This window comes from Corvus kubaryi, unplaced genomic scaffold (genome assembly GCF_017639235.1).
Source record: "Corvus kubaryi isolate FWS band 111438036 unplaced genomic scaffold, C.kubaryi_AGA036_p1.0 split3-73, whole genome shotgun sequence".
Lineage (NCBI taxonomy): Eukaryota > Metazoa > Chordata > Aves > Passeriformes > Corvidae > Corvus > Corvus kubaryi.
This window is the reverse complement of record NW_024582091.1, coordinates 23,312,148-23,442,749: the sequence shown is the minus strand read 5'-3', so window position 1 is coordinate 23,442,749 and position 130,602 is coordinate 23,312,148. Positions and strand designations below refer to the sequence as shown.

At 38.7% G+C, this 130,602-nt stretch overlaps 1 protein-coding gene across 6 annotated transcripts; it reads left to right on the top strand.

The window, feature by feature from the left end:
- Positions 1-8,945: 8,945 nt before the first annotated feature.
- HACE1 (HECT domain and ankyrin repeat containing E3 ubiquitin protein ligase 1) lies at positions 8,946-59,532 on the top strand. 6 transcript variants are annotated; one of them, XM_042016734.1, is made up of 24 exons: positions 8,946-9,145; positions 13,568-13,622; positions 14,686-14,775; positions 16,566-16,670; positions 17,977-18,052; positions 18,353-18,484; positions 19,644-19,726; positions 22,031-22,127; positions 24,768-24,869; positions 26,476-26,582; positions 30,434-30,584; positions 35,593-35,930; positions 37,021-37,089; positions 37,731-37,818; positions 39,705-39,816; positions 39,899-39,996; positions 40,181-40,268; positions 41,365-41,514; positions 46,374-46,570; positions 51,229-51,360; positions 52,075-52,173; positions 52,479-52,549; positions 58,061-58,174; positions 58,623-59,532. In XM_042016734.1, exons 1-24 carry the CDS (start codon positions 9,070-9,072, stop codon positions 58,723-58,725), a joined length of 2,733 nt encoding a protein of 910 aa, XP_041872668.1. In that variant the 5' UTR covers positions 8,946-9,069; the 3' UTR covers positions 58,726-59,532. The 6 variants fall into 6 exon arrangements, with proteins under 6 accessions (XP_041872668.1, XP_041872667.1, XP_041872672.1 ...); XM_042016733.1 differs by having other exon boundaries at positions 30,434-30,680; XM_042016738.1 differs by lacking the exons at positions 24,768-24,869; positions 26,476-26,582; positions 30,434-30,584.
- Positions 59,533-130,602: the final 71,070 nt, after the last annotated feature.

Here is a 130,602-nt window from a genome sequence, read left to right as displayed (position 1 = left end):
GCTCACAGCTAAAACCAGCCGTGGACTGCTCACAGCTAAAACCAGCCATGGACTGCCACAGCTAAACCCATCCAGCGCGGCTTCTGGGGACAGGCGGGTCCCTCTCCTCTCCATGCGGAGCCGGCGGAGTCAACGGGAGCCGGCAGCCAGCACACTTCGTGCTGAACTGAAGAGGACACCATGCAGCCAGCAGCACAGAGGGAGCGAGGCTTTCTCTACCATAAAGCCTGAATAAGAACACTCTTCAACATGGCGGCTTCAGAGTCAGAGAGAAAGAGACGTGAGTCACGTGGGACGCAGCTGGAAATGGCGACGGGAGAAAAGAGGGCGGTGCCGCGATTCTGGCGTGCAGCTTAAAAAACCTTCTTGCATGCCGTGGTAAGAAACTGTAATACCACAAACTGTTTGTCTCTTTAATCCATTTGAAGAACATGGGGGGAATGAAGAATTCACGTGTGGCCTGTGAAGATTGTGAAGAGTGCCTATGCCAGGGTATATAGAAGCAGTGAGAGGCTTTTAGAGACTTGTGGCGAAGAAAGCCTTTGTGTGCAGGCCAAAATAACTTATCCTTAAAAAGATGAATAACCCCATGTGATGGCCCATGTTTTGCAGTGTGAAGGCACTGTCAGATTTTTCATGGGAGAGATGTTTTACACACAGCAGATTGTTTGTTTCCGGGCTGGTCTGCTGTTGGTGGCAGTTTGGGAACCACGTGCAACTGAAGGAAAACCCTTTTTTCCTTAAGCATAAGAGAGAGACTTTTCAAGAACTGCAACACTGACTAACATCCCATGTTCTGTTATCCTTGTGTGAGCTGGGTAAAAGGAGAGAAGTGCTGGAAAGGGGGGGGGGTGCTTTAATTTCTTGTTATTTCTCTTTACTTTTAATTCTATTAGTAATAAAACTCTTTCATTGTACTGCAACTGTTTAAGGTTTGTGCCTGCTTTGCTTTCTCCTAATTCTTATCTCACAGAAGGAAAATAAGTAAGTAATGAATATTTTGAACCAAAACCACTACACTTAATTGGTGTTTCTGCCCGGTTTACGAACTCAACCCGCTACACCAGGAGCATGGATGAATTGGACAAAGAGAAAGTTTAAAAATGTATCTTCAAGCCTGGACATATTATTTTTGAGAAATTTCAGCAACCCAGCTTTAAGGAAATGTGGGTAGGCGTCGAGTAGCATTAACTGCTCCACAGAGAATAGAAATTGATGCTGCACAAGCTGTAATTGGTGGTCCTTTAGTTTAGAAATTTTGACAGTCAGTGTAAATCATGTGGGTCATAAAAATAGACAATAACATTTTAAACCTTATGTTAAAAAAATTTTGTACCTCTTTTGCAGCAGTGCCATAATCTCAGAAAGAGAAACTAGGACTTAGTATAGTTCACACAGCAAAGCAGCAAAGAAATAAAAGGCAAGATAGTTCAACAAGGCAGATAAAATAAAACCAGAAAAAGTGATGGGGAGTTTTTGTGGTGTCCTGACCCATAGCTGCTGACCTGTCAGTTGGCAGAATCAAATCAGCTGCAGTGCTTTCAGGGCCCTCTCTGAGCAATTTTCCCTCCTTGATGAAATTTCTTCATCATAAAATGAAAAGGAACCCAGTCAAAGCATACACAGTTCGTACTTTTCTAGAACATGGTTTTCAATGTTATCTAGGGAACTAAGTATGTCCATTAAAATAATATATTTGAAGGACTCAAATAAATCCCATTAAGTGATTATAAAGCCAGCATCTTTTTACATAGGATCATATTACTCAAAAATAAGACAAGGCATAGAAACAATATATCTTATTTTTTGAGGTTTATTATTATTTTTATTATTATAGCTCATTATTGTTATTATAACAATCAAATTATTATTATTATAGTAATAATATAAAGCCTCTATTAGTATTGCTTTGGCATCTATAGCACAAAAAAATGAGCAGAAATCAAATCTGAAATCAGCCAGATTCACATTTCTTTTGACAGTAGAAATAAATATAGAGATAATCTGTATTATTATTATTGACTCATAAATCCCATTGACAAGAAAGTGGGGTTGCATTGATTGTTTTTCAGCTAGATATGTAAATTAAAACTTGATTTCCAGTACAAATAACACATAAAAGTGAAAGGGTTTAAAGGTACATTTTCCTGCCCTCAATACTAATGATAACAAGGCAAAAAGTAGATTTTGGAATCCAAAAAATCTCTGGAAAAACAAGGATTCATGTATACATGTATAAAGCTTATCTATCCAATGACAAAAAATATTGCTTGAAGTTTCACTGTGGTAGCATTTTACATGGCCAGATATACTAAAACACAGCTGCATTAATTAGTGTATAGGACAGACATGCAGCTGTGTCAGCACTGGAATTCCCGGAGATATGTCTAGATCCTCTATGTGTTTGCACACAATTATGCACAGTTCTCTGGCTGCAGTGCCTTGATCTAATCTCCTCAATCCCAAAGCACATACATCAGCAATAAGACTGGATCGTTTCTGGGATCACTGAATGGATCACAGGGCTGGAACACCTCTCCTGTGAAGATAGACTGAGAGAGTTGGGCCTGTTGTCCCGGAGAAGAGAAGGCTCAAGGGAGATCTTCTGTGGCCTTGCAGCACCTAAAGGGTGCTTGCAAGAAGGCTGGAGAGGGACTTTTCACTGTAGTGATAGGACAAGGGGGAATGGCCTTAAGCTGAAAGAGGGCAGGTTTAGATAAGATACAGGAAAAAATTCTTTACTGTGAGGGTAGTGAGGCACTGGAACAGGCTGCCCAGAGAGCCTGTGGATGTCCCATCCCTGGAGGTGTTCAAGAGCAGGCTGGATGGGACTCTAAGAACCTTGGCCTATTGGAAGGTGTCCCTGCCCATGGCAGGGCATTGGAGCTAGATGACCTTTATGGTCTCATCTAATCCAAATCACTCTTTGATTCTATGAAGATAAGCTCCCTCAAGAGCAGAGGGAAAGCACCATGCACTTGTTGCATGTGAATATCTTATGCTCTTTGATGGTAACATGGGGAGGAGGAAGGTAGTTGAAGAAGATCTCTGTGAATTAAGTTGAACTCTACTACAATTCTGCAAAGGTCCTCTGTTATATAGCTTCATCTTCATCACAGACAAGTCCCAGCACAGGATATGCAGGCTGTTTTCAACATTAGTCTGCTGGCATGTCCAGAGGAAGCTGAGTCAGCCCATAAGGAGCACATGGCTGTTGGGAAGAATGGCTCCAAGCCACACTCCAAAGATGTGCTGACTCCTGACACTGCAATGCAGTGGAGAATAAAATCTCTGCTGGCAGAGCTGCTTCCAGGAAGAACTCAAATTGCACTTAGAGTTCACTGCTAGGGAATGGAATCAAGGTAAATGTAATTGCAGGAGGAAGAACATTGGATCCTGCCTGTCTATCTGGGTTAGCCCATAAAAATATCATACACTTTTCAGATTTTACTTCATTCCTTGATGAAACATAGACTACCATGCTATCTTGGTTTGTATCAGGAACAGTGTGGCCAGCAGGACCAGGGCAATGATCACACCCTTGTACTCAGCAATGGTAAGGCTGCACCTTGGGCAGTTTTGGGCCCCTCACTACAAGAAGGACATCAGGGTGCTGGAACGAGTCCAGAGAGGGGCAACAAAGCAGGTTAAGGGTCTGGAGAAGAGTCTTATGAGGAATGGCTGAGGGACCTGGGTTTTTTAGCCTGGAGAAAAAGGAGGCTTGGGGGGACCTTATCACTCTCTGCAACCACCTGAAAGGAGGGTGTAGGTAGGCGGGAGTTGGTCTCATCTCCCAAGTAACAAGAGATAGGACAAGAGCAAACAGACTCAAGCTGAATCAGAGGAGGTTTAGATTGGATATTAGGAGAAACTTCTTCACCAAAAGAGTTGTCAACCACTGGAACAGGCTGCCCAGGGAAGTTGTTGAGTCACCATCCCTGGAGGTATTTAAAAGTTGTGCAGTAGTGGCATTTAGGGACACGGTTTAGTGCTGGACATGGCAGTGCTGGATTAATGGTTGGACTTGGTCTTTGCAGGCAAAATAAAAGATGATACTCTTTTGTCTATTTCTAAGTATTTAGTGATATTTTTCCTTTCTGCAGAGATTTGATCTTTTTTCAAAGTAGTCCTGTCTCATAGTTTTCCCGTAAATGAATAGGGCCTGTTGAACTGAATCTGAGCAGAAACCCTTTTTTGTTTTTGCTGAAAGGAGACAACAGACTATATATGAAATGCAGTTTCCCACACTTTGAATTTGTTCCTGTATTTTGGTGTTCTGTGATGACCAAAGGTCCAGTTTAAGACTGGATGCTCGGGCTCAGCTCTGTTCAGTGAAGACTCTTTGTGAATAACAGCAATCTAATGGCAGAAAAGATGTGAAAAACCCCGAGATCCAAAGTTTGCTAAGTCTTTATGCCACAAATTTCTCTTGGGATTTAAACATGGAAAAATCAACATCAATTCCTCACTTCTATGCTGTAGGCTAACGAAAGTAAAGTTCTAATTTTGTATGTCTTTGCAAAGAATGTACAGAGGAAAAAACAGAGTAAAAGAGCTGAATGTTTTTCGTTTTACAGAGTACTACATTCCATTTCTGACAACAATCTGTATTCCTCCTAATGCTGAAAACAAAATAATTTTTATCTCTGAAGAAAACCTTTGGTGTAGAAAAATAAATGCCATGAGCACCAGTTTTGACTGTTAAGGATGGTATTATCTTTTTTGAAAAGAAACAGTCTACCTCTGGTCCCCCCTGAGACTGCTCACAGGAATGAACTTCCTCTACGAGTCAAGGACAGTGTTTCTTTCAAAGGACTGATAATTGGTTTGATTTAATTCACTGTGAAAGGCAAGTTTGACCAATTGCTCGTAGGCATTTGAACATGACATCTTCAGATATGGAAGTGCAAGGGACAGATATATTGAAGTCCTCTTATCTCAGTGTTGAAGGGAACTCTGCTGACTGCATTCAATGAGCAACTGACTTAAAGCTTAGGTGGTAACTGGGAATCTTAATTTTTCCTTGAGATGTCAATTTTTTCCCTGACATCAAGAAAATTAACAAAATTTGGAAGTATTGATATACCTGTCATAGTGTAAAAAAATTTAGCTAATTTTACTACTTTCAGCTAATTTTACACTTAGAAGTTTTCCATTTAAGACTTAGTCTTACCACAGGTGTCTTAAAAACATCTCCGAAGATGTTTAATTCTAGTGCAATACCCACTTCTAAACTAGATGGAATTCATTACCATGCAGAGTGCCTAATTCTCCACAGCAGTCAGTATAAGCATGGACAGCTGCAATACCACTGGAAAAGCACATTGTTCAAGTAGGAATTTCCTGGGACATATTAAAAGCTCATCGGGTCAAGCTGAGATTTTTTTTGAATGATGAAGTCTACTATAAAGTAGCCTACTAAAAAGAGAAACATTGGCTATTTATGCAGCCCTCAAAGCAGCTGGGTGGATCTGGAATTAAATCAGCCTCTGAAAGGGATACTGAACGTTGGGACCATTGACCCTGACCACTGAGATTATGTCACCCCTACCTGGATTGCTTTCTGGCCTCCACTGGATTTTCCTTCCTTGAAGTTTTATACAGTCATCAATTAAAGTAGTTGTTGAACATCAGGAGATGCTTTTCGTTGTAGACTTCTTCATGCTGTAGTGGAAAGAATAAGGCTACAAAGCTGCAAATGCCCATCCATATGTCCTATCTGTTTGGGAATGTCTTGGCAAGTAGAATGAGTTTGTGCAAGAAAGCCTGAAATAGGGTCAAAAATGGAGGGAGGAAGGCGGGGATGTTCGGAGTGATGGCGTTTGTCTTCCCTAGTCATCACTATGTGTGGTGGAGCCCTGCTTTCCTTGGCATGGCTGAACACCTGCCTGCCCATGGGAAATGGTGAACGAACTCCTTGTTTTGTCTTGCTTGTGTGTGCAGCTTTTGTTTTACCTGTTAAACTGTCTTTGTCTCAACCCATGACTTCTCTCACTTCTACCTATTTGATTCCCTTCCTCATCCCACCGTGAGGGAGTAAATGAGGGGCTGAGTTGCTGGCTGTGGTTAAACCACAACAAAGACCCCATGAGAGACAGAGTAGAAGAATCTTATTTAGATCAAGGAAGACCTTGTGTTTAGGGTTGGGAGACGGTGTAGCTTATTGCTATGAAAATGAGTCAGTTAGTATGTATTGTCATCCCCTTCTTTCCTGAGAAGTTTGTGCTGCTAAGGAATTTTATCCACTCTGTGTCCCAAGAAGAACTAAGAAGAATTTAAACCACAGTGAAATCAACCAATGCTGGCTAAGTAAGAGTAAGAACTTGCATTATCTCTTCACTGTTTACCCGCTTCCTAACAGCATTTCCGCCCTGCTGATTGCAGATCACAGTAAAACACTCTATATTTAAAACAAAATTTAATAAGGATTTTATACCACTGCTGTATCAATCCTTTAACTTTTGAGGATGCATCCCTGAATATATTGTGTTTAGCACTGAATTAGAAGCTAAATACACACAAAATTATTACATTTTGTGATTAATTGCATACTCCTAATGTTTTCGTTTTAGCCCATTATTTTGGTGTTTTTAAAAGATGTCACCAAATATGTCTTTTGGCAGTGTTGTACCAAAGGAATATCACTGCACTTACAGAGGGTCTCAGAAAACATTAATTTAGAAAAAAACATACATTCTCCAGTTTCCTTACTTTTCTCTTCTTTGATTGCTATGAACAGTTGTTCATCCATATTGTGGTTCTAATATTAGGTATATCCAGAATCATTCTCACAGAAAAGGAAAGGGACCTCAAGCGGTCACTTAATCCATCCTCTACACTAGTGAGGACATTTAAAAATCGGAATAAGCTCTAACCTCAGCCCCTAGAAACTTGGAAAAAAAGGAAATAGCTCTCTAAGACCCTGTGGAGGGAGGAGCCTGTGCCGCAGAGGTTTGCTAGCAGGAGTTGTGACCCCATGGGGACCCACACTGGAGCAATCTGTTCCTCAAGGCCTGCACTGCATGGAAGGGACTCATGCTGGAGCAGTTCATGAAGAACTGCAGCCTGTGTAAAGGACTCACGTTGGAGAAGTTTGTGGAGGACTGACTCCTGTGGGAGTGACTCCACACTGGAACAGAGAAAGAGTGTGAGATGTCCTCCTTCTGGGGAAGAAGGAACAGCATAGAGAGCATGTGATGAACTTACCACAGCTCCCATTTCCTGTCCCCCTATGCTGCTGGTGAGGAGCAGGTGGAGAATTTAGGCATGAAGTTGAAGAAGAAGGGAGTTGTGGGGGGAAGGTGTTTTTCAAAATTTAGTTTTTGTTTCTCATTAACCTACTCTTATTTGAAATTAATTTTTTCCCCCCTGGTCGTATCTTCATGACATTCATTATTTTTCTACTTCTACTTTGTCCTGTACAGCATTTCTTTTCCAGATAGCAGAGTTCCAACTCAGTTCTCACTTACGTGGAAGCCAATTCACAGGGCCTTTTGCAATAGGACAAGGGGTCATGGTTTTAAACTGAAGGAAGGTTGATTTAGATTAGATATAAGAAAGAAGTTTTTTACAATGAGGATGTTGAAATCCTGGAACAGGTTGCCCAGAGAGGTGGATGCCCCAAACCTGCAAACATGCAAGGTCAGGTTGGACAGGGCTTTGAGCAACCTGATCTAGTTGAAGATGTCCCTGTTCATTGCAGAGGGGTTGGAACAGGTGACCTTTAAAAGTCTATTGGAATTTATGCCATTCCACAATTCTATGATTCTTGATTCTCCTTGTTGTCCTTTCTGAACCTTTTTCAAATCTTAGATAGCTTTTCTTCATTTTTCCAAGTCAGAGTCACTGGAGTATTTTACAGAATGAAACAATGAAAGCATTACACAGAACCAGATCACAACATATCCCCATGGATACCCACATACTTTCTTGCACTTGGAAGGTGATCATTAATAAAATCTTGTTGTGGTGTGATTTCTTTACATTCCATTTTTACTTAATTTTTTCATTCTCACTTTACAGCAGTGTCACGTAGCCCATACACTCCTGGCTTGTCAAGACCGCATCAACACCTGAAGCATCATTAAAGCCAAAATACTCAACACTGAATGCTCCTTTATGCTTCACAACATGTATTATACTGCCAGAGGAAGCAATGGATTGACAGGCTCATGCTGGCAGTTGTTTCCTTGCACAGTTCCAAGTGTCTACAGCTTTTGTGCTGGCACTAGAAGGGCAATGCAGCTGGCGAAGGGTCTGCAGCACAAGTCCTGTGAGGAGTGGCTGAAGGAGCTGGGGTTGTTCAGCCTGGAGAAAAGGAGGCTCAGGGGTGACCTTATCACTCTCTACACTGCCTGAAAGGAGGTTTGTAGGCGGGTGGGGTCAGTCTCTTCTCCCAGGCAACCAGCGACAGGATGAGAGGACGTAGTGTTAAACTGCACCGGGGGAGGTTTAGGCTGGACATTAGGAAGAAGTTCTTCACAAAAAGGATGATAAGACACTTGGAATGCCCAAGGAGGTGGTGGAGTCACCATCCCTGGAGGTGGATGAAAAGTCTTTTCTTCTTTACGAAAAGACTGGGTGTGGCACTTGGTGCCATGGTGTACTTGACATGGTGGTGTTCAGTCATAGCTTGGACTCGATGATTTCAGAGGTCTTTTGCAACCTGATCGATTCTGTGATTCTGTCCTGCTCAGCTGCATTTGCAGCCCCATTCGCTCCCGTGGCTCCGGGGAAATGAGCCACGGGCAGGATCACCCAGCAGAGGCGGCTTCAAAGGAAAGCACTTTTTTTATTTTTATGTGTAACAAGCAGATATTTTAAGACTCTTTTTCTACGGGCTTTGAAAATTCATCCCCCGCATCCCTTTCCTTCCTTCGGGAAAAATGCGAACTGAGGGAGACCGCCACCGCCCCCGGCTCCGCCCCGCGCATGCGCGCACCGTCGCGGGGTGGTGGCGGCCTGGGAGGCCTCGGCGCCGCCAGCGCCGGGATGGGCTGAGGGCAGGCGGCGGCGGCGGCGGCGGCGGGGGGGGGGGGTGTCCGCGGCTCCGGGCTGGGCGCTCCGAGGATGGAGAGAGCCATGGAGCAGCTCAACCGGCTGACGAGGTCCCTGCGCCGCGCCCGCACCGTGGAGCTGCCGGACGGTAGGAGCGGGGCCCTGATGGAGCGGTCGGTCCCGGCGGCCTCCGCGCCCGGGCCAGCGGGGATGAGTTGAGGCGACTGGGGAGAAGGGGAAGGGGCTTCCTCTCTCCGCCTTTGACAAGCTCTGTTTATTTGTCGTGGTGACAGCGGGAGCGGTGTCCCCTTCGTTCCCTCGCCGCCTCCATCGCGGGGCGCGGGGGATCCCTGCCGGCTGCTGCCGCCCCTGAGCCCGGGCGAGCGGGTGCCCGGGGGTGCCGAACACCGTCTGTATTCGCTTTTAAATCCTTCGTTAAGTGTTTCGTCGATGACAGAGTAGTGATGAGAGATCTTTGTGGGTTTTGGGGTGTTTTTTGTTCGTTTGTTTTTTTAATAGCGCTGAATTTTGTTTGAAAAGGTATTGTAAGTCACTGTCACCAGTCACAGCCTAATTTTTGTCTCTAAACCAGCTCACGTGGATGCTGGTCCCCTGTATCAGGATGGATTTGAAAAGAGAGCTTCAGGCTCTTATGGCAAGTGGTTTGGTGTTCCAGCCAGGTCCAGTTTTTGGGAGGACTAACTGTAAAACTCTTGGATACGCAAAATTTCTGCTCTTGTGAGTCATGTGCTGAGAATTCACATTCTTCAGGGCTTACTTTTATGGATGAGTCTTTGGCTGCCTGTCTGCCAGCTTTCATCTCCACTGGTGGAGGAGAGGGAGTAATAATCTGTTTTTTCTGTACATTCCCTGTTTGGACTTCCTGGTGTCCTCCTGAACTGAGCTGCTACACCCTTCACTTAAGTCACCTGTCACAGTTCTGCTATCTTCCAGTGCAGTTGCTCATAAATTTCACTTGACAGACAAGTTTCAGGAGGATTTTGCTGCTGCTTGTAAGCCTTTGAATGGCAGCAGTTAAAATTCAGGTAATACTATTCACTTAAGCTTAAACTTACAGAAATAATGGAGTAACACCAGTTTAACTAATTGAAGATGCCAATATGATTAACGCTGTGCACAACCTGTGTCAGTTGGAGCTGCTTTAAATTTACTTCTGTACTAATGTAGGCAAATTGATTCTGAATTTCATGTTTTTTTCACATCTTGGGCATTTTTGTGTTGCACTTCAGAGGTAGTTATGTGTTATGGAATGGCAGTGCAAGTGCGACCCCTGAGACCTTTGGAACAAGTACTTCTATCTCCCTGTAATGCAGAGGGAATGTGAGTTCTATGCATTCCCTAGGAATTGCATGAAACAAATCAGTGGGACTGATATAAGGAGATAAATGGGCTTAACACACTGAAGTCTCAGATTGCATTCCAAGAAGGTCTCCATTCAATGGCCATCAAACTTTGGGTCCATCTTAGCTCATTACATACCTTCTTTCTTGAGCTTGGTGTTCCTAGGTTCATGCAGGTCTGCCCAAACTCTTCTTGAGAGCAGGTTTGGCTTGTAGTATATTGCTCCAAACATGTACTGACAGGATCAGCTTGGAATATTCCACACTGGTCTAGTATTGTGTGTGGTTTGGTGGCTTCTTGTATGCTGTGTCTGGCCTCTTGAATTATGATTCCCCCCCCATTGTGTTTGAATAACTTTAATTTGAAATTTAATTTGAAGGATACATAGTTTGCCCCTCCATCCTTAAAGTGAGAGTCATAATACTCTCATAGGAAATGGAGATGTATGTTTGAATTTACTTATGCTGAAGAAGGCATTAAATCCAGGTATTGAACTTCCATTGCATGTGCCGCAGCCATTAGGGTATGATATGGACAGTGATCTCTGTCCAAGTTCATGATAGTATCTCTGAGGAAATAAAGTAATAAGTGTATCTTGCCAGGGCAGGATTCTAAATGATGAATTTTAAGTGGTTTTTTTTTAAAGAAAGTATTAACACCTGAGTCCAGTGCCAGTGAATACCCTGAGCTTGCAAATAGAACTTTTTTTTTTTTTTAATCACTCTCCCAAAGTATCCTTCAGCAGTTGTTTCCTGGACACTTGAGAGCTTGACACAAATTTCTGGATTCTACTGTTATGGCTCAGTGCCTGAAAACTAGGTCTTGTAGCCCAAAGCTCTGACAGTGCATTTTGTGTGCCTTTTTTTTGTCTTTATATATTCAAGACTTGAAATGCAAGCAAGTTAGATAGCAAATAAGTTTGGTGAGTCCATGAGGTGTATAATGCTTTTTCTCTACCTGCTGTCATGTAGTTTATGTAAATTGGAGTTATTTTATGCCTAGAGAAAATAATCACCAAAGATAAGCATAAAAGCTCCTTAGTCCCACACCCTTTTAATTACTTCTGTACAGAAAAGCTCTGGGAAAATCTGCATGTGCTCCACAGTGTAATTTCTGTTAATAGAATAGCAAAAGGCTTAGTTTTGTAACTGTGCCATAAATGCCTTTTATGGCCCAGCTACACTTGTATTTAACTGTTGTCTTTTTCTAGATTGCTAAACTTGCAATATAGTTAAATTTAATTAGAATCATTATTAAACATTTCAGTTAAGTGTGCTGATATATTTAAAAGTTTTTTTCACCTTTTTTTGGTGTCTTTTTTAGGGCCTGACTGTGGAAATATATGAGGATGTCATATTTAAATTTAGTTCTTGTTCTTAAGTTCGGTTTTTTGTTTTATTTGGAAAGTTTTATCTTCCTGCCAAGAGCTCTGTAAAACAGAGCTCAAACTAGATTTTTTTTTTATTTGTGTATACTGGAAGCTAATCACAGATAGATTTTTAAAAACTGCTCAAATACTTTACACTATTGATATCTTTATTTAGCATCTATTTAATTTTATTTCAGGACTTTTTCTCTCTGTGTCCCCTTCCAGCTGGTTCTTCCCCCAGCAATCAAATTCTAGGAGTGTGTGTTGGAGATGGAGTTATCTGATGCTCACAGAACTCTCCCATAGGGAACATTTTGTAGAGAGTTCAAACTCTTGAACTTGATGATGGTTGGTGACTCTTTGCAGTGTTTAATCATAATTTGGTGTTTTGAGAGACTTGTGTCTCTTGCACCACGTGTTTGCTGTAAGCAACGCTGATTTTTTAAAAATTTATTTTAAAATTTTTATAGCTGATGAATTTGTGTGATTTGAATTTGACTTACCTCTGTTCAGTGTTCAAAGGTAATAATAGATTAACATTGCTGCTTTATTTTGTTAGCTAGGGACACACAACTTCAGATAGCTGATAGCAGCAGTAATCTTGGAGCATGGTAGAACAGTATTAACAAATAGCATAGCTGCAGTATGATAACAGTTTCTTGGATTCCACTTTATAACTCTGAAGAATCTTTATTTAATGTTCAGCAAATGTCACCTTTCCTATCCAGTGGAAGGAATGAATGTATAGAGGCATGGTCTATAAAAGACATGAAATGCTATATTTGTTTGGGACTGTTTTAATTCTTCCTGTTCTGATTGCTTTGTAACTTTGGATCAATGAAGGTGATGAGGAAAAACTTGAAAATAAAAATTTTGTGAGAACAGTCCTGTATTTCCGTATCCTGAAACTGTATACCTGGGTTCTCAGAAAGCATAGCCCCTCCTGTCATGAGTTGGCACCTATATGAACAATCTGTGGAGATTGTACTCTCAAAAATGGGTAAATTGTTGAAGGGAAAAATGGTAATAATTGTCTGTAATAAAAAAAAAATATTATTACACATTAGTAGTATTTATAATTATTATATGTTAAAAAATTTTAAGTTTTATCAAATTAATCATCTAAAAATAATATTTTACTTCAAGAAGCATGTAAGTGACCAAACAGGCTCATCACACCGATGCAGTGTGCTGGTATGTGCAGCAGTAGTGATGGCAGAGACTGTGTAGCTGAATGTCAGTCTGTTCCCACCACTGACATGGATCTTTGTGTTCCAGCCTTTTTTCATTGCCTTCAAGTGTGAAATATGAAACTGATTACAGATTAAAAATTAAAATGAAACTTACTGCACTGAGGTATGCAAGTACAGAGACAAAATGGAATGGTTATGACTTAATTTAAAGAAGTCACTACTACAAAATCATAGTCTCAGAACTATGGAAGTCTCTGTGGAAGACAGGAAATTTCCTTCTTTTTAAAATTAAATAGTTAACTGTTTCTGTTTTGTTTGGGTTTTTTTAATGCACATTTCTTAAAAACTTTGATTTAATTAACAGAATCATAAATTCAAAGAAATTGATGCTCCACTGAAAATTCTGTAATTTTTACTTTGTAAAATAAAGAAGCCATGAAATTTCATGTATCACAGTTCTGTTAATTCTTTTATCTAAGTATGATGGCTTTTTCTTTATAACGAAATTTCGTGTGTGTAGAATCTGTGTAAAAATAATCATCTATTAAACAGTGGACACTTGAAAAGGTAAATAAGCGTTGCTAGATACATTTATTTTATGTAAAAGGTATCTTTATGCTAATGAAGTAATTAAATTTCTTCCCAGATAATGAAACTGCTGTCTATACACTGATGCCGATGGTTATGGCTGACCAGCACAGGTGGGAGCTTCTTCAAATTTACCTTTTCTTTCTTTTTTAAGGTCTGAAAAACCCAGCATGTTTGCTAAAGTTGTAGCTCCTAAAGCACTCTCAGAAGTTCTGCTGCTGAATTGCTGAGTTATCTTCTAATTTGAAGTTAGTCACTGACTGTGTGCATCCCAGCATACTTTCACCTGAGAAACCTGTTTTGGTTTATGTCATAGACTGGAACTGGGATTTGTTCTGTTTGAAGCACGTAGGGAAATTTGTCCTAGGATAAGAACAAAAGTGTTGTTTTGTAACTGTGTCTTAGTGCTGAGTATGTATTTATGGATGGCATAGAAGCTCTTAGTCTCATTGGACATCTCAGAAGTAAGAGTTGGACAATGAGATTGATACTTCTGGACTTCCTTAGATGAGCAGCTGTTTCTCTTACTCAGTTGTTCTCAAAGTGCTTGGAACCTGGAGGCTATATAATGCCAGCTAAGTGGTGCTTCCTTCACATGAATTTTGTAGGGAAGCAGGCATTTGTTCTGCTACATAATATTTTGAGATTGCATGCAAGGGTTTTAAATTATGTGATCAGCCCATTACTGAAAGTTGAAAGGTCCTGTTTAAATTTTTTATACTTATTGTGTATCCTTCTACTTCATCATTATGATTTCACATCCCAGTCTTCCCTCTGAACTTTGCCAGTGTTTGGGAAAACTGTTGGATATGTGGTTGGGGTGATTGTGATAAGGAGGAAAATGGGAATTTATGTCTTGTTCAAACCAAAGCTATTGAAATGCTTGTTTTTCATATTTGTAAAGAAGTGATTTGGTTGTTTGGTCTAATTCTTACTAGTTTACATTTTAAACACTTTCCCAGTGTCACAGCTCATTTTTTACGTACAGTAAGAAGTGGAGAGGTATTGTTAATCAGCAAATGCTTGAAAACTGTTTGATCTCTTAGTGATTAGTTGGAGGGAAAAGAAACAGTGATTAAGTAAGAAATAGAGTACTTGTGTACAACTTACAGTATAAACTTTGCTTGAATACTGTGAGCTATTTTTAAAATTTAAAAATTATCTTTCTGTTTGAAGGTCTGTCTCAGAGCTGCTGTCAAATTCAAAATTTGATGTGAATTATGCCTTTGGACGTGTGAAGAGAAGTTTGCTTCATATTGCAGCAAAGTAAGACTTACTTGAGTCCAGTCCAGAAGTTAACAATGAAAATATTGCCAGAAATCTAAGGCAGCAATGTAAGCTGGAAAACTCTGTAGTATCAGTTAACATTTTGTTTTCACACTTCCTTTCTGTATCTTGTTTGTTTTTCCTAGTAATGTGCCTGCCTCATAAAGAGGACAGATTTTACACATGATATCAAATGGCTTTCCAAATTCCATTGAAGGAAGTATGGCTAGACACTTTTTTTACCTTTCTGTGAAATCTCAAGTCTTTGAAGAAATGCAGCCATGGTGTGCATCCTGTATAGCTGGGTTACTCTTGCCTTTGTAGAGGTAGAGAACTCTCGTCTGCAAGTGCTGATTGTTTTTGAGGTATTCTAAAACAGTGGGAAGCATTTGGATGTTTGTTGGGAAGCAGCTGTTCCAGAGTAGTTCATGTGACCATAACTGAAGGGAATATAACTTGGGCACTCACTTCTAGTAAGTTTTGTATCCTGGATAGAGGGCTTAAGTGCAAATATTAAATACTTGATCTATATTATTTATTGTTTGTATAGCTCTTCAGTGGGGATAACTCTATTTTATATGTAACTCTGCCAAGAAACAGACAGGTTAACATAACATAAATAGAAATGAACCAGATAGTTTAAACTGATGAATGAATGCTCTATATTTGGCTCCCCTTTTAAATATCTTGAAAGTTCTTACATTTAAACTGTTAAAAAAAAGCAAAAATAAAAGAAATAGTACTAGTATTGCATATATATAGCAGGGATTTGGTTGCAGTAAAGGTGGAAATCCCAGCTTCTTAAACAGACTATTTTAGAAATAGCTGTTTCCCAACTATTTAATGTCAGAATTACATACTGCTTATATAAAATTTACTTAAGGAAGTACTTACAACAATGCAAGCAAATTTTTAGCATGTGCTTTAGAAGTATATTTGAAAATATACTGTATTTATTGATTCTAAAAGACAAGAAATTGTGTTACACTTAGTTTCTGGATTGTCTATTATCTTTACTTAGTTATTGGGTCACGAAGGAGTCATCAAGCTGCTGGTTTTGCAACATACTGTACAGTTAGTCTTCAGTTTCTTTGGGTTGTTGTGTAGCAGTTCTGACATTGGGAAGATTTGCAAAAATGGATTAGCTGGTGGCAACAGATAGAAAAATACTCTGTTTATCTTTTCAATCAGCTTTTCCTCTTGAAGAGTTCAAGAGCAAGATAAACACGTAGTGCAGAGTTTGTCTTGTTGATGTCATTGGTTATCCTGAAGAGCTGCTATATTATGTAAAGTAAAAGAGAGTTAGAGGTTCAAAATCAATAGCAAAGAAGTATTTGTATGAATTTCAGAATTTTCATTATATTCAGTCTTTAAACATCACTTCTGGACACTGAAGCATAACAAACCCCAGAATATTTAATGGAGAATTTGCTCCTGTTAATAGATTAGGGATGAGAGAGGTGAGAGGAAATCAAAAGCAAAACTTTTTAAACAGTTTGTGGTTTAAAGAATTACCAGTCTTAAAGATTTACTGTTGTGTTTTAAAGTCATTAAAATCACGGAGAAGGCTGCCATCTATTCATTGCTACAAGTTATATTTGGTCACTTCTCACTGTATTAAGTGACTTTTCTTTAGCTTTGTGTAGCTTGAACTATGAGAGTATAAAACAATTTTATGTAAAGCTGTTCTAGTGAGTGTGATCTGTGCATAATATTGCTGTTGTCTTTATGCCAATACAGATTTGTAAATATCCTTGTTACAGTTTTTCCCTGTCTTATTTTCTTCTTAGCTGTGGATCAGTTGAATGCCTTGTTCTATTATTAAAAAAAGGAGCAAATCCTAACTATCAGGACATCTCAGGATGTACTCCTCTTCATTTAGCAGCAAGGAATGGGTAAGTTTTTAAAATACTTAAACTCTTAAAAAATTTTGTGCATAGTGTGCTTGAGCTGGCGTATTCTGTAATGTTTTTGCATAGTTCAAAAAAACCCCTTTGGTTTTCACTTTTGAAATTAGAGAACACGGAGCTTAAAATCCTTACTTTGAGTATTCATAGAATAATTTTTTATAAATAGTAAGTTGTATCTGAAATACCAATTCCAGTGCCAGTCATTTTAGTGTTTTCTGTTAATCATGGGCATAATAATTCTTACAACAGTAGTTGAACAAGGAATGCATTCACCTTCCCAGTTAGCTGAGTAAGAAAAGATTTGGGAGTGCTTGGAGGGGTTCAGAGACTTCAGTTTTTCCTCAGATAGTGTTTCCAAGAAAATCTTTACTGCAAGGAAAAGAATACAGAGTTGGCCTGCACAATGTTAGGAGAGGAGGAGAGAAAAAAAACCCAAACCAGTGAGCAAGTATCTTTTTAAGATCTTACTTGAACTGTATTATGTGAAAGCATGCAGCTGTAAAGGTAATGTTGTCTTTTTCTTTTTAGAACATGTATGTGATACAATAACTGAATTGTATCATGGCTGGTACTTCACATGGGGAGGAGATAGTGTTTAGTGGCTTCTAGGTGTGTGTGAGGTCTATTTGTAGGGGAGGAAAGAAGCAGCCAAGTGGTGCATAATGAAATGCAGAAATACACACAGGAGACAGTTATGTGGAAATGAGGTATAAGAAAGGTGTGAGAGGTACCAAATAAAAAGGAAGAGCAAAATAAATCTGTAAAGGTAAAGGACTGTGAGCATTAAAAGACGAAGCAAAACATGAATTAGGAAAAAATACCTCTACTTTTATTGAGACAGTAATTGTACTTACCAAAGATTTGCATAGTGTTACAATGACTGTCTCATTAAATAATGATTTAGTGGTGTATTGCGAACATGTTCACTGACATGTACAGGCAATGGTGGACTTCATGGACTTCTGTTAGCTGAACTCTGGCTTTTTGTCTTGAAAGTATAGCTCATGCAGAGCTGAAACTGTTTAGAGTAGTGGTTAAGTGCTTCTGTACTTTCTTCAAAAACAGCTGTGATTTTAGCCCTGTGTTGTTGTTTGCTACTCTTGCACTGTCTGAGTCTCTGTAAAGATCACTTCTCTTTTTCACATGCTCAGTACTGTACTCCTTATTAAATTGGAACTACCTGCTATGCTTAGAACAATGACAAATTAGAGTGAGTGGAGCTCTAAGAAGATATTTAGTCTTAGTAAGTGATTTTCCCTGACTGGATTTTAATGTATTCTTTTGCTTGTAGCCAGAAAAAATGTATGAGCAAGTTGCTGGAATACAGTGCAGATGTCAACATTTGTAATAATGAAGGCTTGACTGCAGTAAGTGCTATTAATTATCATGATGTTCTTAAAATGAATGAAGAATTTGGAGATTCTCGGTTTTTAGGCTTTTGCCATCTTACATGCAAAACAAAACTGCTGTGTGTCCAGTGCCATCAAGAATCAAAAGATGTGATCAAAATACCTAAGCATATGATTGTATTGTTCAAAGCTTCTCTTAATATATTCAAAGCTTCTTTCTGTGAAAGTGTTGACAATAATACAGCCAGGTTTAAAACAGTTTTTATGGAATATGTGTATCATTGCTAAAGGAAACGTGTATCATCATTTTGTACTTAGATTCATTGGTTGGCTGTCAATGGACGGACAGAATTGCTTCACGATCTTGTTCAGCATGTCAGTAATGTAGATGTTGAAGATGCCATGGGACAGACAGCCCTTCATGTAGCTTGTCAAAATGGACACAAGACAGTAAGTTTCGAAGTTGTATGAACACAATGGATTTGTGAAGAACTTAGTAACGCCTCAAAGTTGTGGTGTTTTTATAAACTTCAGCCTAGTGATGCACATGATAATGGCTAGAAGTGTGAAGAGTGCAGTTGTGTGTCTTAGTATCGACTGCATGCACTTCCATGGGAACAACTTATTTATTCTTGTGGAGGTGATTGATCTCAGTGCTCATGGGAGTTTAGGTGACTTACTGTATACTGTTCAGCTCTTCTGTAGTGCTATTATTGGCTTGTTAATATTAAGTTTTTATATAATGTTAAAGGTTTGAAAATGTTTTTTCCTTATTTTTCAGAATATGTTTAATTCATAATTGTGCCAGTTATTATATGATTTTGAAATCTGAAATATTAATTTACCATGAATAAGAAATGAAAACAGAGTTGGGTCAGTTACATTTTTAACCCTAGAAGTAAACAAGTTCAAATAAACTCTTCTATTATTGATCTGTGTGACTAATATTTATGCCTGACCTTGCGTTAGGGCTGACTATTTATATTCAGAGTACAAGTCTGGATGCTTTACTTGAACTGCATTAGAGCCCTTTAGAGTTACACAGATTGCCACCGCTAAAAAAATTATGTACCGCTAAAAAAAAAAAAAATTATAATTCTACCCAGATCCTTTCTGTTGTCCTTGTCAGTGCTGGATTTTGGAAGACCAAATTCTGAAAAACTGTTACCTGTAAATCTAGCAAATTTATGTGACTGAAATGTAACGAAAGTTGTTTGAGAGTCTGCTCAATGTTTTCGTATTTTAGAATTTGCTTGCCTATTTCTTCTAGTCTAGTTTGAATTTGAAACTTCAGTTTATGATAAGGCTGTATATGGCTGTACCTAACTTGAAGTTATTTTGTAATTTGTAATTTTTAAATGGCTTGTATCTCCAGGAATCTTTGGGATTAGATAAGATACTGTTACTAAAATGGGAAGTTCAAAGGAAGCTTTATGAGCTCTGACAGCCATGATTTTCCATTTAACATTTAGGAATTTTGATCCCGAGATTCATTATTGAAAATCAAATCCTTCAGTGTAATTAGACATGCATGGCACTAAATAGTTGCAAGCCAGTAGGGTTTTTCACTGCTCCTTTTTTTTAATGCTGATGTTTTGGTCTCTTGTAGACGGTGCAGTGTTTGCTGGACAGCGGTGCAGATATAAACAGGCCGAACGTTTCTGGGGCAACTCCGCTTTATTTTGCTTGCAGGTAATATACTTTTAACTTTTGAATACTGGCCTAAAAATGAAATATTTTTTTTCCTTTTTGCAATAACACTGATTAGAAATTACAAAATTTAGGAAATATAAAAGCTGACTGGTATTTAATCTTGTCTCATTTTTGAGTTTAGTTTGGTGTCTTATGTAAATACTTAGGTTAGTACTGCAACCTTATGTACCTCTCTCTAACAGACACGTTAAACACATACCTGTGCATGTTCTAGCATGAGTCATAAATTGATGACTGCTGAGCCCTTTTCTGAAAAAATGAATTCTGCCAACTTAGGTTATTTTGAGTATAGTAAAACCAGAGCCTTCTTTAAGGCAAGTTTGGCTATTGCTTAATGTACATTGTGGTATTACAGTATACATGAAGTGTGCATATATGCATTAAAGTTACAATGTTGAATTAAAATTCCATTGTTGCTTTGATCAGTTCTGTTTTCTTCGAAGTTTAGTTATATTTCAAAATTAATCATATATGATAAATGATCTTTTGTTTTAATTAGAGCGTTTCTGCAATTTGTTAGAACGTTTACAATTTTTGCAGTCCCTGTGCTTTGGTTACAGGTTAAATAGTTATGATAATATTAACTGTTACTACTATAAGCAAAAGGAGAAATGGACTGACCTGCTGGCCTGCTAAGAGTTATGTTCTGGGAGCCGTGGTCTCTGGAGACAGTGTATGTTGACTTGTGGCAGTTGAGAAGAAGGGAAGTGGAGAATAAATACCTGCTAGCCTTTGTTCTTGATTTAGGGACTGGTATTTGCACACACTTTAAAAGAAGTAAGCAGTTTGTCTTGGCTTGGAGGTTTTTTGTAAGAAGGGAATGTTGCAAGTACAGCAGTCCTATTCCTTAGAAATTAACAATTGGAGCAGTTGGCAGGGTAGAATGTACATGGTGAATACTACAGCAAGCCTGGAAAGAAAGGTTGTAGGTCCCTGTTGACAGGGAGGGCAGGATGTGGTAGCAGTGGCAGGTGGTAGCTGCAGAAGGGGTATCAGTATTCAATGTCTGAGTCTGAAACACGTGTTTTGTCAATGTGTTGGGTTGTGCACTTAGTCTAGAGAATTACAGTGAAGATGCTGCAAGTAAATCGTTAGTCTTAGCTGCTTTCTGACCCTGAATGTTTGTTTGCGTTGGGACAAAGTCTGGTAAATCAGGTTAACCTGTTGTCTTCGTGGGCTGGAAGGACAGGACTGAGGAGAACTCATCTGGGAGCTCTTGAGAGATCAGTGAAGCTACCTCTTGTCCCTCAGCTGTTAATTGTCACTTTACTTGTGCCCTTTCTGAACTGATAGGTTCAGCCTATCAGGCTGAGGATGCAGGCAGCCTCTATATGTTCCAGGATGCCAAATACTCATATGCATTTGTGTAAAGGGTGTACTGCAAACTAGCTTGAGAAGTAACACATCACTGAAAAAACTTGTATCTGTAACCTTAATTGCTGTGTCTTTATCAGTTTTCCACCCTTTAGATGCTTCTGTATTATGTTTGGTGGTATATGCACTTAATGCTGGTGAAAGCAATAGTCAAGTAATCTTTCCATGTGTTTTTAGTGAAGTAAACCTCTGATCACTGGTACTCAATTTCTCTTTTTTTCAGAAGAAAGGGTTTGGGAAAGTGTTGAGAGGTATAAATAATCTTTGGTTTTGCTGTTTTCTAGGCAATGCTAGCGTGTCAGAATAGTTGGGAAATTTCTGACTCAAGGGAACTAAGGGTCCTATACAACCTATAAGCAGATTAGTGAATACACTGTGAAATAGACTTTGAGTTAGACTTTGAATGCAAAAGTAAAACTCATCACTTTTAAAGGCTAGGCAATACATTTATATATACCAGATAAAAGAAATTGGAGCCATTTGAGTGATGTATTTATCTCTTGTGCAAAAAAAAATAAAATTAAAAAATCTTACTAATATTTTATTGATGGTTAAAGTACAATTAGGTTATTTTTTCTCCAAATATGGTAGAAGTGAGAAAAGAACTTGGTAAAGATAACTTCCTCTGTGAAGTAAATTGGAATATGAATTTAGAAAGAGCTCTCTTTTTGCAGGAAGTGCAGCTCATAGATATTTATGAGGCGAGGCTAAGATGAGTCATTTCTGAATGATGAGGGTGACTCTGACTTCATAAATGGGCCTTACCTAATTTTGCACTGTTCTTTTGCAGTAACTGTTTTCTTCTATCTTATGTTGGTTTTGTTTGTTAGATGCAGTAAAGACAGATTTATGACTCACAGTAGAGCATAAATGCTGTATTAACTGTCTTTCTTCTCTTCTTTTGAATAGCCATGGTCAGAGAGACACTGCACAAATTCTTTTGATGAGAGGAGCCAAATATTTACCAGACAAGAATGGTGTTACTCCACTGGATCTCTGTGTACAGGTATTAAGTTAGCAATACTTTTTCTGTCAGCTTCTGTGACTTACTGCAGTGTCACCTGATCATTATTACCTTTTTCGTTCTTAAGGCCTCTGAATGATGGTAGTCCTTCGGCAAAACAAATGCAAAGCGTAATTTTTTTACCATTCAATTGATCCAACAGGCAGGTTCATAATTTCTACCCTTTGCATAAGTCAGATGCAAGAATTGACCTCATGAGAAAGCATTTACAGAACTCCAGTTGACTAGAAAGTTTGGGAATCCTTGGTATAATGGTAATAGACAATTTAGGTGCTTGCCTCTTAACAAGTAAGAGCTAAAGGCATGCAGAAAAGTGTGATCATTTTTTTTCCCTCAAAGAATAGATTTTCTTTTCTCTTGAAGAGATATTGCTATTAAAACCAAACAAAACTTACATGGTGCTGACTCTTACTTTTCAAAGGTATTTCCATATCTGGATGAGGAGCAAAATTCTTACATGTTTTCAACTAACACAGCATTTTCAACTGCAACACAGTCTGTCTTGTTTGCTACCAAGTACTGCTTGTACTGCTTGCTGAAGTGACTTTTTTTGATTTGTGAACACTTAAGCTTTTTTCTGTCGGATCAGTTGAAGGTCAGTGTGTAAATAACACAAATGAATGGAAGCTTTTGAACCTCTGCTGGTAATCAGACTAGAAATCTGAACTGGAAGCTGAAAAAACCAAATCACTGGACTGACTGGACATGACACTACCTTGATGCATATCATTAGTTTGTCAGGATAAAGTTGAAATTTTCTAATCTTTTTTTGTGTATTTTCAGATTATTTCAACCTCAAGTTATTTAATTTCTTGAGGTGTCCTTATGTGCCTAAGACTTGAAATAGTTGTGTGTATGTGCAAGAATGCTGTCTCCAGTACCTGTGGGATATTTTTGGAATGTTTAATTTTGACAGCCTTATTCCATAGACTGTCTGTGGAAGACCTTGATTAGGTTAGGTTACTTATGGTATTTCTTTTGGGATATAACAAACCAAGTAAGTCCTCAGCTCTGGTTACTGAGGAGTGCCAGATCACTGTACAATCTCACTGCTGACTTGATTGTGAAACTCAGATTTTTTTTTTTTCTTTGTTATGACGGAATGACTTTATCATTACGTAAAGCCACGTGGAGTCTGATCAGTTCCAAGGTTTTCTGCAGCCACAGACCTGTAAGACGGTATATGGCAAGAGAGGTTTAGATTAGATATTAGGAATAATTTTTTCATGGAAAGGGTTGTAAAGCATTGGAAAAGACTGCCCAGGCAAGTGGTGGAGTCTCCATCCCTGAAAGTGTTCAAAAAATTGTGGTTATGGCAGTTGAGGACATGGTTTAGTAGCATACATAGGGGTAGTGCTAAGCTGATGTTTGGACTTGATGATCTTAAAGGTATTTTTCCAACCTAAATGATTCTGTGATTCTGTACCAGTGTGTACTTAGTGGTACAGTTCTTATTTTTTATGATTAATGTTTTGAGTTTCTGCTTCAGTCTCCAGTTTTGCAATCCCTAGGGCACCTCTTTACACATAAAACTTCCGTTAACTTTTTTTAGGCGTGAGTAGTGACACCTGGTGTTTGTTTTGTAGTGATGATCTTACTGTGTTCGAGATCATGCAGTGTACAAGTTCATGATGCCAAGTAAGAATGGAGAAAACAATAATGTTTTCTTTCTTTTTATACCGAGGGTCTTATTCTGTGCTTACAGGTTTGTTTTTCAAAGTCGATACATATTTTTAGAAGACTGAAATTATAGATTCATATACTTCTTGCCAACATTGCCTTGTTCTGGAAGATTTGACTTTTATTTCTTACTGATTCTGGGTGGGTTTATTTTTAATACTTAATTTCTTGGTACCAGAAACAAATTAATCTTTTTAAAGTGTGGTTATCACTGAGGTAATGTCAACTGTCATTCAAAGAGGAGTTGCTGGAGTTGCAGCAGTTGATACATTATATGGTCACCTTTCCAGAGTAGAAGCTGATGCATATTCAGGTCTTCCGTGTCTGCTTAAAAATGCAACTGTGTTAAATAAGATTTGATACAAATAAGCCACAAAATCAAGTTCCGTTTTTTCCAGAAAACATTTTTTTCTCAGAAGGGTGTGAAGTTAGTCTAAGGCACAAGTGGAATCATACTTGTGTATTGATTTTGAAGTTAAATCGCCCTTTCATGGGTTTATCATATTTCTTCCTGTAGCAAGTCAGATATGTGTCTTATGAACCTTTAGAAAATGTTTGTTTTGAAAGATTAGATTCTGGGTGTAATTAAGTACATGTCAGCAAGAGGAGGAGAAGTGAGATACTGCCCTCTTTTTAATCTTTGGTAATTGCTTGTTGAAGTGTTGTGCAGCTGTAACTTTAGTTTGTTAAGTAGGAAAATGTTTCCGAAACCAGAAAAACAGGAGTGGATATATGTGAGCCAGTGTACTCAAAAAATTTGATTCTGTCTTCTCCCACAAGTTTTGGGATACCTAACTTTGCTACATTTTTGAGTTTCAATTTATTTTAGAATACGATTTCTGCATTCAGCATTAAAAAATACTGTAATCCTCAATAGATTTTATTGCCTGTAATAGTCTAACTCTCAATTCTAATGTTTCTTTAATGAAAATGTTTTCTTAGGGTGGTTATGGAGAGACTTGTGAAGTCTTAATACAGTACCATCCTCGACTTTTCCAGACAATAATTCAAATGACACAGAATGAAGATCTGCGGGAAAACATGGTAATACGGGATGATGTGTTTTATAGCCAGGGATCTGTCTGTGTGTGGTGGAGAGCTGAGTGCTTACTATGAGTGGCAGTTGACTGTCAGTGCCACAGCAGTTGACCACTAGGTATCTTTCTTTCCTCATGGAAAATGTACAGTCTTCAAATAATTGTAAACACAAGAATTTGGAATTAAGTGTAGGATCTGTTTTCATTTAGTGTTCTAACTTTGCACGTTTGGCAAAGTGATCTCGACAGTTGAAAGAGCAGACATTGCAAGCTTCAGTACAAAGGTGCTGGTAGAGCATACTTAGAGCATTCTATATATCTAATTACTTTGTTTAACAGGGCCTATTTTCCTTTATTTAGTTGTTACCTTCAGACATCCATTCTAGGATGTGTCTTGAGGCTGAATCATCCAGAATTAACCTAAAAATTTGTAGTATGAACACTCATCTGTATGAAGATGCCATGTACAATTAGAGTGTAAAAGATTGCATCCACAATTTCATTTGATTATTATTTCTGTAGATGAAACTACTCTGTTTCTTTTTAAATGGTTCTCTTATAGCTTGCTTCTTTTATTATTGTAGGGTAGTACAATCTAAAGCAAAGAAAAAGCAAGGAAAAAATTTTTGTTTCTTGATTGTGTAGGGGAAAGGAAGCATGGGGTACTTCTTTCCCCTTCCAAATAGCTCGCTGTGGGTTTTTAATACATTATTTGTTTTAAAATGACTGCAAACAACCTTACAGACTGTAAAAAAAAAGATGATTTAGTAATGTGTTGGCTGGCAATTCACTTAATTTAGTTTTCTTGATTCTTGACATTTTCATTTTCTCTGTAACTCCATTACTTCCTCTATAACATTAAGGATTTCCAAGTCTGTGTAGAAACTGTTTAAATTTCTGAGACAGGTTGAGTTTTATAGAGGAAAATGACACAGGTGAGAATTCTCGAAGTGTATGTTAGATACAAGGGGAGATGCTATAGATGATTTAAATTAAAAGAGAGAGAACTAAAACAATGAAACAAAAAGACCTTTTGTATATTGTAGAATTGAAGAAAATAAGTGAGAAAAATAAATTTTTCATCTGTCTGAGTAATGGTGGAGGTGTGAGCAAAAACAAGATCTTAATGAGAAGGCATGAAAAATGTGTTAGATAATACGTGGTATAGTTCTGCTTCATTGTCGAAGTGTAATCATGTACTGAAAATGGTTTTTTTATGGCCAAGTCTGAGCTGTTTGCTCAGTCTTGGATAATCACCAGTTTATATTCTCTGGAAGTGATAAGGAAACTGGGTATGCGTTACCACAGTCAGGACTCATATTTTAAATGTCATAGGTTGTTCTTCTGAATACAGGTTTAAGTGTTTGTAGCAATCTGTAATGTTAAATACACTGCAGTACATGCATCAACACTAGGATGTGTAACCTTTGCAGTAATCTTTGTAAATCATAATGAAGCCTTAACTGAGGTTAGCTTAGAGGTTGTACAGTAGAGATGTACATTATTATTGCTAGATATTAATACTTGGGTGATAGTGTTCTACATAATTGATAAATTGTGGTTGATCTGATGCTCCTTGACACTATGCAATTGCTTTTGTTTTAATCCTTCAGTTGCGGCAAGTTCTGGAACACTTGTCTCAGCAGAGTGAAAGCCAGTATCTTAAAATCCTGACAAGTCTTGCTGAAGTTGCTACAACAAATGGTCACAAATTGCTTAGGTAAGTGTGAGGTCACAAGTTGAAAAACTACCTGGTAGTTAGTGCCACTTAAGAGTTTTAATAGTCCAGACTATCTGATGCTCAGCACATGCTGGAGTAGATGGATCTCAAATCTGATTTATATGATAATGTCTGTTTAGATTACTGTCTTCACAAAGACTTGAAGAGAAAAAGTTGGTGTCCTTGTATAGCTGCTGACACCTAGAAGCTTGAGTTGCAGAGAAGCGTTTTTTTTTGTATGATTAGTTTGGCTATGTCAGCCCTAGGAAGGGAAGCTTTTTAGACAATATCAAATAGTTCTTTCTTTTTCTTCACCCTTCTCACTTTTTCTTCCCTTCCACATTTTTACTCTTCTACATGTTTCCTTAGTATGGTTGAGGAGAGTTTTGTAACTTCAGACACTTGTCTCATGTTTGCTGGCTCTGGTTGCCTTCCATGGCTACTAATACATATGAGATAAAAAATTTAATCTCCCAGTGTGCTATCTCAGCAGCACAGGCAGCAGTTACTTGGGGAGATGCATGATATAGGCAAGCAAATGGTATGTTTTCCTAGTTTTTGTGGCATCTGTTTGAGGGAGTTTGTGCAGAACACCTTGTCTTTTTTGGAACTCCAGTAACATTTTACTGTTTTCAAAAGCTAAGAGGTTTTGGTGTAACCTTTATGCTTTACTAGAAGCTAAGAAAATCTTTACTGGAAGAGTCAAGAGTCTGAAAACATGAGTGAAGTTCCTTACTAACATGTTTTGGATGACGTTTGGAAAAGAGAGGTTTAAGAGTGTTCTGTAATCAGAGAAACCAAACCTGTCAGCATTAGGTTGTAGAGGATTATGACTTGGGGAGCTTCTTTTTGACTGGGTGCAAGGAGCCCATCAGTGAGATGGAAAATAAATAGTGTATTCTTATTCCTAGGTGCCTTTCTTTTCTTCCCTGTCAGTCATGTTACATTTGAATGGAGCTTGTAGCTAGCAGGTCAGAACTCCTGGATGATGGTAGGAAATTCATTACACCATTAATAAGTCTTATTCTGGAGGGTGTTCGCTTTGGTGAATTAGTATAAAGGTCTGAAACCCTTTAAACGTTTGGGGTTAAGGTGTGCAGACATTAAAGAAATTTTGTTTCTGCAAAGATAACTTTTTGAAGAATTTTAGCTGTTGCTGAGCTTCAGCGTGTATCAGCTTAACTTGTAACACATTCCTTTTTGTCTCCAGACTTCCTTAGAGCCAGTAGATCTCCCACAAATAAATTGTGATAAAGTGTAAAACCACTGTGCAGGAAAGGGTTTCAAACTTGCTCTGTACAGGGATGTTATTGGAAGTTGTGGTAGCAGGATTACATCATACAAGGTAGCATTTGTTTCTGTTTCAGTATCTTCAGAGGCAAATGAAAGTGATTGTTGTTTAGATTTGATTTATTAGTGTTACTGCTCATCAGATTTGAGCAGTGCTCCCTCAGTATGCAGAAGCATTAGCTCTGTGCCTGCACTGTCTCTGCGTTTGAGCCGCTGTGTGCTCCTGTACTGCTGTACATGGGTGGGCTAGTGGAGGCTGAAGGCAGATGGAAGGAGATTGAAGGGGTTGCATTACATTGGGTGAGGACTCATTTCTAGGGATGCCAGTACTTGGAGTGTCCTGTGGACTCTTACTGGTCCACTTCTCTTTGGTACTTTGTAGTATGTCACAACAGAAATGACAGAAAAAGAAAACAATTCCAAGACAGCTTCACAGAAACAGTTTCGCAAAAACTGTGTCACTCTTCTCTCCAACTCTGTTTCCTGGCAGAAACAGTGAATTTCTACTTCAAGAAATATTTTTCAGTTGCTTTGTTATAAAGAGAAGGAGGATTAAGGTAGTACTTAATATTGGTGAATACAGAATTGGTGAGTACAGAATATTGGTGAATATTCTGAGCTTGGGCCTCTTTCCTCTCTCTCCTTCTTCCAACAAAAGTATGTAAAATGTACTTTGTACATGAAAACCTCCAGTAATGATGTTCTTGCATGGCTAAACTAATATCATTCCTGTTAGTTTCCTGGCTACTAACCCACAACCCATTGCATTTGGGTTTGTCTGTTGTTTAGTTCAAAAGTGTCTAAAATTGTTTCTTGTAATGCTTTTAACAAGTATCCAGGAGTGCCACTAAGCTTCTGCCTGAAGATTTTGCCGTGAGTATGAGCAAGGACCCTGTTTCAGTTAGAATTATCTTCATCATGTATTTATTTTTTCCAAAAAAATAATTGAAATGTGACATGATTTGGTCTTGCTGGTGCAAGTTAGGCCTAGCTGAGTGTTTACAAACATGCCAGTAGAAGTTTCAGGAAACTTTTACAAGCTCTCTAAGGTTTTTCTGTATATGTGGGTCCTTATCCTGGAGACCAGGAAATCTCACCACGAAAACACCGCTGCTGAGACATGATAAACCTCAGCTGAAATGTTAGGTTTTTTTTTTCTTTTTCAATAGTTAAGTTAGATTCTTGAGTTAGCTTCTTGTATTCATAGATTCTTTTGGTATATAAGCTAACATTTTACAAATGCTAATTTTTAGCTGTGTCCAGAGCTTCTGGTAACAGTTGCAGACTGCCAGTCAGGGGATTTTCTTTACCTGGTTAAAACTTAATGTTCCTATTGTAGCACTGTTTACTCATTCTGTTCCTTTCTTACACTGATTGACTGAAAACTTACCTGGTTAAAGTATAATTGTCACAAGAAAGTCTTACTTTGTATGTTAGTTTGGTAAAATTCTTAGTACATTGCTTTTTAAAGTTAACAAGTCACTGACAGTCATTAAAATGCAGTGCTGAAAACAAATAGGTCATTTGCTGATGACATAGGGTGAATGAGATCATAATAAAGCTACTCTAGCTGTTACAACTGATTATGTTTCTGGTTTGTGAATTAACAGATTCTTAATTGCAACAAAGGTTTACAGCACCCTATAAGATGTCAGTTTTCTGGTGTTTACTGATCTTCTGGCTAGGAATCATGCTTTTAAGTTGCAAGTACTTTAGGGATAGAATTAAGTATGTGCTCGTTTCTATAATATTTATAAGTTAGTAGGTTTTCGTAGAAAAAAAGTTAATTTCTTGCAGTTTGTTATGCATTCAAGACAGAAGAATTCTTACTACTTGGGGTTTAAGAAAAAAAACCAAGTTGAATTTAGTGGAGAGTGTTTTGCTTGTGCATAAAGTCATGAGTATCTCATATTCTGCACTGTTTTGGTAGAGAGTTCAGTGTTTGCCAGTTCAATTAAGGACACTTAAAACTTTTAGTATATTTGTTGGATAAATAAATAACATTGTGGTTTTGTTTAGTATCTTTTAGATTACATTTTTCTTGAATAGAAATAATGGCATCCTTGCCATCCTGATCCCTTGTCTGGTTAAGGCAGTTATGGGCATTTAGAATAATAGCTGGTGAGGATGGGCTGTGGCAGCATATCTGATCAGTCGGTATGATTTTACCTTTGGATGCTCTCTTTTCTTGGCTGAAAAACATTTTCATCTGGGTATCCCAATTTGCTTCATGCACTGAGATTCTTACTGTAGTAAGTTGAATTTCCTCCCAGGGGTTCATAAGAAGTGCATTAAAAAAAAGGGAAGTATTTTGAAAGATCTGGAATTTGCTGTTCTTACTTCTAGTTAAAATTACATGTACATGTTAGTAAAATCCTAATGCTTATATTTGACTTCTGGGGCTGGTGCAGGAAATGAAAGTTCAAATTCAATAGGGTTTGAAGTTTAGCGGTTTGTTTCAGCATGTGTATCAGACCCTACCATTAGATTGCTTACTCCTTATTATACTAAATTGTTTCATCTAGGAAAAGAAACTTAAACATTCCATTTTTTTCCCCCAGCTTGTCAAGTAATTATGAAGCTCAAATGAAGAGTCTCTTAAGGATCGTGAGGATATTTTGCCATGTCTTTCGCATTGGCCCATCCTCCCCCAGTAATGGAAATGACATGGGCTACAATGGAAATAAAACTCCAAGAAGTCAGGTGTTCAAGGTCAGAAAAGTATATGATGTTGTTAGGAAGATAGACGTTAAAGAGATGAATTTCACAAAGCATGCATTCATTAATCAGACATCTCATGAACAGGAAGTAAGTTTGGTTGATGTCCCTATCCCTTCTTAAGTTAAACCTACCTCTCTCCTTCTGTATTATTTTTTCCCACTGAACTAATTTACCCACTGATGCACATCTCATGTTATGATTTCTGTTTATTTCTTATTTAATAGATTGTTTATTAGATGTTGAAGGTTTAGTTACCCAGGTGACTTCGGTAAATTTTATTTCTGTTAAGAGTGTAGTAATCTCAAAATATGGTATATTAATGTAATTTCAAAATAGTAGTTGGAGATTCACTGGGAGTTCTGATCAACAAGCTTTATCCAGCTTCACAAGACAATGAAACAATTGAATTCTTGATCTGTTTGTTGTTTTCACTATGATCATGAAATCTTTTCCCAAGTTGTTCTTGGATTTTATTATTATGTACTTTGAAACACATCAGCTCACTACTACCCTTGCAAGGTTATTGATTTATAGCTGCTTTCAAACACATGCTTTAGGTGGTTGCCATTTAGAAGTTTAATTCCTGAAGGTGTTTGGATTTTTTATGTTTGTTTGTTAAGGAATCCCTCTGTAGAAAGTCATAGATTGCCTTTTTGTAAAGAAGTCCCAGTTTCCTGTGTGCCAGTCTTCACTGAATATACAACTGCCATACTTTTCAGAACACCTAATAAATAAGAGCTGCAGGGTAGTCTTTCTTCTCCCATCTTACTCCATACTCTTACACAGCACAGCTTATATCAAGAAACTTAGATGCCAGTAATTACTTGAGTATTTTTCTTTACCTTTGCATTTCTTCCACTGTGTTGTGAAAACAGTATTTTGAAATAACTGCAATTATTTGATGATATATGTTCATTAGGTTACTTCTAAGGGCTTTTAAGACAGAGCTGTATTGGTAAGATTGTGAAAGATGATACTCTTAATTCCAGTTTATTTAGTGAAGTATCTCAGTTTTTGTTTAAATTTCTACTCTTGGAAAGACGAAAAGCATTAGGCTGTTAAAAAAAACTTCAAGCACAAATGTTTGTTCTTCTGGCAGCAAAATAGTTTTAAGAACAAATTGATTTATATAATGAATATAAAACTAGTGCTTGAGTCTGAAAAATACTGTGTGCAAAATGTAATGCATTGTACAGTGTGCAATGTAATAATTGTCCTTTGGAGTTGTTCACCAAAATAGGGCAAGATTGGCATAATGTGGGTTTAACCAGAATTCTGTTTTGAAGAAACATAGTCCTACCCAAATCACAAGAATTATTTTATTAAAGGCAGCACTATCTAACAGTTTTAATGAAAATTGGTCTAAGATTAAATAACAAGCAGATGTTGACACACTTCACACAAGAACTATCTTTAGGGAGGTATTCTGCTACTAACCCCAAAAAGGGAAAAAAAGGGAAGGTTTCCTGCTTTTCAGCTCCACATAATTTCAGAACGCAATATAAAATAAGCAAAAACATTCAATTGCAATTTGCAAAGGAAGTGGTATTTCAGTAGAATCACTTATCTGTGTGCCCAAACTGCTTTGTATAATAAAAGAATTTTTTCTTAATTTACTGTGGATTTAAGTCTTGTGCACTAAACTTATATTAAACAACTGCCACAGTTGTCCCAGAAAATATCAGTGATTCTTACTTGTGTGAAAACAACATGTATGTTTTTATTAAATAAGCAAAATGTGTACTACTGTTGCATTTCCTAACAAAACAAAAGTTTCAGGATGATTTAAAAATTATTATTGCAATCATTGTGATTTATTTAGAAGTTTTATGAGTGAGGCAGCCCTGCAGTAGGGCCACTGTTGTGCCCACTGTACTTTAAAGATTGTTTTAAATTTCAAACTCAGAAGTATATGCTGCTGATGAGAACTTACGATTGTTTGGGAATGGGCACACAGGTCTGGCAATTCTAAGTTAATGTACAGTTGTGGTTGGTTTAGTCTGTTCTTCCCTGAATTTACAGTGACTGGGTAGTGGGAGATTAGATAATAGTGCTGAGTGAATTGGGTGACTTCCAGTTCTCTCTTATTCCTACCTTTCCTTCAGCTTTTTTGTCCTTTCTTTGAAAATGTGCTTGTGATGGTCTCTTTCACCTTTTGGGAGGAGGTAAAAAAGACTTGACTTTTCTTAATGCTTTGTTAAATTTTTCTGTATCTGTGTACTGATTGAACATATTTTGAAAAGTCGTCACTGTGTTGTAGCTGGGAAGGGATTAAAAATGTGAGTATTCTTGATCTGAGGCTACTGAGGAATGTTATTGCTTGACAAGGTCAAGAAAATCACAGGGCTGTCTGTGCTTTAGTGGAATTCCCTGTATGTGATTCAGGCCTATCCAGATGTTTTAAAGTGGAAGCACTAGCTAATGATACACATTCTTGTACTGATCCTGTAAGATACAAAAGAATCGTTGAATTTTGTATCCCAAGCTTGAAACAAGCTGAGAAACTCTGGGTAGTAATCTTGACGAGGTTTACATTCATTACTTTTCCATGCATTGCTCTTCCAATTGCTTTTCAGTGTGATCTCAGGGAAATGTGCTGCAAAATTTCTCTGTAATTGAACAAGGTTGGGAAGTGCTTAAATGTTTTTTCCTTGTTTCAGATACTGTTCTTTTCTAGAATTGAGGTAACTTCTCTGCTGTGACAAAGTCACTTCATGGATTAGTGATCTCCTGCACCCTCTCTCTTAAAAAGCTATCTGGCATCTGGCAAAAGATTTTGCTCCAGTGTTGCAGTTTGAATATGGATTTGGTTACTGGTCTTGCTTTCTAGATGAGTAAAGAGGAAAGCATTGCATAGGTAAATTCTTGCATTTGGGAGGTAAGGTGTGCAGCTGTAAAGGCTTGGTACTCAATCAGACGCCGCTGTATAATTCCAGAGAAACTTTTCCGTGCTGGGAAATATGACTGAAGTTTGAGTGGATGTCTTTGTTTAATATGAGGTTCATGGTAAGAACTGACTGAAGAATGCTGACTAGTAGTTTGAAAAAAGCATTGCTAGTGGTTTGATTGAATATGTCCATATGCCACTTGAAAAGGTCTGGTCATGGATGCCAACATAAAATGCTGACAGTCATGGATATGGAGGTGATGGGAAATATTTAGAAGTGTTTTATATCCTGAAGTTGGACTAGAAAGAAAGAAAATGAAATGTTAAAATTGCTATGCTTGACTAGACTTTTAAATGAGTTTATGATCAGAAGCTGTGAAGAACTAGCTTTGGAAAAACAAATTGGGTGGAAAAGTTCTGCTGAGTCTTTGGGAAGTAAAAGATAAATCACAAGATATTGGGGGAAATGGTGTCTGGCAAGCTAAACATTGAAAAGTTTGGGGGAAGAAAAGTATATTTTAGTACTCTAGTAAATAATGACCTAGTTTCTTGTGAGTTAAGGTTGAGTACAGCTGCATTTTAATTCTTCTGTGTATCCAATTAATCCTATTTTCCATTAGAAAGCTTTTTTACATTATGTTTTATGGTAAAGGTCTGCCAGGTGGGTCTTGGAGGGAGGATAACTTGGTCCTGTATGGCAGACAATTATATAGAAAATGCTACCTCTGCTGGAGGTGTTCAGATCACCATCTAGAGAAATGTGTGGTCACTAGGAGCACAAGGATTAAGTGAGTGACATGCAAAATATTGAGCAAAGCCTACCAGTATTAGAGATCAAGCGGGCTTTCCCCCACACTCTTTAATGGAAAAAATGGAAGCATAGTGGTAAATTTTTAAATGGTGAATTTCAGCAGTTTTTTTAAATGCACAGCTCTTATGGGAAGTAATTTATTGTGTATTGAGAGCGTGCACTGACAGTGCTCCAGATAGTGTAAACTTCTGGTACAGCATGCTGTAAGCGGCTCTTTATTTTCAAAAGCAACCTGAGAATATGAGAATATAACTTGCAGGGTTTGCTAAGTCTTTGAATGTTTTCATCAGTGAAAAATGTTGATGCAACAGTGAGTGATATATGGAAAAAGGAATGCATTTAAAAGTTCACTCTTACTCTTGGAATGCTGTGAAGTACTTGAGTCGATTACCTCCCTGTAGGATTCATATTGCTCTGCTCACTAGGCTGTAGGCTTGTGAAACAAGCCCCTAAACACCATTAAGGGACAACACAGTTAGCCCTTGTGGGTTTTTTTATGCTCATGAGAAAGCCACAGGTCTTATCCCTTTTTCTCCTCTGTAGTAGGCCTGCACCTCAGAGTAAATGTGTAATGATGGAACTGTATCGGATTTCAATTATATTGGTTTTAAGCAGGTGGTAGTGAATAAAGAGTGTCTTTGTTAAATAAAATGTATAGCCTTAAAATTTGATATGTGATTCTGCTGATACTTGTTTCTATTTCATAAAGCTGAATGTTAGTGCCCCTTACTCTGAAACATCTGAGGTACTGTCAGAATGCGCTGCATGAGCTCAGATTATGCATAAAGCACATTCTTACTAGACATGTGCATGAAGCTGAATCTCAGTGATGTTGTCTGGGATTTCCTCCATGTCCTTCGTAGAGGAAGTTCCTTTGACCAGGTTCTTCTAAAAGAACTGACACTCTCTTACTCCAGAAACTCAACCTGGGTGTTACTGTTTCTCTGCGTGGCTGCAGTGGTCAGGCAGTAGCGTGCTGTGTGACCACTGTGAAGCCAAACTCTGTTCTATAGTTCAGTTCTATAGTTCTTCTGTAGTTCTTTATAAATTAGTTTATCTTTCTTCCATCTGCTGCTTGATTATTTTCCTTCTATATGAAATTTTTTCTTTGTGCTGTTTGGCTACAAATGCAGAATTTTTTGGGTGTATTTGCCTCTTATCTCTAACATGACCTCTAACGGATCATTTAAAACTTTAAAATGTGCATGATATTTGTTTGCCTTAAGAGGATTATCACATTATTAATATTATCTAATGTCAGCATGTTCCTTTTTGTCTGTTTTTTCACGTGTTTATTGCAGCCACTGGAACTACTCTGGCATTCTCTGGATGAATGGCTTGTTCTGATAGCCACGGAGCTGATGAAAAACAAAAGGGACTCTGCCAACATTACTTCTATTTTATTGAAGCAAAAAGGACCAGATCACCAGGATGCTACTCCCACACCTTCTTTTGCCACTGCAGGAGCTGAGGGAAGAAAAGAGTTGTCCACTGATGCTGTCGAGTTAAAAACATACGATGTTGCTGGGAAGCAGGAAGCTTGTGCTGATTGTCAGGATGTTATCTCCATGACAGCAAACAGGCTGAGTGCTGTCATTCAAGCCTTCTATATGTGCTGCTCCTGTCAGATGCCTCAGGGGTAAGGAGAGGATTCGTTCTTCTTACCCAAACTACTACCATTTTAAGAGCATTCATACTTACTTGGAAGAATGTTGGTGCTGATGACATTGTGTTAGTGATAGTCAAGGCTATGCTGTTTATTGCTTTCACTAGTTCAGTTATTTGAATGGTTTTTTTTTTTTCTGGTTCTGAAGGCACCAAACAGCACTGCAAATTTCCCATAGTGCTGCTGCCTATGAATGTAGCTGCACTGGGGCAGACTTTGTATTGAATGTCTCATGGCTCTTTGTAATCATTTCGTATACTTCTAGGTAGTAGGATTTTGATATTTTGAAACTTAGCTGTATTTGCTGTTTGTTTTTAATGTGAAATTAACCCTGAATTTAATGTGATTATCCAACAGGAAGAGCTATAAACTCAGAAGAAAAAAAGAAAAGCGAATTAACTTAGTGTATGAAAGTGATGGGTGGGGCAAAACTTATTTGATTATATTATATATAGAAAGGGGAGTTCAGTCTCAAAGTAAGGCTCACCTGGAATCTTGTCCCAGGTTGACAAACGTAGTTTTGTGTGGAACATGCAGTTCAACTTAGGTAAACTTAATATCATTGAGGTCTGGTTTAAAAAGGAAATAAGTGTGACCACTGTAACTGAGGTCCTAGTCTGTCCAAGACTGCTGTGGATTGTATTTGTGGCTTTGGCCCTTGTGAATAGAAGATTAGGCAGGTATGATGGTATTACAAGCTCGCTGAGGAATCTAGAAGCAAGGGTCCTACTACATGACAACTTGGTTATTCCTAGTCACCATAGGGGTTATTTCTTTCTTTGCCAAACTGAGTGGAATAAAAGCTTTCAAGTTGGCCAGTAATATTTGTCTGGGGCATAGTTCTCTGTGGATGTTCTGGAATATGATTGATTATTGATATTTTTGTCTTTTCTATTAGTTTGTTATGAGATCTTAATGCTGTTGAATATTTAGTTTCATGATGACTAGTTAAACAATGTCAGTTTCTATTTGTGTAATACTTTATTAAAAAAAAGTAACAATTTATGTAATTCAGATTTTTTTTGGTTGCACTAATCGAAAACATCTTACGATTTTTGAACAGGATGACGTCACCTCGTTTTATAGAATTTGTTTGTAAACATGATGATGTCCTTAAGTGTTTTGTTAACCGGTAAGCTTCAACAAATATGGACATTGTAATCCACCCCTCTGTTCCTCCCCAGCAATAATTAATTTTTTTCTTCTTACTGAGTTGTATTTTTAGATTGTTGCTGTGATATATGAACAATATGCAATTTAATGGTCTTGCTGAACTCAAGGGAGTGTAGATTAATGATTCAGAGCTCAGACTTAAATGAGCTTTTCTACATATTTAAGTGATCTATTTGTAAGATTTGTGAACAAAATCTATTTCACAGAGCAACAGAGTAATTTGTTGAATGGATTCTTTCCTTATACTTGTTTCAAGTAAAGCCTTCCCTTTTAAGGTAGATGAAAACTTCCATTCTTCCTCAAATGTGTGACAACGTAAAGGAGTCTAAACCATCTCTGTACAGTTGGCTGTTTCCAGAGTTTTTCTGGGACTGTCAGGTTTATAACTTCTGTGTGAGGAGCTGCTTCTAGTCCTCCCATGTTTAACAGATGAGGTAGTATAAGTTGTTTGGAAACAAGAGTTAGGAAGAAATTATAAAATAGAAGAATCTGTTGAAACTTCTCTATATGGTTAATTGCATTGTTCTTTATGTAGACTTTTTGCATCACGAAGCGTTATTATTAAATCTCTAACAGGCTTCTAACCTATTTTTCTTTCAGAAATCCCAAAATAATTTTTGATCACTTTCATTTTCTTCTGGAGTGTCCTGAACTAATGTCCAGATTTATGCATATCATAAAAGCTCAGGTAAATGTCAGGAGGTGCTTAGTTACAACTTCTGTGAATACAAAAGATGTTTTGTTTAAAAATAGTATTTAAAGAAAATCCATTTGGGGAGGATGTAAGAACTAAACATGGCCTCTAGTGCTTCTGAATCTGTGATGTTGAAAGATCATGTTAAAAAGACATGGCAGCCAGATTTCTGTATAATAATTCTTTAAAATACATGGGTGAGTCCATCTGAGATAACCAATGTTTGATGTCTTACAAGTCCAACTTTCAGTTAAAGAGGGAAATTTCTATTTTTAAATCTATATATGCACATCTATTAGACTGAGCTTTAAAATGCTGTACTTTTCCCCTAAATGACTTAAATTTTGAGACAAACCAGAGGATAAATACATCACTATTACTTGATTTGGTCGTAGTTAGTGGCAGCTCCTTTAATGAAACATTATGTTGTCTTGTCTGTTCCTAAAGCTTTATTTCCTTAGTTGTAAACCATACAGTGCTTTTAAAGATAAATTGTTTTTATTAATCCAGTTTCATTTTTGGGACATGGTGTAGGTGTATTGTTTATTCATTCTTTTGTTGAAATGATGTCATTTTTGTTGTAATGTCCTCACACGGGGCACCACTTGACACTGATCATGCCGTAATCAAATCTCTCCTGATGGGAGAGATCTTTTAAAGTCCTTGCCAGGAGTTCCAGAGACAAACGGGACTCTCAGCCTTTGCTGCTTCTAGATAGTTGTTTATTAAGTCTTATCAGAGAAACAGAGTCACTAGCATGACCCAGACACAGCACAAAGCAGAGAGTACAGGAGAAGGCGGAGTTATCAAGATTAAACGGCCTTTTTAAAGGTAAATCAGCCAATGGTTACTAAAAACGTACGTTATTTTTACTTTTCTACCAATTATTTAGTAACACAGCCAGGAACTGTGGAATTCTTTGTCCAATCATCCCAAACTACTTTTACTGCAGAATACGGAGTAGTAGAAGAAGAAGGTTTGGAGAACAACAACAATCCTCCATTTTGATGTTTTTTGCTTTTATCTATTTAATACATTAACAAACCCAAAACCTCTAAATTTTTCACCCTGTGACAATCTTACATAGTAGTCTATCGCCTAATTTACACCAGTGTAGTTTCTAATTATTTTCTAATAGTAGGCAGTTTTTTCCGAGGACGGAGGTCAAAAACAGTGTTGTTCAGGGGGGTAAAACCCTTCAAAACAGGCAGGGAAATATTCTCTGCACTCTGGGTTCCCACAGGTGTTTTTGAAACTCATGAGTAATGAGGAGACCCCCAAGAAATGATACCCTGTTTGTTAGATCAACTCATGTACGTGCTGTGAATTGCAGGGGATGAGAAAGGCCATACTTGTGTCATACCTGTCTCAAAAGAGCTGCAAAATATCAATATAAACACTGACTCAAGTTAGAACCTTCTCACCTAGGAATTGCTTTGTAAGGTTTCTGGTTCCTTTGGGGTGTTTTATATTGCCAATGAACGTAACTACAGCTAGGGCTGGTTCATATCACTTGTGTTTCTGTGCTCAGCTGTGATTGATTATCAGTAGTTTTACGGAAGCCAGTGACTTATTTCTTATCCACGTTCCTTCATGCCCCCCCGAACTGTAAGAAGTTTTGTGCTGGTTTTCTCTTCTATGGAAAACTTTGATAGCTATTTCTGGATAGCTGGTGGTCCAGTCTTTCTGCAGACCCAACTTCAGCAAGCACTCAAAGGCATGTCTGGTCCTTTTCTCTTGCCAAAATACTGTATAGCATATTGGGGTAACTCTGCACATGTCAAAAATTAACTGAGAACTATGCATAACCATTTGCTTACAGGAGAGGAATTATTCAGGGGAATGCATGTGTATAATATGGTTTGCACCTTGTTTTGTAGCCATTTAAAGATCGCTGTGAATGGTTCTATGAACATCTGCATGCCGGGCAGCCAGATTCAGACATGGTGCACAGGCCTGTCAATGAAAATGACATACTTCTGGTTCACAGAGGTATTGTGTTCCATATGGTATTAGTGTATCTTGGAAAGATAATGAATGAAGATGAAAAAATTAATTGGTATTTTGTATTTAGATTCTATTTTTAGGAGTAGCTGTGAAGTTGTGTCTAAAGCAAACTGTGCAAAACTAAAGCAGGGGATTGCTGTGAGATTTCATGGAGAAGAAGGCATGGTGGGTAAAACTGCATGGTTTTCTTTTATAGCATTTTCATGTGGAAATAATAATTCTCATTCACAAGCGTGGTTTTGAACTAAACCCTACTTTAAAATTCCTTTAAAAGAAATATGTGGTTACTCAGCATAACTATGCAGTGAAAGTTTTGTGTACTAATATGTTTCATTCTTTTGACATGCAGGGACAGGGTGTGGTGCGTGAATGGTTTGATATCTTATCCAATGAAATAGTTAACCCAGATTATGCCTTATTTACCCAGTCAGCTGATGGTATGTCTTTGCCTTTTTTTTTTTCCTAAATTTAGGGTGTCATTTTTTATAAAAGCATTTTTGTAATCCAAAAAACAAAGGTCACTTAACTGGGTTCAGAATATAAGATTGTTACTTTTGAAAAGCAGGACTGACAGAATTGATCTCATATATAGAGAAATCATCTATTCATTGTACACTTTTATAACAATAGGTGAAATATTTCTCTTGCTTTGAAGTTTCCTTCTCCTCTGTAAGAGGAGAGCAAGTTGTTGGTTTTAATGAGGCCATGCTGTTTCTGCCTGGTAGTCAAAGGACATAACACTGAGAGGAGTATATAAAGTGCTTTCCTTTCTTCCACATCTGCAAGGGAAATGTGGAGGTATTCCTTCATCTCCTTTTAGAAATCCATAAATTCAATCAGCTCATTTTTATTGTAAACCCGGATGTTGATCTCCACAGGCCTCCTTTGTATTTGACTTTTTGTCTTTTGGGTTCTTCATATAAAGCAAGTCTTTATAAATAAAAGATTTCACATCATCATGAGTGATAAATGTTTTGTTTTCTACCTTACAAAGTCTTGGAAGTGGCAAGGGTCAACAGTACAGGCACAGATTATTTCATGACAGTTAAAAGGAGAGGTTCAGGTGTGCCTGTTTGAAGTAGTCTTCTCCAAGGAGACCAGGACTGGACTGTCTCCTGCCTGCATCTGGCTGGAGACAGATGAAAGGAAGTAGATACATTCTCATCCTTCCTTTGAGCATGTTCACAAGCTGATAGAAGCAAAGTCTGTTAGAGTGAATAAAACGTGTATATAGCAATATAGTAAGATGGAGGACCAAATTAAGCAGTTGATAATTACCCTTTTGTTGATGATAATTATTTCAGAACAGTGCCTTGGAGAGTGGCTAAGCAGTATCATTGTAATAAGATGTCATTACATTCTAAGACATTGCTTTCTGACATCTTTTTTGTGTAAACAAAAAACCCTAAACAGACTTCCAAAACCCCAAGAAAAAAACTCTAGCAGTGTTTTCAGATGCTTAGTGTGTTTGATAAATAAGAACTTAATTTAAAAAAAAATGTAATGGAGCATGATAATATTTTGGTTTTATAGGAACAACTTTCCAGCCAAACAGCAACTCTTCTGTAAATCCAGATCATTTGAACTACTTCCGTTTCGCAGGCCAGATCCTGGGGCTGGCTCTGAATCACAGGCAGCTGGTGAACATCTACTTCACAAGGTCATTCTACAAACATATTCTTGGTATGGTTTTATTAAAATCCTGTTTATTAGTCGTAACAGTTGTCTGAGTAGTAAACCTTTTCCTTTTTTACTTTTGTGTGTATGGTAAAAGTGAAAAAGCCTTGGAAATTAATGTCTTGGTAGTTTTTTATGTACATGAGAGTCACAACAATTCTTTGCATCACAGTTGTGAAATTCATCTCTTCTTCTGTGTAGTGTCATTCTTGAGAAATGATTGTTCTGTAGTTAACTTAAGACAAAGTTGAGAAAGTTTATGAACTCTGGCAAAAATCTGTCAGGCATTCTTGATTATACCTGAAGTTTTTCACTTGTGTAATGGTTTTTGAAAAGGTGAAGCCCTGCTGTTGAAAACCTCTCTGTCTACCCGCTCCAACAAATACTACTTATTTCCTGAAATAGGGTTTCAGAGCTAATGCAGGTTCATCCTGTCTCCTTAATGAGAGAAGTTAACTCATATGCTTTTACTGTAGCATTCAAGATGATTGGACAGACGTTTTTATGGAAATGTTACTTTTTTAGTAGAGGAGAACCTCTGTTAGCTGGTGGTATCTGTGGTCTAGGGCTCTTCTCTGCTCTTCTTTAAGAACCTTTGTGCCTCTTGATTGTTGAACAAGATGCCTCTCTTCTACATTGTCATGAAAAAACTTCTCTTGAAAGAAGATGTGATTTCATGTGCATTCTTGTTATCCCTCCAAGTACATAAATTTATTTGCTGTTGCATGCAGAATTTCCTTTGTGTTCAATCACTAATCGTCTTTGGAAGTATAAGATAGCTTGATGGTTTTCTGTAATCATTTTGTCTACCTACAATCTTCCTGTGATGTTTGCTGGGTCCAGGACAGATAAACTCTTAACTTCAAGTTCATTGTTTATCTTCCCTGAAAGTGTTCAGAGAACACTGTTGCAGTTCATTGAAGGTGCAGGCTCAGTCATCTTTGTCAAGATCTTCTTCAAAGAGGAGCGTATTTTACTTCTCTCCCTCAGTACTGCTTTCTGTGGCAGGAGAGGGACTGTGCTGGGCAAGAGCCAGTGGAGCACAGCCAGTCTGCAGCAGCACCATGTTGGCAGTGCTTCATCAGGATTTCCTAGTTGTTGATCTTCACACAGGAAAGTGGTTCTAAAGTAGAAGTATCATTGCATGGCACAGTTTGGTGCTGATTTAAGGCTTGGCCTCTCACATCGCAAGTGAGTAGAAGAATGGTGAATGATTTGGGTTTGAAGGGATCTTAGATACTTTGGGCAGGAGTACCTTCCTCTAAACCAGGTTGCTCAAAGCCCTTTACAGCTTGGTCTTGGAACACTTCCAGGGATGGGGCATCCACAACTTCTCTGGGCAACCTGTTCCAGTGCCTCATCACCCTGGCAGTAAAGAAGTTCTTCCTAATACCCAATCTAAATCTATTCTCTTTCAGATTAAAACTATTCCCCTTTGTCCTGTCACTACTTGCCTGTGTAAGAAGTCCCTCTCCACCTCTTTTGTAGACCTTCTTCTGGTACTGGAAGGCTGCTTGAAGGTCTCCCTGGACCTTTCTCTTCTCCAGGCTGAAACAACTCCAAGTGTCTTAGCCTTCAGTCTTCATAGGAGAGGTGCTTCAGCCATTTGATCATCACTGTAGCCTTGTCTGGACTTGCTCCAACAGGTCTATGTCCTTCTTATGTTGGGGCCCCAGAGCTGGATGCAGTACTCCAGATGGGGTCTCATGAGTATGAAGTAGAGGGGCAGAATCATCTTCTTTGACCTGCTGGCCACACTGCTTTTCATTGTTAAGAATAACACTCACAGGCTAATTTCCTTGTGATGTATTCACAAAAAAGAAAATCTTACTTTTCTACTCTTCAGTGTCACCTTGAGAACAAGCAAATGTTGTTCTCGTCACCTTTTTCAGAAATAACTACTAATGATTTTGGGTTCCTTACTGGTTTTGACTTCTGATGATATGCTGATTTGTTGGTTTCTGAATTGACAAGATGACCTGTTACTTACTTTTTTCTTTTTTTTTCACTTTGCTAGAATAACTATTGCAAACCAAGCAGCAGTCATTAGTCTCTGTTAATAAGGTCTAGCTGATCTTAATAAGGTCTTGTCACGCTGTTTTACAGGCATCCTGGAACTTTCTAGAGGTTTATACACATTCAGCTTGTTTAAGGTCAAAAGGTTCACAATTCTTTATAACTTCTTGTTACTTATCAGAGAACTGGAAAAATTACACCTCCACTTCTCAAAGTAGATGCTTTTTCTGCCTCAGTCACTGTGATTTATTTAAACCTTTCTGAGGCCTTCTCCATCAGCTTTGTGCATCTCCTATCTTCGTGCTTAAGGAATCAGAGTTGCGTAGCAGTGGATGCTCCTGAGGGGGTTTTATTTTTGCTAACTGTTGTTCATGCCAAATACAAGTTATCTGGTTACAGACACAGAAATTCCCTTCAGCTACTTGTCAGGCCTTAAGTAAAGGAGTATGAAATCTCTTGCAGTCTGAGACTGTTTCCATTCCTTTGGTTTCTCACCTTGCACTGAGATCCTTGTTTTCTGCAGTGACAATATAGCCATCTGTTGACGGCACTGCAACCACCAGTTGTGTGCTAAGACCTTCTGTATCTGAGGAACAGTGTGAATCTCTTTCAAAGGAACTCCTCTTTTTAGTCAACAGATAAGAAGTGAAAGTGCCTTAATTTGAAGCTGAAACCTTTATGAACAAATGTTCATACATTTTTTTGAGACTCAGGTGGGTGCATTACCTTTTTCCACTGTGGTGGATTGAGATCTTTCTGCAACAATATCTGGTAGGCAAGGAAAGATCAACTTAAGTGATAACCCAGCTAATACACAACTGATGTGCTTTGTAAGGTGTTAGCTATGTAGTGTGCATGACTTTTTTGCATGTGTGCTGTGAAATCAAGCATTGTGCCATAGGTCTGCATGTTTATTAAGGCTGCACTCTATTCCAGATGTAGCACAGGGAGAAATACAGTCAGAAATTAAGAAATTGTATTTCTTTAAGGATCCAATTACTCTTCTGTTTGTAAAAGGAAACTTCCACTTCCAGCTTACAAAGACAAGATAGAGGATAAATTCGTAACTGTTCTATCTACTCTTACATTCCACTCTGTAATAGAAAGTAGTCCTTGAAATGGCATAAACAAAAGTGAGAATTAATTTCTGGGTCAGTGTATTTTGAACTGGAGGCCTTAAAACCTTGAATAATTAATGAGCTTGTCTCAGAGCTTACCTGTAGCTTTCTCTTTTAAGTTCTGTGTTGCACAGAAATATCTGCTTCTCACAATTATGCTAAGATAGATTTATCTTCCTTTTCAAACTACAGGGGCATTAAGGGTATACAAGAGAAAGATACATAGTATTTTGTGGGATTCAAATTTTGTCCTGATAAATCTGATGAAGTTTTTTTATAACTGCCTGATTGAGTGTGTTTATTGGTAAAATATCTGTCAACCAAATGACTGAGCTTAGTGCTTTGGTCTCACAACATGCTGACTATGAGTGTACTCTTATCACAACACTCCAGTTAAGTTTCTTCTCTAAAGGAGTCTCTGATTCCTACTTTTCAGTCTTCTTTTCCCACATTTTGTTTATATCCCTCAGAGACATCATTATTTCCACATTTCATATTTCAAATGCCCATATGCTTGCTAGTTGGCAAAAGTGAAAGTCCTCTGGAAACTACTAGACAGCTACTAGATTTTTTTGTTTTCAGAGAGATGACAGTGATATTTAATTAGTAAGTTACCTACCCCTCTCTTAAACTGGAGTGTTGCTTGATTTTATTTGAAAAGCAATGCCTTACAGCTTGTGTACACACCATCAGCTCTTCCAGGGAAATACTCTTAACATTTTTTACAGTTGGATGTTTTGCAGTGGCTGCTAACCTTTGAATTTTGTGTTACTCTGGGGTACTGCATCCACAATCCATAGTGTGCTAAGGCTTCTACTAATGGGCACTCTTACAGCACTGCACGGTGAAGCAGACAGTACTTACCAATAACTTGCTTTTCTCTAAACCTACTGCTACCCTCACCCCCTGCCCCGTTTCCCAGGTAATTGTATCTGTCTTGGTAGAGTTAAAATATCGAACATGACAGAGTTAAAATAATCGAGGTCTGCTTTCTTGGGTAGTGAAGAGGGTAGCTCTCTTGCATAAACTAAGGTCACGTAGTTCTGGGCCCATTTGCTCAAATGTGCTTGAGTGCCATGTCTGGGAAGGGATTTGTAATTAGTCAATTTCTGTACCTGGATAAAAGTCAGACTTCTAGCAACTCTCCTTTTCATGCTTCTAAAGTATTTGCAAGTTCAGTTTGAAATACAAAATTCCTGTAATAATTGTTTTTAACTATATAATAGATCTCATTTCAAAGACAGTTCAAAAGAAGAACACTGAAGAGTAATAGAGTTTTCTGGGTACAGGGAGGTCGTCTCCTCCTGCAAGTAATGCTCTGGGGGAAAAGATACTGTTATAGAGAAATACAGTGTTTGGGTTTCTTAAAGTTAGGTAGAGAACTTTAAGAGTTTGTAGGAAACATTTAACATTTTATGTTCAGAATGGGTAGATGCTTTTACTGAAATCCATTAGTGAACTAAAACTGTGTTTTTTCCTGAGTGGTATGTAATTTTCTTCACTAGGAGGAAAAACATAGGGAGGAAACTTGATTCTGTAGTATTTTAAAAACTGAGTGAGTGCAGTTCTGCTGTAGTTAGTAACAGTACATCCCTTTTTCCCTTTTCCTATTACTGCATTATTCTGGTTTTTCTCTAGAGGGCAGTCTTCTACCACGTATTAAGTTAGAACTCTTTTTGCTTTATCCTATTTATTTGAGCAGTTTTGTCTCTCTGGGTTTTTTTTTCCTAGGCATACCTGTAAATTATCAGGATGTAGCATCTATTGATCCAGAGTATGCAAAGAACTTGCAGTGGATTTTAGATAATGACATCAGTGATCTGGGTTTAGAGCTGACCTTCTCTGTTGAGACTGATGTGTTTGGAGCAATGGAAGAAGTGCCACTGAAGCCTGGGGGTGCAAGTATACTTGTTACACAGGAAAACAAGGTGAGTATACAGGTTTATTCAGAAGATGGTAGTATAGGAAAAGCCACTAGACTGACTTTCTGAATAACTGGAAGAATAAATGGTATACCTATTTTGAAGAAAATACAAAAAAATTACAGTTGCCAGCACTCTTTCCCCTTTTTCTAGCTTTGCGTGTTGTAGAAATAGTAGTACTTAAAACCTTTAAAACTGTTCAGGTTTGAGGTTCTTTCTGACAGAACTGTGGAAGGGAAATAGGATCAAGTTCAAATGAAGGATTTATTTTAAGAGTTACAAATACTCCTAAAGTTGTGTCTTGGGTATATATACCAAGAAAGTGGAACAGTAGCAATTGCTAAACATAGAATTATAGGTAATGTTGCCAAGTGTGCTGCTTGCTAGGCCAGTCTATGGCACTGGTTTGCTCTAATTAACATGCAGATAATGGACTGAGTAAAAGTCTGCAGGAAACTTTTTCATCCATTTGCAAGTCACTTGGTGTTTATGGAAATAACCTACCTTTTAAATTTACTTTAATAGTAACAGGTTGAAAAGGCCCCGATTTCTTTGCAGCATTAGTTCAAATAAAGAAATTTGGGAAAACACAGCCAGATTTTGAAAATGGTCTAGGAATTAGGATAAACCCAAGTCTGATTGAATCCTGCAGTTCCTGACAAAACAGGTTTGAGTAACTGCAGGAGTGTCACGGGTAGACGTGCAGTTTTTTGTAGCACTGACTTTTGGTCCTGATGTCTGCTTTGTTTTGATTTTCATTTGTGTTGGGCTGGCCGAGCCCGTTCTCTGTCCTCAGTAGGCGTTTGGCTTCAGCAGCGGTGTCGGCAGCTGCTGCACTGGGGAACGGCCGCGTGGTGTCAGCCTTTGTTGCAAGGACTTTGCAGTTTGTGTTGGAGCAATTGGCACTGGATTCTTGAAGCCTTAATCCTCATTTTCATTAAGGCAGAGTGTCATTCCAATAGCAGGAATACGTATTGTTAGCCTGATTCTGCACTGATTCCTGCAATAATTTGTGAATTTTCTTTCATTTGTGAAAGAATACAGATGGTAAAACAAGTCTAATTGTGAAGGTAGTGGATGTTTAATTTCCCTATTACCCGCTGGAGAAAGCAAGGATGATGACTGTTCTATCTGGTCAGTCTTAGCTTCCCAGTATATAAAAAAAGACCTATTTAACTTAAATTTTAGTTTCATAAGAACTATTTAATACCTCTTATAAATTAGCATAAAATTAGAAGTTTGTCCACATGAGGGTACTACTCATTAGTAGCTTAATTTGCTCTGTTAACTTTAGAGCTGGGGCACATTATAAAAAGGGTGGTTGAAAATGTGTAGAGGAGATGCCTTCATTCTGTCTCGTCAAGCCTTCCTCAGCATGGCAGGAGGGGAGGAGAGTTCGTGTAGCTTTAATTTGAAAGGTGGTAAGAAACAGGTGACTCTGGTGGTAGCTTTGAAGCTGTTAATGTTAGTGGATTTTTTGAATTTGAAGTTGTAAAATGTGAAGTCAAAAACCATCTGTAGTATGGCACTGTTTTGTTCACTGGCAAAGTTGTTGACAGTGGCCAAGTTGTTGAAAATTGTAGATGTGTATTTTAGTGGTTTTTGGGGATTTTTCTCAGTTCCTGTAATGCGACATAGTTTTGCAGTATGTTTTAGCTTAGCTGTTCTATCAGTTTAAATAGGAATGTGTCTGTGTTACTTTATAAAAAAAATACTTTTTTTCCTGAAAGTGATATATTTTTTTTTTCTGCCTTAACCCAAGGAATAATAGATCACTGTTCAAAACTGACTGTATTTGTTGCACCTCTGAGAGAAGAAAATTCAGCTTCTAAAAGAATTTGCTGTGTATGCACACTAGCAAATTACCTGTTAAAAATAAATTATGAATGAATTTTTATCCCTTAAAAAACCTAAACAACAAAGACATACACAAGAAATCCCCCATGCCAAAACCAAAATAAAACACATGCTTGCCCCTCCCTGCACAGAAACCACCACAGTCCCCTTCTCTCATTGAAAACTGAAACAGAGTAAATGCACCAGTAGTAAGAACTATTTGTAAAGTGTTATTTTCTTTGAATGGGGTGATTTTCTTTTTTTACATCAACTGTGTGATAGGTGAATGGTTGTGGGACAACTCGATGATGCAAATATTCATGTCTTGCAATTGCTGTGTCCATGTAGCCCAGCTGAAATACAGTTACAGCTGTGGTTCAACTGCCTTTTGTCATGGTAATGGAGGGACTTCAAAGGGAAAAGTCAGCCTTTGTCCTGAATTTATCTTTGTTCTTTGCTGTGTATCGTTTTGCAGCTTTCTACTTTCTAGGAAAAAAATAAAATTAGGGCTAGTCAAAGTTTGACTATATGTTATATTAAAAAATGGTGCAGATTTCCACAATCCTATGGCTTTCTCTGTCCTCCCAGAACCTGTCTGTGAGCTGGCCATTCTGTTTGGCAGTAAAATACTAGGGTTTTTTTTTTTTCCAGGCAGCTTTAAAATGGAGCTGCTCTTTGAATCTGAGAATTGTCATAACCACTGATCCTTGTCTCACAGTATATGGGATTGTGAAATCGAGGAAGCATGATCTCTGCTTTATTTACCTCAAAGGAAAATACAGAACAACCCCTCACCCAAACTAGACTTTGTAATTATGTTTATGATGCCCATTTAATGTGTCTTCAATCAAATCTCCCTTCCTTAAAGAAGACTGGATCATAACTTTTTGTACTATGTAGGAATGCATGTGTAGATCTGAAATGATGTAGCTATTTCTGTTTTGTGATGTGCTCCTAAGGCTTCAGAGGGGAATAAAATGCAAATGAAGTGCACAGAAAGCAAAGCAAATTGACCAGGTTGTTTACTGACTTGTATTATGTAAATTCTGCGCTACAGGTCTTTCATCATGCGCCAGTGCTGATAGCCAGGATGCTCGGCTGTTCCAGGCTGTTTTAAACATTTCTTGTTGCACCTAAAGTACAGCAACTGCTTTTTCTCATAATTAAAGTGTTCGATGTGGTATTTTTGTCATGCAAAAAATAAGTAATTTTTTTTTAAAATAGATTTTTTGAAATAAGATTGTGAATTTTTCTTTCCACAACTCTGTTTTTTTGGGTAGCCTAATTTACATAAGAGCAGTTTAAGAGATGTAAAATACGCATTTCTGATCATTGCAGACAACCAGTGTTAACATTATTTTGAATCCTGATACTGCAAAAATTTCTTGATTCCTTCTGTATTCACAGAGACTGACTTTTGTCTAGTGCAGTTAATCTCCTTTGGCTCCCCCTCAGTCCTTAGAGAAGGGAGATGTCTTCAGCTCCACTGATAGTAGAAGCAGCCTGGGGAGATTACTAGGCTGAAAGTAGATTTTTGGGAGCAGTGCTGCAGTTGAAGATATTATTAGGTCATGTTCCTCTTCTTCAGACCACTTCACAAATTAATTGTTCTCTCACTCTAATAAGTGATAATGCATTTAAAAGTATATTTCAACTGCAAAGCAGATGACAACCCCTCTGTACATCTGTGAATGTAAGGAGCTGCCTTTGAAAAATATCCTGTTTTGAAATGTTTCGTACTTCATTCTGTTTTTCTGAAAGGAAGGAAAGAAAAAATGCTGGGTTGCTTTTGTGCAGGTTCAGAGCCTAAAAGTTTAGGTTGAAGTTTTCTAAAATTAAAAATCAAAGTAGTATTTTTGTAAGATTATTTTCTTGGAGGAAGCTGATAGTTGAGATGGTTTAATTGGGAGATACATTTCATGATTTTCTTATTAAAAGTCATGATTACAAAGTCAAAGCATTTCTTTAAACTGAGTACCTTAAATAATCTAGGAATAAATTTTGTTTTCAAGTAGAAAACTTTTTTCTTGAGTAAAGAAACTTTATTAATTTTGTGTAATTTTGTCAGGGTAGATGAGACATGTTTATAGAGTTTTAATGTAGGCACTTTTCCCTTCTAAAAGGCACTTGTTTCTAAAAGCCTTCTTCCATTAACACCTCGTAGGCTTCATCCTTTAAAGGGAACAGAGCCCCCAAATCTCTAAAGCATGATATAGTCTGTTCCCTGGCTATGGCAGAAATTGTTTTCTCATGTTTTTATTTTTTAAAAACTAAGGAGATTTTTTCCAGACTTTCTTTAAAAAAATTGAAATTCTTATTAAGACTGATTACTTCTGCAAGCTTTGTTATGTACTCTGTTAGACTTCCAGAGATGGGGGGGAAAGCAAGAAGCTTTTGGGCTCACAAATATTCCTTCAGAAGTTAACCCTTTTTCCTGAGTAATGTTAGTTTGCTTAAATAGAGTATTTTTGCTTACAAACATTGGTGTGTTTATGCCCTTAGCTGAGCTTAATGGTGTTTGCATTAGATGTGGGCATGACAAATTAAGTTTTATTTACTTCCTTTATCTTGGTCTGAGTCCCTGTTTTTTGACTGCTTTATGTAACATTTCAAACAATTTTGTTTTGAAATTGCCTTAGGAAAGAAGGTGGAAGAGCAGAAGGGGCTTATTTTGGGTTGCTTCCATGTGAAAAGGGCAAAGGGACTATTACTACCTTACAGTGGAAGAGATTTGTAATGCATTGAGGACTCCATTTATGTGTGTGTGTTTGTTCCAGCACTGTGTGGTTTTGCTGAGGTCTATCTTAATATTGTTTTCTACATTGCAGGCTGAGTATGTCCAGCTTGTGACAGAGCTCAGAATGACAAGAGCCATTCAGCCTCAGATAAATGCCTTTTTACAAGGCTTCCATATGTTCATTCCACCATCTTTGATTCAACTTTTTGATGAATATGAACTGGTAAGCAGAAATGCCTATGTATTTTTAAACACTTTGTTCAGCATACTTCATCAGGAGTGTAAATGATGTAGAAGTAAAGCTCAGTAACCACAAAATAAAGATTTTGTAGCTTTCACATTGGTTTTGCTTCCTGGCCATCTATCAGTGAGGATCTCATTATGTGTATTCCTGCTTTTTCTAATTACCTAGAATTACCATCTTCCTGAAACTTCACATGGCAGTGATAAATGCCTTAAATTGTAATTTCAGTATGGAATCAGCATGTTGTGGCCTTTAAGCCTTGGCATATTTTCCTTGAGGAGGACAGAAGTCCTTTGAAAGTAAGGAGATGCTGTCTATTGCCTTTACTTTTTCTGAGTCACAGAATCAAATTCCAGTAAGTCTTTAGTGGTGGTTTGATCTTCTGTAACCAACACATCTCACATTTTCTCTGAAGTCATGGCAAGACTCAGAGGTTTTCTCTTTTGGGTTCTTTGGCAATAATTTTTCTCTCTTGATACTGCATATGTAAACTAAACAGATCACATGAAGTTACCCAAATTCAAGAATCTCCATGTATTAAAATTTAGTTGTGGGTTCCATAAGGTTGTAGTAAACTGAAAAAACATTGTAAGCTTTCTACTGCTTAAAACATTACTTTTTAATATAGCATAACCTCTTGAAATTAGTGGTTAGTCAGGAGGACTAATCACAATCTATATTCTTCTCCTGAAGGAGCTTTTGTTGTCTGGTATGCCAGAAATTGATGTAAATGACTGGTTAAAAAATACAGAATACACCAGTGGCTATGAGAGAGGAGACCAGGTTATTCAGGTAAAATTATTTATTCGTTTGTTTGTTTTTTAATAATGTAGACTATTTAATTTTAATAAAAAAAATGTGGGTTTGTTGTTGTCATTATCTGTGTGTGTTTGTGGAAGCTTATTTTGGCTGAAATGTGGAGGTTTTTTTTATACTATATTTCTGCATTAAGTAACTTAATTATGTATGAATTTGATCCAAACATTTCCATAATTTATTAGCAAACTCACATATATTCCATTTATTGTTTTACCAGTATATTTTCAAGTACTACAAGTATTTAATGGAAAATACAAACTAACTTTTTTGTCATTTAGTGGTTCTGGGAAGTGGTGGAAGAACTAACTCAGGAAGAGAGAGTGTTACTATTACAGTTTGTTACTGGCAGGTGAGAGACTCTTCTGTAAAACAAATACATTGTGTAGATACTCTGAAATAAGAGACTTGAGAGACCATAAAAGATCATCTAGAAACTGTTTTGCATACTGGGTGTTCTATACGTTGATCAAAGTAGACAAAGTGTGTGTTAATACTTTTGCTTTCTGTGTTGCCAGCAAAATGATTGATTACATATTTATTGTACTTGACCACTTTGCAAGAGGCCTTTGTTGCTGTCCAGGCAGTTCTTGACAAGGCCATAGTGAATTTAACTGAGCTTTATATTCTTGTTCCTGTTGCATATTTATGTGACTCTTGGCTTTTCCAGTAATCATCTGAGGCTATAATATATGAGATAATGAGGTATCACTTCAGTCAGCATACACAGAATATCCTTCTCCTCAAGCTGAGTTGAATTTAACATTAGTGCCGTGTGTCAAGATAAATAAAGACGTAACCTTATGCAACCTGTGTAATGTAACCTGTTTGCTTTATATAGGTTTTCTGTCCTAAATTCTATTTGTTCTCTAGGGAAAGCCACTTTTATTTCCCTTATGGTTTGGGGCCAGTGAGGGAATGTTTTAGCGATAAATGCCCGTGTGAGCTGGGTGAGCTGCTGAGCTTGTGGGTACAGACATTTCACGAAGTGGATCTATGGACGTAAATGTGACACCTGAGCTGTGTGATCCAGTCTTTTTCTGGTAGCAGGCAGAGATCACGCCATCTTCTTAGTTTGATATTCCCTTAATATTCTAGGATCAGTAGAGTAGTTGACCTCTTGTGTATAAGTTTTGTGGTTAAGCAATGATAAAATACAAATTAAGATCATCAAAACTACCTTTTATATTAAGGAATTTCAGAGTCACAGTCACGGATGTATCATCAAATGGCCTGATCTACAACTTCTATTAGTTTCACTTGATTTATTATGAATTTTCTTGGTTTTAGGGATCATGGACAATTTAAGAAGCTAGTTGTATGCATGTTGATCTTTTTGTCCTCTGAAGAAATGATTCCTGCAGTTGTAACTGTACATATGTGGCATGCCAGCTGCTGGTCTTTCGTTTTTAGTGGACTAGTCCATTTCTAAACCTAGACAGCAAATAAGGATCTTTAAGATGTAAGGTCATGTTTCAAATGATTCTTAAAACATTCCAAATTATACTGAAGTGGCATTCACTATTTTCACGGCATTTGGGATAATCTACTGGATTCTAAGGGGCACTTTCTATCAAGTAAACAATTACACTGCCTGATTAATACGTGCGTCAGTATCATTCGTTTTGGTCACAAATCACCATCACCTACTGTCTTGTTCTTACCTATTTTCTTGTTAGTAAGAAAGAAGTTGTTGGTGTGGATTTAAGAACTCCGGGCTGGAATTTAAAAACAATCTGCTTAGGATTTTTTTTTCTGTATCAGCTAGGAGGAACCCTTTGTTTTTTCTTCAGTGTTTGAAATGCAATAGATGTATTTTTCCATACATATTTAACTTTTGAAAGTTACCTCTAACAGTGATATGCAGCTGGCATTTTCGCACATAAATCCCCAGACAGTCCTACTTTCTTTTAAATGGAAGATTTAGATGCTGACTTTTCTGTGAGCTAAAACACGAGTTAGCCTAGTACAGTAGTTGGGCCGTAGTAGTTGGGTATCTTAAGTAAAATTTTACATTAAAAGTATACCTAATTTCAAACTATGTTTTTTTCTGGCCTTAGTGAACAATTTGTTTCTATGGGTACTGGTTGGCAGTCTACATTAAAAGTTCTTTTTTTTTTTTCTTTCTCTATTTCCCTTTAATCTCTTCTATGCTTTCACTTACTTGATTTTTTTTGTGTGTGTGTGAAGTGGAACTGTTCTTTCTTTCCAATCAAAGACTATGAAATTAATCTAGTGAATTAAACAGATTAATGACTATGTCTTCAGTGTTTCTCTGACGTCTCTAAATATTTCTTAAACTTTGCCTCTTGTCTTCTTCCCCCATTTTTACATCTCTTTCTCCTTTTCTCTTATGAAGTCTTGCTTTGGTAGTTTCAGTAGAAATAACATTGCATTTGTCAGTAATACCAATTTTGAGATGTCTTTTAACACTAAAGTAATTGTCGTGAGCAAAGTTTGAACATATTTGGAGGTCTTAGCACACTCAAGAAAAAGCCTAAATGTTCTTGTGGCTCAGGTTGGGGGCCTGAAAGTTCACTTATGATCCCATTTACTCTCTCTCAGCTGACAGCTGCTTGAGATGATATTGCCAATTCTACAAGCTTTTCTTATTTTTCCCCCTCTTGGTCTGTTTGGCATTTATAATAGAATTTGGCTAATTTATTGTTAATTCTCCACTGGCAACTTCTGATGGGGATTTTAGTGAACAGCTGGAAGCTTGATAGATTCTATATGATAAATTCTACTTTATTTATATTCTACAGCTGTAAAGATTGTATACAACTTCTTTGGGGACTGTGGTTTTTGTTGAGCAATAAGCAATATGCTTATATTCTTTTAAGGAAAATTCAGCATAGTTGTTAAATGTGGAAGATATATATGGCTGGTGTTACAGAAGTATAAGAAAACATAAGGAATCAAGCTTAAAATCTCCTCTACAGTGTTTTCATTCCAAGCAAATTTATGCAAAACCTGTCAGTGAAAAAATAGGTAGAAAAGTCATGATTCAGATGTGAACATAGAAATTTCCACAGCTATGAAATTTTATTGTTGCTCTTGTTCACAGCTATTGTGGTATTTTTTGCATCTATTTGGAAGGTTTTCTTTACTATATTGGCAGTGTTTTGCTTGGAGAGAAAACTCATTCTTGGAGGCTTAAGTTGGCAGCAATCTCTTCCTTTTAAATGTTCAAAGCCTTGACCCTACTTTACAATTTTGTCCTGTTGTATGGGAAGTATTATAGTAAGTTACGTTGAAAAAACTTTTAGATAATACTGGACTGAAAGAAATTTTCAGCAGTTAGGTCTCTGTTTCATTGCTGATTTGAATGTGGGATGTTTATCAGAGGGGAAAAAAAAAGTCATTGCAGGGGAGGCAGCACTGTATTGGAATGTGAGCCAAAACCGTGGTATAAGACTACTGATGCACAATCTTTACAGCAGTTCTGAATTGTTGCTGTAAGCATAATTCCATTTGTGTCAGAAATAATATGCTACAAACCACTTCTCTCCATAGTGGTTACTTTGTGTAGCAGTGTTAGAACTATATGCTCAACATTGCTGTTAAGCTAGGTAATACAGATTTATGTGTTGGATACTACAGCTAGTTCTAAAAGGTGTGTTTAAAAGGTATTACTGTGAGTTGTGTCCCAGCTCCTTCACATTTAGCAGTAGCAACCATTACGCTTTTGCATTTTTGCTGAGTAGTTTTACTGTGAGTGGAAACATTACTTCTTCTGTTCCACTTATTCCAAAAGCTCCTGTCTTTTACAGTCATTTGATTTGGGGAATATGGGAGCATTGTTGTTAGTATAGCTACCTGTAATCCAGAATTCTAACAGCTGTTACATTTTTTTTGGAAGGTTTATTTTGTTTTATCAGATTCTTTCTTCGCTAGCTACAAAATCACAGAACAGCTGAGATTGAAAGGGACCTCTGGAGATTAAGACTTTCACAGAATATTCTGAGCTGGAAGGGGTGCACAAGGATCATCAAGTCAAACTCTTAAGTGAATGGCCTGTACAGGGATCAGCCTTGGCATTATTAGTACCATGCTCTAACTAGCTGATGTAATCTCAGATTGTCTAGACCAGCATGGTATTCAGAGCAGGGTAAGCTGCAGCTGGATACTCAAGACCTTGTCCAGATAGGTGTTGACTGTCTCCTGGAATGCTGACCTCTCAACTTCTCTGGGCAACTTGTACCAGTGTTGGACCACCTCACAGTAAAAAAGTGTTTCTTATGTTTAAATGGAAATTTCTTAGACTTCAATTTGTGCCCATTGCCTCCTATCCTGTAACTGGGAACCACTGCTTCATCTTACTTATCCCTTCCTTCAAGTAGTTAAACAGATTGATCAGATTACTCTGAGCTTCCACTTCTCCAGGCTGAACAGTCCCAGCTTGCTTTTGTCTTGTGTCAGGTGTTCCAATCCCTTACAATCTTTGTGGCTCTTACTCAGCTTGCTGCATTATGTCCTTGTCCCTCCTACAGTGGGGAGCCTGGAGCTGGATATTTCTCCCCAAGTGCAGAGAAAGGATGATCACTCTCTCCCTAATGGTGGCATTGTTCCAAATGCATCCGACTTCCTTTGTCCTTTCATTATAGTGGGGTTTGGGAGGGGGTTGAGGGTTTTTTGGTGCAAGGGCTGTGCTAGGAAGATGTTATCTTGTAGTGTATGTCAGCTAAGTTGTTGTTATGAAAATATTTGAATATCTGAATTTTATTCTATTTGTTAGTTTAGAATGACAGAAAGGGAGTCTGCACAGTGGGCTATTGCCCATTTGCACCTGGAGTAATCTTTGAATAGTATGTTGGTAAAGAAAAAAAATTGAGTAATATGATTGAGATTGCATTCCTGAAGATGCTAGTGATTTTTTTAGTGTGTTCTGGTTTTGCCATAGATTGTCACTGGTCTATAGTGTGACTGATGTAATGGTTTTATTAGTTACTTGAAATATTCGGTCTGAAGCAGTAAATGTACAGGCATGTCAAGGACACTTCAGTCATTTGTCCCACAGATAGTAGTCAGAGAATAAACTGTTTTGGGATGTAGTATTTCTTAAACATAAATAGACATGTTTGTCTTAACTGAGATAATGCCACAATATAAGAAGGATATAAATCTGTTAGAAAGTGTCCAGAGAGGCCATGAAGATGGTGAAGGGTCTAGAGGGGAAGCCGTATGAGGAGTGGCTGAGGACACTTGGTCTGCTCAGTCTGGAGGAGACTGAGGGGAGACCTCGGAGACCTCATTGCAGTCTACAGCTTCCTCAGGAGGGGAAGTGGAGGAGCAGGCTCTGATCTCTTCTCTAGTGACCAGAGACAGGACTCAAATGAATTACTTGAAGCTGTGTCAGGGAGGTTTTAGGTTGGATGTTAGGGAAAGGCTCTTTCCCCAGAAGGCTGGGCACTGGAACAGGCTCCCCGGGGAAGTGGTCAGAGCAGCAGCCTGAGTTCAAGAAGGGTTTTCAATGCTCTCAGGCACAGGGTGTGATCCCTGCAGAGTTAGGAGTCAGATTTCTATCCTTGTGGGTCCTTTCCATCTCAGAATATTCTATGATTCTATGAACATTCTGCTACAAAAACTGGTTATAGAAATGAGTCCCTCTTGCAGGCAGAATTGTCTTAAATGTCAGTCAAACAATATGATGCCTAATGTAAGTAGACTAATACGTTATTCAGTCTTGTAATTAAAAGCTTTTAAACAATGAGAATTTTGACATCAGTAAGAAAAAGGGAACTTTAGTAAAAGTATTAGTAACTGTCAAATTATTCTAAGAAGAGATATTTTCAGTGTAAAAATTACAATTTGTTGCCTTACAACATTATTGCACTGCTCTAATTTCTGTACGTTTTATCAGTTCCAGGGTGCCTCATGGTGGCTTTGCTCATATAATGGGTGGCAGTGGATTGCAGAATTTTACTATTGCTGCTGTACCATATACTGCAAATCTTTTACCAACATCAAGCACATGGTATGTTAACTATTCTAATTAAAATATCTTAAAACCAGGGCTTTTTCATGTCAGTCACAGTCAAAAGTACAGGTCTTTTGAATATTAAAAGGTCCAAAGGAAATTTAAACAGTTCCTGCAGTATTCACTCTCCAACATGAAAGTGATGGGTTTTGTCCCAAATGATGTTACATTATGTTTGCTCATTGTTTGTGACTTGAGTTTGTGTAATTAAAGGTAGCAAAATTAATAAAGGAATATTAAAGTTAAATTATTGTATTACAACTTACTGAAGTGAAAAAACAACTTAATTTCCTGCAATATATTCAAATGCTCAGTGGTACTGTAAGTTAGCACAGGCTTGTTTTCTTCCATAAATGTGATCTCTTCAGGAGTTTTAATCAGAAATCTTTACTGTTGATTTTTTTTGCTGAACTGTGGTGTCCTTTTTTTTTTTTTTTCTTTTCAGTATCAACATGCTCAAGTTACCTGAATATCCAAGTAAAGAAATCCTGAAAGACAGGCTTCTTGTGGCATTGCACTGTGGAAGCTATGGTTACACAATGGCGTAATGACGTCTAGAAAACTCATCTGACTGTTAATGTGCAATTTTGAGTGGCAGAAGTAATTTTGAAAACTGTCAATAGAAAAACAGATGCTGCAGCCCACTGGCAGGGCTGGGCTTCAGAATTGGCACAGGATCATCAGCTTTGCCTCCATTATTGTGTTGTCAAGGTAGCTTTGATACTGTCATAACAAACTTCATAGTATACTGTATTTTCATTTTTTAAAATTACAGATCTGTATGGACATCAGTTTACATGCTTTTTTTTTTTTTTTTTACTTCAATCTGAGAAAGTTTGTCAGAATCTCTTTCCACAGTTTACATTTGATTTCCAGCTACTTGGCTGAATAACATTTGCATTTCAGTTTACTTTGCACTCAGAGGGAATACTGCAAATGAAGAGTTGTACTTTATGCCTTGTTGCATGTGAAAGTGCCATTTATTTTTGCAGACCACTACTGAAAGTTCAATTGGAATATTGTACAGTAAGACAGAGCTGATGTATTTTCCATTTCTTTGCATTGTAACAGAAAGAAAATTTTGTAACTTTTTAGTATTCTAATGTATATAGTATGTAAAGATTAGACTGTTATGACTGAAAAAAATAGCAGATGGAATTTATCTAGTTTATATTAGAATTTACACTATATTCTACTAAATATTTAAAGTATTTGTGACTTTATAGTCAACTTGCAGTTTAAAATTTGTAAATATTGTTTAAGATCTATATCCATTGTTTGAATGGCTTTACTCTTTCCTTGACATAATTGTATGTTCAAAAGGTATTAATTAAATTTTAATATTTTAACCAGAATCGGAATGTGACAAGTTCGTGTGTTTTTGTGGGCAGATTATTCTTTTTTCTATCAGGATTTTATTAATCTTTCTATAATTTAAGTTGTCATGGAAGCAGTATTTGAGAACTCATTGTCAGTCCATGGATGGACATAAATAGATGCACTAGAAAGGAAATTAAGCTTATGAGGTTAACTGACAAAACTATGATACAATCTCATGTCAAATTTTATATAGAATTAGAATATGATACACTAATAATATCCAAAATTAACAGCAAGAGCTCAGCAGCATTTGGTAAGTAGCTGCACGTTTTGGGGTCTGTGATGCTGTTGCATAACTGTCTGTCTAGGGACCCTGGGGTAGGACTACGTTACTGTTTTGATTCAGGCTAGGAATGGTTTTTTGTGTGTGGTATGTTTTTTCAATTGAGGGTGTGTTTTTTCTTTGTAAATTAATCTGGTCATCCCTGCTTGTCATGCGTTTGCTTCAGAGAATGCAAACTGGATTCTGTCCAGATGAAACTAATTAGAAAAATTGATCCAAAAATGTACCAAATGCTAATGGATGAACATCAAATTTATGTCTGCAAGGCTTAAATGATCTGAAGAGGTGATCTGAAATTAATTTGGTCATAGGAAACCCACCAAACATGCAAATTTTAAGATTCAGGTCTACAGCAGAAACTACTTCCTACTGATCCCTTCATGTTTTCCTACACTAAGTGCTAATATATGTGTAGCCTAAGTTCACCAGCTGATTCGTCTAGGCTGCTTATTTAGTGCTGGTTTTTTTCAGATTTTATTTATTTTAATCTAAAGCATACATAACCTCTCTGGGGAAGTGAGAGAGAAATCCCTGGGTCATCTGATTCAGTCTTGCCACAGTAATTTTCCTCTGGACTAAGCTTTATGCATGAACTTATTAGCTTCATTTCCTTTTTGGTTCTGTTGGTGCACATGTTGTATAAATGTTGGTTTAAATTCTGAGGCAGAGTCTGTGGCTGCAACATGAGGAGAATACCAGTTCTTAGTTAGTGGAAGGAGCAGACTTCCAGCAGGACAGTCCAGGGAAAGCTGCTTGACTGTTGCTTCAGTCAGTGAGGAGATGCTGTTTCTCTCTGGCAGGCGGCTTAGGCTACTTACATAGGTTAGATGTTTGAAGCTGTGTGGGGTGTTAACATTAAATATCAGTTACCTTGGATCCTTCAGTTTAGCAAAAGTACTTTGCTTTCCTGCACAGCTGGGCTGTGCTTCGTTCCCTGGTTCTATTGCTTATTTTATTACAAGCTTCTGCAAGGTAGGTTAATAGGAGGACAGTGTTTTGAGCAGTACGAGGTATTTGTCAGGCATTGGGTATTTGTTTTCTTTATGTAAACTGGGATTTTTACCTTTAAGCTTTTACTGTGAATAATGTTGTTCGTTAACTGCTATGCAATCTGTGATTTTTTTTTTCCATTTCACATGTTTTATTTACAGTAACATACAGCAGTTTCCAGGATGCCAAAACCTTGCATGCTCCTGCAGTGTTCAAAATAAGTCATACTGCAAGGCTGAATGAAGACAAAAAAGAATTGGTTTGGTTTTTTTCCACTTCTATATTATACTATAGGTGACAAGAAGCTGAATTTGGTCTCAAACAGTTCACCTAAAATGCTTGGCGGCTGGTTTTGAAATGTAAAGGAGAGCAGAGTTTTAATTTTCTCAACAGTTTGCTATGACAGATCTCCCTGTTTCAGCCTCACAATGGTAAAGCAGATTATTCTTGCCGCCTCCGTGCCCATGTTACTCGTGTCCCCTATGACGTGTCTTGTAGGATTTCTTGCAACATTTACACTCCTTACCCTCATAATGGATCAGAATGAAATTCCTCTAAAATCCTCCTGTAATAAGAAAACATGATGTAAATATGTAGATAATGGGAAGAGAGCTCTTGATACTGGACTCTTGGTATAACATCAACCTTGTTATTGCTTGTTTTGAACAGGGGTTTTTTCTGCTGAAACTGAACAGTGCTGTTGTCTGCAGCTGACCATGGGAAGTTAGCGGGATATAATTACTGCGTTGAAAGAGTGTTTTTAGGACACCTGTGCCCTGTTAGCAACAGGGTATGAAAAGCCTGTTGAGAAACTATAACTTAATATAGCTTATAGTTTAAAATGATTAATTGGTTTATATTTGTTGTCTCCCACTGTGCCAGAACAAGGCGGGGTGAGTGTTTATCTCAGAAAGAACAGAACAGATGTCTTGTCACATCATAGATCATGAATGCTCATTAGCTTTTATTATCTTTATGAAATGTTAGATAGCAAAGTCTATAGTTTTTGATGCTTGAAAATGTGTTGTGCATCTAATGTTGCGAAACCATTAAAACTGTAAACTGTGAAATGCAGCTTAATGACTTCTACTGTATGTTCCATAGTCAAATAAGATTGAAAATGGAATGAGAGGAGGAAGGTGGTTGGCCTGAATTTTCCAGAGACTTGGAGACTTTCATGTGTAGAGTAGAAAAAAATATTAGGATCACCTATGCTTTAGAATTTATGGGCAAATCAGTAGTTTGTATATGCAGCTATTATTACTGAGAATTTTTAGCATGTCCATGGAAGAGCATTTGTCTAGTTAAGAAGTAAAATCAGCCAACTACTAAACTGATGCTAAGAACCAAAGCTTTAAATCAACTAGATTAAACCTCCTCAGGGATTCTGGAGTTGTAAAGATAAGTGCTTTTCAAGTCAGAACATCTGTTTTTATCCCGACTTACTATAGATAGTCATATAGCTGATAGACTAGAGACTGTGATACATGTTTTATAGACACACTTGTCAATTCAACAGCAGTTTTGCACTCTAAGGACGGTAAGAGAACTAATGTACTTCTGTGGGACTAGATGTTGTTTAGAGGCAGTAGGAATCACCACATAAGGAAGCCCAGTACAAGGTTACTGACTTAGGTTAATTCTAAGGCTAATCTAAGGTTACTGGCTAGTTTCATTTGAAAGTAGCTCTATGCAGTTAGATAGATTGAAGCATTTCTAATTATGTGTGTAAAGCAATATTTCTAGTTTCAGTTTAAAAAATCTGCATGTAATTTAAACTAATAGAATATATTAATAAAAATTGAATTAAGATAGAATGCACCTTTAATTTGGGTTTAAAAGTGGCATTATTATTGCATGTCTTTCCATATGTGGCATATAATTTAGTGGAGAACATTATTTTTTAAATGCTTACTTAATATGTTTGAAATGCTCCAAATTAGGCTTGAAACACTAAGGAGGGCTACACTGGTCCATTTAAATATTTCCTCTGAAATCAGTGTCATTTGTGTGTCAATCAATGTTAAAAAGTCTCTCATCAGAAACACTGGTCTCCTTATTTTATTAATTACCTTATATCAATAGATTTTCTCATATATCAGAGCCCTCCCAGTTTTGTACCCAGAGTTTTCCTGCTCTTTTTCTCTGACTATAACATATAACTATTGGTAGGAATAGCAAATAACATCCCTAAATGTGTATCAGGTTTTTTCCATGGGAAATAGTTTAAAAAAAATAAAATACACTAATATGGTTAGAAACTGGTTAATGCCAGAAGTACAGAAGTTGAGCAGGAGTGCAAACACTATGAAGGGAAGTGTCTCTGAGCTCACTGTTTGTAGCTGTATATGCTTGCTGCTTTAAGTGCTTGTGACATTCTGCACTAAGAGTTCAACTATTCAGTTTCATACAACGCCAAGTGATTCATTGGGATTATTAGGATACTCCTGGGATAGCTTTGCCATACTGATTGCCTCTGACATACCAGTTTGCTTAGATTAAAAAGCAATTGTTGCTGTCTAGTCAAATTTATAACCCCTGGTAAAAGGAAACTGAACCCTAGTGCTGTCCAGTATATAAAAACACCTTTGGTCTACAAATTACATGGATTGGAAAGAAAACTGAATACTTGAAGAGTGATACTAGTTAACATGCACAGGGTGAAGATTTCACAGGTATCTAATAGACATCTTGTGCTGGTAAATTTATTCTGACATATTTAGGTGAATGTATAAGCACTATTTTAGATTAATTCTTCTAATTGCTGTCTTTATTTCTACAAAGTGATGCAGCTATTGATTGGTATTTGGATGCCTGTGGATGTGCCAACAGTATGGCTTTTTGGTGTATGTCAGCTAGAAGATGGAATTGTACTATGGGGTATCTAAATTTTGTATTAGATTAGGTCTGGAGAGGTGGCCTGGAGACAATTACTGTGCTTTACCCCTGATTTGTGGGACATATTAGTGATGCTCTTAGGTGTAGGAGCATAAGCAAGAGAAAAGAGAAAATAAATGGTAGAGGCACACTTCTGAAAGCGAAAAGTATCTTCAGGAAAGAGGTGAGTCGTGTCCTGAGTATAAATGTGGAATAACAGGAGTGTTTTGAGAACAGATATGTCATTCAGCTGGCGGATGGGAAAAATGCCTGGGCCTCCTGGAGCTGTGATCTTTTTTTCTTCCCTGCCTGGTCTGAAGGCTGCAATCTGCTGCCACTGAGACTGGGAAGACTGGTTGGGCTCAGCCAGGAGGGTTGCTGGAGAATGGTGGATTTTCTTTTTTCTGTTTGATGATAGCTCAGAATGAGCCTACTGCTGAATTATCATTTTGGTATACCCCCCTGCCCCCACGCCTTAAGGTAGATTTTTTTGGCAGTGTTTGCTAAAGAAAGTTAAGCTTCTGCTGAAAGGGCACCACTTCAAATCGAATGTGAGAAGGGGCTCCCTTCTGTGCAGGTGAGATGCTCCCCATTGAGCACAGTGGCATGAATAGCTGCTGAAATGTGTCTCCAGTTTAGGAAAACTCCAAATGTAAACTCCATAGGCAGGACATGGAGTTGATAGTCATATCTGTGCTTTTGGTCCTTAGCACCTTGACATAATTTTGAAATGCACCTTACTTATATTGCATGTTTGTTTTGGAAATAGTCTCTGTATGTCTTTGTTTAGGTTGTGATTCTTTGTGGAAGTGTTTTTTTTGTACCGTATTTAGAATCTCCATCTTCAGTATTGACTGGACTGTGGCAATTTAAGAACTGTCTTAGACCAGGCAAACATGCTTTCAGTCTTTGCCATTCATTACAGTTTCTGTGTATTGTGTGACAATTTCCTGTATCTTCACTGATAACACTACCAGAGAAATGGACTGAAATTACAGAAATGTATGAGTAAACAACTGTGATAAACTTTAATGTAGAGCTATGCTTTCTATAAGGTGCATTAATACTTTGGTTAAAACTGTCTAAAAGTCCAGCAGTGTGTAATTACAGCTCATATCAACGTGCACTTTGTGTGTGTGAAGAAAAGGTTTTTCTTACTGTCTTTCACAGAACAAAAAACCCCAAACCTTTGGCCGTGTCTTGTCCTGCTGGCCTGTGAGTTTTGTTTCTGCTTCTTTCTCTGTCTTGTTTCCAGTACCAAGCTTCTCGGTTACTCAGTCTTGACTGGTTTGATGTGAGTTCACCAGGGGCTTTTGCTCTGTCATGTATCTTTGTACTTAACAGACAGCAAAGTTCAATGGACAGGCAGATGACAGGGAGACTGCCGTGGCTCATGTTTGATGTCTGCATCTGCCACTGACCCCCTTTGTAACCTTAGTGAATCCCTTCATGTCTCTCTACGTAGGCCGTGCTATTGCAGTTAGACTGCAAACTTCTGAGGGAAGGAGACAGCCTTTGTGTGTCTCTGTGATGCCGTGCAGAGCAGATGAGTTTGGCAGGGATATGTGGAAGTGTCCAGATGTAGTGTTCGTATTTTTACCCAGAGTTTAGTTCTGTTCCTTGGGGACCGTCCTTGAGTGGGGTCTCAGGAGTGTGCTTGCTCTTCTGTCTCGCCCATCCTGCTGAGCCCTTCTGGCAGCTGGAGCAAACTGAAGCAGATGGCTGTCATAAACTTGTGTTTAGGAAACCTCGCTATCTTGAAAATGCTGTTTAGTCCTCACCAGTCACTAATTTTGAAAATGGTAAGAGAAGGGCTTGGGATCAACCAAACTCTCTCCAAGGCTTGCTTCTGCTTCAGTGTCTTGTCCTCCCCTGTCACCTTGACAATATGCTTGGTAAAGTGTGGGGGAATATGTTCATTCCTGCGGTCTGTCTGGAAAGCAGTCATGTCTGATAACCAGTGAACTGGTGGGGATGCTCCATACAAGTGTGACTCAGGTGCTTGCCCTAGAAGCACCATCTTGTCAGCCTTCGTAGCCTTGATGCTGGAGGCTTTTACACCCAGACACTGATGGTCTGAATGGAGAGGTGCTTCTGATAAGGTGGGAAATCCCCATGGTTTAATGCTGATTCCTTGACTTTCAGATAAATAAGGATCTAAGCATTGCTTTCCAGTTTCTGACAAAGTTGAAAAGTTGCTTTAAACAGTAGGAGTTATCCTATGGCAAATCTTACTTTCTCCTTGAAGCAGAAGTGAATTTAATTTTCAGAAGCCTTGATGGTGAGCATCATACTCCTCTTATTTGAGTCTTTTTCTGTATCCATTCAACATCACTTGGCAACTTCTGTCCCAAGACTAACCACCTAAAGTTGAACTCATCCCAAAAGTCCATCTTGTGTCAATCCTACCTTTTTCCTATACGTACAAGCTCTCACTAGTGCAATCTATACTTAGAGTCTGCATTTTTTTGTCTTATGTAGATAGAGACTCTGACTCTAAATCTAATCTGGACCTTCAATATGTATTTTCTATGGATATGATTTTTGGTTTAATAAAATAAAGCCCTGTGCATTTGTATCTTTGTCAGATGAGCAGTTGCGTACATGAAAAGACTTTAGGTCTGTGTTCAAAGTAGGTGGCACTTAAAGAAAAACCCAGCAATTGGGAGAACAAGGAACATGAGTTCCCTGATTTTTCCAGAAATGTGCTGGTCTCTTCATCCAGAGTGTTATCCTCCAGCTCTACAGAGATGCTACTTTTTAAAAACATACCTCATTTTCCCTGTGCCTGTGGAATATTAGATCTTTAAATTTCATGCAATTATCCTCCCCTTCAGTCAAATCAAACTTCACAGCATCAGGAAGGCTTCTGAACAAGTGGAAGGCAGGATAGAAAGCAGTAAACCAGCAAAGAATCTGCAGGGTCTGAAGGTCTCCAATTTTGAAGGTGACACATGTGGTGATTTATGCCAAACATCAACTTCTACCATCCCTAAAAAAAAAAGGAGTGCCAAGTATCTAAAATATTTCCATTGATTTTGCTGCCTTAGGACAGCTACTTGCTCTGATCCTGGACCATAAAGCTGTACTAGTTCAGTATGTCTGAACCTGCTTAAGTAAGGGAACTTAATTATTTTGACATTTTTATCTGATTTCCGTCTGTGTAGAATACCAGGTCTTCCACCTGCCAAAGGCCAAATGTGGGATAACCTGTTCATTATACTCATGTAACTTGGTGGGTAAGGGGAGGTCTTTATTCAGAAACCTTTGCTGAGATTCCAAAGGCTTTTAACTTTTGGGCAAAAACATAATTTTTATCAATGACTTGTTCAAGAAAATGGTCTCTTGCTTGTATATTGGTATAAGTTACTGGAATGGGAGGATCATACAATATGCCTCTAATGAATAGTATTTAATACAGAGTTAATTAGTTTAATTCCTCTTTCCTCTAATGAATTTAGTATTTGTATGTTAGCCTTTTTCTCGTAGACAGCTGTCTATGGTAGTTTGACCTTTGAATAACATGCTTTGTAATTTCCTCCCATTTTTGACTTCTTTTTATTGCCAAACTGCTAAATTTATGTTGTGAGCAGTGGTTTATCTAAATCTTTACTGAATTCAGGTAACACAAATGAGGACACTTACCTTTAAGGAACCTTTTACTCTCTTTAGATTCTCTTTCTCCATGTATAAGACCATCTTGAAATACAAAAGTTAACATCTGTCCTGCACTATGTATTTTCACATATAGTCTTGAGAAGTTCTTAAAATTCTGAATTTTAGAGGAGCATGTGTTTCTGCTTATGTTGTCCTAAGACCGTATTTCCTCTTTATTGCTGGATCTCAGTTGTGGTAGGAAAAGGCTCTGATCAGCAGTCTCCAGGGAAAACATCAGTGTCTTGATAAGACATTTCTTCTGCTACTTATCATAGGGTACCTAGGGCAAACTGGGGAAGAAGTTTCCACAGAAATGTGGTGTGCAGAGGCTGCTAAATGCATAATTTCTTTGTTTCAGAGCTGGGACTGCAAACATCACTCAAATGTGTCAGTAAAACAGCTTTACTTAAAACAGGATAAAATTAATGTCTTGAGGGAGAAGCCTGATGGGCAAACAAAGGGACTGTAAGAACTGTTGAGGCCCCTTTGGATGCATCGACAAGAACAGGCTCCTTTCATTTCTAATTGTTTGCAGAAACTGCAGGAGGGCTGCTGCAATCCTCACCTGAGGCTTGCCAGCTCTGGGATGTGCTCCCTCTTTCCAGCCTCGGTGGCTGCAGCTGCCCTTCTCCCTCTGTTGCTTTTTCTTTTCTCTCTCCTCCTTCCTCCCTCTCTCATCTTTCCCTGCTTTTCTATTGACAGAATTATCTTTCCATTTGTTACAAAGAAAACAGGTCAAAAAGAAAGAGCTCTGTTTTGTGGAAACATTTTAGTTATATTTTTGCTCTGCATCAAATCTTATTTACTTCATGCCACCAAAGGAACCAGTAGTCTGAGATGGGCTCCACCATAGCCCCCTCAGCTGGCTCCTATTGCTTGTTTTGTGTGTGTATGAGACTGCTCTCCCTGCACATACACCAAGCAAATGCCTGTATCAGCCTTGAAAAATGTTTAAAATTAATTCTCCTTTAGCTTCCACAGCTATTTCCAGTTTTCATGAACAGCTCTTGATTATTAGGACAGATGTTTTAAAGGTTGGCACATATTAGAAAATGCAGCCAGGAAGATCCTGGTGATGTCGAAGGAGACTCCAAGACCCTTGTCATAGGATTGAAAACAGCAAAGTTTAATACTCTGAACAGTTAATAAAGTACAGCTAAAATTAAACTCGAAGCAGCAGTCACTTATAATGCTTCTTGCTCCAATCTTGCTGTGGTCTTAGTAGTATTCAGTCATTACACCATGTTTCCCAGCTGAACTTAAAAGGTAACACCATCCGTCCCACCCCACAGCCTCTCCCAAAGAAAAAGCTTTGTGGTAAGTATTTTGACTTTCATTTTGTGAGAAAAATCTAATTACTACAGAGAGAGAATAAATCCATAGCAAGCACAGGTGGTTTTTTTGGTTTGGTGTTCTTGTGGTTTTATTTTTTTAACATAAATTGCATGTAAGTGCAATTGAATTGCCTTGAATCCATCTTACCTCAAAGCTGGTAAGTCAAGGTGATTCCTTGTACTACCTGGATTTGGGTTTGACTGCAAAGCTGATATGAATTGAGTGGTGGTCATGTGGCTTTGAACACTCTGCCTAATACAACTCCTAATATGTCGAAGTGTAACAGTTCTCTGTATTTACTGCAGGCATTAAAAAAATTTAATGCAGGCAGTATTTCTGATCTAAGCACTGACCAGTGCTGTTTGTTGCACTCGGTGAGATGGTAATGGTCAGCAGTAGGTAAGATTCAAATAAGCCTGTGGGGCAAGTCTATCTAAACCTTATGGAGGCTGTGGGATTGTTCTTGGAAAGCAAAGGCCATAAACTTTATCGATGCTGCAGTTACATTCTGCTGCCTCCTACCACTACCCACCCTGCAGCTCTATTGCTGACCATAAAATTAATTTATTTTGTCACCTGTGGTTATTAATTTTAACTTAAGCATAGTAAATTTAATGCAGAGATATTTACTTACTGTAAATTTGTCTCCCGTGAAACAAAGGGGCACTAACTTATGGAAAGGGTATCTGTTTCTGTTAAAAATAATGGAAACTGTGGGTTAGGACATCTTGTAGAGTAAGTGTATATACTAAGAATCAATAAGCGTTTTATTAGTGCCTGGAGATTGTTTGACTATGAAAAATTTTTTAAAGAAAAATCCAATTGCTATAAAAAGATAAAAAAGTTAACCATCTGCTTCACTTTAATTTAAAATCTTGTGTTTAGTTTCTTTGTAGGTAACCAATTTCTGTTATTTTGCTGTAATGTTGGGGCTTGGAAGAAAGTGGCTTTAAATTATGGCTTTTATTTATTCAAACGTATTGTTGGCATCGTAGGTTTTACAGTTCCTATTAGAAGTCTGAAAAATATTTCTTGCTACACTGAAAGAGAACAAAATTCAATTTAGAAATATAATTTCCTACCACTAAGACACTCTATAACTTGGGAGAGATTAATAGAGCCTTATGACAGAGCTGTGATTTAAAACAGGAGATTAACACTGCTTTATCGGCCCATACCACAAGTGAATTAGCTCAAGAAATCTGCTTGAAGTTGCTGAGTTGTCTGTTAGAAAAAGGTCTCTGGATATTTATTTGATCACTGCTGAGTACTTGCTGTAGGTTTGTGTCTCTGACAGCACAGGAACAAAATTCACACCAGCCATGCTTATTTTACAGTAGAATGTTTTATATTATTCCTTGTTATCCCACAGGAAGCTGGAATGCTTTGGAGGTCAGCTATTGGTTCAGGGGGATAGTTTCTAACAAACTAAGTTAAAATTATCAAACAGAATTACAGTGATGTTCTAATTTCATTGATACTGAAAACAAAATTAAAAAAAAGCTTAAGCAGTGTTTTAATTGGAATGGTTCTTTCCCTACACTTGTTGTAAATTGTATTTTTATCAGCAAAAGAAGCCTCATTTCCTGTCCTACATATAGAAGTGTTTATCTTTGTAGCACATTAAAGGTGTTCAGAAGCTGGGCCTGACAGGTTGATACAGAGATGTACATAACTAACAGGGAACTGGGAGTTGATGTGCCAGGGCTGCAGCTGTCCGCTGGTCCAGGCTGGCATTCCAGCTCTGCTTCTGGAATAAATTATATTGGCGCCAAATGAGAACAACAACAAAAAAAAGTCTGAGGCACTCCATCCACTTCTGTCATTTGGCAGCTGTGCTCTGTATCTGAAGATACAGACATGGAATTAACTGGTAGTTCTTAAGATCCTGTATTCTTTATTTGGAGTAAAGGAGAAATCGCATCAGGTGCATAAATAAATATAATGTATGTGTCTGTGTGTATGCACAAGATATGCATGTGTGCACACAAATGCTTTTTCCTCCAAAACCTTTCAATTCTCTTGGAAAAATACCTGAAGCAACTGTGCTTGTAAGTTCAGCTAGTCAAAAATGAAGTCTGTATGATTTTGTGTAACTTTTAGTTTTTATTTATCCTACATTTGTAGCATCCAGAGTTTTATTTATAAAGCTCTTTCTTCTAATCATTTTTGCTATGCTGACTATGCAAATGAGTCTGCAGAATTTTCCTTCTACCATATAGATTGGATGATTGTCACAATGATATGATTTTAACCCCAAGCTTGTGTTTGTTGCCCACAATAAGGTAATAAAGGTACATTCTCAAATGCTGCACTGCAGAGGTAAATGCAAATTGTAGCATTTTGTATGCACTAGGTATGCAATTGACAAATGCTTAAAAAGTGCCTTTTCTGGGTATCTCAAACAGCATCCTGTTTCTTTGGTATGGATAAGAATTAATAAGGCTGGTAAGGTGCATACATTTTGCTGGTGTGAATATCTGCATTTCATAAAGCCAAAAGAGTATACCTGTGGTGTCCAGACTGAAGTGTGGATGGGAGAGCAGCATTTATGTGCAAACAGCTCAAAGCCTGTTTGTGAGAGTCATCTTAGGGAAGAGGGAAGGGGAAAGTCCTCTCTGCTTCCAGGCAGGAGCAGCAGGCTTTGCCCCATGCCTGCAGCATGGGCATGAAGTTCTGCTCATCACAGTGAAGTACCAAACCAATATCATAACCTGAAGCTTGGGGGTTAGGACAGCAAGTTGGTTAAAAGGGGCTGACTCAGCAATAGAAGAGAACTAAAAAGGTCTCTAAAATGTTTGCTGAGTGTGAGCAAATGATCAGAGACATAAGACCTGAACAGTAAAGGACAGGTACCTGAGAAAATATTGTCCTTATTTGTTTTCACTTTAGGATTTCTCCAGACTTTTTGATTCACTTCAACAAAGGCTTGAATTACCTTCATAAGCTTGGTTGAAGCAGGCCACAGTCTCTGAATGCTGCAAGCAGCAGGTGACAGCTCTGTCCATCTTGACAAGTTTTCCACATCTGTTTCGCTTGATGAGCTCACACACAGCCACAAAGCTCACACGCAGCCAGGTTTACCCCCATGTAAAGGGCAAAGAGACAAAGCCCTATTACCTCGGGAAAGCTACAGTCAGTGGAGGTGTTACCTTGTGAACTTCTGAGGTTTCCTCTGTGCTCAGTTTCGAGGGGCTTCCCTTCCCCTGTGTGCCATCAAGGAAACCGGTCGCCATCTGGTCCAAAGTGTTTGTGAAGCTCATTGCTGCAATAAATGTCATTCTATAGGAATACAAACAGGCTGTTGCTCTACTGCATTACTGAAGTATTCACACCAGTATGCCAAAAACTTGGAATTTATTAATGTGAGTAAAATTAAAATGCATATTTTCCAGCAGAAATTGCCTTGGCAGAACACTGTCTGTGATGCTATTGGGGACACCTCTGACTTGCCAGGGTGTCCACTGAGCCATTTGTTTGCTTGTAGGCAGAATCAAGAAACTGCCTGCTTTATCCTAGTTTCAACCTGAACATACAGGTCTATGCCTATGTTCTCTTCCGACCTTTTGTATGGGAGGCAACAACATATATGCTTTTTTTCAGGAGTTAATTATTTCTGAGCTATTAAAATACATTTTCCGGAAAGACTGTCGGCAAAGAGAATTTAAGACCTGGAGGTTCTGCCTTTTTCTTTACAAATGTGTTTTAATAGTTAGCTGACACTCTGTATTAAAATCTTACAACGTACATATAACTTAAATTTACTTGGCTTCAACTGCTGTTGGAAACTTGACCATTCAATTAAATATTCCTTCTGTAAGGTGTGCTTTCCATGGCCATGGCACTTGGACACTGGCCAAAATCCTCCTTGCCTCTCATTAATTCTTGAGACTTTTAAATAATTTGAACTCTGTGCTCAGTGTTGGGGAATACCCTTCAATATTGGGGAGGAGTATCAGTTTCCAAGTTTCCAATTGTACATCCCTTCTCTCTTCCTATCTGTCCCGTAAGTCTCCTCAGATGTTTTTTCACCCTTTGCAGTTTTTCTGGGTTTGGGGGTTTTTTTTGTTTTTTGTTTTCAGACTGTGGACATGGGAATTATAGCTAGTGTCTGAATTTATGCAATCTATATATAGGAAGCTTTTAACTTACTATTCCAATTTTTAAATAGCCAAGAACTGTGATAGCACTGATATGAATATAGATAAACAGAAATTCCAATGAGAAGTATGGAAGAAGGAGAATTTGTTTACTTATTTTCTCTAAAGCCAGACTCTCAATCAAGTGTTTGTGCAGGTACATACACAGCATGGGAAAAAATTAGAAGGAATTTGAAGTCCACATGCAGCTGCAGACCTATGTCACTGGAATTGCAGATGTGCTGAGGCAGTTTGCATGAGTGGATCTAGTGAAGGGCTCTGCATCCAGTGATAGACTGGGAGAGTGATGCTTGACTGACAGGAAAGCTGGACTGAGTTAGGAACAACTGAAGCTGACAGGGCAAACACCAGACTGTGGAATCACATGGGCTGCATCCAAGGGTGCCAAGCATTGGCTGATAAAATTTCAAAATCCCTCTCTATCATCTTGGAAATGTGATGGCAGTCAGGGAACAGGACAAAGACCAATCCTTTTTAATGCCATTTTAGTGAAAGGTAAGGAGGAGAATCTGGGGAGCTGTTGACCCATCAGTTCTCAGGAAGGTTATGGAGCTTGTCTTTCTGGAAGCCATATCCAAGCACACGAAGGATGGGAAGGTGTCTGGGAACAGCCAGCATGGATGTGCCATGGGCAAATTGTGCCTGACGAGTCTGCCATGTTCATGCAGCGGTGAGTAGATGAAGGGATTGCAATGGGGGGTGTTTATGCTTTAATACTGTTCTGTGAGATGCATAGGGAAAGAATGGCAGAGAAAAAAGGCTAGCTGCAACAAGGGAAATTCTGAGTAGATATTAGAAAATTTTTTCTACCACAAGGGTGCTCAAACACTGTAACAGCCTGCCCAGAGAGGTTTTGGTGTCTCTGTTCTTGCAGATATTCAGGGCTAGAACATGGCTATGAACTAATAGATCTAGTTGATCTACTTTGAAAAGGAGGTCAAACTACTTGACATGCTGAGGTCCTTTCCATGCATACCTGGGATTTGAAGAAAGACTTAATCTCTGGTTTGCCTATGTGATGGTAACATCTTGAATGCGGATCTCCCACTTTCCAAGTGACTGTCCTAATTAGTGGAAAGGATGACATTTTCTTAACGAGAAACATTGGAAAAACCTAGGTTTGTTTTCATACTAGCAAGTTCTGGAGGAGGTCGAAATGACAGTTCTTGGGAGTTACCTTTTCCTATGCCCTGTTTCATCTAAAACCAGTTTACTCTTGAACAGATAAAACAGATAAAACCACTTAACAGCACTACATAATTTATTCTTTGTTAATATATTTTTTGTACTGTAGTGGGAACAAATCTTTTTTGGGAGATTTTCTTTTACAGCCTTTTGTTTCTGACATATTTGATATTAGCCAGAAAAGCAATTTTCATGACAGAAAACAAGAAACAAATAGGGCTTGCTTTGTGATTAAAGAGCCTGTGATTTTGCTATTCATATTGTAAACTGCATGAAAGCACCTCTGATAGAACAAGAAAACCTTCAAGGTTAAGTGTGACAAGAAGGCGTCATTTTGTTTAAGCCATTCTGTTTTCATTTGTCTTGGAGAATATGTTTTCAATAAGAGGCTGAGGTCTGCTGGTTCTTGCAGAGGTTCTGGCGTGTTGCTGTGGTCATCCGGACATAAAAAATTCTGCTTTTCCCCTCAGCTGTTTGAAAATATGTTCCAGTGTGGTGACAGTCACCACCCTCTTCCCTCTGTGTCCCTCCTACCCCAAGACAAGGTATTCCTCTGGCAAGAGCAGTCTCTTCCAGTGCAAAGGACTAAGAGAAGGTCTTTGAGCAGGATTGAGTGGGTGACTGCATTGCTCCCTCTCTTGTGGTACTGGCCAGGCTCCTGCAGTGCCTCCCAGTCTGGCAGCAGGGAAAAACATCAGGTTGTTGCTCCTCCTGCTGGAATGCACTTTGTTCCTAAAGCCTAGAGAGATGTTATAAACTCCAGGTTGTTGAAATTTTGCTTGGGGAATATTTTACAGGTGATTTCAAGTGTGTTTCTGCAGCCTGTCTTCCACTGTCCGTCTGGGATTTGGAAGGGCCTGGAACACCTCCAGAAATGAAGGGAAGACCATCTTCTCCTGACTTCCTGGGCAGCAGAATAGATTTGTGTCACTGGGACCAGAGACACTGTCCCTGCACACCCAACCAGTTGTCAGAGACTTAATGCTGCTCACAGCCACAAATTTTAAGAGGTGGCAAAAAAAAAAAAAAAAAAAAAAAAAAAAAAAGTGGAAGAGCTTCAGAACTAGGTTAAGGTGTCTCATCTTTTGAGATACTAACTTAAAAGGTTGAGATAGAGATGAGATTTTTGTCACTCACCCTCTGTTTTTTTAATGTAAAAACTGAATGGCAGGTGCCAAGGTTTGTTTGTGAGGTCCCCTAGAACAGGGGCTGCCTACATGAAGCCGAGTGCTTGAGGAATTTAGAGGCTTCTGAAACAGGATTCCTCAATATGGAGTCATTCACTCAAATGGGGATATTCAAAACTGGGAATGAAGCTTTTAATTTTGGGGGCCAATTAATTTCTTTAGAGGTGGTGATCTGTACCTTCAGGCAAAAGTTCAGGGATCAAAAACTGCATCGTCTTATTGTAAAAAAGGGGCTGTTGTTCAGCACAAGCAGCAGGTTTATGTGAGTCATATTTCAACTATTTTTTTTGTCATTTTGTTCTTAGATCTCTGAGCCGTCTCTAAGAGTAAAAAAGTTATTGCTAGAGAAATTGAAAACTGGTAGTTGATAAATAGGGCTACATCAGTCTGCAAAGAACAGTTGATGAATGTTACCATTGTATGTGAAATGTTTCTTTTTTCCCCCTCTTTAATAGCAACACTTTAAACTACATTGTCCCACACAGGGGACTGCTAAGTAAACCAGAACTGACACATGATAAATGTAAAGCTGTGGTTACAGCTCCAGAAATCGATGAATTGCATGTTTCACATGTGGAAGGGCAGTCGTGCTGTTGCTGCTTCCAGAGTGATAAATGTAATTCAATCTATGAGAGGTAAAACATGAGTGTAACTTGCTAATGCAAGTGCTTGCCTCCAAGAGGAAAGAAAAGTTTGTGAGGAACTGTACTGCTCTGCTCTGAAACCTCCTGCAAAATAATTAGTTCTAAACTTTGCAAGGAATGTAACAGAGAACTGTGTTAGTGTATAAGTCAATAACCCAGAAAATGTTTCTCTAACAAATGTAGTTTAGTACTTCTGAGTATTGTTAATCCATCTCAGGCACAGGAGCACCCAACAAAATGTCACTTTGAGAGATACTGGAACAGGAAAGATAATAATGCTGTAGATGAAGGCCATTATTTATGGCACTATGAATGCAACGATGGACCTCTAAGAATGACCCCCTACAACTCAGCAAGCTGGAAAGCTGTTCTGTCTTCTAAGCTGTTCTGTAGCAAGTGATTAAATAAATTCTAGAATAAAGGGGAAAATAAAAGGTTGATATAGATTTCAGGGACTGGAGACGAAGGTGACATGCTCCAGTTCTTTCTGGGGACCCTGACTTTGACATGTGCCCAGTGGGCTGCTAATCATGAATGGTTTCTGATAAAGAACGTAGAAGAGCTTCCTGCAAAAGCTGCTTGATTTTAGTTTTAATTCCATTTTGAATTCATATTTAATAAAGGATTTTTTTTTCAGAGCGATTAAAGGAAATTCAGGCAGTGTCACAGTTCACTGAGCTTGTGCCAGGACACTGCAGTGTTTCTGTAAGGATCAAAAAGATAATGTTTCATGTTAATATGCTGTTAAACAAGTGAACCCCAGCTGTCAGGTCTGCCAGAGCAAGACCTTATTGGGAGGTTGTTGTCAACAGGCCAGGAGACCATTATTGAATGGGCATGCAGGAGCTGATAAATTCCTTATGTAGTTCTGACATATGGAAGGTTTAATAACAGCAATGACTTAAAGCATATTGAAGTGCTCTAGGAAAAGTCTAGCCCTCCTGTCCCATGAAAAGGAGCTTGGGAAGTTTGTTTCAACCATTGCTTTTCTCACAAGTTAAGATAATGACATGAGAGATATCCATTTTGAACAGAAGAAAGGCAGAGGTGTTTAATTTGGAAACACAACCCTTCTGGCTTTTGCATTTTAGCTGAAATGCCTTCCTACCCACAGAGCTTTTTCCTAGACCCCAGTTTTACACAGGGCAGGTGCACAGACAAATGCCTGCTTGGCATCACGTGGGCTCCTCTTTACATTTCTAAAATTTACTGCAAATTTAACATTGTTTTGATAGACTGAAAAGCAGATGTAAGACAAAAAAGACCACATAACTGAACAGATAAAGTGCAGCAGACTTGCTGTCGTTTTTTTTTCTTCTTCTTCATTTCTGTTTAACACACTCCACCTTAATGCTTTGTATGGAAAATCTTCCACTGCCCTTTGGCACTGAACTTCACACCCTACTGGTGTCAACAGCATGCAATGCTGATTTCATGCTGCTCATCAAGACACGCTGTCTATGCAAATAAGATGGAGATGATTATTGCAAGTACTCGTACCACAGAAGTGCTTGGAGATCCAGATGGAAGAGGTGAGTGGAGATCAAAAGAAAGTGCTGCCCAGTGTTATTGATTGCTAATGGTGTAAAGCAAGAGCATTATCTGTATAGCTCCAAATGTCTAGTAACTTTCAGGCAATAATTAAATACAGGGCACCTAGCTGGCAGTATATTTTTAAGCTTCTTGAATGGGAGGCAGGGTTGGATGCAAATGAACAAGCAAAGGCTCATCTGGTCCCTGTCATGGAATAGAAAAATTAGAAAGATGCATTTGTGATAAACAAGATTGAAATACCTTGGGAGAGTGCATGGGTATTTAATATCTTAACATGGATGTATTTGTTTTTTGTCAGAATAAATTGCTAAAACCAGTCATGAGATACTGAAGCAAGGAAATATGAGGAAGAGCTCTGGATTACGGTGCAAGTAAATTCACAATCCCCAAAACTTTCTCTAAAAATGCTGCTCAGAAGTAAACATCATCAAATATGGTGTCACTTAATAGTGGGTGAGAGATTCCAAACAGATATTCTTATCAAGAAATGAATTATGAATTCTTCCCCACGTTCTAATAGATTGTTTTAAGAGGTGTTTTATTTAGAAGTTGATGTCTTTTACTTCTGTTTGTTTTCTTTTTTTAAAATATTTTATAACAGCATGGAACATTTCAGTATATAATACCCAGGCTTACTCACAATAAATCTCTTCTCTACACTTGCTATTTTCCCAGATGTTTATGTGCTTTTCTGTCAGTCTGACCTGTCTCTGGGGGATGACAGTGATACCCCCACACCTTTTCCTGCCAGCCCAGTTTCTGCTTGTTTCACCTCTCAGACAATTTCACAACAGACACAGGGTATGCCTGGTGCCTCTCTAGCCCCAGTGTGGTTTAAAGGTAGATATGCTGTCTTAAAAAATTAAACCACAGTCCAGGTGAGTGTTAATATGGTGAGTGTTAATATGGTTAACCGAGGTATGTTAACAGTAGTTAAGGAACCAAATGCTTCCTTACGTTAAGCTTCATTCTCTTGTTTTTAAGAGCTGACCCCAAACCCTTATCAACTCAGTGAAAGAGAGCAGTAACAGTTCCCCCAAGCTAGGAGAACTTTAAATCATTTTTCTCTGCATTTTCTTTTCAGAATGACTGAAGAGTTGCTCATGCACTGTACCAGGTACCTTCCCTTCCTTCCTCCCTCTCTCCCTCCCCAAGGCAAGTTGAGGTGAGCACACTGGATGAAAAAACCACCTGTGTAGTTATGCCTCCCTTTTCTTCTGCTGGTACTAGACCCCTTGCTTGCAGTTCTTCTTCCTCTAGCACAGCAGTAACTAGACTTCAAGACCTTTATCTGACAGGTTTTTTTGTTTCTATCTCTTTACAGACATGCTGTCAAGCTTTTTGAAAAATGTTGGTAGGCTGTAGAGAGCTTAAAGCAAAATGTGGGGGAGCACTTCACGTGGCATTGTCTTCTGAACACCACTGGACATGCTGTTTGAAAACAGGTATTCAGGTAAAGTGTCCAGGTCTCTGTTTATCCGTCAATCATATTTTATCTGTTCCAACTGGGGAAAATATTCAATGAATCTGAAAACCCAGCTTGCGGGATTTCAGAAGAAGAAAACTGAAACACTTGTTGAAAGATCCTGGGTCTAAGAACCTCTTGTACTTTACCCAGTAAGACATTATTGATGGGACTTGCTTAATATCTGCCTTCTTCCCCCCTGCAGCCCCCAGAACTTGTGGCATGGGGTTCAATGTTTTGCCAAGCAGGGGACCACTGAGACTTTCTGGCAGAAAGAGCATGATTGTCCTGAGTGACTGAGGTGCAAGTATTTCTGTTGCTTGTTTGTTTAGGCTTTTTTTTTTGTCAAAATTCATTTGAGAAGGTTTTACTCTGAGGTTTTTTATTTTGTCAGATAGGTGAAATGAAATCTTGGTAGAGTGTGAAAGCTGCTGTGCTTTAATTGGGCCAGGATAACAGTGGAGGCACAAAGTTCCCTCCTAGTAACCAGGACAGACCCATGGGTACCACTAGGAATGCGTCTGATAGTGGTTACCCACGACTTTCATGTGGCCAGCCCTTGACTCCTGAGCTGTGTGCAGCCTGTCACTACAAGACCCCATTGCTAGATGATGTTTGGCTGAATGTGGCTTGGATCTGGCTGGATATTTTCCTGAGTGCCATCCTGCCCAGAGCTCTGGGGTCTGAGAAGTTGTTATCCCATACCCTTTCTTGTGACTTTCCCACTACTCCCACCTTGCCTTTCTGACATAAAAAATGTTTTTAATGGCTCTTGGTCATAGGGTTTTGTACACTGCTTACAAGGTCAGGAAGGCTGGTTGTCTAACTGGATAGGGAGAAAGAGAAATAATGTTCGTATATGATACCATCACGAAGCAGTTGGTGTCTACATTAATTATGCTGATAATTAATCAAAAGTCACATCTGTATCTGGTACAGTTCTATTTTTATATCGGAGTCTGCCCTGGGTCTGTACAAGAGCTCTTAGAAACTGTTGTAAGAGATGAAAGAGCTGAAAAATTCCCAAATGTCACCTAAATAATAGGCTGCAGGGGCAGAGAGGTGGGAATGGAAGCTCCTCTGTTCATGTTTGAGGCTAAATGTTCAGCATATCAGCTTTGCAGCATCAGTGAAGTGATGGGGATCTGTTTCTCTGACCTCTTTCAAGACAGCATTTTGCTTTCTGTATCTGACATCATTCCTGGCTCACCTTCTGAGGACCTTTCTAGTTCAATCTACAAAGCTTTTTGCAACTCGCTGTTCCTCAGTGAAAAGCCATTTGGAAAGGCAATGAATTGTGAAGGGGTCTGATAAATAGTTGGCAGAGGAAAGATGCTCCAGTGCTTGGGAGACTAGTCTGGGATTTGGATGATCATGTTGGCTTTTCTTTGCTTTTTCTTTTTTTTTTTTTTTTTTCTCTACATCAGACTTCCTAAAGAAGCTCGGGCATGTCATTTAGCCTCACTTTGCAGTTCATGAAAGTGTTGTGGGTATCGCCTCTGAGGTGATTGGTCATCACAGCAGGATGGTATCAAAAGAAAGATTGGAGTCTATTCTATTGGTTTTTCTTCTAACTTTTTGCTAAATACCCTGCCAAATTCTGTTCCTTTCACACCTCTTCCTGAAATATATTAAAACAGGATCAACTTTTACAGGAGAAGGCCTCCTCCTGTACTCATGTCTGGGGTGCAGCTGTAGATTGGATCTGGAAGAGTCCTTTGGACATTTTCCTTTCTGCTGCATTCATGTTAGCTTCACATGGCAAGGTTTCACCAAGGACATGATTGTGTTAATCCTTGCAGTCTGATGGAACAGACCAATTATTTCTATTTATTAATCTCCAATGTCTTCAAAGAGCATTTGAATCTGTGGAAAATGATAATAATAAAGAAATGATGCTTGACAACTGACTCCCCTCAGTGCTATAGGTGGTGAATGGTACAATCAGATATCATGCATGACAACTTGAAGAGGTCAGTTGTTGACAGAGAGCATTTGGTGTACCACATGTAATTGCAGAAGTACTGTTTGTCTTCCTGCTGATTCATAACTATCATTTTCTGTGCCATTTCAATGTAACTTTTCTCATCCTGATTTCACTTCATGATCCAGAAAGGCATTTGCTATTAGCACAGGTAAGAGGATCTTCCATAGCACTTATCTGCTGAAAGTCACCCTGAAACAAAACACACCTGAAAGCAAATATGCCTTCAGGCAGCATTTAGCACAGGCAGCCAGGCTCCCTTGAGGTGAAGAGCAGAATCTGCAGCAGATTCATGCAATCCACAGTAGTGCACAAAATAAGGCATCTCTTTCCCTCTAAGTTTCTGAGGGGGATCTCCCTGCTTTCTTTGCTTCCCAAGATGCAAACACTTCTTCCAGGATACACTTAGCAAAACTGAGAGCTTCATAACAGCATCTGGCAAGCAGCCATTTGTTGAAGTCCTGAGGTCCCTCTGCCTTGGCCTGTCCCTGCTGGATTCAGGGAGACTCTGACAGAGAGGTGTCACCTCTTTGCTACTACTCCTTTTCCTCTTATCTGAACTTTTTTTCCTGCACTCCTGAAACACAGTGAAACTTGAGGACAACTGGCCAAATTATCTGGGGGCAGGTAACCTGTTTGTACAAACTGTCTTGTGGCATCACGTGGTGAGGATCCCAGAGGATGTGATCATCAAAACAAAAAGTTTGTGATGTAAGAAACCAACAGTGTAGGCTGTGCATAATATCTTTCAGCTGAGCTCATGGTAAAGGTTACCTCCCCTGTTTGTCAGGGTATGGGGAGTTGTGTGCAAGCTTTTGCTCTTGCTTCTTCTTCAGGAACAAACCATCTCGGGTGTTATGCTAGCTAATTCACATGGCGTGGCTTGGAACACGATGACAGTGTTTGGACAGGTTTCTCCACTTACAGACTAGCAGGGACAGTGGCCTCCAGCAAGAGAGAAGGGCAATCAGCAGATATGCTGGTTGCCCTTTTTCCTGGCATAGCTGAGCCTGAAAGAAGATAACTATTTGAGGCTAGTAAGAATTAACTTTAGTCTGTGTTTTTTAACATAATGCTGGTGCTAGAGAGCAACTCAGGGCATGAAAAGCAGTGGAGTATTTCCACTGCCCCACAATGTGTGGGCATGTTTAGTCAGGAGCCATCCTGGCCCTGTCTCAGCCTCACACCCACTCGTCTCTGGCCCTGACAGGCAGGCAGCTCTGCACTGGTGTCCTTGTTACGTAGCAAAGCCAGAAGGTGGCCCTCAGGGCAGACAGCTTTAGAATGACACTCGACAACCATGAGTCAAACTGAGGCTGATCACAGACTTGACACTGAGAGACCAGACAAAAGTAATGGGTTCACAGCAAAACTGCTCAGAGTTTTTTTGGTGATGCTAACGGATTACCCCTTTTTTGTCCTGTGAGATTTTAGCACCAACATCTCTAAATCTGCCCCTCATCCTAAATGAAAGTTGGTCACTTTCTCCTTAGAGATACTGGTGAGCACACTCTGGGCTTGATACTCAAATGCTCTCAGTGCGTAAGGAAGACAACTGGACCAAGGATCCTGGATGTTTGTTTCATTAAGGCAGCAGTCTCAGGCTTTCTTGAAAAACCCATTTGCTATCTAGAAAACTAAACCCTTGTTAATATGTGCTAGAATAACTTTCTGGTTTAGATGCTGCAGCTTCACATTGGTGATATAACTAAGGCTGGTTTTCCTCTACCCCACTGAGCTCCCAACAAACTCCACTCTCTAGGGTGGAAATGAATCAACAAAATAAGAGCTTTAACTGTTGGATGGGAGAACTGTTCACCTGCAAGATTCATCCACCTCTGCTCACTGAAGCACGGTAACTCCAAATATAATCACAAGGAAAAAACCCTGAGACTAGTTTGTAGCTCACCCAAGTTAATTAAAACAAAACCATAATTAATTGTGTATCCTTTTAATTTGGCAAGCTCTCAAAAAGCTGTCTTGCTAAGACATGTTTTTTATCACTTTACTTGTCTGATGAAGATGGCCATTTTCACAAAAGCATTCAGAGAAATAGATTAGTACCTAATAGCACCAAAGCACTTGAAATCTTCTGGTTCAGATGTCAATCTTATTAGTGCCTGAGCCTTTTCAAGTCGCACAAAAGCTATTTATTTACAGACTGACACATAATAGCTTACTTTATTCCTTCTCCCTCCCTTAGAAAGAGATACTGTTTACTCAAAATCAGCTCTCTTCTTTGGTATAAATATTAAAGAACACTTTCATTCTTCAAAGCACTACAGACATTCTTTTAAGCATTGACTGCTGTTATTAGCTATTAGTCTAGGCTTAAATGGTATTGAATTAAAATAATTTCTTAATGATAATCTCCTTCTCACAGGACTTAATGGTTTTTAAATTGGATTTTGGCAAATACGAGACTAGGCAAGGATGCAAGCCTGGATCTTTTCCAGAGGCCATTTAAATCAATGAAGTCATCAGGTCCTGCAAACGCATCATGCCACAGCATGACAATTAACATTTACTGGAATATTTGCAGAATATTACAAAGTCTATCAAATATGGATTAAATGTACCTGAGACACAGCCAGTTTTCTGACAAATAGAAAAAGAAAGCTTTTTTTTTCTTTTAGATTTACTCTACCGATCTAACTTGCTGCAAACTGTAGAAAATGCCAGCAGGCAGTTCAACAAGTTTCTTTAAAATGGACTTTCCTATACAGGTGGGTTTTGTTTGATAAATGCTAGAAGCTGTAAAGAACTCCAGTGACTACCATGCCCCTCTCCTCTGTATGAGTGGAAGATGGTACACACCTTCCTATTCATGCTACTGTCCACCCCTGAGTGGTGTGTAAACTGTTACATCTTGTCAAGGAGTGTTTTTAATGTTTATTTTATGAGTTTTGTCATTTCTAATGACTTCATATTTCTTTTGACACTTCTCAAGATTTTGAAATTCAAATGAATAAGGTGCCTTCAGATGTCTAGGCCTCAAATCAAAGTGTGGTCTCAACTACCAGCAGCTGGTATTTGTTTCTCCTGCAGATATATGACTGTTATGTCAATGGGTACATACCTTAGTTGTACTAAGCTGAAGATGTTTTGGATAATCTTAAAAATAAATGGAACCAAACCAATCAACTCATTCAAGTCCCATGTCCTTTGTTTTCAAATTCTGAATCAACGAAAAGAATTCAGCACATTGCTGGGAAAACAACTCTAAGGGTAGTTTGATGACAGGGTACGAAGACATCAGAAAGGACTTCCACTTGATGTTCTGAGGTGCTAAGGAGAAGGGAGTTGCTCTTGAAGACAGTTTTGAGCTCACTAGTTTTATAGATAAATTTTAGATCCACCCTTGCTCTTCTCTTTTGCTGTATGCACCAGGCAGTCCTTGACACAGAAAACAGTGAAGTTTGCATGAATAACATGTGATTTCAGAAAATGGTGATGTTTATGTGGAGGGTGAGATTTGCTACTCCCCTTCTCTGTAGTGCTCTGAAGCAGCCATATTTTGTGGGAAAACATGAAAACCTTGTCCCAGAAGAAAGTAACTGCCCTCTGCAGGAGCTGATAATTAGAGACAACTAAGCTGTACTGCAGAATCTGAGCAGGAAATACCTGAGTATATCATACTTGGTTTTTTTGTGGACCCTCGAGCTATAGAGTGAGAGTTTCTAGGACTTTTGGTTCCTTTGTCTTGGAACAAAATGCGCCCTCTGAAATGGCAATTGCAGTGGCAGGAGATGCATTGTGTGGTTGTTCCTGGGATGTATTGCTGTTCTGTAAGCAAAGGCAGGGTTCCTGTTGGATCCAGAGAAGGAGGGAGGACTGCCACCCAAAAAAGCTGTAAATAGCCTAATTCCCCATGGGCATTGTGAAGGAGACTGTTTTAGAAAGATTCCTTCTTTATCTTTCTTTCTCACTCTGTTTTTTCAGACCAAGTTAATTATATTTGCATATAAAGTCAGTGTTTACTTCTGTGACAAGACCATAGGGAGCGATGGTTTTGGCTGAAAGGATGCTGTATTTGTGGGGGAAGGAGGGTGGGATAATTGGGCAGAGCTGATGTTCCCCTTTCCCTTGCTCCCTGATGCTATATTAAAGCTTGTTGTTGCGTGTTCCTGTATCCTCTGTAACTTCTCACAGAGATTTCTTGGCTGCTTCAAGGCTAACTTTGTCCGTGCTTTATTGGTTACTGCCATTTTGTAACCTTCCTCTACCTCAGATAATTACATTCTGTCTATTGAAGATCTCTATTGCTGGATCAATAGAAGTTTATTCTTCATTTCCTTTATAATAGCTATTGTATAGTGCTGCAAAGTGGCTGTTGTAGCCAGCTGTAATTCGTCAGTGAATGAGCAATCCTACAGTCTGAAAAGCATCCAAAGATCTTACAGGATGAAAAGTGATATAATCATTATTGGTAGCTCAATTGCTCCTTTGACATCTCCTATAAGTATTAGTTGAGAACTGGAGGGTTATCTGGGCCCAAATGTTGTTCCAATCAATTATCTGCGCATTTTCCCCATCCCATTTGATGATTGCTTCTGTTGCTAACCGCTGGTATCCTATGGTGTCCCTTGATTGAACTTCAGTCTGCAGACTTTTGTCTGTAGTTCCCTGCTGCTTCCCAGTACTCTAGTGCCCCTGTGCAGAACTGGGCCCTTGAGGTTAGGATTGCTGGTTTCCTATCTCTCTCAAACAGCTGCTGTATTATTGCAGTGGCATCTAGACATAGAGCAAGCTGGCTTCCAACAAGCCTGATGGCAGCATCTGGTGTGTAAAGTTACGTGCCTGGTGACAAAGAACTGTAGAAGCAATCTAATGATTTAGGCCTGATGATATCAGTTCTGCCTTTTGTTCCTGAAATAGGAGACCTTCTCAGGATCTTGGGTTACAGATCACAGAGTGCTTTGTAGTTAAGAATGCTTGGGTCAAATAACAGAAAAGAAAGCTCTTTTATTGTTGCATGGCTTTGTGAAGCCAAGTATGTGCTTGATTTTCTAGTAGCATTGAGTTGGCACCTGTGATGGTTCTGTCTCCTTAAAGGGTTTGGCAGATTGAGAGACAGTAATCACATCTTGAGCAGAGAACGATGCCTGAGCCACTGCAAAAAGCAGGTGGAAATGTTTCTGGGCTGTAACACTGGTGTTTAATACCTGACTTCTAATGTCTGAAAAGACTGGTCATATTTTGGGTAGTAAGTGTAGCTAGGTCCTGTGATTTTAATGCTTTTAAACACCACCTCAAAATTGCACATCCCTTGGTGGAAGCCAGTGTGACATTCTAGCTAACAGAAAATGAGGACTGACATGACAGGTAGCTTGCAGTGGTGATGTTCCAAAGAAAAGCATAAAGGGATATATTGTTTTGCTTCAAGTTTTGTGAGGGATATGAAATAAATTAATTTTTACTTAGGAAGTAAGCAAGTGTCATATTGTGAGGAGAGGTAAGAAAAGAGCAGAACCAAAATTTGGAAGCTTAAGTGAGGCACATTCTCCACAGTCATTAAAAGACCTGAACTTGTCTTGTGCATTTTTGTGTGAACGAGCAAAGAACCCACCAGTCTTTAAAAGAGCGTGGAAAATTGATGGAAAGCATGTTTATAAAGTGATCTTCTTATTCTATCTGCATCACCACAAAACCTTTTGGCATAGCTTTTTTATAACTCCTGTCTACATATGCATCTCAAGCAAACTATTTGCTTTTGAGTATGATAGTGAGGTCTATTGAAAATATTAAATAATAAATTATGCAACTTTCTCATTCTCTTTCAGTGAAATGCTTAATAGACAAAATTCAAACACAGAGTTAATTCACCTGTAAAGTACTTGAGCATCTGAATTACGCTTTTAATCTGCAGCAGCTGAGTTATGTCCCACTCCTACTATATATCCAGAGGGAAGGCTGGACAGGTAGAATCTACTTCTTTTACAGATTGTAGGGATAACTTATGCAGACAGCTATCAGCCTGTTCTTACTATGTGGAGAGAATTTATTGGAAGGGCTCAGGATCTGCTTTTCCTGTCACTTGTGGGTTATTAGCTCGTCCTTCCCCCTCAAGAACTGATCCATTTGAGTTCAGCCCTGAGCTGACTACAAGTGCTGCCTTCTGGAGAAATGGGCTTGCAATGAGAGGGGAGGGTTGTGCCTACTTGTGCTCCTGACCAGAAGGGATGCTCAAGTGAGTTTGCTTATTTTTCATTTCTGCTGTTGACTAACACATGAAGAGAGTTGGTAGAATATGTGCCAATTTATATAAGCATGAAGACTGTCATGGTCTGATGTTTGTAAGGCTTGAACTTGCAAACTTTTCTCTGAATACTCAAGAGAGTACTTAGCTGGAATGTAAGCTGGCAACTCAGCCTCCTGAGGACAACAGGTATCTGCCCAAACTGTTGGATATTCTGATCTAAATAACCATGAGCTGAGTGTCAGTTAAGCACATTGTTAATCTTACAGGGTGAATAACAGTACTTCTCTTTTCCTTGGGGCAGCCAGAGAGATAAAAAGCTTGCTGCTTGATCTGATGCCCACATCAGCTAACCGTGACTCTCAGGGTAAGCAGGTGTCTCCCTTGACCTCCGCTTCCCATGCCGCCCACTTGCTCTCTGACAGACAGAAGCCAGAAGCTCGAGATATAACCAACTACCAGGTACTTTTGTCTACGAATTTTCTCCAGTGCCTCCAAACTCCTGAGGAAAAGTACGAGGGGTGGTAATCAGAAAGGGATTCACTCTGTAAATATCAACACACCATGAAGGTCATTATGTCTGTTAGCAGCTCAAAACTAGTTGGGGGAACAATCCTCTAAACAGACTTTTGTAAACCCCCCCATGTCTGGATTCCAGCCATACAGGGAACAGAAACCCAAATGGATTAAGATCCGAGAAAAAACCTCCTCATTTCATAGCATGTTAACCAATTTTTTTAATACCTTAATACCTGAAAAGTCACTTGAGATTGTCAGATGAAAGACAATATGGAAAAAAGGCATTAATTCACATTCTGTAGTGTGTAAGAGAGTTACACAGTTAAATCTTACTTGGAAAAATGGCTTCACTGAAATTTCTCCATTTTATTGTTCAGCATCCAGGTTTTGTGTTGGATCCATGCAATTCTGTGTAGTATTTATCTTCACTTATATTTACTAAAGATGATCTGCATAATTACCAGTTGCTTTCCTAGTTAAACTTAACCTCAGATTGGGCTGGGTGATTTTGATAAGACAAATTACATCTTGTCCTCAGGACAAGTGAACAAGATATTAATAGAGAAATACAAAGCTGGAAAAAAAAATTGTACCTAATGGAGCAGTGTAAAAGGGGTGCTTTTTATGGTCTTTGAGAAATATTTTCAGCTTGAAATAATTTATTTCCACAGCTCACAGAAGCTACATGAATAACTAATATTCTCTGATAGAGGCTCTATTCCATTAAGAAGTCAACTTTGCAGTAAAGGCAAAGAAGAATAAAAAATGTTGCAAAGACAAGGTAAAGCTATTAGCAAATCCCATTCCAAAGTTGTTTCCTACTTGTAAACCATTTCTATCAAGGGAGCAATTTCCTGTGTGCTGCCATTAGTGGATAATATTTTCCTTCAAATAATGGGCTATGGATGGTGACTAACCACAAATTGTAATATTCTCTCTTTTAAAAGCCTGCACAGCATACTTTAATGTTCTGCCATGGTGCATTAGAACATAGACTATTTCCAATGTGAAAACTCATTTGTTTAGAAAAATCTCTCTTCTTCTCTCATTACCTCTCTCAAAACAGCTGAATGAGAGTTGAGGTTCTCGTAAAGTTCCAGTTGTCCTGGATTTCAAATGTATGTTCTATAGTTAGCAAGCCTTGGAAGAACACTTTACATGCAGCTTAAGAAAAAAGACAATAAAGCGTGATGAACAAGGCAACAGGATGTGTGCACAGGCCATGAGATTTGTTACTGCTCACGTTGCTGGGCTGTGCAGACACGCACACAAGATAAACTGGGCTAGGATTAACCAGGTGCAGGATAACAGCGTTCTGTTATCTGTCCCTGACAAATTACAGGCTGCTGGCTGGAATTGCCACTTGTAGATAGTAGTCATTTAGCAGTAAACTGCTCTTGTTTTTTTCCACTAAAAGCCTGAAACAAGGGCATGTTTATATAAGTACATTGAAATATGAAATGCTTTGAGTACATGTAAAGGAAATGCAAACCTTCCTAGCCTTTCATTTCCTATCAAACATTTACTGCATTGCAGGTCTCTCCAGCTCAGTAACAATGTCAGTGTAGCATACCTCATACACACCGTGCTTTATAGTGCCATGGCAATGTATATTTGAGGCCTTCTTTAAACCTGTATTCTGCTTTTATAGAACTGATTTTGATTAAAGAGAATACAGAAGCATTTTTTTATGTTTTGAAGTGTGACAATTTATGAGGGAAAGTAAACGCTTTACGCTTGAGTGTTATTGCAGGATTCATTGCTCTGGAGGAAATGTCCCGGCTCACAACTGATCTTGTGAGGTGGTACAAGCGCAGCCGCAAATACTGAATTTCCTGGATTAGTTTTAAATTATTCTGTTTTCAAATAATTTTATTTTTATATTTTGAAAACTGAAACTGCAAAACCAAGGCTACTGTTTTGCACTTCGTTGCCACGATACTTTCTTTTCTAGAATTGTCTTAAATGAAACCACCTAAAATCTCATGTCCTACCATTAGGACATATATTAGAGGATAATTTTACTCTCCATCAAGTGAGAAAAACAAAACCTTTATAGCTATAGGAGACAGGTAGTGAGACTACTACATCTAAAAAGCATTTACATATACATGTAAAGAGGAAATGTAACCAAATGACAGAAAATGAATTTCACTTTTTAAAAGCAGTGTAAGTTATTGGTTTAATGGATTATCAGAAAGCTGCACCTTTGTTAACATCCTTTTCCCTATTTCCTTGCTTATCACAGAACAGACTGGGGAAGTTTAACAGTGAATTGTTTGAAATTCATAATGAAATAGCTGGCTCAGCAGTTACCAACATGTTGGTTTATGAACCACCTTAAAAAGAAAATTGTGTCACTTCCATTTTTCCACCTCCTTGTTCAATTGTTTTAGGCCTCAATAAGCTAAATATTTTCTAGAATATATAGCAAAATAATGCCAAGGAAAATCTAAAATATTAGATTACTCTCATTTAAAAATATGTCAGGTTTTTCAGGCAATGTGTTGAAAAGAAACACAATGAAACAGTCAATTTTTTTTCTCTTTTTATAATTTGCAAGAAACAATAAGGCCATAAACAGTGTCTTGACCCATTTTTGGTTTGCGACATTTTGGGTTGCTTCAGTGATCTAACTTCTGAGTTTGTCTAATTTAAGTGTGTAGTTCCTACTTGTCTTGTTTGGATCTTCCACACATGTGAGGCAAAGTCTATATTGCAGTGTTACAGAACGCAACCCTAGTAAAGTACTGACTTTTTGCTATGGCTCTTGAAATAGCTGAAAGGCTGTTTCACTGCATGTTTTATGGTGTGACACAGCCTCAGTTTCCCCTTTCATCTCAGTGCTTGGGGTATCTTTCAAATACATGGAGGTTAAATACATGCAAAGGGGTACTCTCTGTTGTGAGGTGGTACAAACCATAGTTAATTATGTTAATGAAATTATCTACCAAGGAGTTAATACAACTTTGGGAACTGCTGGCTCAGTCTACTTATGTCTGCCTGGACCGAGGAGTACATGGGCTGCTGCCCAGGGAGAGCAGCAGACGGACTGGGTTGTGGCAGTGGCAGGGCGATGACACTGACAGGCAAAAAACCCGTGCGGTCAGCCCACTGCAGAGTTTGGGTTCTGCCTGCTTCTGCCGAGCTGAGGCATGAGATCTGCAGTGCAGCACTGTACACTTACTTACCCGTTTAAGAGTGAGGCACTAAAGGAGACCAGCAGTTCGTTCTGGCCTTGAACAGCTGACCAGCAGGTCTCCTGTGCTACCCACCCTGACTTACCAGCAGGATGCTGGTAAAGTAAAAGATGCTACTGCTGGTGATTTCCTTTTCTGAATACAGAAGGCATCAGGTGGGTTATAAAATGATGCAAGATGTGTCCAACAGCCAATGTAGGAATATGTTTTTTAGGTTCTTTGGTAGCAGAGTCTTCTTCCTTTTTGCTGCAAACTAGATTTTTAAGACTTTTACACCTGTTTGTTTCAAGAGTTAGGGGTGTGGGCTCAGGCAATAATGAAGGAAAGCAGAGGTGGGCTGTTCTTTGCTTTGAGACACCTACAGCCCCCTCTGGAATGTCTTGGGTACTGGTGTGCGGCAGATTTTACTTCTCAGCAAAATTGAATTGACTTTATTACTGCTACCTGTAACACTACAGTAGGCTCAGGACACATGCAGAAAACTGCCTTATGTGGGTGTGGAGACAGTTTTTTAGCAGCTGTATTTCTAAGGGATTGGCCACCATGTCCTTTACTTCTCAGAATCTGTTACCTTTTGGATGCAGTGCCAGCTTTGCTAGCATGCCATTTTACTGTTGTCTGTTCCTGGTGATGTGGTATTGGCTCCTTTGGTCATGCCTTGTAACCCCTTGAGTCATAACTACAAAACCCAAAATTGTTCCCTGATACCACATATCACAGGCAAAATTCTCTATTCCTCCTATATTCCCCTCCAGCAACTTTATTGCAAGTGGAATACATTGAGTTTTTGCTATATTTAAAAAAGGTAGATGCCCAAGAGATGAGACCTGAGAAAAACATATTTTGCCTTTCAAATAAATGATTCTAGGATTAAAATCTGGAATAGTTCATTTTCCCCTTGGTTTCAATCATTTCTGTTTTTCAAGTACACTTCCTAGCTCTTAAAAGTGTAAATTTTAGTGTTTTTATGGGTCTGTAAATCAAAAACTGCAGAACACATTTTAACCTCTTAAAAAAAAAAAAAAATCCACAACTGGACTAAGGACTTTATATGCCAAGCTACAGCATCATGCACATACGGAGATGAGTTAAACTCTTTGAAAAAGGGAGGAGGTTTATAATGAGAATGCATTTTGGAGTGGAAGTGTGAGAGGGCACCACTACAATAAATCTAGAGAAGAGAGATGAAATGAGATCTTATGATGCTTTCATGCAGTTTGGAAAAAAGTAGTTTTGCATCTGAGTTCAGTTGATTCTGCCCCGGAGAGGCTATTAAAAGTGTACTTTTCAAACGCTTGTGTTTCTCCATGTCCTTCTTTTATTTTTTTTTCTTTCGGTGCAAAGAAAGTCACGAAGTCCATGCCTCAAAGGCAGAACTAAGCTCAGGAGATGCTAAAGATGAGATATTAGCTCCTCCAACAATCCCCACTTTGCTCTGACACGTCAGCTCCCCTTGGGGCTGCTGAGACACAGCTGGCCCTGAGCCAGGCACATTTTACAGGTGCTGGGTGGTTTGGAGGTGAAGGCTTTTCTCTGCTCTTTGTGAGCTGCCCCCTCAAGGCATCAAAAGGATAAAGGAAGCAGCTCTGTACCACTGTGTTGGGAGCATCTAGGCAAAGTGCTAGCGTGGTTTATGGAGACTTTTGCCCTCTACAAATGCCCAGGTGGCAATTACGCCAGGTTTTGGGCTCTGTTGTGCCAGCAGAAGAGTGTAAAGTGGCCTTGCTGAGACAAAATGACCCACTCTTGAGAGGTCCTGATTAGGAGCAGGGATGTTTTCAGAGGTCCTAATAAAGAGTGGAGTCCTGCTGAATCCGGAGGAGTTTGGCATCTCCTGCAAGTCAGAGTCTAATTTTGTGGTAAATAGATTTTTTTAACCTTTGTGGCAGTCTGAAAGTGTTCAATTTAAGCTTTTATACACTGGACTCACCAAAATAGAAGGGTTAGAACAGAATGAGAAGCAATGTGCCCTGGAAAGTGCAATTATGAGGAAATCCATCTGAAAACAGCTGTCTACAGGAACAGACCAGAGGAGGCATTTTTAATACATCACCAGGAAATGAGGAAGCTGCACCTGTGGCTCAGCAGTTTGAAGCCTGATCACACCAGCACCTGTGTCACTGTCATTTTAGTCACTCATTACTCTTCTACATGAAAAGAATTAACCTGACCATCAGGAGACACAAGGAACAGCAACAAATCATTCTTTAGCCCTACTTGCTAAGGGAGATGGTGGCCAAGGTTGATTTGTTGCCCAACAGAGCAGGAAAATGTGGACCAAAAATGTCATTGAAAAAGAGTGCCTAAAGCCCCTTCCATTTTCATTTTTATTGCAGGTTCAGTACGTCCTAATTAAGTGTGAGAAGGTGGAGAATATCTGCCTGAAGCTTTTGAATTGACTGCTCCTGCTGGGCAGTAGGAATTTAGGGTTAGGATGTTTAGACCCCCAAATGATCCCAGAGCCGTAGTAACTTACTTCTGCAGGAATAGAGAGTGTAGGTGATGTTCTGGGAGAAGGGCAGGTAGAGCCTCTTTTCATGAAGGATGAAATGGATGGAAGAACTGCTGAAGGCCAGTCAACTTGAATTCAGCTGTAGGAAAATACAGGAGTAAATGATCTACATACAAGTGCCTACTGGAAAAAAACCCAAATCAAACAAAAAAAAACTCTTGAAGATTTTGAGGTTTCTGAGTCTGTCTTTACAGCATTCTTGGAAGCACAGTGGGAATTATGCAAGGAAGAGGCAAAACACCTTAGAAGGGTCATCAGGCAATATTTCACTGTTAGAATGGAAGAGTGTCTGCAGGCATCTGCTCTTCTTCAGGTACAAGTCAATGCTGCTTTTAATGTCTTACTTCAGGGATAAAAAATATCCTATTAAATTTCAAGTCAGAAAAAAATGAGGAGAGGAGAGCAGCCACATGAAGGACAGGTTAAGTGGTGTTGACAACATGCAGAAACAGTCCAAACACAAAAAAAGAAAATAGCAAAGATGGGACTCCACACTCAGTGCAGTTGTTTACTGCTGCCAAAGCCAGGATTAAGAACAACTAATTGGAAACCAGTCCTGTGAAAAAAAATCTAAGGCTGTTGTGGCTCACAAGCTGAATATTCTTTAGGCAGGATAGGGAACTGTAAAACAAAAAATAAAGCAGGCAAACTTTATTCACTCTTCTGCTCATCACTAGAAAGACCTCAGCAAAACTAATGGTCTTATTTTGAGTGCATCCATGAGATTTCTTGCCAAATGATTGTATGGGTAGTAAAAGTTTACACAAGTTTAAAAGACAACATGACAAATTAAATGTTATCTGTTTCCTGTTCAGAAAATAGTGCTTTATTTAGGGTATTGAAAAAATCTTCAGAGAATATTGCTTATGTGTCAGATCAGAGCTGAACCCTCAGCAGGTCTGAGCTAAATGACTTTTCAGGCTGCCACACTATGTCCACTCTTCTGTTCTGCTGTATTCTTAGAGCCAGCAATGGGGTTGAGGGATGGGATTGGGAATTATACCAGAATATTTTAATGGCTGCCAGGAGCTACCCAGCCAGTTCTGGACGTCCTGTGCTGAGAGATGGCTGGGAAAACTGCCTTGAGTAATTACTGGAGTAATAGGTTTCCTCTGTATATAACTCTTGTATCATGTCCACACCAGAACTTTGCTAGTGTAAGTTCCTCTCTCCTTCTGTCCAACCTGCTTCCTCCTTGCCATATTCCAGGCTCTGCTGACACCCTCTCTGAATGTTGCCATACTGCAGTAAGACTGCTTTTAATTTTGTTACTGCATATAGTTCTGAGGTAATATGGTAACCCAGGTACACATCCAATGTAGAACTTGGATTTATGCTTTAAAAATCTATGCCTGACCTGAACAATAGATTACAGTGATTGTGAAGGAGATGCTGTCCTTTCCCGGGTAAGTTCTCATAAAGTTTTGTCTGACAGGCTGAAAAGTAATAAAAGGAAAAGGAATAATAAAATAGGACATCATGGTAACAAAGGAGCACAACAATTGAGAAGATTCAGGCTTCAGACAAAAGCCAAGGGCAAAAATCTATCTTACTCTATGAGGTTAGTGCTGCTTTTTTGGTTCTAATCCTTTTGCTTTGGTGCATTTCACTCCTATCCTTTGCAGGGTGTGGAAGCTGAACATTATACTCCGGTGGTTTAATAAAGCCTATCATCTTGTTTATTTCAATCATTTCCTCGTTGGGCTGAAAGCTTTAGGGATTTCTTCTACAATAATTCCCCAGATCTCATTCTTGTCCATTACAGTGCAGCTGATTGCCTCTAAGCAGATAGTTCCTCCTTTTCATTCTTTGCTTTCAGTCTCACAATTCTGTGCTTATCTGCACCGAACTTCATTTGCATTTATTAGCTGTGTTGGTATTTAAAATATCTACTCTAAGACCTTCTTTATCTCTGCATTGTTTCTTATTATTTGCTGTCTCTCCCAATTTAACTTTAAATGCAAACCCAAAATGTTTGTTCCAAATGGTTGTCAAAATTCTTCACATAAGCTGCTGAGTGTGGACCGGTTCCTATTTCCCAACTACCAGATTCTTTCTAGCCAAGAAATTACTTCTTCCAATTGCACTTTTCCTGTGAATCTCCTTATAGCTCCAGCTAGTTCCATCCCTCACTCCTCCTTTCCTTCCTGTCTGAGGTACACAGCTTTCCAGAGTTCTTGACAGGGCATGGCTGCCTCTTGTTCCTACTGACACAAGTGGACATGTCATTGTCCCCCCATGTTGGGATGAGCATATTGCCTTAGCGTTCCACACTCCAACACTGCCACAGGAGGATAAATGGAGAAAATGAAACCCACCCCGATGGTGCTGGGATTTTCACACAGTGCCATCACTGCTCCTGATGTTGTCACTGGTATCAGAGGTAATTTTGTTAGTGGCTGAAGGCACCCACAGGTTGCAGGTTGCAGCTGCCTGAGGATAGGCTGGTTATAGTCAAAGCACAGAACCTGGTTCCAGTTTTTAGTTCTGGCATAGATTTCTTCCTCAGTTTCAGGCAAACAAATCTCTCTGCCTTAGTTTCCCCTTGCGTGAAATGGCGACTATAATGCCTGTTAGAAGAAATTCTCTTTTTTGTTTTTTACTTTTGTTGGCCTTTTATTCACAGTTGAAGAGATGCATTGTTCCCAAATAGAGCAGAACTAAGAAGCTGCAAGTCCCAGGATGGCCATGGGAGACTGGAGGGCTGCAGTACACACCAGTATAAATACAGCAGCAGTCACCTGCAGGGTATGACAGACACGTAAGGACAAAATATCTGAAAGGGTATCAGGTTCAGACCCCTTGTAAAGGAGTTGATGTTAATCATGACACCAAAATTCAAGTATTTATGGAGTCATCAAATAGTGCTTGCCTGCAGCCATAACTTCAGCATCTCTTCTCCTCACTCCCATCAGAAATTCCTTATTGTTTAGAGCTTGCCAGTACTGTTGAACGTGACAGTCTTCCTAAAAAGTGGTGTCAGAGGCCAGAGCCACAGGGGATACAGAGTTTCTGCACTAATATCCGGACCTCATGGAACTGCATATGGGTCCAGCACTTCGGGCAATGGTTATCACCATTTCCTTTCATCTGAGCCAATTAGTTGGAACTGAAACTGTATTTTTAAGGTCTTACTGAAAGTCCAGAAAAGTCGAAAGACCATTTCTATCGGCACTAGAAGGCTGCAACAGTCTCAAGGGCATAGCACTGAGGAATCTAAAACCGTTCTCCAAGTTTCTTCAATGTTTTAAAACTTGAAGGTGTTTTGCCATGCTGACTATTTAAGGCAGGGTGCTACAGTGATGGGGAAGTACATGGGAAATATTCTGCAGTCTGTGGAAAGCTAAAATGAAGCAGCCTACTGTCCCTGACATCCCCATACAAAGCTCTAAAAGCATAGGAAACCATAAAATACTATTTTTGTTGCTGTTAACTGTAATGTCTGTTTCTTGTGGCTCACACAGAAGGTACACCCTCTTCCCTCACCCCCCCGCCCCAAATTAAGCTCTCATAGTCTTTCTCCTTTTGTTTTTAATTGCAGAAGAAAATTATGGTCCATCCCAAATATAGATGTGGAAAGTCTGAGAATTTTGGTTTGGAAAAGCAATTAGATACACATTCCAGAAACAGTGCCACAACTTCCTTTGCAAACATTTTGAAAGCTACTTTCTGAATCTCTGAATTGTTTTGATAACATCAGGTCTTTTGAACCTTTATCTTTGGATAGGCAAGGAACACGTAAATGTTGATGTGGGCTAAAGCATATTGTGAGTAAGTTGGAGAGATCAAATTGAAACTGTCAACTAAAATTATTAAAAAATACCTTAATTTTGTCTATATATAATTTCCTAATACCACTTCTCTTGTACTTTCTTTGCCAGTGTGAACATTTCCTTGTTACTTGCTCATTTTTCAGGGTGAATAGGATTTTACCTCTTAATGAAAATTCTGCTATTATGGAGGCCTAAAATTTGGTGATTCTTGCAGCCTTTTCTTATTTTGGTACCTTGTAGTTTATGGCTAGGTTGGCTAGGTTGGTTTGATTGGCTGACTGGTTTGATTCTGTGTTTCTGTTTGGTACTTTTTGTTCCCCTGTCCCTTCCCCCCAGCCCCATCCCCCCTTTTTCTGTGGTATGAGTTACTGTTTGCTAGCAACATTCTGTGACTTATGATGCATTAAGAAGAGCATCTGATAACTTTTTAGGATGTAAATGACTGTTAAATGATTTGCAAATATTTCATGGAACTGGTCTTGAAAGAACAAGATGGCACCTCCTAATTCTGCTATCAAACAGGTCGTTACTAATTTTTTTAGGCTAGGCTGACCAAGTCTTCTTTCATTTTTTCACTTAATGCAATCTGGATAGTAAGAATAATTGGGGTAATAAAAAATAAAAACTCTCGCATAATTATAATGCTAATGGTGTTTCTTATGAAGTTTTTTGCCAACAACTTTCCTTTTTTTTTTTTTTTTAAATTATAATAAATCTGTTTATTAAGTTATTCCACTATTTTCTCATGGAGGGTAATTTATTGAACACATAATTCAATATGTGAAAAGCATTTATTCACATATTATTAATATTCAATATGTGAATGCATTTAGTATATTTAACATTTTGCACAGTCCTTTTATTCTTCTGGTAAGAAGTCCACAACCTTCTTAGTGTTATAATTATGTTTACTTCATTAGTATTCCAGTTATAGTTGTGTATTCAGTGTTAGCTTAAGTTATTGATGAATGAGTCTACACACATACACGTCTTCATGAAGATATAAATTAACTGTCAAGTGAAGAATTTGGGAAAGACTTCTGAGGAAGGCTAGCACTTCATTTTTTGCACTTTTCTCCTTAGCATCCAGATTGAGTCATAGCAGAAAGCCTTTTTTGTCCCAGGCTTACACCACATTCTTTTATCTTGCAGACATGCTTGTGCTGCAGCCTTGGACCTGTGCACTCTCTCCTTGACTGCTTGCAAGGCCCAGGCTCCTCCTGCACCAAAGACTTGCCAGAGGTTCATCCTTCCTGCATCAAACCATGATAAGAAGAAAAAACAAGTGTTTGGAAAAAACAAGTTAAACAGAAAAACATTCTTACAATACTCATGAAGCACACTAAAAAGTGATATCAAGTGTAGAAAGGACTCCATAAATTACCAACTTCAAGATTTGTAACTTTTATAGTTTATCTTGGTACATGTTTTATCTTCTCTCAGTTCTGCAATTAAGTATCAGCACTATATTCGTGTCAGGTCCTGGCAATGAAAACTGCATGACAGTTTGTACAAATTCTGGTAATTGACTTTCTAAGACACATCAACTTTTATGCAAGAAAATCCTTTAAATCTATTCCATATCATAGTATTTAATAATTGTCCATCTATTGCCTCAATTACAATTTGGTGAAGCCAGTCACATTTCTTGGCAGTTTAAGTTAGAATGTAAAGAAAATTGAATTCTTTTTGTTACTGAAACTTGTTTTATTCTAGATATATGGAACTAAATGCAATTCTTTGTCCTAATGAACTTTGAAATCTTCACTGAGCTTAATCGGTGGAGTATTTGAATTTATGTCAGGGAGACCTGAGGTCTGTGAAACTATTTTGGGTACCTCTGGTCTGTTTTAAATGAGCTCACAGGGAGTCTGCAATGGATGAAGAACTATTATTTCAATGTGCAAACTGAAGCAGCCCTGTATGCTCTGAGTCTGCTTGAGGCTAGATTAATTCAGATGAAAGGGGATGATATTTCTAGGATTTCAATAAGACTAATGGAGCTTTGAGTTGCTGCTCATCTTTTCCTGTGAAATTTGGGAGCTGCACGGAACATTATGACTATCTGATTGCGCAGCTGGAATACTGTAGATGCAGAATTTCCTGACATATTTTATCTTCCAGTCCAGTAACTTCTGCTGCATTTGGAGTATGGGTGGCTCTAGCAAAGTTTTCATAAGCTATTCAAAACTCCATTTCGAAATCTGAATTTAGGAATCTAATTTTAAACCCTCTCTGAATGATGACCATCTCACAAGAGGCATTAAAACATCTTATCTATTTCCTGGTGATAATCGAGTACTTCAGCACCTGTTTAATGATGGCAGGAAGCAAGTGCACCCCTAGGTGATTTGTGCATTCCAGGGACACAAGTAGAGCAAGTGACAGCAGCAGAGCAAGATTGGGGACTTTTAATTACAATCCACTTGACTGAAGGGTTCCACAAGGACACCTTGTTTTTGCGAAGCAGACAAAAGTGACGGGGTAGGGCTACTCACCCTGAGAGGGAGGAAATACATTTGCTCGGCTTCTGTAATGAGGCTCAGCTCTCATGAGTCAGATGCTGGTTTGTCTCAGGGCCTTCCACTCACCATCAGTTAGTCAGCAGAAGTTCCAAAGTTTTCTGTCTCTTACAAAGAAGTGGAGAGCTGCACTGAAGTGCAGGGTCCAGTTAATGATGCCCTTTCCTTCTCTCCTGGGTCATGAACATTTAAAGGATACCCTCTTCTGTTTTGTTTTGTTTTTTGTTTTCTTTTTTTGTTTGTTTGTTTTTTGTTTTTTTTCTTGTTTTATTTTGTTTTGTTTTGTTTTTTTAATACAAGCTTCATTTATTTAGGTTGTCACTATTTTGCTCTTGTGACAGTGACAGCATTATTTGCTGTATGTTCTTTCAATGTGACTAAGACGCATGCAAGTGTGGAAACTTCTCACAACTGGAAGATAATGGGCAAAACCTTAAACTTTTATGAGTAAGACATTTCCTTGAAGATCCGAGCAGAGGAAGCTTTAAACTCTTAATCATGGTTACAAGAGATTCTGGTTGAAAGGAAAATATCCCTTCTTTGACAAAACAGAGACAGAATCATGAAAGAGACACCTCATTTTAAATAAAGCTTTATTCATTAGATATGGCTCATGAATTCTATTTGGATGATCTAGGAATCATATAAACACAGCATGAAATATGTATTAAATGTGTTGTATAAATTTGCAGCGTGTCTTCATAGTGGTGCAATAAATGACAACGAGACTAATGCGCCTAAGACACCCAATAGCAATTAAGTCAGCCTTCAGACCTTTTACAAGGAGTCAACCTGCTTTGGGATGGGATGAGTCAACTGAAGGCCTGGATTTGGGATTTATTCCTAACTTTGCCCTGGCACAGAAGATGAGGTGCAGATGGTTCTGTTAATCTGTTCCTGCTTCTGAGCAGCTCTCAGTAGAGCCCTGCTGTCCAAGCAGGACCCAGCACAGCCCAGGCCTTGGTGAGTCAAGTAACTTCAAGCATAAGAAAAGAATCAGGGTTTTTTTTCCTCCTCTTCCTTCTATTTAAATGAAACCTCCATATTTATGTCCTGTACTTTTTCTAAGACAATCCCTCTCTCTCAACATCCTCAGCATCTGAATTTTCAGTCTGGGAATTGTAAAATTTAAGATTATTACTCAAATTCAGGAAGTTTGCCAACTTCTTTACTTTCTTCTATAACCCTAAGGGGAAAAGGTTCTGTTGAAAAAACCTATCTGCTCTCTTCCTGTAACCTATTTGTTAATCATGTTTTGGTGACTGACTTTTGGGCACAATCCCAGGAATTTTTAAGGCAGTCTTTAATAACCACTAATATGTCTGCATACAAAACCAGATGATTATTATTCATGGGTGAGATTACGCAGAATTAAACTTTCCAAAACAGCAACGAACATTCAGCTAGACATGAAAGTAAGCTGAATTTCCATTTGGTTTGCTTCTTGCTGAGCCTTCAAATTATAAAGTGAAATAAAGCCAAAAGATTAATACAATGAAAACAAAGATTGGGAAATTAAATGACACGATGCAATTTTCTGCCTCATTGGGCTGGCACCAATAATATGCAAAGGAAAGCCTGCTTAGTGTTGGTTAGCTGCTGTAAAAATGTGGCACAATCAGTCTCCTTCTCCAGGGAAGGTATTTTCTTGAATCATATCGCCATTGACTCTTCCAATTACCAGAGACCCCATGAACAGCTTGAGGCCTATTTCTTTTTCTGTTCTGCTTTTTCATATTACTCCTATTAGAGTTTACACAGGTACATGATTTCTCATTATCTCTAATATTTTAGAGACAGATAAGAAGAACATTGAAAAGACAGAAGGGAAACCCTCCAGCCTGCTTCCACTTACATAATTAAATATTAATATTTCAGAAAATATTACTTTAGGGAACCCATAATGGACTGTGTGTTAATCATCTCTTTCAGTGTACTTTTAATCTATTACATATTCAGTCTGCAGTTAGACTATTATAGGAAATATGTCATTGCTTATAACTGTCCAGGGAGAGGCATCATCCTCTAGTCTTTGCATTAGTTAGATATTAAAAACTATATCCTTGTTATTTTAAAGATTTAAGTAACATTTGAGTATTCTGTTACAGACCTATGAGCCCAAGGACTGTTTATTCCCAACAGGTTTAGTTTGCTTTACCACGAAGTTTGCAACACTTGTGACCTTGGGAGGAAGGTTTTATTGTCTATGAATACTCTGGTGCTCCTTGGAACCCCATCGGTGGCTTCGTGTCGTCCTGGGGTGTGTCCAAGCTGTGGGGCAATGGTTGACTTTTCTTACATCGCAACATCTAAGGAATAAACTCTCAACTGGTGTTCAGGAGGACTAGTGTAGGTCCCAGTTTTAATATTGATGTGGTTCATGACCCAAAGTAAATAAGTTATGCCTTTGTTTAACTTTCTGTTTTCGTTTTGTTTGGTAACTTTAAACTCCAAACCTTGAAGAGCAGGACATGCCTCACAACTGGGTGGTTGGTACAGCACCTCCGGGTCAAATCCCTTTCTGCAGCAGCCCCGGATTTGTCACTTCTGTGTGGAATAAAAGAAACACTTTAAATTTTTTGTAGTGCTTATACCTGCTGGGACAGAATGAGGCATGCATGAATTAACATTAACTTGGTATTCTCTTAATTACTACTTGAATCTTGATGTACTGAATGCTCTTACTCTCCACTCCTGTGTTATTTTATATTTAATTTTCTATTAATCTGATCATTACATGTGAGAGTGTGGCATTTGTCTGGGGATATCAACAGGTTTTGCAAAGCTGATCTGATCAGATAACAGAAGACCCATCAGCTGCAGGTGGGAAATATGTAACCTGAGGAAACTGCAGGTGCCTTAGCAAGAGTGACAATTTCCCTCTGAGCAGCCAGGTTGATGGGTTTTGTAGATTCTTTGTGGGGTGCTGCTATTTACTGCAGATGATGTAGTATTCTATATTACAGTAGACATATCTATATCCATCTATATCTATATCTATTACAGGAGAAACAGTCTCACCCTCCTGTTACTGCACCTTTTTTCCTGGATGTGATATTATGTCATTGACGTTTCCTGTGATGGGTTTACAAGCCTGACATTTCATAATGAAATTTCCACTATTTTTTGTCCACACTCTGTTTTATCCGGTAATTTGCACCTGTGGGTGTTACACCTTCTCTTAGAGAGGGTGCTTCTTGCCCTTTTAGCATCAGTACTAACAAAACTCCACAAATTTATTTGATTATTGTACTGTATAGAAGCATGGATTTCAACTCCTTTTCATTTGTCTTGAGTAATGTCTACTCAGTTACTCAAATGTGTGTTTTCAGCCATTCTGTTGGACTGCAGGTGATACAAACTGCTTGTTGTGTGTATGAAATACTGTTCTTTGCAAATTTTCAGAATACCTTGGGTACGTATTGCAAGCTGCTCTTACAAATTAGCTTGCTGTAAATACTATGCATGGTGAATATTCCTGTGGCCTGACTCACAGCAGTGCTGTATAATGTGTTTCTAAGTTGAGCTACTTTGACAAAACGACTGCAGAAATCAAGTATCAGCAGGCAGTGTTTCTGCCTATGTTCATATAAATCACACACCAATTGCTGCCAAGCTTCTATTAGGTGCATCATGAACTATCAGTGCTTCCTCCTTGCTGTTTTTTTCCCCTGATACTTTACATAAATAAAACAGTCTAGGAGAATTTATGTTACCTGTGACATCTTTCTGGAAAGTTCTTGTGCACTTCTTTGCCTTTTGTACAGTGCCTCATCTTAGTGTCCCTCACCGCCTTCCTTCCGAATGACTGGAGGAAATATTCTCTAGAATCCCTTGGGTTTTTTTCTCTAAACCACTTTGGACTTGTTCATATCCCACATTCAGAGCCTGATTTTTCTTTACTCCAAATATCTCGGATGCCTGACGTTCAGGCCTTGATGACTGTACTAAAAAGAAATCACTGGTATCTACACACTGTGCTTCCCTATTTCTGTTGGCAGATCATAAGTGTGAGTGAACATCTGTCCCTTCTCTTTCATAGGCCATCATCCTGCTGCATGACAGGACAGCTGCTACAGGATTTTTTTCTATTACTTTGACTTCTAATTTGAGTCACTAGAGTGTGATTGTCACCCTCTGTATTTCGGATGCTTTTGTCCATCTCCTTCACTACTAGTTGGTCTATTCTATTCTATTCTATTCTATTTATCTTTGTGTAAATACTAACAGGGAGTTCACAGCCTCAGCATGGTTCAGTTCTTTCATGGACGATGGTGCCTTAAATTCTTGCATGTTTTCTCCTCAGAGGATTAGATCGGATCATTTCCCCTCTTCTAATCTCATTCCCTTTTCTAAGATATAAAGTGCTTCTAATGTATAGGAATGCTTCCCTCCTGACGCAGTAATGGAAGTAGGGATCCCTCAGCTTCCCCCGGCAGATGAGAGTAGACTGTACCTGTTCCTCTGCACTGAATCCAGCCTTTATGGAATTCTTGCAAGTTACATCTGGGAGGGTAGCTGTGGTACAATTTTCCCCGTTTTAGCTGTGTGTGGGTCCCAAAAGCTTTTGCACTTTCAAATCGGCCCAGCATGTGTTTGTTTTTTTATTACTTGTAGCAATCAAGCTAACCTATTCTGAGGATTCCTCCACCTTTCCAATTACACTTAATTATGCCGCATGCTGGAGCTGCTCTCCCACTTTGGCCATAATGCTCCTGACATGCATTGCTCTGCATGCACCACTGCACTGCATTCAGTGATAGTTTGAGTTCTTCATTGTCTTTCCAAATGTCCCATGCCCTCCAACATGTCAGTAAATCTCTTAATTTCCTCTGCCTTGAACTGGTCTTTCTGTGGATTCCACTGTGTATTGCCAAGGTTATTGATTTTTGAAGCTTTCAGTCCCACTGCTAAATGGTTGGTTGTTTTTTATTTTTAATTTTTATTTTTTCTTTTGTTCTAGTCTGAATGAAATCTAGACATTTGACAGTTTCCCTTTAGCACTCTATTCCCAGGCTATGTGTCGCAAATACCTCCTGTATCCTGCTGTTGCCATTCACACTCACAGAGTGCTCAGGTCTAGAGCTTAGCTTGTCTCTTTTTTTATTCTCTTTCTGGGATATAATTTACAAATGCCTTTCTGGTAGTTTTGAAGGGTTTTTTTGAGGCTTTCCTGCATCCATTAAGATGCTTGTTTACCTGTAGCTCCTCATTATCTCTTTTCTTACTCTGTTTCATGGCTTTGTAGCCACTTGGCTTTGAAGGCAAGAGAGGTCATGCATGGACTGGTTTTGACGCACTTTGTCTCTCCCCAGGCTGCCATCAGTGTTGCAGGCAGGTGATATTGCCCCTTAAATGAAAAGTCCATCAGCTTTCCACAGAAAGGATAACTACAGCCCACTTTTTCTGTAGGCAGAGGCCTTTCTGTACTTCCCCTTCCTCAAACTGACCTAAGCGAGTGCTGCTCTTATACTTGTCTCAAGAGCATATTGACTCGTGCTAGGTTTCCTTTGAGGAGATGTTTCTTTATTACTAACCTTTTATTCACTTAGCAGCCGAGGCTGCTGCTGGCTAGCAATTCCCTGCGGTTCTTTTTCTGCCAGACCTTGTGTTCCTCTAAGGAAAACTACCTGTTTGTGCTGTGGGCACTGCCATCACTGTCCCAGAGACAGGGGCCTGCCACCAGCCGAGCAAACCAGCCCCAGGAACAGAGCAAATGTGGGCATTTTCAGTTCCTGTGCCTCATGCAGATAAAATTTTAAGTGTTACTGAGACTTCATAAAATCCCTCTGTGAGTTTATTAGTTGGGTGGACATGAGGATCTGTAGCTATGTATGCCCAAGTAGCCTGAATGCTTAGAAGACTGAGTTTTTTCTTGTGATATTTGTCTCAGGGTTTCCTGGATAGCAAAAGACTGAGATGGAGAATGTTTGCTCTCCTACCCTAACTGTAAATACATTTTCCCAGCCTAGAAAATCTTCACATCTACCTTATGACTCCTTACAACTGCTCTTAGCTACTCTTGCACTTCAGAACCTCTGAGATTTGGTTCCTTGGGTAAACAGATAATTTTTAAAACAGTTTTTACAGTGGGTGGGTACAGCAAAGACAGGAGTTTTTATGTTTAAATCTCTGGCTTTCTAGCCACTGCAACCTTGATCAGTAACAAATACAAAATCACTTTTCTCCATAAACTGACAAATAATTAAGTGATAAATTAATTTAGTTGCACCAATTAAAATGGTGGCCTGAAATTTATTATGGGTTCAATGGCAAGGCACTGTGACTGCTTTATGTCACTTTCTTACAGCTGTAATAAGTAACTATTTTGGCATGTGTTTTTCATTAGTAACTACAATAAAGGCTTTATAGAGGCACAATATAAACTGACCACTAAAAGTGACTCACAGCCAATTCTGTGACGTGGATAGAGTTCAGCTTTACAAGGACTAGCCTTTGTTAACTTAATAAATAGAAAGTTTCTAGACTAAAAGCAGACTAGATAGGCTCCCCTGTGGTGCACAGGGAGGCAGAACTGCTGACAACTGAGCATCAAAAGAATCAAGCGAAGAGGTGTCTGAGCTCCCACAGATACAGTCCTGAAAAATCTTCCTTTCTCCAGTGTGGCTAGGCAAGCACCCAAACCTTGACTGGAAAGAAATGATTCGCTTCACCTTTCAGATGAGAGGTCACAAGGCTGTTTCAGCAGTTAGGGGACTTAATTAGTTCTTAAAGTGACTGATTTGTTCTCACTCTTGGTTCTCCTTCCCCTACATCCAAGATCCCAGTGATGAGATCCCAAATTTACTTACGAGCAGAAATGTGAAAAGTTGCATTAGACCTGAATTCCCTATGGCTGTGCTGTGGTGTGGATCTTCCCCTGCTTACTCACCCAAGTCAGAGGGCACAATGTTTTGAACTTATCTTTGATATCTGAACACACTTACAGGATGTGTCTTCCCCAAAGGGCTTGAGACTACTGGGCAAGAGATTTTGGTGAGTTCAGTGATAGTGTAATAGAAATATCTGTGCCCTGGAAATTGTACAGTCAGCATGTGACAATTGTGGTGAAGATCTAAATTTTAGAATAAGTCACCTGAAACTTCAGTGACGTCACCCAGGTGCAGCTGTAGGCTTAACTTGTCTCTCCCCTGTGTGTTTCCCAGGCAAATATATGCCTGCTGGCATTTCAGACCCCTAGAGTCTCTGCGTCTTGGTGTGCCCGTAGTGCAGCTGGTTGACTGCCACTCAGGTGTGCGGGCTCCAATTGCCTGTTGAGAGGAGTGAGAACTGTTTCAGCTTCCTGCAATCAGACTTTATTATAAGGTTAGAGCAAGTGTGTCTGATTAAGAAGTGCTGGCACTAGCTAGCACAACTGAGTTCTTGTCTAAAATCAGCTGGGAGCTGCTGCTATTTATCCTCCTGTGTGGTTTCTCTTACATGTCTTCTGTTTTCTTGGTCTCACTCTCTTCCTTAAAACAATAATCTGGTACTTTTTCCTGAACCATAACTGGTTGCATTCTATTATTGGCAAATGTCATTACTACTCATAGAGGCAATTGTTACTTAACTTAATAACTCCAGTGGTACCTGAAAGATTTACATGAATTTCCTGGCAGCTATTCATTACACCCTCACCTACTTTAACAGTTACAAAGAACTTGCATAAAAACCAATTCTTCTTACTTTTAATGCTATATTCTCAGTTCCCTGTGGGAAGTATGGGTCAGTAATTTTCCAAAGTGTTAGAAATACTAATAACTGGAGATCTGTGTTGCTCCTTATACAGTGTCCTGCAGAATGCCACTAGAAGTAAATAAATTAATACATGGTACAAGATGTTTCTATAAAATAGGTTTGGTTTTGGTTTAGTGCTTATCCTAACATAGTTTGCTTTGTCTTTAGCAGATGGTCAGTGCTTGTTAGCAACCATTCCAGCTATATATGTTTAGTTTAGCATTTCAAATGTCTGAACTCACTCTTTTAGTATATCATCACAATTTTTACAAGTTTCCTTGCTGGGGTGAAGGTGGAAAAAACCTCCCACAGGGAGATATATATATATATGTATGTATATACACACACACACATATATAAATATTCATATATATATATATACACATATCCATATATATATATATATATATATACAGGAGGTACCTGCAACTGAATCCAGTTAGGACTGGATAATAATTTTCCCTGATTAATTCTGTCAGTTGAAGCATCATTACATCTCAAGAGCTGGTGCTGATGCCTTGCAGTGAGTGTGAGTGTGTTGAAGCTGCACATCTTCAGTGGCGGCATTTGACTGCTATGCAGTTCTGAATCCCCAGCTGAAGGGCCTGATTGGGCTTTTCTGATGTTAAAGCAGGCTTCAATGTGAAAACAACAGTGAAGAGCATAAAGAAGTTTCTGATTGCAGGATAGGAGGATTGAGGGCTTTCAAAATTATCTTCACTGTAGCTGGAAAGCAATAAAGAAATAATTTAGGTGGTCATGTCCATTTAGAGTATAGACATTTCTTTATCTTCAAGAACCAAGGCAGTGTCAATTTATATGCAAACATATTCTGCAATTACTGTGAATGTAAATATGCTATGGGGCTTTTGAAAAATGGTGACCCTGGCTCATATATATTCTCCCTTTTCATGGGACAACTGTAATAATTCCTTTTTTAACATAAAATCCTGTATCATTCTTTTTGCCCAAAGCTTTAAAGAAAAAAAAAAAAGGTGAAAACATAATGAACAGGGCAACCTTGTCCTGAATCCTAATGGCTTTCTGATGAGGTAAACAATGACTCTTAATTAGAAGCTAAAATTTTTAATTAAGATGATTCTTCAGTAATTATCTCAGTTGTCTGCTTCACTGGATTTTCATGAAAAAGATTGATTAGGTATAAAACCAGTAGCATAATTAAACATTCAGGGTCTACACTGGTTATTGAGGTGAAAGTAACGTGATTAACTTCAAAGTGCGTTTTTCAACAAATGGTCTGAGACAGCGAAGCCCATTTCAGGTGTCATGCTGCCCTATTACAGCTCCCTCCTTCTTTCCCTACCTACCCGTGTTCCACAAAGTGAATATGCAGAACATCATTTTTGGGTAATAGTTATGTTGTGTGACAGATTATAATGGCATGCTTTTAGCTCAAGCTGTCACAGTGGTTATGAATTCCATATGACAAGGGTTTTTAGTTAATGGACTGGAACTTGTCACACAAGACTTCAGACCCAAGAGTAGATTTGTTTTTTGTTCTTATGAGAGGTGTGAAATAATTAGTTCAGCTGTTTTGTTTTTACATGCGCTCAGAACACCCCGTAGGACCTGACTGGAGAGAAATGCCTTTCTGGGGTTGATGTGACTACAAGGACAGTGCCAATCACCAATCTCATTTCTGCTTCCTTTGCTATCCCTGAGCAACCATTCACTTTATGAACAGTGCCTCTGAAAACATGAATAAAAGCTTATCAAAGTGCAAAATCTGTTCTGAAAGATAAATGGCTGCTGTGCTTCTGATTGTGATTTTATAGCCTTACTACAACAGGAGAAACTGTGTTCAGCATCCTGCTAGCTAATCATGGTTAAACCTTGTACCTCAGTGGTTTTTTGGAAGCTGTTGCTTTTACAGCTGGAAATAAAGATGTCTGTACTGAGGAACTGACCTTAAGAAAATTTTGAAATGAGACTTACAAACTTTCATATGTAGTTGTAATCTCAGTGAGAGAACAGCAACTATAGACATACATGTAAGGAAGCTGGTTGCTTGCTTTCCTTTTTGCTTTACAAGAGAGAATTCAAAAGTCCTATCTGGAGTTCAGGGAGTCTCCTAAAGCCTTTGTTATGGATCCATCTATCTGGAATCATCCAACAGTGTGAAGGTTCTTGCCAGTCGCCAGAAGGAGGAAATGTGGTAGAAGTGCCAAAAAAGGCACTTCTCTGTGTACGACCATTCCAATGAAAGACTGCCTTGCATTGGTTCATATTCAGGTTTATTTTCCCAGCGGGAAGGCAAAAGATGTTTTCCTATGATTGCACTGGTGCATCAGAGAGCAAGACTTTGAACCACAGGATTAGTTCTCCTGTTTTTTCACTACATCAGCCCACATCAATTACTGTTAGACTTAATTCTTTTCTCAAGGTCCTCAGCTAAAGAAGAAGCCAGCAAACTACATTTCACACTTTCCCCATTAATTGTTGGAATATTTCCCTCAGTGCTAAACAGTCATAGTTAATCATTAGCCACATTAGCAAAAGGGGTAACACTTCTCTTGCTGTTGATTGCCCAGACCATCAGAGTTAATGTGAAAGGATAATGATGGAAGAGCTTGTGGTTTTTATGAGTTCTTGTGCATAGTCTTCCATGACATACAGGAATACTCCCCAGTTACATGGTTCTAAATAGATGGGCACAAAAGGAATTCTGCTGTGTCCTCTGTTTTCCCCACCTTTGAGAAAGCATTTTTAAGAGATCTTTAAAAAAAAATTGTATTCTTTGTCTCTGTGGAATCCTGAGTGGAAAAGACCTGGAAAAATGCTTATCTATCTTACCCATATAGAGAGAAAAGGGAATTCCTGCAAGGACAGAAAAGGGAATTCCTGCAAGGACAATTCTTTGTCTTAATCAGCAGAAAATCTAATGAACAAATAAACACACTTCTATGGTTTTCCTTGTTGTAATGGAACTATTTATAAGAAATCAGATATGCTGGTATAAGTACTCTCTGCTTGGGGAGTGTTGCATTTGAACATACTATTTCTACTTCATGTTTCCTTCATGTTTGGAAAGTCAGTAGCTCTTCTCTGTTTACTTGACAAACCTGGGAACACACAGACATAGGAAAACCTGCGCGTTGCTTGTGGAAAACACTATATACCAGGTGTCACTGCCAGTGTTCACAGCAAAAAAAAACCCTCAGTGGAGTTATTTCTTTGACAAACAGCCCTGCTTGTTAAAGGAAGTTGCTTCCATAGACCCTGACACCACTCAGAGCTTGTTAAGGGGAGATGCTTCCATAGACTCTGGCACCTCTCAGAGCAGTTGGAGGTAGCAGATTGTGCCATGCATTGTTGGTGGGTGACATTCCCTTTGGACTGTGTTTGGAGCATAGCCTGACTGCTGTAGTTTCTTTCTCCTGTGTAATCCAACTGGCACAATCCCCAGATATTTTGGTTCATTTTCTCAAAGATACTGTTTTACTTCTTACTTGTGGTGACAATATAACAAATGAGTAGAAGTCCAGATTTTTTCATGAGTGTTTCTACCCCTTGGAGAGCTGAGCTAATCAAAGACAAGACTGGAAAGAAAACAATCCAGTGTTTGGTCATGTAGCTGCTTGAATTTTCTGTTGAAGAGTGTGCTGTGTGCTTAAAAAAACCCAAGGTATACAGTTTTGTGTATACCAGATTAATCGAGACCTGAAATCTCTTGCTGCCCAGCTTCCCGGAATGCATCTGTCACAGCAGTCTTTTGAAATCAATTGAAATGTATCTTTTCCTCCTGCTAACTGACATGATAGATTGGTAATAATCAAACACCATTTGTGCAATGTCAGTCTAGCTTTTCTGTCATGAATGATTGAATATCCTTTAAATACCATTGTGGCATTGCTCCTGAATTGAAACCTAATGAGAAAACTTTATAAATGGACTAAAGTCATGTTTCCAACTCCCAGTGGGGCACTCAGGGCAGACACACCTTGCTTTATCACTGTGCTTAGCAAGGACTGTTTAATAGGCTGCTCTTGCAAACTGTCAAGCCAAATACAGAGTGTACATGCAGTATTTTAATTAATGTTTAATGATTCTTTTCTGATCAGGCTTAAAATCCTCTCTATGCAAGTGATTATAGGTAATTCTGTAGCTGTAACAAGATCATTTAATAATAAGGCTGATAAAAGCAATTACTTAAATATCAGTAGCTTAATATCAGTAATGGCTATCTTCTTCTTGTTCAGGCTTTGTGCAAATGTGTTAACACAGTGTAATCTTGATACTAATTTTCATGACACTGCAATGGAGCATAAACACAAGTCAAATGGAGATTTTCCAAGGGAGAGGGATTTTCAAAATGTGGTTCCTCATAGTGCTTGACTCCAGCTGATGGTAAGAAAGAGGTAGCACATGAACATTTGTAGTTGACATTGTCACTGTAATTTTTAGTAAGTAGCAATTTTTCTTGCTCAGTCTGGTCAAATCAGCATAAGGCTCTGTTGTATGCTTAGCCATGGTTTCTGGCTCACAGGGAGAATAGTTTATTTGTGAAACTCTCTGCTCTGAGGCTTGTCCAGGGCTACATCTGTGTATGCAATAGGGAGCACCTTCAATAATTTTGATGGACAAATTACTGTAATGTTTTTCTCTGAAACCACATAAGTTAGTCTACTTACAATCTATTTGTACTTGGGTAAGCACTCTGCTCATTTATAAAAAAGTTCTATAATTTTGCTAGACAAGTGGAAGAATCACCTTCTCTCTTTGGGAGATTTGAAGCCAAATCACATGCACTTAAGCTCTTTGTGCCAGACCAATGCCTTGTGCTAATGCTACAGAATTTGATCTTGCTATGTAGATGTAACTGAGAGGTAACTACTTTTCTTCCACTAACAAAAATATTAATCTTCAAATAATGACAACTGACTTGAAGTACTGTGATATTCAGGAACATGGAAATGGCAAAATGATGTTGTGCTGGTTTGGGCTGGGATAGAGTAGCTGTTATGGAGCTGTGTTCTGTGCTGAAAATGGTGTTAATAACAAGGCTGTTTTCATTATTGCACAGAGTCGAGGCCTTTTCTGCTTCTTATCCCATCAGAGAGAGGACTGAGGGTACATAGGATGTTGGTCAAGTGACAGCTGACCCCAACAGATCAGAGGAACATTCCTCTGAACACAATTACAGCATTGTGTTCAGCAATAAAATCTCTAGAAGTTTGTCAGGGCTGCTCTTGTTCGGGTACTGTCTGGGCTTGGCTGGTCATAAGTGATTGGGGTTTTCCCCATCATGTTTCTTTTTCTTTTCTTTCTTTTCCTTATTAAACTGTCTTTATCTCAGCCCACGAGTTTTCTACCTTTTGCTCTTTTGGTTTTCTCTCCCATCTCACCATGGAGGAGTCAATGAGGCTTAGCTGTCTACTGGGGTCAAATCGTATCAGCTGCAAACAAAAAAGTCACCAAATCCCTTTAAATTTTTTTTCTTGCTTGTTCCACTAATCCTGGCTCTTCACTGGTGATTCTGGGGCTGAATAAGAGCTTACTTGTTTATGGTGGTGGGGTGGCTCCAACTACTCTTTCTCCTGAAGAGAACTCAGGCAACCAGCTGTCGTGGTCAGCAACCCAAGCTCAGCATGTAACTTCAGTCATGGTGAGAACCCATGATTCCCTTGTTTTGTCTTCTGCATGTTTTCCCCTGATTGGTTAATGTTTCCCCCTTCCTGTTTTATGTATGAAGTTATGTATATTCCTTTTCCTTCTTTAATATATATTAGTTCTAGAATGTTCTTGTTCCTCAATGCTCCATTGGCTCCTTCCCTGAGTTCCTCCTATGTGTTGTTCCCATTGGTTCCCTTCCTGTCAATCCCACCTGCTGAGATCCCTTTCCCCACCTATTCTGTACCCAGTATAAGATCCCTGGACCCTCCCACCAATCGACCTCTTCGTCCCTGTTGTTTCACGGGAATAAACCTGTGTGGAACACACACGGAGACTCCCCTCTCTTTACTTCTTTGCATTCCCTGCGTGCCTGCCTGACAGCGACAGGAAGGTACAGCCCCTTTGGGTGAGGAGCTCTACCCCTTTTTCATTGTGTGCTGGGCTCTGAGTGCCGCCTTCCAGAGGGGTTTCAGCGTTGACCTCCGGGCTTCTTTGTGTCGGCATGCGAGGGGTAAAACCCCTTCTGCCAGCTCCCAGTGGCTGAAAACCCCCCACTTACTTTACCTGGCGTGGGTGTTTCTGAGAACTGAAGTCCGTCTGAGTCAATAACCAGGAGACAGATCTCAATTACAAATGTAACGAAGGGTGAGGATAGGAGGGGAAGTAGCGCCTTCTTTATTTGCAAAATAAAGCAGAACTGGAGAGGACACAGAGTGCATACGCCTTACACCAGGAGACCATGCAGTGAAAGTGTGATAGGGAGAAGAAGTGGGAATGATGGTTGAGGTTCTCTGTGCACAGGGAGCAGAGCTCCACTCTGAGGCTTGGCATCCATCCCATACAGCTGGTGAATGAAGGAATCATGCCTCTCTGCCAGGTTTGGCTCATGCAGGGGTAACAGTGCTGCTTTTGGAGGCAGAGTAGTCAATCTTCACACTGGTTCAGAGGTCCATGGCAGATTGAGAGAAGGTGGCATGGAGCTCAGCTCTGCTTCCACTGACTTGAAGTAGAGAAGGTGAAATGAACTTCAGTCAGGCTTTCACCTGTGGAACATAATGCTCTCCTTTTACAAGGAGAACAGTCAGATGTTTTTCCTCCTTTTACCCAGATATATTTTGACATAAATGTAACCATAGCAACTGTGACTGGAAAAATTGAGATTTAGGAGTTTTTAAATTGCCTTCAGCATAAGTTTAACAGTGAAACTTGAAAGCAGACAGTATAGCTCAGGGAGAAGTAGATGAGAAAAATGAAAGGAAATTTTATTGCTAAACTTACTCAAGCCCAAAAAAGTTCTAATAAGTGAAAGAATAGCTTACTTCCCTTAAACAGACATTTTTACATCTCATTAACATTTCAGCTTTACCTCCAGGCAAACTATCACATTTTTGTGATAAAAATGGTATCTACTGTCATTTACTCATAGTAACTATTTTTAAATACAAGTTCTTAATACATGCTGAGTTACATGTACAACATGAGCTCAGCTGAGCTTTGTTCAACTGAGTGTTGACTGCATGGCTTATGGATTTAAACAAAGGCTCCTTCAGTTATATTGTTTACCCTGCTTTGAACCCCACTGCCTGTGCCTGAACAAGTCTCTGAGTCAACATTTACAAAGCAACATACAAATGGGATCCTCTGTTTTTCGTACCTGACCTAGAGCCTGGGAGAGATGTACAAAACGATGAACACCCACGGGAGCAGTAGATGCGGACAGGCTTCTGCTACACATGAGAAAATGGCAGATGGGTGCTGTTAAGGACCCCCAATCACCTGCAGTTTCTTGCTTTTGTAAATATAAAGGCAAGGCACCTTAAATCACTTGGGTGGCTTTAGGAATTCAGGCTCTACAAAATGAAGCAATTTTATTGCACACGTAGTAGTCATATAATGCTTCCTGGAAAGGAAGTGATAGGAAACAAAAGAACTATGTCTTTCTTTATCAAAAGCTTGACAAGACCTTCAAGATAATGAGTAGACAAATTAAACTTGGAAAAACATCGAATGTATGCAATGCATTCCCACTCCTTATTTAGAAGACTTTTTTTTCCAGGAGAATAAATGAATCTTCATCTGTCTTCACAGAGGATTTTTGCACATAAAAATTAACAATGTAGCTGCTTAGGACTTCCATCTGTCAGAAACCTGGCTTTAAAAAAAATTAGTCAGTGCAGAGGAATGACACATGCATATGCACATTGGAGATGAAATGCTTTCTAACGGCTTTGTTAGTTTCAAGTGCAAGCTCACTGCTTTAGCCAGAGCATCATCCAGGTCCTCAGAAATACAGGTCTGGGTCCTGATGTTGGGAGGAGGAGGATCACACATCAATGTAATGGTTACCAGGCAATGAGAGAGACCTCTTTGTCTTGATACCTACTGTATCCTTTGGGGATCTTGGGATGCTGGATGCTGAAATCAGACTGAAATCTGCTCACCTCTGCTGCATGGCTGAGGGGCTGGAGTGGCCCAGGAGAAGGAAAGGGTTATGATAATGGCTACGGTGTAAGGGTAGAAAACAGGCATCGTTTGTAGGAAGAGATAATACTTTAACTAACTGATACTAGTAAAAAGTAAGCAGAGAAAAGTAACTCCTTTATTCAAATGTAAATCAGGCTTTTAGAAAATAGAAGGCTCAGAAGTGAATCCCTGGCTATCTAGAATAGAGAGAGTCTTAAAGGGAGCTCACAGTTCTCAGCTGATTTCATCGTCCATCGTCCAGTGTCAAGGCTTGGCAGAAAAGAGTGGATTTTTGGTAAAGGAGTCCAGTCTTTGCCCTCTCTGGATGAGGAATTTACATGTTAGTGTCAAGAAGGAGATGTTAATTTAAACTTAATCAGCCATGATTTTGACAGTTGTTTAAAGTTTTTTAATCAAATAAAATTATACTAATAAATCAAAAATTTGTAATCAGATATTAAATATATTAATTTTAGTATTTTGTGGTGGTTGTAGTTGTAAAGTAAAATTAGATTTGTGAATAGAATATCCTAAAATTCTTTGTAATGTGATACAAGTATTTTTAAATGGTATTTTTGATTCTTAGATGGCTAAAGCTAAAGGCTATTTCTTTCACTGCGCTGAGAACTGGAGTGTAGAGTACTGCATCCAGTTCTGGAGCCATCAACACAGCAAAGACATGACCTGATGGAGGTCCAGAGGATGGACATGAAGATGATCAGAGGTCTGGAGCACCCCTCCTATGAAGACAGGCTGATAGAGTTGGCATTGTTCAGTCTGGAGAAGAGATGGCACAAGAAGAGACCTTAGATCAACCTTCCAGTACATAAAGGGGGCCTACAAGAAAGATGGGGACAAAGATTTTAGCAGGGCCTTTTGTCATAGGACAAATGGTTTTATACTAAAAGAGAATAGATTCAGACTAGATATAAGAAAGGAAATTTTTACAGTGAGAATGGTGGAACTCTGGGCTAGTTTGCCCAGAGAAGCTCAAGATGCCCCAACTCTGGGAATATTTAAGGTCAGGTTGGATGGGGCTTTGTGAAACCTGATCTAGTTGAAAATGTCCCCGCTCATTGGAGGGAGTTGGACTAGATAACCTTCAAAGGTCCCTGCCAACCCAAACCATTCTATGATTCTATTCTGTACAGATCCAGAGCAGAAATTGTGACCAGTAGTTAGATTTCAAGTACAAGAATCATTTTAACTATAGCAAAGCACTCAAACATGAAACATTAGTTTCCTTACTTTGCCTGTTGTATTGGTCTTGCCCAAGGGCACAGGGGAACCATGGGGTTAGAATGCACTATTTAGTTTGGTACCAACGTAATTCTCAAGGAAGTTAAAGATGGCACAGATGGAATAGTGCAGTGCTGGGTTGCTGTAGCTGAGCAGCAGCTGTTCAAATTTTGGAGCATAAAATCTTATAGATCTGGAAAGCAACCAGTATGCTCCCAAAGGAAATGGGAAACCTCCTGAGTTACATGGTATATTTCAGGATGGAGGGGAAGATGGTAAATCTTTGATGTGTTGTACCTCATCTGTGGTACTCAAGCACTTTGTTTTGATAGCTTTAAAAATGGATCTTGAAACAGAATTCTAGACACCTGCCTTTGATTGTTGCCTTTTAACATTTATTTTTTCACTCTGTTGATAGATTGGTTAAAATTTTGTCATATTTTGGCTTCCTTGCACTTTTTCGTTGTCACTCAAGATAACACCGGGCAGCAGTGGACCTACAGTAGTCCTGTCCCACTTCTGTGCTGACCACAGCCTTTTGGCAGCTTCTTGCTCCTGTCTGCTCTTATGGGGCTTTGCTGCTGTTCCCCGTGGGCAGCAGGGGACAGCAAAAAGAGAAGGTTCAGCAAGAACTGAGGGGACACAGTCTGATTGCATGTCAAAAGCAGGTCATGTGCTGTTTGCTTAGCATACTCAATCTTTCATTGGGTACTTTTGAAAAAAATATTCTCTGTTGTATAGGAGGACATCTATGTTACTGAATAGGACTTTTAACTCATTTCAGGGGTTATACAGATGTCTGAACTGTCTAAGAAATGCTTAGTACCTGAAAAAATATGCCAATAATAAATATGTTAGTTGATTTTTGGAGAGAACTGAGTTATAAATATCAAAGCAACAAATGATAACATGATTTCATAAGGTTAAATCCTCTTCCCATTAGTGACTGATATTTTGATGTGATTCATTGTCTCTTTCTTCGCAGAGTATCTGTGCTGATATATTTTAAATAATATACCTTGGGAGTGAAAAATAATACCAGATAGGAAATCAATAAGAACATTTATTCTTATTGTTCATGTCAGCTATTGTTTAGGGGACATTAAAATGACTGTAGTGCTTATACAACAGCAGTTGCTCTCAGACCATTTCCAGTAGTGTCAGATTTTCATGAGTGATGCTTACTAATATTTTCTTACTTCGTTCCTCAGGAGAATGAATGAGAAAGCGTAAGCATTGATTCCTAATTTGGGTAACTGAGTGAATAGGCTGAAGTGGGATGAGTGTTGCCAGAACTGATTATTCCAAGGTCTAATTCCAAAAAGCTTTATTTCTTAAAAGAAAAAGATCCTAAAGTATCAATTCGTCAAAGCCACAAAATGTTCGTGGCTTTCCTCTAAGATGATCCAGTTAGCTGAAGTTTCTAAATGTGGATCTCTTACTTTGTAGACTTCCATCAGGCTGTACTAGCCAAGCAGCAATTCCCAAGGAATATTCTTGCTTCTGAAATGTCCAGTTAAGTAGTGACATTGTGAAGGCAAATGTGCAAAGCATCATGGCAGTGACTCATGATGTCATTGCTGGCTGAATGATGAAAGGTGCCAACCTGACGACCTGTCCAAAAAGCTAAGACTGTTTGTGTTTCTTGTGCTGATCAAGTGCACATGCCAGAAAGAACTTTTAGCTCTGCTATTGGCTAATTCCCTGGAGATGCTGAGTGGTGGAGGCACTTACCATGCCAGACCTTGATGTGGATGGTCCCCAAGTCACTTTTATTCTAAGAAGGCCCTTGGAGAGAGGATTTTATGCCAAGTAGTCTGTCACTGGCAGCACATTTGCATGTGGAACCAATGACTGAACCATAAAAAGTAACGTGTAGAATAGCTGCCACTGTGTGATATAAAACTCCCTGAGCAGAACAGAAGGAGATAAATGAAGCCAAGAAAAGTGTCTTTGGAAAGAAAACAGCAAGAATGTTGCAGCTCAGGTAGAAAAAGCAAGGTCTGAGGTATGTGCAGGTATAACCAGACTCAAAGATCTAGATACTGTAAAAGGTGACAAGCAGCAAAGATGCTGCGATCCTTTTGAATGTAAAGAAACTGAATCTGCATGTATTTCTTACACATGGGGCCTCCAGGTTCCAAAGACTCCCCAGGTATCTGGCCGAAAGACTCAAGAAATCTTCTAAATGCAGACTACAAGACTTCATATCACAGCACAGTTATATACTATTTAAATAAATTGCCTCTGTCAGAGGGCAGACTGTCTGTTTCAGTGATGGCTTCACTGGCCTGATTTCTCGCTTTGTCAACCATGCTAGTGGAGCTGCAATTTCTTTTGAATAATGTTTCTTGAAAGTTGGGTATTAGTGTAAAATTACAACAAATCTTATAGCTGGACAGCAAAGTTTTACTATGTTTAGAATTACATTTATTTTTGTGTTATTTACTCCTATAATTAATATCCATTGAGAAATCTTGCATCTGAGAATTTCATAAGACTCTTATTGTGGCTAGTTTATAGACTGAATGTGTTTGATTAGAGAGCTGTGAAGCTTCTCAATATTTCTGAGATATATGAATGCATAAAAAATATTGAGCCTGAAATCCAAATGATGGTGAATTTTGACAGTGAGCAGATTTTTCAAAACCCCTGCACGATTTGCCTGGCTAAAGTTACCTCATTCCATCAGGTGTAAGTGTGTAGATAATCGGGACTTCCACTGCTTACTCATTTAGGTTCAAATCATGACACTGACAGCTGTGGAGGTCTGTGTTGCAGCCTTGTGCTCAGGTCGTGTTTTCCTTCAGTTCCCCGGATATTTAAGAATCACCTCCAGTTCCTTGTTGCTGATGTGTAGTTAGAAGTTACAACACTCGAAGAATTAATTGATTGCTTCCCGAATAATCATTCCTTGTACTTACACAGCTGCACACAACTTGCATACTGTAGCTTCAGAGGAGTGGTGGTGTCCTGGAGTTTCGTAAAAATATAGTGAATGAGCACCCCAAAATACTCATTAGGATGGAAAAAGTCAGCTTAAAAGTCCAAGGTTTATTCTCTAGAAATCTCAAAAGTTAGCAAATGAGTCCAATTGCAGCATTCTTGGAGATACTTTTGATATTGCTGTGGGATGAAAGACAAACATTATGTCAGGAAAACTCCAGTGGTCCTCTCTAGTAAAAACATCCACCAAAATTTGTCTTCTCTTGGTCACATAAACTTTTTTTTTTTTTTAAAGAATATGTTAAATTTCCAGAGGATTTGGCAGTGGTTAATTTGGTTGGCCTCCGTTTTTTGTGCTTTTTTAAAAAAACAATTGATTCTTTTGGCATGTGGCACTTTTTCTGGGATGATTTCAAACTCCAAAACTCTTTGTTTAATGTTTTCCATTTCACAGTTGACACAAACCTGCACTGCTTTGTTCTGCTCCCTCAGTGACCATAATCACAGAGCAGCTGTACCCTAATTTCTGAAATACTGACAAAGTTTATCTTGGGATAGAGAATTTCTGAATGGGAAAATAGAAACCTGGTGATACACTCTGGGTAAGAACTCGTTCTCAAAAAAATAGCTTTTTTTCTTTTGTTTCCCAGCTGTCAGTGCTTGGAGGACTGGAAGAGACAGAAACCCAATTGTGTAAATGCAATACCCCATGCCTGAATTCATATTTATGGTCATACTGGAATTAAGAGATTTTGCAAGATCATTAAAATCCTGCTCAGCTCCTTCTGATGAGGAACTCAGAATAATACTACTAGACTGACAGACCACCCACAAGTGGCATGAAGGTTGCTGCTCGTGTCAGCCTCCCTCTCTTCAGGCTATTCGAAGGCAAAATCCCATTCTCCTTTAACTGCAAGTGAAGAGCTGCACTTTCTTGAATCTCCAGCCTTCGCATTTGTTATAAACTCTGCATGGTAAATGTTTGCCTGTGATCTAAACCACAGGAAGTTTTCCATTGTTTCAGCTGAAACAAAAGTCATGTTTGTCTTGTGCAGCTGGGATGCTCCAAAATTCAAAGTCAATCTGTTTACCTGAATTTCAACCTATAAAATGGTTATAAACATTTTGGAAGTGCTAATGTATGAAAGCTTACAGGTTTTGGACAGGTAATTTTAATGGTAGTTAAAAGACTGGAGATTAGAAATATGTGTATTGCCAAAGCCCAATCTTTGTATCAGTGGAATGCAGGAAAATGACAAAAATATTCTGCAGTTTATGACAGTATAATCAATTTGACATGATTGTGTATGTTTCATGGTGTTTTTTTCCCCAATCCTAACACAATGGACTAAATACAACCTTAGATGAAGACATGATAAAGTCAACTCAAAAGTTGTCTCTTACCTGGGCATTGAGAAAAATCAAGGCTTAATGAGTTGCTGAGAACAGAAAGAATTTTTTTTTTGTCTCTCAAGCTCTACAGTAACTTCACTACTCAGGCCAATAAAGGGGGAGGTTTTTTTTCAAAATTCTATTGACTCTGGTTGCGCTCTAAGATGATCTTGCTTGAGCAGGGAGGTTTGACCAGATGCACCATTGTGGTCCCTTCCAGCCCAAACCATTTTGTGATTCTGTTACTCTGATCTACCCAAGCAGGAGTATACATCTCCATCCAACATATTTCTCAGTTTACTTATAACAGTGGTTTGGGTGAATGGTGGCAGAGTTGTTAATTAGAGACCAGCAGAATTAGCAGAAGTGTTTGAAAGATGCCAGCAGCACTGCTCCCTGCATCTGGGTGCAAAGGATTTACCCTGCAAGGGGCTGTGGCTGGATACCTCTGTGAAACCATCTGTATTGCCCCCAGGGCCTGTACTCTGACAGGGTCCCAGGGGAAAAAATGGAAAACCCACACCTGCAATGGTCCTTTTTTTCAGGTACTTTTGAGTAAAATAACCCACCTAATCAGGGTTTCTCAGACTGAAGCTGTACAACTTGATATTCCGTCCCATGAATTATCCAACTGTGATGGAATAAAAATGGTGTGTACAATCTAATTAGCCTAATTACAATTTGCAGAGCACAGCCCAGGCCAAGAGGCAGAGCCCAGGTCAAGAGATGCAACTCTAATCTGAGAGGAGCCAGTGGATTTACAAAATACCTTTCTCCTTTCAGTGACCAAAGTCCAGCTCTTCAAACATGTTTTTCTCTCCATATTAAGGCATTTTCTGACAGGAAAAAGACACAGCACTGTGATGTGAGGGTGGAAAAATACAAATACGGCAAGGTGTTTGGAGGAGATCAGACAGAATCATTTTTATTAAAACTGATGTTTGTTTGGATGAAACAGTGAAGCCACTATGAATGAACATTTTCCCAGACACCAGTCTCCTAATAAACTATGAAAAGATACTGAAATTCATCTATTCATCTTTTATTAATAGCTTCATAACCAGACATAATGACTCTCCCTCCCTTCCTTTGTGAAGAATATTAACTGATGGTAGTTTTGACGCTTTCCATCTTTGTTCTTTATAGTCCATTTAGAAAGAAAGACTTTAAAATGTGATCAATTGTAGTGGCTTACATGGACAGGTATTCAAGGGCACATGGAAAATAAGATTTTATGCCCTGATACATATACATCATGTAGTTTTCTGAAGACTTGGAACATCTAGAAGGAAATAGAGTTCATTAGATAGAACCGTCTTTAGGTCACTATCAATAGTCTATCTTCTTTTTATTCATAATTAACTGGTATTTCCCTCTTTTGCTTGCCTGCCAAGACGAATTGGATCAGCTATCTGCTTTTCTGTTATTTAAATTATTTTGTTATTCACCAATGAGGTGTTTGGCAGGGTGGGTAAGCAGAAGAATAATGAAATGAGTTGAGAAAGTTTAATAAACATAAATAAAACTTGAAAAACATGGCTTAAGGTTTGTGAGCCTTGGATGACTCTTTGATTACTTCCATTTTTCACTCCTGTGTGTAAGCATGCACTGCAGCAAATAGAGTAGGAGAGGCAGTGAGCAGGATAAAATTTGCCATAAATAAAAAGGGAAAACCAGAAAGAAGTAGAATTGGACTTGACCACTTGAGTGAAGAAACACTTTTTGTTGTAACTCATATTTGGCAAATGCATCTGTTGAAAAAACAGGCTGAACTATATCCTCCTACATTTGAAAGCTTGCTGGTTTTTGAAGCTGAATAAAATGGTCCAGATCAGTTTCTCATGGATGCTCCTTCCCGTGGGAGACTTGTTGCTCCTCCACGCAGAAGCTGTGGCTGTGGAAGGGTCTCTGGCTCCTGGATCTCACAGACATGCACTAGTTATATTTTGCTGAGGTTTGGTTTAGAATGAAAAAGTTACCCCTAAATTGGAGATCCACTGCGTTATTCTATAAAGATAGCATTTGTGAGAGGGGAGCACACTCTGAGGCCACACAAAGCAAAATAATGCTAGCAATGAGGAAGAAAGTCAGAGAAAATCAGTACACTTGTCAGGAAATCCTAGCCAGAGGGACCTGCTGTTGGATGCTACTGGATTAAGGAGCCTCCTTTTTCTCAGCACAATGCTTCTGGGAAACCTGTACTACGACATCTCCTACTCCTACTGGAAACATCTGTTTTGTGTGTATTAGCTTAAAGGTAGAAATATGAGTGTCTCTCAGTGGTGGCTGGAATTCTGTTTCATAATTTCATATGTTCTCTTGAGAAAGCAGAATCCCTCTTTTAAAATTCCTATTATTTGTGATGATGGTTAAAACTCCAAATCTCAGGACAGGAGGGTTGTTATATAGTCTTTTTGCTTGCCACCTCTGGTCTGCATTTCAGACATGTGCTAATGCTTCCACTTCGTGCCAGAAGAAAAGTAAAAAGAGTAAGTATTTGTTGGTCCTGATGCCTCATGTTTTCCAGGTTGATGTATCCCTGTCCCTTCCCTCCAACAAAGTAATTGCCCAAGGGCCAGTAAGTTTTTTTTCCATGCTTTTGTTGTTGATTATATTTGCATTCCTGAAACTTTGCATGCTTTTTTTTTCTTTGTTTTTTCTTTTTCTTTTTTTCTTCTTTCAGAAGACTGGCCTATCTTTTGTTTCTGCAGTTTTGCCCCACAAAAAACAGTCCTCACTTTTGTGGGAATACAGGTGAATTGAGGGTTCTGACTGGAGCATTCAAATCACTGCAGTTTAAAAATTGCCAGACTGAGGGTGACCTTCAAACAGAAGGTGCAAAAGTTTCAGTTTTCTAGCATGTTTTTTAAAAGACTTTAAACCAAGAGCATCCACAGGCAAACTCATTTTGCTCCTTCCATCTTCCAGGAAAAGCTGATTTGATATTTTGTGAGAGCAACATATATTGACAAACAGAGACCACAATCTTCTTTATTAATGACTGCAAGGTTGTGGTGTGAAAATTTGTCTCAGTCTTCAATGCACTGCAAATGTATTCCTGCATGGCAAGCCTGAAATTGTAGTAATACTGTTTTCTATTATGTTGTAAATTGACCTTCTACAATAAAAAGGCAGCACAAGAGGACAGCCTGGATAATGCTACAGTGGCTTCTTGGATTTTTCAGAGACTTGGTGCTTCCCACATTTGACCTTGTGAATTTTGCAGATAATAAAGAAATAATAAATACTTTGTGCAGCTTAAGTTCAGGGTAGGTTAGATCAAAACTAAAAGGGGACTGTGACAAACTGTGGCTGAATTTTAAATGAATATAAGACTATTATGACTACTGATGTCTTGAATCCTAAGTTCTATATTAAGGTCAAGATAATGGCTTAGTGTTTTATGAGCCTTTGTAGTCTGAGCGGCACCATCTCTTTAATCTTAACTTTGCCTCGAGCCAAAATAAATCTCAATGTTGTAAACTCTATTGTAACATAACTGCCCTGTTCAGGAATGATCATTTTTTCTAAATGTCACTAATGTCTTATGTGGCAAAACAAGAAAGGAAATCTTACTCCTTGTCTTGAAATGGCAAATCTGGAAGTATTATAGCTTTTCTGTGTGAACAGAATCTTTATTTTTGAGCATTTTATCTCCAGCATTTTGAGCTGGTTCAGTTATTTTCATCACTGCATAACTCAGGTTGAAAAGAAAACTGACTGACATCTTCGGTGGCATTCTCTAAATGTGCAGAGCTTTTTTGTTTATGCATCTGCCATACCCCGAGACGTATTTGAATAAATCAAGAATGGACTTTATGAGTGTCTGTCTTAATGTTTGAAAAAGAGCTGCCTTGATTGGATGAAGGGAGAGAAAGTAGCAAGTAGGGTAGAGACTTTATTCCATGAATGTCACAGCCTTATAGCTTTGTTGCCTGAACCAAGAATATGTAAGACTGTGCCTATGCACAACACCCAGGATAATGGATTTGTCAGAGGAGCCCTTCTATAGGTGATTTTCCTTAGCATTGTGCTGGTACAGTTATTTTCCTCATATTTTGTTTTTTGTACTTTGTTGTCAGCATTTTTTTTTTTTTTTTTTTTGCATTGGCATGTATCTATTCAGCATCTGTTCCTTCTTTTCAGGCTCTTAAAAATTGGGTGATCATTTAGAAATGCAGATAGGCTCCTTCACAGTTAACTGTGATGGAATTTGTAATTTCATGCAGCATTCTTTGATGAGACGTAGGATGCATCCTGGATTACTTTGCACGTCAGATGATTTCCATGTTGCCACCCATTCCTAGAAAAATTTGATAATGAAGTGCATGGATGGATAGGTATCATAATTATTTGCCAAAGTTAAACAAGGAGCAGGCAACATTTAATAGTCAATTTAGTGCTTTAGACTGTCCTAGAGAGCTATCATGGGGAGAATGCATTTTTGGTGTCTGTCTTTTTATAAACAATAATTTTATATTTGGCCACTCATATTCTGGATGCTGGTCTGGTGAAGATGTCCCTGACCATGAATGGGAAAGTGGACTAGATGATCTTTTGAGGCCCATTTCAACCCAAACCCTTCTATGATTCTATTTAGTCTTAGGTCATCCAGTCTGCCTCCACGTCAGTTGAGAGAGATGCCTCCAGAGGATGATTTGTTGTATCTCAAGTGGTCCATGTGAGATAGAGGAAAATAATGGTCCTCTAGGAGCACTTGTCACTCTCCATTGCATGGAGGGAACTTTGTCTGGTGTCATAATAGGAAACATAACTGGCATTTTAGTGAGATACCCTGGACTGAAGGGAAATCACTTTCATAAAGCATTTTTTATGGGAACATTCAAGTGTGGGAATATTCACAGAGGGAAGAGATGTTGGTGACTTTAGCACCAAATAGTCTAAACCAATTCATCATTTTTTACCTTGGAGGAAAATCTTACCTCTCATAAGAACCTTCTTTGGTACATGGCAAACAAAGTTTGCTGTATTTTTTACCCATAGACCATTGCAATCAAATTAAGATTCTTGACAATTGCCATTCAAAACCTGAATAGCACAACAATCTGTATCCATTTCTCCCTTTTTTTTTATTAACTTGAAATTGCATTGCAAAATCCTGTTTTTTATCATCACTTCTTTGAAGCTCAAATCTACTCTCTAAGCTCAATAAAATGTTATTTAGTGCTCTTTCTGATGTATATTTATATCTTCAGAATCTCTGTAGGCTGGCATTGGTCATCCATGGTAGACATAAGGTCTGCAATTCTTCCTTCAACTCATTCACCAGGCATCAAGGAGGGTGTGAGGATAAATTGCTCCTTTTCTGCTGCCATGTTTGCCATCATTTAACAGCCTTGTGTTAGGGCAGAAATGTCTATAGGTTTTGAATCATGTATGCTTGTGAAAATTATTCATTAGAAGTGAAAAATTTTCTGGTATGGAAGTTCTTCCCTCCATGGAAGTGTTGCTGAACAAATTTAAGATTGTCTTGTGTTTACAAATCGAGTTTGTTCTGTTAAAGCAATAATATTCAAGGCTATTTGGTCTGTGCATATTAAAGAATTAGGGGTTTTTATTGTTACAGTAGGATCTTGACGAAAAAGTTTAACAAAACCCAATAAAAATGGTTAGTGTAATATGTGCAATGTCAGGCACTGCACCAAGTGAATTTTGTTTTATTTTGCTTTTTTTTTTAGTGAAAACTGCATTACTTTCAGACAAGGATCTGGAATGCTGCCACCTTCCTCTCCCTTATATTTCTGACCAATTTATGGCATCACAGTTTCTGGGTGTAGAGTGCCTTTTAAACAATTTTGTACCGTGCTAGGACAATGAGATTTCAGTCCTATCTGAGATCTGCTGGAGTTACTGTATTGCTAATAATAATGCTCTGAAAAAGCACTGTTAAAGCTTAGAGCCCCTGAGGACTTCACACTGGTATCACGCACACCAGCTCACCTCTGCAGAGATCCTGATTCGTGCTCTTGAGGCAACCTGAAGTCTTGCTGCTTTAGACATTTAAACTGTGTAACTTAAACCAAACTTATTTATGATGATAGATATAAATCTCTGCCCTGAGGAACAGTTACTGTCAGGACCTTGACCCTGCCTTAACTGAACGTGACAGCTACTGTACTTCTATCTATCAGGTTATTCTTCCCAATCCAATTGCAAAGGGAACTGGTTCTAAGAAAACCCTGTTTAAAGTCTGTCTGGTGGCAGAATTTAATAGCTGTTGACATAACCAAATAAGTGGGTAGTAGCTCACAGAGAATAATGCATGTGACAAAATTAGCCACCACCACTGAGTATGGGCAGCTGTCAGGCAGAGCTGCTCTGGACTTCTTTGTGAGCACCATCATCTCTTATGCTAGGGAAAATATTTTTACAGTGGCCTTTGAAAACCAGGTCCCCTAAATGCTCTCCTGTGTTGGTAACAGGTCATGAATTTAGAGGAGATATTTCTGTTCCCTGCTTGGCTGGGTGCAGAGAAGAATATGAAAAAATAAGCACTGCAAAGCCTGCAGTATGACAGTGAGAACACCTGCAAAAGCAAGTGTAAAATGTGCTTTCTGACTGTGCCTGTGCAAATAAAACATGATTGTTCCAGTCTTGCACTAAAGCAAATGTCAAAGGAATATAGAAATTCTGTCTTTTTTTCCCATGTGCAAAGTAAAATGTCCATGGTGATTTTTATTTTATCTTTGTGTTGTTTATCTCTATTGATGTGCCCATTGGTAACTTATACATATATACATGGTCAGGTTTCTCATTCACTACAAATATTGGGAGAAAATGTAACTTGTATTCCTCTACCATGTGAGGCACACAAATAATAAATTTTCTGCTTCTTATTATTTTTAAATTAAAGGAATTGTTAATTTCTTCTGTGTTTCATCATTAAGTGTAAAAATTTGGACTGCTTTTTCTTTTTTTTATTTTGCTTACATATAGCACAATATAACTTTTTACTAGTCTTTTAATCTTAAGCTATTTCAGTTTTTAAAAAGATTTCATCTCAGTAAGTAAGTTTATTTCTTTTTCCTGTAGCTATTTTTATGTTCAACAGTCCTCCAAGTTTAATAGAAAAAGCGGATCAATATTTTTGCAAGTAATTATTATATGTACTAGAGTTCTTGCAGTTGTTCCCACAAGGTTATAAGGATAGATGCCAGCCATTTTATGAAAGAGTATTACTTATATGTGCATGTCACTAGTACATACAAACTAGTATATTTACATATCATTAATATATGAGAGGCTAGGCATACAGACACTGGTTTTGAATTGACTGAGTGATAACCATGCATTATTCCCTGAGAAACCTTGAATGTGCAAAATCAAATGAAATAACGGCTTCTAAGAGTATTCCTGGTTGCTTTTTAAATGGCTGAGCAAGTTAATGGAAGAACAACACAACATGAACCAAAAATAACAAAAATACCAACAGTGTTTGGGAAGACACCAGATTACAATTTGCTGGAGACTAATTTGGACAAGAATGCTGCTGTTCTTATGCTGTTCCCTTTAGAGGGAAGCAGTCACAGCTGGAGTCCAACACAGGCTGCAGGGAATGTTTTGGGCTTGGTGGACCTTGTGCATTCAAAGCTGAATTGTGTTTTCTTGTGCATTGGCATCAGAGTTGTGTAACAGCCTCTACTAAGTGAATAAAGATGTGTGCAGAATACAGGAGCCACTGTCCCAGTTTGTGTCAAAGCTACCCCAGAATATAATCTCCAGAAACGGCCTCTGAACTCCAGGGAGGAGTGTACGCAAGGGCAGGGGAGAGAGAGGGAGAGAGAAGAATGGAGAATATAGCCCCTTTGGACACACTGTGCACACGCAGATTCATCTTGGGGATGACTGTATGTCACAGGCAGCTATGAGGACCCTCAGTGCCTATAACTGAAGCAGTGAGATGAAGACAAAGAACTCACTTTACCATGTATGAATCTCAAGGGTGTTTGTATTGTTACAAGTCCCAGACTTGTTACACTCTCTTTTTAAGCATTGTCACTTAAAGGTGCAATTAATTAGATGTATTTTAACTGCTTGTGTTAGAGTGGGATGATCCAGGACCCTTCACTGAGCTCAAAGGGGAAGTAGAGTGGGCAGCCCCATGGGCAGCCCCTGGCACTGTACACCTCACATCTTCTCACCACAGGAGCCCCTCCAGTGCTCATCGCTGTTCTTCCTGAGGCTTAGGAAACAGATAATTTATTTTCCTAGTTATCACTACTAATCAGGAATGTTGCTCTCCTCCTTTGAGGTTGCAGAGAGAAATGCTCCTTTTCCTTTGAGCTACTGAGTACTGCCTGCAAAGTGGAAAGAAAAGCTCTTTCACCTTCGAGACAAAAAAACCTTGTTTGCTTTGTCTTATAGGATATTTGGTGGTTATGAAATTTGTGAAAGACAGTATGGAAATAATTTCAGAATAATACACACTGGGCTTTATAGAATTATTTTGTAAATACAAATATGTGATTGTAAACAGTTATTACAGTAGTATAATGCTTCAAAACAACTTTTTATACTGGCACCTGAGAATACTCATATTTCTACACAAGTATTTGACAGAGCAGCCCTGTTACATGTATGATGGCTAGAAAATTCTTTCCTTGGAGTATATGAAATCTGAGGTTACATTCTAGGACACTAACATTTCACAGTCTCTCCTTTTCTCTCTAAACAAACTCACACAAGACATGGCATGCACGTCTGTGTGTTCTGCTGTGGGAAACAAGCACTGAGCTGCCCATACAGATTGCATATTAAAGAATTTAGCTACCCAAGCTGCAAGTAGCATAGCTAGTAATAAACCCAGGTAAGATTAATGACAGGAGGCTGGGAAAATTTTCTCCAAAACTGAACCATTTTGGTGGTACTAATAATTGTTATTCATTGCAGGTTAGTTCTAGCAGCACAACAAACACTGTTGTCAAGCTTGCTAATTCCCTGAGCTTGTTTACCCACTTGTTTAAGAAGATTTTGTGCTTAGTGCTGTTTATTCATATTCCTCTCTATCCTTTTCTAGGGTTGGTTTTGATTTTTTCATGTTCTCCAGAGCAAGTGGATATGTTCCCTCTTTGCAGCTCTTCACATGGCAAAACCTGCTAAGAAGATGGAGTGAAAAGTTTCAAAAATATAAAAGGAATTCTGCTGCCACTCAAACAAAGGAACAATACTGTAAGGTTGCAGATACCTTTTCAGCAATCCAGCAGAGGCAGTTATGCTTTGATTAGCTTGAAGAGGCACAGTCTTTGTAAAAAAGATAAACAGTTTTTTGGGTTTCCTTTTTCCCCCTGAATCTTTAGCAAATGAGTTTGTACTAAGCTCATCTACACTGAAAAATTCACTTTGGCATTGAAAGATAAATGATTTCCTTATGATAACTACATAGAAAATTTATAATATAATTTCTGTTTTTATATTCCTCTTATTTCGATTGTTTTATGATACTTGAACTTATAGGAGATTTATGAAATAAATTATATAAAAAATTAAATAGTGTATAATTCCTCTAACTTCTACACATACTAAGTTTTTGAAATAACCATGACACTTCTTTACTATCACTTCTCCTCC

What these genes read in the sequence shown, in the direction of transcription:
- HACE1 (XM_042016733.1), top strand. Translation starts at nt 9,070, where the DNA reads ATGGAGAGAGCCATGGAGCAGCTCAACCGGCTGACGAGGTCCCTGCGC. An exon ending in CACTGGATCTCTGTGTACAG is followed by an intron (nt 22,128 to 24,767) that starts GTATTAAGTTAG and finishes ATGTTTTCTTAG; the next exon opens with GGTGGTTATGGAGAGACTTG. An exon ending in ATTCTACAAACATATTCTTG is followed by an intron (nt 41,515 to 46,373) that starts GTATGGTTTTAT and finishes TTTTTTTCCTAG; the next exon opens with GCATACCTGTAAATTATCAG.